The 104462-nt window shown below is 54.8% G+C and overlaps 3 protein-coding genes across 3 annotated transcripts; 1 reads left to right on the forward strand and 2 right to left on the reverse strand.

Moving 5' to 3' along the window:
• Positions 1-439: 439 nt before the first annotated feature.
• H1-8 (H1.8 linker histone) lies at positions 440-27791 on the forward strand (the record flags this gene model as incomplete). Its single annotated transcript, XM_082663542.1, has 5 exons — positions 440-524; positions 23809-24068; positions 25761-26121; positions 27152-27216; positions 27540-27791. The coding sequence occupies 5 exons, from the start codon at positions 440-442 to the stop codon at positions 27789-27791; spliced, it is 1023 nt and encodes a 340-aa protein (XP_082519668.1).
• Positions 8239-8397, reverse strand: LOC309827937 (small ribosomal subunit protein eS27-like; the record flags this gene model as incomplete). The annotated part of the gene is made up of 1 exon (XM_082662878.1): positions 8239-8397. The coding sequence occupies one exon, from the start codon at positions 8395-8397 to the stop codon at positions 8239-8241; it is 159 nt and encodes a 52-aa protein (XP_082519004.1).
• Positions 27792-31443: 3652 nt separating the features above from the next.
• Positions 31444-82810, reverse strand: PLXND1 (plexin D1; the record flags this gene model as incomplete). The annotated part of the gene is made up of 36 exons (XM_082662879.1): positions 31444-32567; positions 32822-32896; positions 33041-33181; positions 34264-34411; positions 35508-35671; positions 36206-36310; positions 36543-36577; positions 37266-37329; positions 37412-37515; positions 37941-38097; positions 38242-38388; positions 39050-39248; positions 39655-39785; positions 40325-40429; positions 41324-41436; positions 41516-41623; positions 46361-46475; positions 47340-47489; positions 47575-47838; positions 48013-48103; positions 48184-48351; positions 49114-49253; positions 49344-49443; positions 50302-50453; positions 51249-51403; positions 52349-52442; positions 52655-52744; positions 55065-55169; positions 59725-59827; positions 60268-60376; positions 60534-60711; positions 62020-62149; positions 62238-62338; positions 62630-62761; positions 65679-65855; positions 81491-82810. 36 exons carry the CDS (start codon positions 82808-82810, stop codon positions 32451-32453), a joined length of 5787 nt encoding a protein of 1928 aa, XP_082519005.1. The 3' UTR covers positions 31444-32450.
• Between the last annotated feature and the right edge of the window lie 21652 nt (positions 82811-104462).

Here is a 104462-nt window from a genome sequence, read left to right on the forward strand (position 1 = left end):
TTCCTGAGGGACCAAGGCCAGCAGTGGCCTGGGAACAGGAGTGGACACTGGGGCAGTGGGATTGGAGGGCCTCAGCAGCTACCTCCACAGCCCAGGTGTGCCCAGTTCCCCATCAGCATTCCAGGTTCTGCTGAGCAGAGGGCGCAGGAGGGATCAGGTATCTCAGCCCCCATCATTTTGCCATGGGGGCTGAGACCCAGAGAAGTCAAGCGATACACCCAAGTTCACATAGGAGCAGGTGGCCCGGCTGAGGCATCAGCACGCAAGGCAGGGCTGCAGTGCCCCCTCTCAGCTTTCCTGCCCAATCAGCGGCTCGGAGACTCCAGCCCAATCAGGGGCTAATTGGAGTGGTGGGGCCGGGCCTGCTGGTATGTAAGGCGAGCAGGCAGGTCTGGGGGCCTCACGCCTGGGTAGGGGGCCATCTGCATCTGCCTGTGAAATGGCTCCTGGGAGCCTCGCCTCCAGTGACACCTCCTCAACCTCCACACTGGGGTCGTCCAGGTCATCTGGGTCTGAAAAGCCAGGTAAGCAAAGGGAGCGGCTCCTTCCTCATCCGCGCGAGCCCGTTCCCTGGGTGTCCTGAACCCTTCTTCCCCGACCCTGCTCCTCCTTCTCTCTGTCTGGTCCCTGAACCCACCCCAGGGGCAGAAGAGCTGATGTCAGTGGTAGCGGGGGCCAGGGAAGAGAGCAGAGGGGGGGCCTCCCCAGCTGGAGCCCATTTGCTGTGGGCGAGGGCTGGCAGCCCAGCTGCAGCTGCAGGGCAGCTAGTTGAAGGGGCCGGAGCAATAACGAAGCAAGCGTTCGACGCTTGACTGGGCTTTGGATTTAGGGCTGCGTCCCAATTTTCAATCAACAAACAACGCCTCAAGGATTCTCTGGATATGGGGTCCACTGAGGCAAAGAGACCCATTTCATTCCTTCCAGGTGCTCCCAGTCTGGTAGGCGAGCTTGCCTCATTATAGATGCCATTTGATAATGTGGCGTGTGCTTTAGTGGTGGGGACCCAGAGGGCTGTAGGAGCCCAGAGGAGTCGCCTAACCCCCTCTGGGAGGTCAAGGAAGGCTTCCTAGAGGAGGTGACTCTGAAGGAGGGATAAGCCTCACCCAGGGGAAGGAGGGCTGAGGCAGGGGAAGTGTTCTGAGTACTTGCAAAGACTCCTCTGGAGGAAGTGAGGGGTCCCATCTGCCTGGGAAGCACAGGGAGAGTTGCTCAGTTTGGCTGGGGTCCAAATCTCGGTGATGTTTAGGCCTTGAAGGATGAATGAAAGCTGCTTGGGTGGCCACGGCCGCCCAGGCCTAGGGAACAGCATGGCACAGGCTGTGGCCTGGAGGGGAGAGTGCTGGTGGAGTGCTTGGGAGCTGCGCCGTCTTCCTGCTGGCTGGAGCAGAGTTGGGGGAGACGCGGTGATGGGGGCAGGGGCTGATCAGACTGGGCCTCCAAGGCCAGGTCAGGTGTGTTGGCCCTTGTACTGAAGGTAATGGAGGAGAGGGTCGGAAAGGGGGAGGAGACTGTGCCCTGGGGATGGAGGCAGAGAAGCCTATGGGGAGCAGGAGGGGTTCCAGGATATTCCCCGGGCGCTTGTTTGGGTGTCTGGGTAGGTATGGGGGTGGGCACATTTGTGGGAGAGAGAAGATGGGGGACAGGTTTTCGGGGACCTGTGAGCTCTGTTCTGGACATCCTGGTATACAGCAGGCATCGAATAACTGGAATGAGAAGCTGAACACAGTTGGAGGGTGGGGGTGGGGGGGAGGAAGGAGAGTTGGGGGTGGCTCCCTGGGACAGGGCATGGTTTGGGGGAGACAGGGCAAGGATTAGAGCTGTCACCCCAGGCTATGCCCCTCCAGAAACCCTCGAACACTGCAGCTGGGAGGGCTCAGACTGCCTTAGGGCCCCTCCCCACCGTGGGAGATGGGGGATGGGGAGAGTGAGACTCTCCTGAGGTCCCGGCTGACCTCAGGTTCTACCAATTAGCAAAACGAATATTCTCAGACACTGGGCTCCTCCTGGCCAGGAAACAAAAGAGGTTGAATTTGATGAAGTCTCTTTACAAGTTTTGCTGAGATCTAGAGTTTTGGGATGGTGGTTTTTTTCTACTTTAAAATGCGGTTTTAAAAAAAAATATGTTTTAGCCATGTGATTCCTTTTTTGAGTCTTCAGTTTTTGCAGATTGGTCAGAAATCAACATTTCTAATCACCATGTTTAAATCAGGTTTCATATTTAAACCACTTTTATGTGCTTTATGGTGACTGACAACTGTCTCTCTCCTCACCCCTGGATCCTACTCTCTTTTGCAACTTAAAAGAAAAAAACCAGCTTATTGAGATCCTCAAAAATTCACGTAGCATACAATCCACCCGTTTAAAGTGTACAATGGCTTTTAGCACATTCACAGTTGTGTACCCATCTCCACAGTCAATTTTAGAATATTTTCATCCCTTCTAAATGAAAACCTGTACCCATTAGCTGTCAACTCCCCATCCCTGCCCACCTCCCAGCCCCTGGCAACCACTAATCTACCTTCTGGCTCTGATTTGCCCATTCTGGACATTTCATATAAACTAACTCATACAATATATGACTTTTTGTGACTGGCTGCTTTCACTCTGCATAATGTTTTCAAGGAAGTACTTCATTCCTCCTGTTGCCTGGATGACATTGCATTTTATGGCTATACCACGGTTTGTTTATGCATTCATTAGTTTATGGACTTTTGGGTTGTTTCTACTTTTTGGCTGTTACAAATAATGCTGCTATGAACATTTGTGTACACGTTTAGGTGTGGACCTGTATTTTCTTTTCTCTTGAGTATATACCTAGGAGTGAAATTCTTTTGTTACTTTTTATGATGAAAACTTTCAAGCGGACAGAAAAGTAGACTGAATGGTACAGTGACTCCCAGCTTCCCCACCCACACATATGTTACCAACCAGCTGTTCTTGGCCTCCTTAATCAATAGAAATTGATCAGAGGCCAGATAAGAAATTCAGGCAAGGCTTTACTGGGGCCCCTGCTGCAGCAGCAGGGATTGAGAACAAGTAACAGTTTCCCTTGCTAGCTTGCTCACTCAGGTGGGAGGCAAACTTTTTCCTTCTATGGGGTGAGAGTAGGAGTGTGTCCAGGGATCAGGCCAGAGGGGTGGCCTAGGAGGCTTGCCCACCTCTGTGGTGGTGTTGTGTGCAGGGGGCGTGCCCAGTACCCTGCTTTGGCTCCTGGCTCTTCAGAAGAAAAAGTTGGGCACCTTGGTCTTTTTGTATCTTGTTGTCTATAATTTGCCCCAACTGGGCATGCATGCAGTTATTTTTAGTCCCTTATAGTTTCTTTTTTTTTTTAACATCTTTATTGGAGTATAATTGCTTTACAACGGTGTGTTAGTTTCTGCTTTATAACAAAGTGAATCAGTTATACACATGCATAAGTCCCTTAGAGTTTCTTTGTATGTCATTGATCGAGGAGACATTTGTCCAGGGGCAAGCACTGCAGCAAAGTGTCCCAGGTCCCAGCCTGTCTCATTCCCCCCTGAGGGATTCTACACCCCTTATTCTTAAAGGGTAAGGGGCCAAAGGTCTCTCCTTTTGAAACTTCCTGCTAGACGGGGGCCGCAGACCCTAGCCTACCCTAGTGGTGTAGAAGTCCCTCACTGACTATTCCAAGGACCTGTATGGACGTGGGCCACTCTTCCCTGGAATGGGTTGAATTCCTTGAGACATCATGAGTCTTTACTTGAAACTGTTGGAGGCTGGAAGACACAAACTTAACCAGAAGGTTAAACAAACAAGGGCCCTAAAGGAGAAGAACAACAATAGCCATTAAAGGGCCTAGAAAGGGAAGGCACCAAGTTAACTTTGGGAGGGCTTCCTTAACTGTTGACCAGACAGCGGAGGCGATGTCGCCCCTGCCAAAATTGTGAAGCTGCTCTGCCTGGGCATATATTTCCTTAATATTAAATTCTACCTGTCCTGTTGCATTGGTCCAGGTGCAGCAGGTTGTATTAATTATCGCACAAACTCTACTTCGTTCTGCCAGAAGGTAATCAAGAGCTAGACGATTGTCAAGAACTACATTAGCCAAAGAAACAAGAGATCTTCAGTCCCGTTAAGGCTTGTCTTGTCTGTTCCATCATATAACCAAGCTGTCTAGTGAGATTTCTCAGTGTTGTTTCATGATAGGTAAAGCCTCCCCACGGAGCTGCCAGCCCAATGGCCAGCCCTGCCCCTGTTAAGATCACTTCTAGTGCTCTCTGGGTTCGCTGATGAGCTGGAGTGGTCCTGTTACCAATAAAACCCCCTCTTATCCCTATAGTCCCTAGAATGCACTCTCCTATGAAGTGAACATTATCAATGCATTTATATGCTATAGCTTGGTTGGAAAAGGACAGGGGCCTGGCCATAATTCCATAACATCTGATGGTTTGTGTGTCCGCAGAGGAAAAACAAACACTTCTGGGGTGCAGAACTGAATATCTGTCTCACGGTTGTTAAGAGAGGACAGTCCTTGAAGGACATAACTCTTGTTAGTACTTAAAAAATTAGGGGATAGGGCTTCCCTGGTGGCGCAGTGGTTAAGAATCTGCCTGCCAGCGCAGGGGACACGGGTTTGAGCCCTGGTCCTGGAGGATCCCACGTGCCACAGAGCAACTAAGCCTGTGCCAAAACTATGGAGCCCGTAAGCCACAACTACTGAGCCCACATGCTGCTACTGAAGCCCGTGCGCCTAGAGCCCGTGCTCCGCAACAAGAGAAGCCACTGCAATGAGAAGCCCACGCACCACAACGAAGAGTAGCCCCTGCTCGCTGCAACCAGAGAAAGCCTGCGTGCAGCAACGAGGACTCAATGCAGCCAAAAATAAATAAATAAATTAATTTAAAAAAAATTAGCAGACAGCAGACGCTTATGTTGATAATTCAGCACCTAAAGCTCTACAACATTTTTAACAAGATGCTCGTGTATGCTCCTGCTGAGCACAATAGCAAGAATGGAAAATTGGAGTCCAGTCTACCACATCATTTTACTCATCTGTTGATGGTGCCTGTCTTTGAATAGGTATCTCACATTTTCCACTGGCTCACAGGTGTATTGTTCTGTGGGAACCTGCCGGGTTTCTGGAGGTAAAAGCTTCAGTCTGGACAAATGTACCCAACTAGATATCCCTTGCAGTTTGACAGCAGTAGGGGTGGTTAAAATTACTTTATAGGGGCTCTTCCATTTTAGCAATCGTTGGTCTTTGGGGGACCCCTCTTTCCAGTTCTAAGAAGAACCTGGTCCCCGGGGTTTATTTGTGAAGGCCCTGCTCCTTCCTCTGTAGTGTTAGTGGGGGCTGGCAGTGCCTTGTGGGCACAGTCCTGGATTGCCTCCTGAACTTGTCCTAGATTAATAATATATCTCAGGGCCTGGTTCACTTCCTCATCCAGTAGAATGTCAGTAGTAAGAAAAGGCCTCCCATAGGTCATTTCAGATGGGCTAAGCCTCAGACCACTCCTGGGGCTACACGGACCCTGAGGGGTACAGTAGGAAGCGAGTTGGTCCAGGGTACATGAGTCTCTTGGCAGAGTTTTGCTAAGGTTTTCTTCAAAGGATGGTTCATTTTCTCTACCTTCCCTGAAGACTAGGGGTGCCAAGAGGTGTGTAGTTTGTAGTCTATCCCTAGGGCCATTGTGAGCCCCTGTGTGATTCTGGCTATAAAACAGGGCCTGTTATCACTGGGGAGGGACTTTGGAAGTCCAAACCGAGGAACTGCTTCTTTTAAAAGGGACCTACAGGCTTCCATAGCCTTTTCAGATTGGATGGGGAAGGCTTCAGCCCATCCTGTGAAAGTATTGACAAACACCATAAGATATTTATATCCTGACCGTGGGGGCATTTGGGTGAAACCTAACTGTCAGTCTTCCCCCTGATATGTCCCTCGGCATTGAATTGGCCTGAGTAATGAAGAGGGGATTGGATGGGCCTGTGGGTTATTATGGGCACATAAATCACAGGCAAGTGTTGCTTGTTTTACTGTTCTTTTAAGCCCCTTCCCTGAAAAAGCCTTTTGCATCAAGTCCCGCAGTGATCCCTCCCATAGTGGGTGGCACCGTGTAAGCTCTTAGTGAGTTTCCATTTTTGGGCCTCAGGAATTAGAACCGTATCCTCCTTTCTCTACCGGCCTGTGCTTCTCTTCTCATAGCCCCGTTTCTCAGCATTTTCCTGTTCCTGTGGGGAATACTGGAGAAGGCTAGGGAGTTCAGGGGGGCCAATCACTGGGGCCATAATTTGCTCAGGCTCTTGCAATTGAGCTGCCTGTTTTGCAGTTTGATCATCTTTGCTGTTCTTTTGACTCACAAGGGATCCATCCCTCTGATGGCCCCTGCAGCTGATTACTGTTACCTGGGTCAGGAGCTGCACTGCTTCTAAAAGAGCCAGAATCAAATCTTTATATTTTATGGGGGAATTTGTAGCGATTAACGTTGCTCTTTCCAAATGGCAGCGTGAGCATGTAGCACGTGGAACCCATATTTACAGTCAGTAAAAATATTTAATTTCTTATCCGTCCCTAATTGCAAAGCTCTCATTAATGCAATTAGTTCAGCTTTCTGGGCTGATGTCTGTGGGGGGCAGGGCCTTGGCTTCAATTCCGTTCATCTAGACTAACTGGCATACCCTGCCTTTTGGGTTCCCATTTCTATAAAACTGCTCCTATCAGTAAACTGTTTGACCTCAGGGCTGTCAAGGGGCTCATCTAGATGAGACCTGCTGGAGCAAGTTTGTTCTATGGTCTCTTTACGCTGATGCACTAAGTCTCCACTCTAGACAGCTGGAAGCAGAGTCGCCGGGTTCAGGGTTTGGCACACCTTTAAGATAATGCCGGGGGCGTCCAATAGGAGGGCCTGATAACTTGTTAACCTTCCTCCAGTCAACCAATGATGTCCTTTGACTTGCAGCACAAATTGTACCTGATGAGGGGTTGACACGCCTAAGTGTTGTCCCAGGGTGGGCTTGGAAGCTCATTTACCAACAGGGATGTGGCCACTACTGCCTGCCGGCAGCTTGACCATCCCAGGGCCACTGAGTCCAACTGTGTTGAGAAGTAAGCCACTGGTCCCTGATCCGGTCCCAGCTTTTGGGTCAGGACTCGTGGTGCTATCCCTGACCTCTCACGAACGTGTAGGGTAAGGGGCTTGTGCGAATTTGGAAGCCCCAGCACTGGTGCTCTACTCACCGCAGTCTTCAGAGTCTCAAAGGCCTGCTGGTGGTCCTTATTCCGTTGAAGGGGTTCCCTTTCTTCTCCCTTTAGACCCTCACATAGGGGTTTTGCTATAAGGCTATAATTTGGAATCCAGATACGACAGAACCTAGCCATCCTGAGAAAGCCTCAGAGTTGCCTTTTTATGGTTGGAGATAGTAATGCATTAACTGCTGTTTTTCAATCTATGGCAAGGGCTGGTGCCCCTGGGGTCAAACCCAGTCCTAAATATTGAAACTGTTGCTGGTTGAAGATACTTTATATCGGTTGAAGATACTTTATATCCCCTTCTTGCCAGAAAATTTAGGACCGTAACAGTATTTTTATCTGAATCTTATTTGGTCTCACTACTTATCAAGAAATCATCAACATATTGTAGCAGAGTTCCCTTCTCAAGGCTCAATTCCCTGGGTTCCCTTGCTAACGTGTTTCCAGAAAGATGGGGGCTGTCCTGAAAACCCTGCGGAAGTACTGTCCGGGTGTATTGGGTAGCCTCCAGGTGTCAGGGTCCCTCCATTCAAAGGCATAAAGGTATGGAGAGTCTGGATTTAGGGGAATACAGAAAAATACATCAGTGAGGTCCAAAACAGAGCAATACTGCGTGCCCCCTGGCACTTGGGTGCGGTGGGTGTATAGCTTTGACACCAGTGGGTGAATAGGGATGACGGCCTCATTCACTGCTCATAAGCCTTGCACAAACCAGTACTCCCTGTTAGGCTTCTGAACGGGGAGGATTGGGGTATTGCAAGGGGGCTGGCAGGGCCTAATGAGTTTGTGTTTTAGGAATTTGATGAGCAGTGGTTGGATTCCTCTCAGGGCTTCAGGCTTTAAAGGATATTGTGCATTTTTTTTCCCCCATAATCAAAACTCGATTGAAAAACTGACAGCCAGATAGAAGAATGCTGTTGTATACCTTACAGAATTAAACATAATTACATTATCTTGGTAGATTAACTGGAATTGCTGAACTGATAAGGCTTTCTGCGATAGAACACAAATTCAGGAAGTTGTGTGGAACATTAGTGTTGCTTTCTTCTAAACAAACACCCTTCTGTGGATCTGGCCTTTCCTCCTGTTGGCCGGCGCAACACTGTTGAACAACCTACGTAAAGCACCACTGTCTGAGCACAGCTGAAAACCGTGGTAATCTTGTAGCAACCTGGACATTTTACATCCATAAAATAAGAATTTGTGCTTTGAACCAGCCGTTTCTTTTTTTTTTAATTAATTAATTTTATTTATTTACTTTTGGCTGTGTTGGGTCTTCATTGCTGCGCGTGGGCTTTCTCTAGCTGCAGCGAGCAGGGGCTACTCTTCGTTGTGGTATGTGGGCTTCTCATTTCTCATGGCAGTGGCGTCTCTTGTTGCGGAGCACGGGCTCTAGGCGTGCGGGTTTCAGTAGTTGTGGCTCGCAGGCTCTAGAACTCAGGCTCAGCAGCTGTGGCACGTGGGCTCAGTAGTTGTGGCACACGGGCTCTAAAGCACAGGCTCAGCAGTTGTGGTGCACAGGCTTAGTTGCTCCGCGTCATGTGGGATCTTCCCGGACCAGGGCTGAAACATGTGTCGCCTGCATTAGCAGGCAGAGTCTTAACCACTGCGCCACCAGGGAAGCCCCGAGCCATTTCTTTTTATGTTTTTTCTTTTCCTTTCCAAGGAAGGATCTTGGAATCGCTAGCCAAAGGCATGTTGATCCTTTCAGAAGCGCAGCCCATGCAGATCTCTAAGGCAACACCCCTAGCGAGCAGCACAAGACCAGGCACGTGGCATCTAAAGGATATTGTCTTTTCCAGGGGTATTTTTCCCCAGGCCTTAACCATATTTTTATTGGGGGAACAAGTTTTGCCCTTCCTGGCACCGAGGTATCTCAAACTGCAGGATCTACCGGTTCTCTAATTTCCTGGGGGATGTCTTGGGGAACATTTTGATGACCAGCAGGTGGGCCATCTGGGGCTACAAATAGATGCATTCTCTGTTTGAATTCTTTACCTCCTTGGATTCCCCTGTCCTAAGAATATACTAGCTCTTAATTTATTTAGCAAATTTCTTCTGAGGAGGGGGACAGGGCATTCTGGCATATACAGAAAGGAGTGAGTAATAATAATGGACCCAATTCCACAGGCAAGGGGAGACCTAAATTGCCTTACCTTTGGCTGCCCATCGACTCCCGTCACAGTACAATCACGGTTGGAGAGAGGGCCAGCTGGCCAAATCGGAACAGAACAGGAGCCTCCAGTGTCTGCAAGAAAGTCAGTTCTCCTACCTGCCACATCAGGGGTGACCTAAGGCTCCCCTGGAGTGATGAGGATGGATCGAGTGGGATCTGGAGCCGGGCAGGCAGGCGCTCCGGCCCCCTCAGTCGGTGTGCAGGAATCTCTTATCCGAGAGATTTGCAAGGAACTGGGGCGGGGCAGGGTTGCCCCTAGGGCATCCCACAGGAGGGCCCTCAGGACATTCCCCCTTCCGGTGCCCCCTTCCAACAAAAGGCACACTGGTTCTGGCCTAGGCAGCTTCTTGGCGGTCTGTCCAGCCTTCTCGGCCCTCCAGGATCCCCTCGAGGTGGTGGATGGATCAGAGCAGCCAAAAGTTGCATTTTCTTTATTAGCCTCTTATTCTTATTGGTCTCCTCCGTTAAGTCTTGTTTGTTACAGACCTTGAAGGCATCCTCTACCAAGATTGACAACGGGGTTTGGGGCCTGGCCTCAAGCTTTTGTAATTTTCTCCTGCTATCAGGAGTAGCGATAAAATGCATGGCCAACAGTGTCCTCCCTTCTGTGGACTCAGAGTCTGTACTGGTGTCCTTCATGAATGCCTCTGTTGCCCGGCTCGGGAAGACTGCCAGATTTTCGTCTTTTTCCTGTGTAACCTCTCAGACCTTATCATAATTTAAAGGTTTCACCATATACCCTTTCCTTCCTTCTGATAGACAAGTAATATAATGTCTCATCCTAGCTTGGCCTGCACAATCTCCACAGTCCCAGTGGGGGTCATGTTCTAGGATTGCATCCCCACCCACCTGATAAATTTGGTGGTGTGGATTGGTGGCCACCAGGCCATCTGCGTGTCCCCTGGCCTTTCTCAGTATGCGCTCCTTTTAATCCAGGGTGCGACAGTGGGCCAGAATAACCATGATGTCCTGCCAGGTGAGAGAGAATGTCAACCCCAGCCTGATAAATTCGTCCCTAAACTTGTCAGAGTTCTCTGAGAACCTGCCAAACCTCTCCTTACAGATTCACAATGGAAAAGGCCACAGGGGTCAGAACCTGAGGGCCTAGAGGTGGGAGTATTCCCACAGGGGATTTTTGGACATAGAATAAAGTGAGAGTAGTTACTCCTTAAGCTAAGGTGAAAAAAAGATTTCAAAAGTAAATACAGGAATTCACACGATCTTTTATCACAAGCAGCATTCCAGGACAATTTTGTTCTCCTAGAGAGAGAAACCAAATCCAGTCTTGCATCAGCCTCCTCTTAATAAAATCCATTTTCCTAATTAAATTTGACCCAACCTTAGAAAGTCCTGACCACATACAAAATTCTTTTTCCAATGATCCTTTTCTGCAAACCTTCTGCAACTTTGTGTAGCCATATCATCCTGTCCCTTATTCTTTCCATTCAGAAATAACCAGCCCTAGCACAAAAATCACTTTTTCCTTTTAATAAAATATATTTCTGTTCCTCATATCTTTTTTTTTAATTAATTTATTTTTTGGCTGCGTTAGGTATTCGTTGCTGCACATTGGCTTTCTCTAGTTGCGGCGAGCGGGGGCTACTCTTCATTGCAGTGCATGAGCTTCTAATTGCAGTGGCTTCTTTTGTTGCGGAGCACGGGCTCTAGGCACGCAGGCTTCAGTAGTTGTGGCATGCGGGCTCAGTAGTTGTGGCTCGTGGGCTCTAGAGTGCAGCCTCAATAGTTACGGCGCACGGGCTTAGTTGTTCCGCGGCATGTGGGATCTTCCCGGACCAGGGCTTGAACCCGTGTCCCCTGCATTGGCAGGCGGATTCTTTTTTTTTTTTTTTTTTTTTAAGTCTGGCAAGGATTTATTAGGAAGCTTATTAGTCACAGTGAATAAAAATCCATGAACAGAAGAACTGAGATCTCCAAATTGGCAACTGGGCTTACAACACTAGTTAGAAGCTAATAAATATTAAGGATGTCCCAAGAGGAATCTTATCTAAGTCCCAATCTTACCCTGACTACCCCAACAAACACAGAAACGATGCCCATGCTCTCCTCAGACTGCTTACCTGGTTAGCAGGAAAAAAGAACTTCTTCTCAAGCTATTACGCATTATCAGGAGACTCTTGCTCTTCTAACTATAACCATGGGACACTAGCGCACGACAGACAACTCCAAGCTGGGCAGCTTGACAAGAATGGTGACAGGTGACAGGGAGAAGGAGCACGCAGGGACAAGGACTTCTAGCTCGACACCCTCCTGGTGGTTAACACGTGGCAGGCGGATTCTTAACCACTGTGCCACCAAGGAAGCCACCCTCATACCTTCTTTTCTGAAAACACACATCCTACTTTCCTTAAGCAACCATGAACTGTCTTTTACATTAGCATTCCTTGATTGGAATATCTCATAACATCTAGAAACATGTATCTTCCCAAAACACAATTTCTTTCCTTAATGTGGTGCAAGACATGTGTCTAATAAACCCAAACATCTTTAGTTTCCCTCTCACAAGAAGACAAAAGTAGGTAAATACAGACCTGTTTAGCCATTGATGTTCCAGTATTTCATCTCATTTGAAATGGCCTGGATACTCGATGGACTCCTATCATTTGCCTTAATTTAGTTTTAAGTTACCAAAATTTGGAGGGACTATTGTAGATGGAAGTTTCCAAAACATAATTATTCCCATAGAGTTTATCAAAAAGTTTATCATAGTTAAATTTACTTAAAGGTTTAATCACATCAGGTCATTCTCCTTGATGACAGATTTTAAAACAGGAACAATATGTACTTACTGACTTTCAGTAACCCTAGGTACAAATGAAATATTATAATTAATGTTGATGACTCTAAAGACAGGTCTGTATCAATTAAACTGACAAGCTTAAGTTAGACAAGTTAATTTCTACAGAATCAGAGATCTCATAGTTTTCCCTCTTGAAATTAAAAAGGCCTCTTTTTTTCCCTCAGACTAGGGGACTACAGATGGATCAGGTAATTCTTGGAGCTCAGGCCGAATAGTTACATTGCAAAGGCAAAGGAGAGAAATGCAAGCCCCTCTCTTTTTTTTTTTTTTTTTGTTGTTGTTCTTTAAAATCCCACCAAGTAACCCACGACTGGAGTTTCAGGCGATGTGGCTGTGTGTGTTTGTACTTCAAGGCTTAAATGCTCCACTGTGCTTTGGCAGAGACTTGCAAGAGCAGTTGGACAGACAAGACTACATAATACAAAGACACCAGTGACAAAAACTTAAACACACAAACAAGAAATCTTTAGGATTAAGGGTATGAGAGTGCAGGGCTGGGAACCGAGGGACAGGTGAAGGGAAGAGGGAAAGAAAAGACTGAAAGAGAGAGATTGCCCTTTCAACCCGCCCCCTGTGGGTATCTATTCAGACACCAACCTGCGTGCTTCCAGAAAGAGCCAGTGAAGGAGGGAAGACCCTATCCACTGCCTGTTGCGGTGATCAAGCCTGGAAATCAGCCAGTTGTACATCATCTGTGGGAGTCTAACCCACGCATACACCAGTATATAGAAAACTGCCGCTTTAGCCCATTCCCAGTGGGACTTCTCCTTTTCCTTTTTTTAAACTTTTAATTTTCTGTTGGAGTATTGTTGATTAACAACATTGTGATAGTTTCAGGTGTACAGCAAGGTGATTCAGTTATACATATACATGTATCTATTCTTTTTCAAATTCTTTCCCCATTTAGGTTATCTTATAATATTGAGCAGAGTTCCCTGTGCTATACAGTAGATACTTGTTGGTTATCCATTTTAAATACAACAGTGTATACATGTCAGTCTGAAAATCCCTAACTATCCCTTCCCCCAACCCTTCCCCCCTGGTAACCATAAATTCATTCTCTAAGTTTGTGAGTCTGTTTCTGTTTTGTAAATAAGCTTGTTTGTATCATTTCTTTTTAAATTTATTTCTTTAATTATTCATTTTTTTTCTGTGTTGAATCATCCTTGCCATGCACAGGCTTTCTCTAGTTGTGACGAGCGGGGCCACTCTTCACTGCGGCGCGTGGGCCCCTCACTGCGGGTGACTTCTGTTGCGGAGCACGGGCTCCAGATGTGCGGGCTTCAGTAATTGTGGCGCCGGGGCCTAGTTGCTATGCGGTATGCAAGATCCTCCCGGACCAGGGCTCGAACCCGTGTCCCCTGCATTGGCAGGTGGATTCCTAACCACTGCGCCACCAGGGAAGTCCAGTATCATTTCTTTTTAGATTCCGCATATAAGCGATATCATGCAATATTTCTCTTTCTCTGTCTGACTTACTTCACTCAGTATGACCATCTCTAGGTCCATCCATGTTGCTGCAAATGTCATTATTTCATTCTTTTTTTATGGCTGAGTAGTATTCCATTGTACACATGTACCACGTCGTCTTTATCCACTCCTCTGTTGATAGACATTTAGGTTGCTTTCATGTCTTGGCTATCGTAGACAGTGCTGCAATGAACACTGGGGTGCAGGTATGCTTTCAGACCATGTTCTTCTCTGGATATATGCCCAGGAGTGGGATTGCAGGATCATATGGTAGCTCTCTTTTTAATTTTTTAAGGAACCTCCATACTGTTCTCCATAGTGGCTGTACCAATTTACATTCCCACAAAAAGTATAGGAGGGTTCCCTTCTCTCCACACACTCTCCAGCATTTATTGTCTAAGGGGACTTCTCTGGGCGGCAGGAAAATAAAGGTGAGAATATTGGGATGATCGGACTTCCAGCCACATGTTCAGGTTTGAACCTCTATCATTCTCATAAATCTCCTGTCAGGAGAGCCTGCTGGACCAGGATCTGCACTGTGTGAGGCGAGCCTCTCCCACCTCTGCTTGTCACCTGTCGAGGTGAGCTGTCGCCGGCCAGAGCGAGCAGGTCTCACAAGCTGAGAGGAGTGATGCTGTAGCTGCCCGATGTCCACTCTCTTGGAAAGACAGGACAGAAGTAGGAGAGGACAGAGAGAGAAGCAGAGAGATTTCAGGAGAGGAAAAGGGACAAAGGGAAAGCGGGGAGGGAAAAAGGACAAAGGGGAAGGGGAAAGAGTTGCCTGAATGAGGGTACTGAGGCCCCCAGGGGCCAGGAAGGCAGACTTACCAAATGAGGTGACCCTGAAACACGAGGTTCAGAAGCCCATTTATCACCCATGGGGAAGCTGTGTTCAGTGGTCCGGAGGTGCATAGATGCTCTTCTGGGAAGCAAACAATTGTCCCTTTGAGGTGTCACCACAAAGTATGTTACTGAACAGGGTTCTTGGCCTCCTTATCAACAGAAATTGATCAGTGACCAGATAAGAAATTCAGGCAAAGGGACTTGCCTCGTGGGGCAGTGGTTGAGAATCCGCCTGCCAACGCAGGGGACACGGGTTCAAGCTCTGGTCCGGGAAGATCCCACATGCCGCAGAGCAACTAAGCCCGGGTGCCACAACTACTGAGCCTGTGCTCTAGAGCCCACGAGCCACAACTACTGAGCCCATGTGCCACAACTCCTGAGGCTCGCGTGCTTAGAGCCCGTGCTCTGCAACAAGAGAAGCCACTGCAGTGGGAAGCCCACGCACCGCAATGAAGAGTAGCCCCCGCCCGCTGCAACTAGAGAGAGCCCGCGCGCAGCAACGAAGACCCAAGGCAGCCAAAAACAAACAAACAAAAAAAATTCAGGCAAGGCTTTATTGGGACCCCTGCTGCAGCAGCAGGGGAGCGAAAACAAGTAACAGTTTCCCTTGCTCACTTGCTGAGGGAGGGGTGCAAACTGCTTCCGCATATGGGGTGGGGGGGAAGGGTGTGTCCAGGGGTCGGGCCACAGGGGGCGCTTAGGTGGTCTGCCCACCCCTTAGGTGGTGTGTGCAGGGGGCATGCGCAGTACCCTGCTTTTGCTCCCAGCTCTTCAGAAGTAGCAGTTGGGTTTTTGGTTTTTCTGATTCTTGTTGTCCATAATTTGCCCCACTGGGCATGCATGCAGTTATTTTTAGTCCCTTATAGTTTCTCTGTATGTAGATGTTTGAGGAGATGTCTGTCCAGGTGCAAGCACTGCAGCAGACGGTCCCAGGTCCCAGCCTGTCTCAGAGCTGTCACGCCAGGCCAGGCCCCTCCAGAAACCCTCTGACACTGCAGTTGGGAGGGCTCAGAGCTCCTTAGGGCCCCCTCCCCACCACGGGAGATGGGGAAGTTTTTATTTGCAAGAGGAGAGTGAGACTCCAGAGGTCCTGACTGATCTCAGACTCTACTGATTAGCAGGCTCTGGCCCCAAAATGAATATTCTCAGACACTGGGCTCTTCCTGGCCAGGAGGCAATAGAGGTTGAATTTGATTAAGCCTCTTTACAATTTTTGCTGAGATCTAGAGTTTTCAGGTGGGTTTTTTCCCACTTTATTTTATTTTTTTAATTTTTATTGGAGTATAGTTGATTTACAATTTTGTGTTGGTTTCAGGTGTACAGTATACATATATCCACGCTTTTTTAGATTCTTTTCCCATATAGGTCATTACAGAGTATTGAGTAGAGTTCCCTGTGCTATACAGTATGTCCTTAGTAGTTACCTGTTTTATATATAGTAGTGTGTAAATGTCAATCCCAATCTCCCAATTTATCCCTCCTCCCTTTCCCCCCAGTAACTGTAAGTTTGTTTTCTACATCTGTGACTCTATTTCTGTTTTGTAAATAAGTTCATTTGTACCTTGTTTTTTTCAGCTTCCACATATGAGTGATATCATACAATATGTGTCTTTCTCTGTGTGACTGACTTCACTTAGTATGATCATCTCTAGGTCCATCGGTGTTGCTACAAATAACATTATTTCGGTTTTTTCATGGCTGAGTAATATTCCATTGTATATATTGTATATATGTACCACATCTTCTTTATTTATCCATCTTTCCATGGACATGTTGATTGCTTCCGTGTTTTGGCTATTGTAAATAGTGATGCAATGCACCTTGGGGTGCATGTATCTTTTTGAATAATGGTTTTCTCTGGATATATGCCTGGGAGTGGAATTGCTGGATGATATGGTAGTTCTATGTTTTTGTTTTTGTTTTTTTTTGCGGTATGTGGGCCTCTCACTGTTGCGGCCTCTCCCGTTGCGGAGCACAGGCTCCGGATGCGCAGGCTCAGCGACCATGGCTCACGGGCCCAGCCGCTCTGCGTCATGTGGGACCTTCCCGGACCAGGGCACAAACCCGCATCCCCTGCATCGGCAGGCGGACTCTCAACCACTGCGCCACCAGGGAAGCCCTATGTTTAGTTTTATAAGGAATCTCCATACTGTTCTCCACAGTGGCTGTACCAATTTACATTCCCACCCACACTGTAGGAGAGTTCCCTTTTCTCCATACCCTCTCCATCATTTATTGTTTGTAGACTTTTTGATGATGGCCATTCTGACTGGTATGAGGTGAAACCTCATTGTAGTTTTGATATGCGTTTCTCTAATAATTAGTGATGTTGAGCATCTTTTCATGTGCTTTTTGGCCATCTGTATTTCTTTTGAGAAATGTCTAGTTAGATCTTCTGCCTATTTTTTGATTGGATTACGTTGTTTGTTTGTTTTTTTGATATTGAACTGCATGAGCTGTTCATATGTTTTGGAGATTAATCCCTTGTCAGTCACTTCATTTGCAAATATTTTCTCCCATTTCATGGGTTGTCCTTTTGTTTATTTTTTCTGTGCAAAAGTTTTAAGTTTAATTGGGTCTCATTTTAAAAAAATTTGTATTGGAGTATAGTTGATTTACAGTGTTGTTAGTTTCAGGTGTACAGCAAAGTGAATCAGTTATACATATACATATATCCACTCCTTTTTTTTTTTTAAAGATTCTTTTCCTATATATGCCATTACAGATTGTTGAGTAGAGTTCCCTGTGCTATACAGCAGGTTCTTATAAGTTATTTATTTTATATATAGTAGTGTGTATATGTCAATCCCAACCTCCCAATTTATCCCTCCCCCCACTTATCCCCTGGTAACCATAAATTTGTTTTCTTTTTTAAAATCATTTACTTATTTATTTATTCTTGACTGTGTTGGGTCTTCGTTGCTGCGTGCGGGCTTTATTTAGTTGCGGCGAGCAGGGGTACTCTTTGTTGTAGTGCGTGGGCTTCTTATTGTGGTGGCATCTCTTGTTGCAGAGCATAGGCTCTAGGTGTGCAGGCTTCAGCAGTTGTGGCATGCGGGCTTCAGTAGTTGTGGCTTGTGGGCTCTAGAATGCAGGCTCTGTAGCTGTGGCACACAGCCTCAGTTGCTCTGCAGCATATGGGATATTCCTAGAACAGGGCTCAAAACCTTGTCCTTTGCATTGGCAGGCAGATTCTTAACCACTGCACCACCAGGGAAGCCCTTAAATTTGTTTTCTTTATCTGTGACCCTTCTGTTTTGTAAACAAGTTGATTTGTACCCTTTTTTTAGAGTCCACATATAAGTGATATCATATGATATTTGTCTTTCTCTGACTTACTTCACTCAGTATGAAAACCTCTAGATCTATCCATGTTGCTGCAAATGGCATTATTGTGTTCTTTGTTATGGCTGAGTAATATTCCATTGTATATATGTAGCACATCTTTTTTTTTTTTTTTTTTTTGGCTGCAGCACGCAGGATCTTAGTTCCCCGACCAGGGATCGAACCTGTGCCCCCTACATTGGGAGCACAGAGTCTTAACCACTGGACTGCCAGGGAAGTCCCCACATCTTCTTTTTCCAATCCTCTGTTGATGGACATTTAGGTTGCTTCCATGTCCTCACTATTGTAAATAGTGCTGCAATGAAACTGCTTTGATTACTGTAGCTTTCTAATATAGTCTGAAGTCAGGGAGCCAGATTCCTGCAGCTCTGTTTTCTTTCTCAAGATTGCTTTGGCTATTTGGGGTCTTTTGTGTTTCCATACAAATTGTAAAATTTTTGGTTCTAATTCTGTGAAAAATGCCATTGGTAATTTGGTAGGGATTGCATTGAATCTGTAGATTGCTTTGGGTAATATAGTCATTTTCACAATGTTGATTCTTCCAATCTAAGAACATCTGTTTGTGTCATCTTTGATTTCTTTCTTTTCTGAGTACAGGTCTTTTGCCTCCTTAGGTAAGTTTATTCCTAGGTATTTTATTCTTTTTGTTGCAATGGTAAATGGAATTGTTTCCTTAATTTCTCTTTCTAATCTTTCATTGTTAGTGTATAGGAATGCAAGAGATTTCTGTGCATTAATTTCATATCCTGCAACTTTACCAAATTCATTGATGAGCTCTAGTAGTTTTCTGGTGGCATCTTTAAGATTCTCTATAGTATCATGTCATCTGCAAACAGTGACAGCTTTACTTCTTCTTTTCCAATTTGGATTCCTTTTATTTCTTTTTCTTCTCTGATTACTGTAGCTAGGACTTCCAAAATTATGTTGAATAATAGTCGTCAGGGTGGACTTCCTTGTCTTGTTCCTGATCTTAGAGGAAATGCTTTCATTTTTTCACCATTGAGATGTTTCCTGTGGGTTTGTCATATATGGCCTTTATTATGTTGAGGTAGGTTCCCTCTGTGCCCACTTTCTGAAGAGTTTTTATCATAAATGGGTGTTGAATTTTGTCAGAAGCTTTTCCTGCATCTACTGAGATGATCATATGGTTTTTATTCTTCAGTCTGTTGATGTGGTATATCATAGTGGTTGATTTGCAGATATAGAAGAATCCTTGCATCCCTGGGATAAATCCCACTTGATCATGCTGTATGATCCTTTTAACATGTTGGATTTGGTTTGTAGTATTTTGTTGAGGATTTTTGCATCAAGGTTCATCAGTGATATTGGCCTATAATTTTCTTTTTTTGTGGTATCTTTGTCTGGTTTTGGTATCAGGCTGATGGTGGCCTTGTAGAATGGGAGTGTTCCTTCTTCTGCAATTTTTTTTGGAAGAGTGAGAAGGATGGGTGTTAGCTCTTCTCTAAATGTTTGATAGAATGTGCCTGTGAAGCCATCTGGTCCTGGACTTTTGTTTGTTGGAAGTTTTTAAATCACAGTTTCAATTTCAGTACTCATGATTGGTCTGTTCATATTTTCTATCTCTTCCTGGTTCAGTCTTGGAAGGTTGTACCTTTCTAAGAATTTGTCCATTTCTTCCAGGTTGTCCATTTATTGGTGTATAGTTGCTTGTAGTAGTCTCCTTTTTCATTTCTAATCTTATTGAAAGGGGAAGCCTGTCCCTTTTTTCTCTGATGAGTCTAGTAAAGGTTTACCAGTTTCGTTTATCTTTTTAAAGAACCAGGTTTTAGTTTCATTGATCGTTTCTATTGTTATCTTCATCTCTGTTTCATTTATTTCTGCTCTGATCTTTGATTTCTTTCCTTCTCCTAACTTTGGGTTTTGTTTGTTCTTCTTTCTCTAGTTGCTTTAGGTGTAAGATTAGGTTGTTTATTTGAGATGTTTCTTGTTTCCTGAGGTAAGATTGTATTGCTATAAACTTCCCTCTTAGAACTGCTTTTGCTACATTCCATAGGTTTTGGATTGTTGTGTTTTTATTTTCATTTGTCTCTCTTAATTTCCTCTTTGATTTCTTCAGTGATCCATTGGTTGTTTAGTAACATATTGTTTAGCCTCCACGAGTTTGTGTTTTTTACAGTTTTTTTTCCTGTATTTTTTATTTCTAATCTCATAACGTTGTGGTCAGAAAAGATGCTTGATATTTCAATTTTCTTAAATTTACTGAGGCTGGCTTTGTGGCCCAGCATGTGGTCAGTCCTGGAGAATGTTCCATGTGCACCTGAGAAGAATGTGTATTCTGCTCCTTTTGGATGGAATGTTCTATAAATATCAATTAAGTCCATCTGGTGTAAAGTGTCATTTAAGGCCTGTGTTTCCTTATTGATTTTCTGTCTGGATGATCTGTCCATTGGTGTCAGTGGGGGGTTAAAGTCCCCCACTTTTATTGTGTTACTGTCAATTTCTCCCTTTATGGCTGTTAGTATTTGCTTTATATATTGAGGTGCTTGTACGTTGGGTGCATACATATTTATAATTTTTATATCTTGGGTTGATCCCTTGATCATTGTGTAGTGTCCTTCCTTGTCTCTTGTAACAGTCTTTATTTTAAAGTTGATTTTGTCTGATATGAGTATTGCTACTCCAGCTTTCTTTGTTTTCCATTTGCATGGAATATCTTTTTCCATCCCCTCACTTTCAGTCTGTATGTGTCCCTAGGTCTGAAGTGGGTCTCTTGTAGACAGCATATAGATGGGTCTTTTTTTGTATCCGTTCAGCCAGTCTATGTCTTTTGGTTGGAGCATTTAATCCATTTACATTTAAGGTAGTTATCAATACATGTGTTCCTATTTCCATTTTCTTAATTGTTTTGGATTTGTTTTTGTTGCTCTTCTTTCTTCCCTTCTTTTGTTCTCTTCTCTTGTGGTTTGATGACTATCTTTAGTGTTGTGTTTGGGTTGCTTTTTCTTTTTTGTGTGTGTATCTATTGTAGTTTTTTGGTTTGTAGTTCCCACGTGGCTTTGATATAGCAGTCTGTATATGTACAAGGTTGTTTTATTTTTTCACTTTAAAATGTGGTTTTTTAAAAAATATATTTTTTATGGGCTTCCCTGGTGGCACAGTCGTTGAGAGTCCACCTGCCGATGCAGGGGACACGAGTTTGTGCTCCAGTCCGGGAAGATCCCACATGCCACCGAGTGGCTAGGCCCGTGAGCCATGGCAGCTGAGCCTACGTGTCTGGAGCCTGTGCTCCGCAACGGGAGAGGCCACAACAGTGAGAGGCCCGTGTACCTCAAAAACAAAAAATATATATATATATATTTTAGCCACTTGATTCCTTTTTTGTCTTTAGTTTTTGCAAATTGGTTGGAAATCAACATTTCTAATCACAATGTTTAAATCAGGTTTCATAATTAAACCACTTTTATGTGATTTACGGTGACTGACAACTTCTCACACTGTCTCCCTCCTCACCCTTGGGTCCTACTCTCCTTTGCAACTTTTTTAAAATAACAGCTTATCGGGCTTCCCTGGTGGCGCAGTGGTTGAGAGTCTGCCTGCAGATGCAGGGGACACAGGTTCGTGCCCCGGTCTGGGAAGATTCCACATGCCGCGGAGCGGCTAGGCCCGTGAGCCATGGCCGCTGAGCTTGCGCGTCTGGAGCCTGTGCTCCGCAACGGGAGAGGTCAGAACAGTGAGAGGCCCGCGTACTGAGGAAAAAAAAACAACAGCTTATCGAGATATCTCAACAATTCACATACCATACAATTCACCCATTTAAAGTGTACAATGGCTTTTAGTATATTCACAGTTGTGTACCCATCTTCACAGTCAATTTTAGAATATTTCCATCCTCTCTAAAGAAAACCTGTACCCATTAGCTGTCACTCCCCATCCCTGCCCACCTCCCAGCCCCTGGCAACCACTAATCTACCTTCTGGCTCTGATTTGCCCATTCTGGACATTTCATATAAACTAACTCATACAATATATGACTTTTTGTGACTGGCTGCTTTCACTCTGCATAATGTTTTCAAGGAAGTACTTCATTCCTCCTGTTGCCTGGATGACATTGTATTTTACGTCTATAACACGTTTTATTTATCCATTCACTAGTTTATGGACTTTGGGGTTGTTTCTGCTTTTGGGCTATTATAAATAATGCTGCTATGAACATCTGTGTACACATTTTTGTGTGGATGTATATTTGCTTTTCTCTTGGGCATAGGAGTGAAATTCTTTTGTTACTTTTTATGATGAAAACTCTTTTTTTAAAATAAATTGATTTATTTATATTTTATTTTTGGCTGTGTTGGGTCTTCATTGCTGCGCACGGGTTTTCTCTAGTTGTGGTGCGCGGGGGCTACTCTTTGTTGTGGTGCATGGGCTTTTCATTGCAGTGGCTTCTCTTGTTGTGGAACGTGGGCTCTAGGTGTGTGGGCTTCAGTAGTTGTGGCATGCAGGCTCAGTAGTTGTGGCTCACAGGCTCTAGAGCACAGGCTCAGTAGTTGTGGCGCATGGGTTTGGTTGTTCTGCGGCATGTGGGATCTTCCCGGACCAGGGATCGAACACGTGTCCCCTGCATTGGCAGGTGGATTCTCAACAACTGTGCCACCAGGGAAGTCCCATGATGAAAACTTTTTTTTTGTGGTACGCGGGTCTCTCACTGTTGTGGCCTCTCCCGTTGCGGAGCATAGGCTCCGGAGGCGCAGGCTCAGCGGTCGTGGCTCACGGGCCCAGCCGCTCCGCAGCATGTGGGATCTTCCCGGACTGGGGCACGAACCCGTGTTCCCTGCATTGGCAGGCGGACTCTCAACCACTGCGCCACCAGGGAAGCCCCGATGAAAACTTTTAAATGGACACAAAATTAGACTGAATGATACAGTGACCTGCGCCCCTACCCCAGGCAGCCATCACCCGACTTCAACAGCTAACAGCCTGTAGGTACCCTTGTTTCACCTACTGTCTTATTTCGAAGTAAATGCTAGACTTATCATTTCATCTGTAAACAGTTCTGTATTTATCTTTTATTTATTTATTTATTTGGCTGCACGTGGTCTTAGTTGTGGCAGGCAGGCTCCTTTGTTGCAGCCCACCAGCTCCTTAGTTGCAGCACATGGGCTCCTTAGTTGTGGCATGCAAACTCTTAGTTGTGGCATGTATATGGAATCTAGTTTCCTGACCAAGGATCGAACCCAGGCCTCCTATGCTGGGAGCACGGAGTCTTACCCACTGTGCCACCGAGGAAGTCCCAGTTCGGTATTTATCTTTAAAAGATAAGAACCTCTTAAAATAATTGCAATACCATCAGCACACTGGAAACAGTATCATCCTGAATATCATGAAATATTCCAGTGTTCACATTTGTCTAGTTGCCTTTTTTTTTTTTCCAGTTGGATTGTCCAAATCCTATTCTGAGTCTGAGCAAGGCCCCCATGTTGCATTTGGTTAAAGGGGTTCTTAGGATCTTTCCTCTCTGGGGCCCTTCCCACATTGTCTTTTCCTCCTTGCTTGTTTGTGGGAGAAACCGGGCCGTGTGTTCTGGAGCGTTCCTCACAGTCTGGGTTTTACTGATTTCATGCCCGTGGCCCTTGCATTTCCTGTAAACTGGTAGTTAGAGCTAGACAACTGACCTGGTGTAGGTTTGTTTGTTAAAGAACGCTTTAATGCTTTTATTGAGCCTTCGTGGAGGGCTGCTGCGTGCCCAGCCCCACGGCGGGCACCGGGAGACCCCGGGTGGCCAAGCAGTGCCCCCACGTCTGCTCCCAGGCCAGGGGGCAGTGGCCCTGACCTGGGGTGGGGGTGAGGGGTGTGTACTTGATCCCCCGGCCGCTTGCTCACACACAGTGGGGCCTGGCCAGCGCCTAGTGGGTGTTTCACTAGGCATGTTTGTCCTCAGCGGGGTCTGAAGGAGGTCTGGGCCCCGGGTGATGTCCTGCTGTCTGTCCGTAGGCCTGATCCGGAGCGGCGTCCGAGCGCCCCGCCGCCACCCTCCGGTGCTGCGCATGGTGCTGGAGGCGCTGCAGGCGGGGGAGCAGCGCCGGGGTACCTCGGTGGCGGCCATCAAGGTTTACATCCTGCAGAAGTACCCGACAGTGAACGTCCTCCGGTTCAAGTACCTGCTGAAGCAGGCCTTGGCCACGGGCATGCACCGCGGCCTCCTTGTCAGGCCCGTCAACTCCAAGGCCCGGGGAGCCACTGGCAGCTTCAAAGTCAGGCACTGGGAATGGGGTGGGGGGTGGCGAGAGGCCCCAGGGTGCAGGTGGACTTGCCCGAGGGCTTGAACCCCAATTCCAGCTCTTTCTTCCCAGCCTCTGGGTGCTGGTTCCCTGCCCTGTTCCCTCTCTCCTTCTTTCTCTTCTCGTTCTTCCTCTGTCTTTGCCGAGACCCCCCGTCTCCCCGGGAAAGCTGAGCACCCACACGGCCCCAGTCACCCTGCTGCTTCCGCCTCCATCCCTGTCGGGTGTGTTGAGTGACCAGAGACCGTCTCAGCTGTTCCACTTCTGGGTCCTTGGCGCCCGTGACCCCTTCCTGGAATTCCTTACCACGGGCGGCACAGACCCAACCTTGGCCTCTACGGGGTTACAGAAATGGGGTTTGTTCCCCGTGCTGTCTGGCTCCAGACCCATGGTCTCCAGACCAGGGCTGACACCTCCCTGAGCCCCTACATCCTCCTCTTTCAAAGGGGAGGGTCACCCAGAGCTAAGGGCAAATTTGGCCACAGAATTAAGCCCCAGCATCATGACTGCCAGCTGCCACCAGGGAAATCTCAGCGACACAGACATGGGGTCTGTCTTGTCACTGCTGTGCCCCAGCAAGTAGCAGTTCCTCTGACAGGCTCCATGGAACACGGTGGAACATTCTCAACCTCCACGTTCCAATCCCTGTGGGAATAGGGTGGCTGAGCACAGGGGATCCCCCCTCCTGGAACTCTGGGTGTGTGGGTCAGAGATTGGACACCAGCCATGGCAAGGCCAGGGGCACAGGGTGGGGTGAAGGGAAGCAAGAGAGGGCACTGGGAGTGCGTGTGACTGGGAGACGGTCAGGAAAGTGGGCCAACGAGCTGGGAGGCAGGGAAGGGGGTCTTGGGTACCACGGAGTCAGGAATGTGTGTGTGCAGAGAGTGGGAGTTGATTCTGGTCTTGGTGGGTAACGGGGAGCCGTGAGGGTCCAGGGATGCTGGGAGCAGCGTCATCAGCTGGGCTCTAGAGGGGCAGGGACCACCTGTTTGCCGGGGACGCTTGCATCCTCCTGCCACTTGTACCCTCCCTGTTGGCCCCATTGTAAAGATGAGGAGACCGAGGCCAGAGGGGGAGGAGAAGACTTGGGCGAGTCGCCCTTGGGCTGGGGTTGAGGCCCCAGGAAGCCACGAACTCTCAGCCGTCTGACTTCCATGTCCGTGTCCAACTACACAGAAGCGAAGCGGCAGGGAGACTTGGGGACACAGTGGTGTGAGGCGGGGAGGTGGGGAGTCCGAGCCACAGTCTGTGGATGGTGTTGGGGGGTCAAAGGAGATTATAGGTTAGCATCTCAGAGATACCGTTAGGGCTCAGTGTGCACGATGTGCTCCCAGAAGCCTGGCTCTGAGGCTTCCGGGTGCGGGGGTGGGAGGCGTGTGCCCGCCACCTGTGCAGGGAGGGTAGGAGAAGCTTGGGTGAGTTTTGGAGACTCGGGTTCCTTAGCTCCTAATGGCAGCACCGTTCCTCACAGTGCATGAATGGGTGGAATGCATTACTGGCAGCCGGCATTTAGGAGGTGGTTTTGCGTGCTCTCCGCAAGCCCTTGGCCGCCTTCCTCTCCCCCTCCTTTGGGATGGGGTCTTCTCTGAGCCTCATGTAGGGTATAGGGGCGTAAGACATCCAGAACCTCTGCTCTCAATCCCACCCCGTTCTCTCCTCCTCCAGTTAGTTCCCAAAGACAAAAGGAAAATCCAGCCCAGGAAGACGTCCACCATGACGGCCCCCAGGAGGCCTGGTCAAACTGAGGGAAAGGACTCCAAGAAACCAACTGAGTCAAAGAAGAACCCACCCAACCCAGGCGATGTGAAAAAAGGATCCAGGAAGCCGGGAGAGGGGAGGACAGCTCCCCCCAAACCAGGTGCAGCCAAGAAGGCCCCCAAGAAAGGCCAGCAGACCAAGGACCAAGAGGCAAGACTGGGTGAGGCCAAGAAGTCCTCCCAACAGCCAGACAAGGCCACACAGGCCCCTCCCATTGCCAGTGGGCCCAGCGGGAAGTCAGAGGTCAAAGGTGGAAGGAGCAGCCGAGGTATGGATGTGAATGGGGTGAGAGGAGGGCATGGGAGGGGGTTTCTGGCAGCCACGGGACATGAGCTGGAATGGAGGGGCCAGCTCTGGGAGGAGGGGTTTCTAGCCAGTGTGCCCTGAGCACTTGGCTTGACTCAGAGAGACAGAGAATGCATGGTAGCTGGTGGGGGTGGGTATGGGGGAGAAGAGCGCAGAGAGAGGAGGAGGGGTCATCTCTGAGAAGGATCAGGGGAGGCTTCCTGGAGGAGGTGTCCCAGGCAGAACAGCTTGTGCAGAGGCCTGGAAGCATGAAGAAGGTGGAAGAAGTACAAATAGTTGTGTCTGTGTGCACTGGGGGAGGGGGAGGGGAGGTTGTGAAGGGCAGCAGGAGGCTGGACTTTATCTGGAGGACGATGAGGAGCCACAGAAAGACTCTGAACAGGGGAGAGCTAGGGCCCAAGGTGTTCTTAAAAATGTATCCTGGGGCTTCCCTGGTGGCGCAGTGGTTGAGAGTCCGCCTGCCGATGCAGGGGACACGGGTTCGTGCCCCGGTCCGGGAAGATCCCACATGCCGCAGAGCGGCTGGGCCCGTGAGCCATGGCCGCTGAGCCTGCGCGTCCGGAGCCTGTGCTCCGCAACAGGAGAGGCCACAGCAGTGAGAGGCCCACGTATTGCAAAAAGAAAATAATAATAAAAGAAAAATGTATCCTGGCTGCCATGTGGAAGATGGGTTAAAGGCTAGAGGCAGATACACCTGTCGTGGGCATTTGGTGTGGGCAGGCGTGGAGCTGTGAACGGAGTGAGGGGTGGTCATCCACTGTCCAGTTAATCCTCCAACTGTCCGTGGGAGAGAGGCTGCTACCTTCAGTTGGCAGACTAGGGCACCCAGACTCAGAGAGGCTAAACTACTTGCTCCAGGTCACACAGCCTGCAAGTGTCAGAGTGAGGACTGGGCCCTGGGCAGGACGAGGGCTGTGGGACCCCTGAACCTTCCTGCCCAGCAGCAGCTCCTCCTGAAAGGGGTGTTTCTCACATGCCATCCCCTCTTCCAGCAGATACCAAGGCCCACAGGAAAACAAAGCCTGGGAGTCAGAGTTCCAAACCCACGGTCACCAAGGTAGGTGCCTGGGTGACTTCCTGCTCCGGGTCTCCAGCGACCAGAGCTTGGGCATCCCCACCCGGCCCCAGAGGGGTCAGCCGAGGAAGGGGGCAACTTATTTTCCTACAAAGTACAGAGCACTTTCCTCCCCTCCCCGGCCCTTCAGCGCCGTGAGGATCACCATCCCCATTTTATAGATAAGAGGCTGAGACTTAGAGAGGTGAGGTCACTTGTCGAAAGTGACCCAGCGCTGGGATTTCACCCCTAAGTTCGTGGGCTCTGAGCTGTGCACCCAGCCCTGCCCAGCTCTGTCCCCTTGCTCCTGGTTTGCTTTCTTATAGGGCGAGGATGCTGCTGCTTCCCCAGCCAAAAAGAAGATGGGCAGCAAGGTCCCTAAAAAGGCTGCTGCGCAGGGGGCCGGGGAGGGGCCTAAAGCCAAGGCCCCTGTTCCTCCCAAGGGCAGTGGGTCCAAGATGGAGCCTGTACCACTGGCCAGGAAGGCAGAGGCCCCTAAAGGCCCGAGAAAGCCTGGCATTCCCACCAAGTCCTCTGCGTCCAAAGCGGCCAGTAAGAAGGCAGAAGCCGAGAACTAGAGGCGGGGTGGAGACAGACTGAGATTCTACTTTTTTATTCCCCTAAAAACTATCACTCTATTTCACTGTAACCTATTTATCAATAAAGACTTTTCCCCCCACAAATTGGTGTGGAAGGAGGCTGAGGTCTAAGGATTTGGCCATCCAGGGCTAGGACCCAGATAGAAGCTTCTGCCCTGGGGAGATGCAGACCGCTGCAGGGATCCAAAGTCACCTAGGCACCCGTGGAGGCACTGGAAAGGTGTTTAATGCAGCCTGAGATCTGGGACTGCTTCCTGGAGGGGGCAGCTTTTGGTTTTAAAGGATGAGTAGGAATTGCCAGATAGATGAGGGGAAGGGCCTTGCAGGCAGAGGGCCCAGAATGTGGGGTGGAGCTGGGAGGATGGGGATTTGTGGTTTTGAGAGGAGAACAGGTGGGGGAGGGGTGGCATGAGCCCCGGGCCATGGAGATGGGGCAGGAAGGTGTGGAAGGGTGGACTAAGGAGGGCAGACATCGTCTTGGGGGCAGTGGGGAGCCAGGGTGGGTTATAGGCAGGGAAGAGGCTGACGTGGTGTGTGTTGAGAAGGATCCCTGTGGCTGCGGAGAGGAGGGGTTAGAGGAGCTGAGAGGAGGTGTGGACTGTTCGACTAGTCACTGAGTAGGACTGTGGGCCCCTCGGGAATCCTCAGAAGGAAGAGAAAGCGCAAAGGCTGTGGGGTGGGAATGCTCTTGACAGGCATGTGTGGCTAAAGCCCAGATGGAGACAGAGGTGAGGTCTGGGGTGTTTTAAAAACGTATGTGACACTGTTCCCATGGAGAGCTGGAGTCTGTGCCCCTGCCCCTTGAACCTGGGCTTGTTGATTGCTTGACCAATAGACTACAGTGGAATTCACGTTAGGACAGTTGCTGGGCTCAGGCCTTAAGAGACTGGCAGCTTCTACTTCCTGTGTGGGGGTTGTTTCTTGTTGTTTTTTCGCTTTTTAATAGTTGCTCTTAGAACTCAGCCACCATGCTGTGTGGAAACCCAAACAGCCGGTGGAGAAGAATTGAGGCACCCCAGTTGTCAGCCCCAGCTGGGCTCCCTGACCAGCCAGCACCAATTTGCCAGCCATGGGAGTGCACCATCTTGGAAATGGATCGCCTATCCCAGTTGAGTGGCCCCCCTGACACCACGTAGAACAGGGACGGGCCTTCCCTGCCGAGCCCTGCCCCAGGCAGACACATAAGCACCACAAATGTATTGGGGTGGTTTGTTACGCAGCAGTAGATACCATAACAAGGGCTGCAGGGTAGACTAGGGCAAGATCCTGAAGGGCCTTGTAAGCCAGGGTAGGAATTTTGGGTTTTGTTTAATTGTGATGAACAGCCATTAGAGGCCAGTGAGCAGCGGAGTGCCTGCAGGGGGGACACGGGAAGCAGCAGGGGGCTAAGGAGGCGACCCCTGCAATGGTCCAGCTGAGGGGTGGGCCGCCATGGAGGGAGGGGTTAGAAGTAGTGGATTCTGGGTAGAGGTTTAAGCAGGGTGGATGGGATATGCTGAGGGAGTGGATGTAGAAAGGGGTCCACAGTTTGGGGTCCACACAAGTGCTTGTGTGGCGATCACCTCCTGGGGCGAGAACAGCTCGTTCAGGGGGCTGCCAAGAGGTGGTCCAGATGAGGGGTGACTGCTGAGCCAGGGAGTGCGCAGAGACGGAAGGGGTGGATTTGAAGGGAGTCAGAGGTAAGCTGGATGGCACTTGGGAAGGGGAAGATGGGACACAAAGGGAAACTGAGGCAGCCCAGCATGGAGCATCAGACTGTCCCCTTTCTGCCGCTGCTCCCTCAGCCCTGCTCTCGCGTCCCCGAATCCCACATGAGGCTTTGTCTCACTGCCGATGGCTTCCTGGCTTCCCTGGGGCATCTGTAACGTGGCTGCCAGCAGAGCCCCGAGGGGCACAGTGAGCAGACGGTAGTGAGCTGGGTTGGCGCTTCCCCCTTAGGGGTTCTGGTTGGGGGAGGCACCCTGGGCAGCTTCTGGGGGGGGCGGTTGGGCATCACCGGGCATCCCACCCCCACGAGCTGGCAGCAAGCCAGTAGCCCTGACCTGGCAGAGGCCGGACAGCACCCAGCACCCAGCACCCACGAGACTTGGGAGGGCCTCCTCCCCTGCTTGAGGACAGACATTACGCCAAAGTTTCCACCTCCTGTGACCCTCAGACGGAGCTAAGGGACACCTGTAGCTGCAAGGCAAGTCTTCAGGGCCCCAGACAAGGACTGGGGGTGGTTCACAGTGGTTGGCCACCTTCTGTGCCGAGAAATGACCCTAGAAACTAGAGATGTCCTCCCTGTGCAAATGCGTTTTTAAGCTTCAAGAAGGAATTGCATGTTAATCAGGCATTAAAACAGGCCGTGGAATAGTTAATGGCATAGGAAGATGTTGCATGGGGGACGAGGCAGCTGCGAAATGGTGAGTACATCCTGATCTCGATTATCACTCCTCAGCCTCCGACCCAGGCAGGCACACGATTTGGAGTTTGGAATGGCATGCTCTCAGATTTTAACCATGGGTGGGTTAGGGTAGCTTTTATTTTCTTCAGGCTTTTCGTACTTCCTGACAGTTCTGCAGAAAACATGTATTCATTCTAGCATCACACCCCCCCAAAAAATTCTTATCAAATTGTGTAAATAACTTAGACTAGAAAGTCTGCTGCTTAATAAAAAGGCATTAGTGATCAGAATAGAGAATTTGAAAAGATAAAGAATCTCCGCCCAGAAGGCACTACAGGAAGAGGCTATTTTTAAAGCTAAAAATTGTTTACTTTTCTCATTTTTCTGTTCTCAATTCTAGAACTGGTATTTTTGGGATTTTGTTTAAATTGTACGAATTTTTCTGTCCTGGCTCTTACTCCTGATTGATTAATGGGTGTGTGTGGGGGGGGATTATTTTTCCTTCATAAAAAGAAAAAACTAACTTAAGCCGCTTCTGATTTGGAGGTGGTCCTTTAGTGACCTTTCCTGGGGGTCAGTGAACCTCAGCCCCAGCTCAGGCCTAGAGCCAGCTGGGTGGGCTGGGGGTCTCTGTGGTATTTGCTGATCCCAAGTCATGTGCTGAGGTAAGAAATAGTGCAGGGTTATACCAGCCTGGGAGAAACTGTCTCTGTTTCCTCATCTGAATAATGGAGTTAATGGTATATATTTATGACAAATTCAGGGCGAGTGTGTAAACGGCAGTTCTCTTTCCAGGGTGGTCACCTTGGAGCTCCCCACATGCTTTGGGGGCCGCTGTGGGAACTCCAGCCTGGAGGAAGCATGGAACAGAGGAATGAGGGGCCCACGCAAGCTGGTTTTGGCTTCCCTGTGCCGTGACATGGGAAATTCCTCGACTGTGCTGAGAGTCAGTTTCTACATCTGTAAAATGGGGATGATATTCTGTTCCTCACGGCTTATTACATAGGTAAGTAGGTTAGGAGCAGGGCCTACCCAGGGGTAGATGGCACACAGCAGCTGTGACATATTCCTGGCGGTCAGTGGATGCCCGCGTTTCCCCACTGAACCTTCTTGGAAGCGGAGTTGGTATCTGCCCACCCCTCACGAGGGGAGCCGGGCAGGGTCCTAAGCCAGGCCCCCCTCCCTCCTTTCTGCTACAAGTACAGCCATCTCAGGATAAAGGCTGGAGCCCACGGCAGGTTTTCCCATCAGGCTTTTATTATAAAGAAGGTTCCAGAGCATCCCAGCCTCCCCCTCCAGCCCAGCCCCAAGGTCTGCGACCTGTCCCAGCACTGGCTGGGTCAGCCCCAGCCAGCCGCTTCTGGCAGAACAGAAAGGACGGTGTTCTCAGGGCGCGGGGGGTCTCTGCCAGGTCTGCCTGTCCCCTGGAACAGTCATTTCCAGTGTTGCGCTGGGAGCCCCTCGGGACCCCTCCCCGGGTCCTCTGCACTAGTGGCAGCTATTCACAGTTGGCGCGCGATAAGTTTTTTAATATATAAAAGCTTTTTTTAAAAAAAACAACAACAAAAAGTGGTGCTCTCTTTAGAAACACTTCCAGCAAGATCAAGTAGCCCAGCTACAGCCTCGGTGCAACTCAGCCCCCTCCCCTCCCTCGAGACCAGGATCGCCCAGCACCTGTCCCCTCGGCCCCTGCCCGCCCGGCTCCCAGGGCAGCACAGAGCCTCCCGCGGGCGGTGGTGCTGCCCACTCAGCCAGCGGCCGCTCAAGAACAGAAACCTGACACTGCTGGACGGTGTGTGGCCAGGGTCCTCTGCAGGTGAGTAGAGAAGGGGACGACATTTTGGTGGTTGAAGAAGTGGAAACCAGCTGAGGGCTGGTTCAAGGGGCCTCCCCTCCACCGGGTAGGATGAGGTAGTGTTTCCGGCTGCGACCTCAGGGCCGGGTGGCCTGTTCGCCCATCGGTGGGTTCGTTAGCACTGGGCCGTGCAGGGTAGAGCAAGTGGGGTGCCGTCCAGGCTGTGCTGGGTGGACGGTGGGAGCCTTACCGGGGAACGGCTGCAGCATTTGAGCCCCCAGCCCAGAGCCGGGTCTGGGGGCAGGTGGGAGGGGATGGTGCCCAAGGGGCCAGGGCTGGGGGCTCCGCTGGCTGGCTCAGAGAGGCCCCTCGTGCTGCGTCGTTTCCCAGCCGGAGTCCGAGGCACTGGGGACAAAGCGAACTCGAGGGAGGGCGCCCGTCCTGCCATCCCCCAGGCTCAGGCCTCGCTGTAGCACTCGTAGATGTTGTCCTCCATCAGGGCCACCACCTGCTCAAACTTGTGCTGCAGCTGCGTCCTCCGGGCTGTGGGGTTTGCCTCCAGGGCGCTCATGATCTGAGGGGGAAGCGGAGGGAGCTGGGCCAAAGCCCGGGCCCAGGACCCCCGGGTCCCACTGCACATCCTGGGGGAGAACACACCGCCTGGATTTCCACTGCTGGTGGCCACCCCAAAGCAGAAACGTCCTGGGGATATGAATGCCTGAGAGGGACCCTCACCCTGGGTTTGTTTCCCTGAGCAGGTGGCAGTGAGCAGGGCTGACATGGGGGCATCGTAGCTCCGAGGGGGGCCTCGCGCTGGGGGCTACTCACCTGTGGGCGATACCTCTTGGCGTATTTATAAATCTCTGCCATGGCCACGTTGGTGTTGAACTCATTCTGGTATTTCTGTGAGGAAAGACAAGGCGGAAGTCGGAGAGAGGTTGACTCCATGGTCAAAACCAGGCCCAGCCCAGCCCAGCCAAGACTCGCTGCTTAAACACAGCTCCTCGCTGACGGTCAAGTCCCGCCCGGCAAGGTCCTGCGGCGCACCCGTGACTCCTCCGCCAGGTGCGCGTTCATTTCCTGCTCGCTGAGCGGAGTCATGTCATGGATCTGTTTGTAGTAGCGCTGCACGATTTTCCGGTACTCGGGAATCTCCTTGGCGTAGAGGAGCTTGTTGGTTGGTGAGTCCTGGGCAGAGAGGAGTGAGGGATTCAGACACAGACTCGTTTTCTCCTGGATGAGCCCTCGTCTCTCCTGCCACACAAACGAGCCCATCACTGAACGTCCCCGCCCTGCGGGCTTTGGACCAGGGACCCCCACCCCTCTCCTCTCCGCCCTTATACTTGGAACCCCTGCCCTATTTTCTACGGAAGTGTCAGGGTGATGACCTCAAGGGGGGACCGACTTCTGGGGGGAAAGTGCATGGGCTTGTGCCAGCTCTCTGACACGCAGGCTGTTTTGTTTGTATCCTTGCTTAGGGATATGGGTCTTGGTGGCTAAGATTTCTGGAAGCCTGACTGCTGTCTCAGTGGAATATTTCCTACCACATGTTTCCTACGCCTGAAAGCAAAACGTGCCAAGTATGTTCCCAGTTCTCTGTCATGGGCGTCCTGCTTTCCGAGATAGTGTGTGAGAGGTGACGGCATTTTCTGCCTCTCGTGGCCTCTCTCTGAAAGTCATGGGCTAAACACAGGGCCGGGCACCGGCCCTCCTGCAGGGGCAGGTCTAACTCTACCATTTCATTAACGCTCACAGCCTCCCTGCCCGGCCCAGGCCCTTCCCTCGGCCTGGAATGCCGCTCTCTCTCCTCCGGGCCTGCTAAAGCCAGCTGGGTCCTCTCCCTGCAGACAGATGCCTCAGGGGTCTCCCTCCTGCATGTATTCAAAGGTCTTGGTCACTTGTGCCCCCCTCTGCCCACCCCTTCACTCAGTGCCCACTGGATGGCTCTTGACCATCAGGGCTGCCGTCCGGAGCCCACGGGTCTCCGATGGTGTGCCAGACCACACAGGCTTTCCACGTTCACTCTGGCTTCTCCCGGCCTGGCTCCACGGCCTCAGCGTTGGGAACTGGTGCGGGGCACACCTGAGGCAGCTGCAGCCAGTCTGCAGCCACGTAGTTTGACTGTGGGTGGCGGTTTCTGGGAGTCCCCCCCGCCGCTTCTCATGACCGCGTTCATTCCCACGTCCCCCAGATCTGAGCTCTTTTGTTTCCCCTCCCAGGAAGATCTCCGTCCCCATCAGCACCAGATGGCCTGCCCAGGAGCAGCTGACCTTGCCCAGCTGCAGGTCCGAGATGGAACAGGCGTCGATGAAGGCCTGTGCGATGACTGAGAGGCAGGCATCGATGTGGTCCGTCTTCTCGATGTCAAAGACAAACTGTGGGTTTTTTAGGATGTTCACCCAGAACCGGAGAGGAAGGCTGTGGGACAGAGAGTGACAGGGGCAGCGGCGTGAGCCCCCCCCGGGGGTGGGCAGCAGAGGCAGTGGTTGCCGAGGGGGCTTGGGACAGGCTGGCTTTGCCCCTCGAGGCCAGCGGAGACTAGTCACAGGACGGAACCTCTGGAAACCTCGGTTTGCTCCCCCACAAATGCGGCTGATGGCCATCCCCGGCCGGCTGGGGCAGCAGAGGGGCTGGGAGCCGGGTTTCCTGTGTGGAGAGGGCCACAGGCTGCGGCAGGAGCTGCAAGGCCTGACTTCACCCTTGCTGCCCGCCCCACCCCTGCAAAGTCGCCCGCTCTCACGCAGCAGCCTGGAGCCAGCGAGACAGTCCTGGTTCCCATTAGAACCCCCGCCCTGCCCCCGCCTCGCAGCCCATGGCTCCTCCTCCAGCCCCTGCATGGCTGCGGGAAGTCCATCATTAACTGGGTCACCAGGCAAACTGAGGGAGGGAAGAGGCCTGGATCCTTAGCCTCAGGGGGCCAGAGGGTTGGTAACACCCTCCTCCCCAGTGACTGGGCAGCCTGGGACATACAGACCCCCCCGACCCCACCCCAACCAGAGCTCTGAGCAGCCCCTGCAGCTACACAGAAACTTCTAGGTCTGCGGCATGTTTTTCTGAGCGTTAGGCTAAGGTTTTCAACAACTTCTTGTTGGGGTTTGTGACCATGAAAAGGTAAACCGTGCCTCAAAGGAGGGATGTGATCGGGGGCAGGAACATCTCCACGAGCCTCAGTGTGCTCATCTGTAAAACGGAGCTGACGGTGCCCACCGCAGAGGGGTGGAGGAGAGTGATGGTAAGGGCAAAACTTAGACAATGCTCACTTTTAGTTAATTCTTAAAATTAAAGTGGGTTACTTTTACTGCCCTGGTTTTATAGCTAGGAGAAACTAAAGCACAGAGAGGTTAAGTCACTTACCCAAGGTCACACAGCTTGGAATGGCACAAGGGATTGAACCCAGGCCGGTGGGCTGAGAGACCAGGCTCTGAACCCCCGCACCACTGCTGCCCCCAATGATAGAGTGAATCACACAGCCCTCCCCCCCTGGCCTCCCACCCACACCACACTGGCCCACCACCTGTTGGTCTTCCAGATGTGTAGGGTGTCAGGGTCTGAGATCCCCCTCTTCTCTGCTTGCTCTTCCAGGAAGTCAAAGAAGTACTTGACAGCCAGTGGGGGCTTGTCTTCACGGATACTCAGAATGGCCTTGAACAGGTCATCCAGAAACTTCTGCAGCGTGCCCTGCATGGAAGGAGGTGGCCGTCGTCAGCCCAGGACCACACAGAGGGGGGTAAGCAGGCACCTCTGGCAGTTCAGGGGAGCCCGTGGTGCTGGGACTGAGCAGTGCTGGGTGAATGGGGAAGCTACGTGGCATCAGGCTGGTCATCTAACCTCTCTGGGCCTCGGTCTTCCTGTCTGTGAAACGGGTTAGTGCAACCTACCCCACAAGGGTGTTGGAAGGACTGAGACATAGAGCAGGGAATTGCTGGGCTGGAGTGTGAGCTCCCAGGCGCCCACTCTGCTGCCCCAGCAGTGTGGCCTTGGGGGCATCACTGGGCCTCTGCTGCCCTCCATGTCACACGGGCTGATAGAGAAGTTGTCATCGGGCACCCTTCATGCTGGGAGCAAACCCCTCCTCAGCTGGGACCCAAAGCCCTCAGCCTCTCGCCCCAGAGCCTGGCTGGCCCCACAGGGGAAGCACTGTCCCCCTCACTCCAAGTGTGTGCTCACAGCTGACCCACTGGAGTGAGGACACAGAGATGAGGGTGGGCCCACCTTGGTGGACAGCAGGCGGGTCAGGTAGATCTCTGGTAGCACCTTCTTGCGGTGGCTCTGCCGGTGGGACTTCTTGGGCTCTGCCAGCTCATCCGTGGGCAGCACCTGGGAGGCCAGGGCAGTGGTCAGTGCTGGCGCCAGGCACCATCCCCGGCCGCCCGTGGGCACTGGGCTCTCTTTGTGGTGCACGCGAGCTACCCTGGGTCCCGTTCCCGCTCCCCACTCCAGCCTTTCCCAGGGCCTGCAAGCACTGCCCCCAGAGGCCCAGGGTGGCAGGAAGCCAAGCCGACACCCAGTGAAGGGGGGGCACGCCCAGGGCCGGAGGCAGGGCACTCACCAAATGGAAATACTTCTCTGTGTCCAAGTCTTTCACTGCGAGAGGGAAAACACACACAATAAACGAGAGAGGAGTGGGGAGAGAGAGAAACAGAAATGGAGACCAAAAGATGGAGAAAGAAACTGAGCTCCATGGACAGAGCGAAACGGACATGTGGAGAGAACAAGGCACAGAGAGAGAAATGCAAAGTAAGAGAGCTGAGAGCGAGATCCAGAGACACACGCAGAGAATGAGGTAGAGAGAGAAAGACAGAGGCGTTGACAGATGGAAACATCCACCAGGTGACGGCAGCAGCAGGGAGATGGTCACGGCCCCTCGAGTAGGGCAGGGCGGCGGCCCTCACCCCCCAGCCCAGACCTCACTGGGAGAGACCCGAGAGCCTGCTCCTTGCCTCAGGAGGGAACCCCAAGACCCAGAGGAGCCTAGGACCCCAGGCCTGGGGCATCTGAAGGTATGAATGGGATGTTTGAGGCGGGGACACAGGCCAAAGCCCACATGGCCTCTTGGAATCACATCCCACCCTCCTGGGGCCTCTCTCTGCTGCCTGCAGGAATCCAGCGCTGAGAGGCCTGGCCACAGGCCCTGCCAAGCAGCCCTGCGGCAGGGGGGCCCGGCCCCGCCCCCAGCAGGGAGCCTCAGCCCGGCCCAGCCCCGTCCCTCCAAGCCTCAGCTTCCCCACTGGGGCCGCTCAGAAGGGGCCCTCCCCACGTCCACCAGCACTACCTCGGCCCAGGGTGTTGTCCTTCTTGTCTGTGAGGCTCATGGCCAGGGAGGCACCTTCAGGGATCTGAGGGGGAGAGAGGCCGAGGTCAGAGGTCGGAGGTCAGGGAGGTTGGGAGTGGTGGGAGGTGGGTGGAGCCGGGGCCCACCTTGTAGTGGGCCAGCGTGTTGAGCTTCTTGCGGCCGTCCTCGACCACCGAGGTGTCGTCCAGGTCCCGCAGGATGTAGCTCTGCGTGCTCGAGGCGAACCACTCTGCGGGCAGGGGGAAGGGCATCAGGGCTGGGAGCAGGGGCCACGGGGAGGCAGGCTCCCAGCGGGCCACACGGGGAGAGAACCGGGGGCACCCACACCTGTCTCTGAGCCTCTACTCGTCCATCTGGGAGACGGGGAGGGGAGAGGGTGCCGGGCGCAGAGCAGGAGCTCTGGAAAGGCCTCATCCTCGGGGCTATCACTGGGACCTCAGAGCTGCTGGGGCAGCAGCCTGCATCGGCCTCCCACCGCAGGCCCTGTCTCCCCTCCCCGCCCCACACAGAGCTCCCGGCAGCTGATCTGTCTGCACGTCCCCAGAGCCACAGCTAGCGCACATCTAATGAGCGGCGGGAGTGTGTGCGCCCAAGGCAGGAGCCTGCGCTGCTGAAGCAGCCCCACGCCTGCCGCCCCTGCCCTACCCTGCCCACCTAGGTCGACGTCCTCGGCACGCGGCCACTGGGAGTAGGGCACGTTCTTGCAGAAGGCTTCCAGGATCTTCTCCTTCACCTGCGTCAGCGTGTCTGTGTCCATGGCCCGCACGCTCAGCGAGTCCATACCGCAGCCCTGGAAGGACACGTTCAGATTCTGCAGGAGAGAGGGGGAGGGTCAGCGGGCGACCACCGGGCCCTGGAGGGGAGACAGCCTGTGGGGAGTGGGGGGGGCGGGCAGCAGTGGAGCCGGGACTCTCCGGGGGTGCGGGACCCCTCCCTGCCCGCCCGCCCGGCTCACCCGGGGCTTGGCCTCGATGTTCTCCCGCAGCAGCCACTCCTCGTTGAGCGTGTAGCGGGCCTTGCCTGTGATGGCGTCGATGGAGCCCTTGTTGATCTGCTGCTTGATGGCGCACAGGAGCAGGAAGAACGGCTCCCCCACCGTCTCCTGCGGAAGGTGCGCGCCTGTCAGAGGCTGAGGCCAGACTGCCTGGCCCAGCCCCTGGCCTCCAGCCCACACTCCAGAGTCCGGCCCCAACCTGGAATGCCTTCGCTACCCGCTTCTGCCAATACCTCCGTGGCTGCCTGCTCATACCCTCCTTTTGATCCTGGTGCCACTGCCTCCCATCCCCCACCCAGAGGTGTCTCTGTGGACTCCAAGCTCGAACATCGCCTAACGTGGGTGGCCACATTCATTTCATCCTGCCAGCAACCCTTCCAGGTATGGGGTGTCATTCTCATTGCTGAGACGCCAAGACTCAGAAAGGGCAAGCAACCTGCTCAGGGTCACCCAGCAGGGAAGTGGCAGAGCTGGACTCAAAGGCACATCAGGGGGCATATGAGGACTGAGAAAACAATCTTCTGAAACAATGCCACTGACAGAGCCTCTGTTCCGTCCTGGGCTGGCTCTGAGCCCTTGCAGGAAGTCAGGCCTTCTCTGAGCCTCAGTTTCCCCATCTGTATAATGGATCCTATGGGGCTGTCCCTGTGCCCTCTGAGCCCCCCATTCCACATCTGCACAAAGAACATGATAATCCCTTCCGCAGAGTTGGCATGAGAATAAAATGAAATCAGGTCCAGGCGGCGGCACAGCTGCCCAGCACCCTCACCCTCAGGCAGCTGTACATGCAGATGGACATCCAGTTGGTGAGCATCTTCTCGACCACGGACTCCGTGCGCCTCAGCATGAGCTTGGGGTTCTTGGCGGCCGAGGCGTCGATGAGGTCCACCAGCAGCTCCTTCATGATGCCCGTATAGTACTCGAGCTTGCCGTGGAGCGCAATGGTCATCAGGGAGGCCAGGCTGCACCTGTGGGTGGGCATGGGCTGGGGGCGTCAGCACCACCCGCACCGCAAGGCCCTGGGCTCCGAGGACCACGCAGTGGGGGTTCTGCTGCTACCTTGTCGCTGGAATGGACGGGTGAGTGTGACTAAAATCTCGCTGGAGAAAGGGCTACCTTCCCTACCATGCACAGCAACCGCCATGCCCACGAGCCCTGTCCTGGCAAGCAGACCAGGAAGGGGAAGAATGGGGAGGGGGTCTCAGGACCTCCAACGCCCCAGCACCCAGGGTCTGACGCTGGGGAGATGCCAGCTGCCCCAAGGACATGGTGATTTGGAAACTGGCCCAGCCTTGGATCCAGCCAGGCAGACCCAGGACCGGCTGGGTGGCCTCCAGCAGGCCCCTGCCCTCCCCCAGAGCCTCGCAGCCTGACCTGTCCCGCACCGCGAAGTCCTTCTGTTGCTCCAGTGCGTGGACGAAGACGATGAGGAAGTGCTTGTTGTTGAGCAGCGAGGAGAACAGGCTGATGCCCTCTTCCATGTTGGGCCGGCAGCTCTCGGGGATCTGCAGAAGCATTCAGTGAGGGGGTGTCCACAGAGGTCCAGTGTCTCTGCCTGGCCTAGGAGTCAGCACTTAGGATGCCCTGAATGGCTCCTCAAGTGCTTCCTGGGAGGGGGAGCTCATTACCTTTAGTGGTAGACGCCTCCTACCTCCCTGTGAATGGGAACAGTGGCTCAGTTGAATTGAAAAGTGAAGCTCAGGCAAGGGTGCCTGAAGGCAACCCAGTATCCCTGTGTGAGGTGGGGGGGGGACCCTCTCACCTTCCATTCTCTAAGCAGCAGGGGGAGTGGGATGTCCAGGGGGACCCAATCCTCTCCCATCTCTACCTGGCCTGGGGGTCAGCACGTAGAACACCCTGAATAGCCCCTTGAATACCTCCTGTGATGGAGGGCTCACTACCATACAATGGCAGGTTCCTCCCAACTTCCCATGATTAGGATCAATGGGTCAGATGAGCTGGAAAGTGGGGCCCAGAGAGAGATGGGGTTGCCCTGAGGCAGCCCAATGTGTGTGTGTGTGTGTACGGGTGGAGGGCTACTCACCTTCCACTCTCCCAGCAGTGGGTGGGTCTCCTGCACCAGGGAGCTGCCCGGGGAATTGAGGGTCTGGGAGGGCAGGACGTAACGCTCTTCATAGAGGGAGGAGCACTGTGGAGGCAGACCCCCAGCCCTTCAGCAGGGCCGCAGACCCCCAGCATCTCGGCAGGGCTGCACCCTCCCCTGACGCATGCAGGGGCCACTCGACAAATGCCAAAGCCCACTTTACAAAGGAAGAAGAGGCAGTGGGCCACACCCAGGTGCCACAGGACTCCAGAGGAGAGGGGAGGGGAGTCCTCGGGGGCTTCCTGAAGGAAAAGGAGCAGAAGCAGCATGAGCCCAGGTGTGGCAAAGCTCGAGTGCACGAGGCTGAAGGGGAAGCCACAGCAGCTCCGTGCAGAATGAGGGAAACTGAGGCAGAAATGCCTGCAGGGACCACAATATGGGCTCTCTGTGGCTGCTGCATGGAGAACAGTGTGGACAGGGCCAGCGGAGGTTGCTGGCCACTGGCATAAACACTCCTGACAGGCCAGGGGAGGTGGGGACAAGGCAGCGGCCCCTGGAGCAGCACAAGGAGGCATGGAAGGGATGGGACAGAGTCCAGTGGACAGAAGGAGGAGATGTGGAGACCCAGAGAAGCCTCCCTGGGAAGGGGCTCAGAAAGGAGAGGGGCTGGCAGTGATCTGGTGCCTCTACTCACCCCCTGAGAGGGGAGGCATGCCCAGCACCCCCACGAGAAAAGTGGGCCTGGCCGCCAGCTTCTGTATGGACAATTAAAACATCAGTGGGCAGAGAAGGCAAGTGGGGGAAACTGGGCCCTCTCCCTCGGCAGGCCAGGGCAGGGGCCCAGGCTGCCACAGGCAGGCGTGCAGGTTTCGTACTGCTCAAGGGGCCCAGGCTGCACTTGTCAAGTTCTCCCATCAGCACAGAAGTGCCCTCTAGGTTCTCAGGGCCCAGGGAGGGGTCGAGGAGCTCCTGAAGTAGCCGGCAGGGGCCCGAACTGACCTTAGGGAAGAAGGTGCGGGTCACAAAGTGCTTGTACTCCAGGAAGGGGATGCCCTGGCTGCGGTTCAGCTCCTTGGTGAGATCCGTCATGTCCGTCTGCAGCTCAGCAAAGCCTGGTAAACAGGCAGTGGCTGTGAGTGGATCAGATGGTGAAGCCGAGGCCCAAGGTCCCGCATGGTCGCCACCCGCTACCTTTACGGATTTCCTCTCGGATCTGGGATTCCATCTCCTCCATCTGCAGCAGTGTCTTCTGCCAGTAGCGCTCAGCGCGGCGGCTCTTGGTGCAGAAGACAAACAGGGCTGTGGGCAGCAGAGAGGCGGGTCAGGCCAATGAAAGCCCTTCGGAGAGCATTTGTCGGTACCTGCCCTGTGCAGGGCCTGGGCCTGAAGGGAGAGGTCCTGCCTGCACCCCTCAGCTCCAGCTCCTTGGGGTAGGCGCCTCAGCTCATGGTCCTCTCCTCCCCAGTGGGTTGAAAACTACAGGGCCAAGGGCTTGGGAAACGGCCAGGAAGATAAGGCTCCATGTCCCATTCTTATAATAAGAAATGTGTGTTTGTTTAAAATAGTGATAAACACCTACCCTTCTGAAACTATTCCAAAAAGCTGCAGAGGAAAGAACACTCTCAAACTCATTCTATGAGGCCACCATCACCCTGATAACAAAACCAGACAAAGATACTACAAAAAAAGAAAAATACAGGCCAGTATCACTGATGAACATAGACGCAAAAATCCTCAACAAAATACTACAAACCGAATCCAACAACACATTAAAAGGATCATACACCATGCTCAAGTGGGATTTATCCCAATGATGCAAGGATTTTTCAATATCTGCAAAAAAAATCAGTGTGATACACCATATTAACAAATGGAGAAATAAAAACCATATGATCATCTCAATAGACGCAGAAAAAGCTTCTGACAAAATTCAACACCCATTTATGATAAAAACTCTCCAGAAAGTGGGCACAGAGGGAACCCACCTCAACATAATAAAGGCCATATATGACAAACCCACAGCAAACATCATTCTCAATGGTGAAAAACTGAAAGCATTTCCTCTAAGATCAGAAACAAGACGAGGATGTCCACTCTCGCCACTACTATTCAACATAGTTTTGGAAGTCCTAGCTGCAGCAATCAGAGAAGAAAGGGAAATAAAACGAATCCAAATTGGAAAAGAAGTAGTAAAACTGTCACTGTTTGCAAAGGGCATGATACTATACATAGAAAATCCTAAAGATACTGCCAGAAAACTACTAGAGCTAATCAATGAATTTGGTAAAGTAGCAGGATACAAAATTAATACGCAGATCTCTTGCATTCCTATAGAATAACAATGAAAGATCCGAAAGAGAAATCAAGGAAACAAGCCCACTCACCACTGCATAGAAAAGAATAAAATACCTAGGAATAAACCTACCTAAGGAGGCGAAAGACCTATACCCTGAAACCTATCAGACGCTGATAAAGGAAATTGAAGATAACACAAACAGATGGAAAATATACCATGTTCTGGGACTGGAAGAATCAATATTGTGAAAATAACTATACTACCCAAGGCAATCTACAGATTCAATGCAATCCCTATTAAATTACTGATGGCATTTTTCACAGAACTAGAACAAAAAATTTTATGATTTGTATGGAAACACAAAAGACACCTGAATAGCCAAAACAATCCTGAGAAACAAAGATGGAGCTGGAGGAATCAGGCTCCCTGACTTCAGACTATACTACAAAGCTACAGTAATCAAAACAGTATGGTACTGGCACAAAAACAGAAATACAGATAAATGGAACCGGATAAAAAGCCCAGAGATAAACCCACGCACCTATGATCAATCTATGACAAAGGACGCAAGACTATACAGTGGAGAAAAGACGGTCTCTTCAATAAGTGGTACTGGAAAAACTGGAGAACTATATGTAAAAGAAAAACTAGAACATTCTGTAACACCATACACAAAAATAAACTCAAAATGGATTACAGATCTAATGTTAGGCTGGAAACTATAAAACTCTTAAAGGAAAACATAGGCAGAACACTCTGACATAAATCACAGCATTATCTTTTGTGATCCACCTCCTAGAGTAATGAAAATAAAAACAAACGGGACCTAATTAAACTTAAAAGCTTTTGCACAGCAAAAACAAAAACCCAAAAGACCGTAAACAAAACAGAAACACAACCCACAGAATGGGAGAAAATATTTGCAAATGAAGTGATCGACAAGGGATTAATCTATAAAATATACAAACAGCTCATGTAGCTCAATATCAAAAAACAAACAACCCAATCAAAAAATGGGTGGAAAATCTAAACAGACATTTCTTTAGGGAAGATAAACACATGGCCAAAAGCACATGAAAAGATGCTCAACACTGCTAATTATTAGATAAGTGCAAATCAGAACTACAATGAGGTATCACCTCACACTGATCAGAATGGCCATCATCAAAAAGTCTACAAACAATAAATGCTGGAGAGGGTGTGGAGAAAAGGGAACCCTCTTGCACTGTTGGTGGGAATGTAAATTGATACAGCCACTAAGGAGAACAGTACGGAAGTTCCTTAAAAAACTAAAAACAGAATTACCATATAACCCATCAATCCCACTCCCAGGCATATATCCAGAGAAAACCATGATTCAAAAAGATACATGCACCCCAATGTTCATTGCAGCATTATTTACAATAGCCAAGACATGGGAGCAACCAAAATGTCCATCAACAGAGGAATGGATAAAGAAAATGTGGTACATATATGCCATGGAATATTACTCAGCCATAAAAAATAATGAAATAATGCCACCTGCAACAACATGGATGGACCTAGAGATGATCATACTAAGTGAAGGACATCAGACAGAGAAAGATAAATATCACGATATCACTTATATGTGGAATCTAAAAAAAAATGATACAAATGAACTTATTTACAAAACAAACAGACTCACAGGCTTTGAAAACAAACTTACAGTTACCAAAGGGGGAAGGTGGGAGGAGGGATAAATTAGGAGTTTGGGATTAACATACACACACGACTATATAAAACAGATAACCAACAAGGACCTATTGTATAGCACACAGTACTGCACTCAACACTCTAATAACCTAGATGGGGAAAGAATCTGAAAAAGAATGGATATATGTTTATGTATAACTAAATCACTTTGCTGTACACTGGAAACTAACACAACAATGTAAATCAACTATAATATAAAATAAAAATTAATTTTAAAAAATTACTGGAGTGAAAAAAAATAAAATAGTGGTAAACAGTGGATTTCTCTAGATGAGAGAATTATGGGTGATTTCTGTTCTTCTTCTGCTATTTAGCATTTTCAGTTCTTTCTACAACGACGAGGTATTACTTGTGAATTAAGAAACTTTTAAAAGATTACAAAGCAGTATTATATTATAACCCCTTTCTGGGATGTAACACATCTCTATATATCTCATATAACGAGATGCATAAAATATACATGGGACTTCCCTGGTGGCGCGGTGCTTAAGAATCCACCTACCAATGCAGGTGACACGGGTTCGTGCTCTGGTCGGGAAAGATCCCACATGCCGCGGAGCTACTAAGCCCGTGCGCCATAACTACTGAGCCTGAGCTCTAGAGCCCACAAGCCACAACTACTGACCCTGCATGCCACAACTACTGAAGCCTGCGTGCCTAGAGCCCGTGCTCCGAAACAAGAGAAGCCACCGCAATGAGAAGCCCGTGCACCGCAACGAAGAGTAGGCCCCACTCACCGCAACTAGAGAAAGCCCGTGCGCAGCAGCGAAGACCCAACGCAGCCAAAAAATATGTATAATATTTTTATATATTATATATTCTATCCCAGTTTTCCCTAAATTTTCTACATTGAATATATTACTTTTTTAAAAACAGTTTTATTGAGATATAATGCACATGCCATATAGTCTATCCATGTAAAGCATACAATTGAATGGCTTTTAGTATATTCACAGGGTTGTGTAACCATCACCACTATCTAATTTTAGCACACTTTCCCTGCCCCTTGAAGACCCATAACCACAAGTAGTCAGTCCCCATCCACTCTCCCCCTGCCCCTGGCAACCACTAATTTGCTTTCTGTCTTTATCGATTTGCCTATTCTGGACATTTCATATAAACGGAACCAAACTATGTGATCTTTTATGTCTGGCATCTTTCACTTATCATGACATCTTCAAGGGGCATCCATGCTGTACCATGTGTCAGAACTTCTAAAAAATTACAAAGCAGTACTTATAACGCCTTTCTGAGATATAATATATCTATATATATATATATCATACAATGAGATGTATCAAATATATATATTCCTTTATGGCTTAATACTATCCCATGGTATGGATAAACCATACTTGCTTTATCCATTCATCAGCTGATGGACATCTGGGCTGTTGCCACTTTTGGTGATGAATAATGCTGCTATGAACATTCATGCACAGGTGCTTGTGTGGACATATGTTTTCATTTCTCTCGGGCAGATACACAGGACGGGGACTGCTGGGTCACACGGTAACTTTATTTAACACGTCGAGGAACTGCCAGAGAGTTTGCCATGGCAATGGCACCATTTAAATTCCCACCAGCAGTGTATGAGGGCTTCAATTTCCATGCTACATTGAATACATTACTTTCATAACCATTATTTTAATAGTGGTATAGCCTACCTAAGAGGAAGGTTAATCTTCCTGAACAGCCCTCTTATAAGTACCTTCAGCAGGCCCTACTGACTGGAGAACAGGATCCGAATCCCTCTGCATGGCACTCAGGGCCCATCGCCTGGGCCCAGCATACTTCTCAACAGCTATTGTCCTCCACCCTTTGTGCTGTGGCCGGGGCACACTCCTCACCACCCTCTGAGCGCCTCACCCATTCCTACCTTCACGCCTTTGTTCAGTCTGCCCCGGCCCACTATGCCTTCTCTCCTACCCACTTGTCTTCAGAGGGGCTGAGGCAAAGTGGGGTAGGTCTGCCCCCCAAAACGACACGAGGGTGGGGCTCCTTACCAACTACGGAGAGCAGCAGCAGGACACTACAGATGACGATGGACACGATGATGGCGGTCTCACTGCCCCCCAGCTGCAGTGTGGCGATGGTCTGGTTGAAGTTCCCTACCTGGATCTGCACAGAGGTGGTGGGAGGGGATTGTATCTTCCCTGGACTTACGCCCTGGCTCTTCTCCTTGCTAGCTGTGCGTTCTTGAGCAAGGCACCTAACCTCTCTGAGCCTCAGATGCCACAACTATAAGACAGAGAGAGCCCCACCCATCTCCTGGGGATGCTATGAGGGCTAAATGAGATGATGCTTGTCAAGCCCTTAGTCCCGAGCCTGGCACAGAAGGGAGACTCAATAAATACAGGCAACTGTGATTATTATTACAGCCTGGGAGGAGCAGCAGAAGAGCCAGTGGCCGGGTAGTTCATAGAGCCTGGCCATGTCCTGAAGTATCTGTGGGGCTGCCCAACGACCAGGGGAGCAGGTGAGTTCTTAGGACTCAAAGGGCAGAACTGGGACTGGGGTACAGGTGAAAGGGAGCTTTTGCAGTCGGAGCCATCCTGGGTGGCATGTGCCACCCGGGAGGGAGTGAGCACCCCATCTCAGGAGGCATGCAAGCAGGTACAGTGCAGAAGAGATCCCACGTTCTAGGCCCTCTCTCCACTCCTGCTTCCCTCCCTCCATGACTCGGCATGGCAACTGGCGGCCCAGACTCTGGGTAGAGCAACAAGTGGAACGGGGACAACTCGTCATGGCCTCTGAGAGCCAGCTGGGGCCGATCACCGACCCTGAACAGATCACTAAGTTTCTGGGTCTCAGTTTCCTCATCCGCCAAGTGGGGAGGTAAAGCTCCTCTTTGCCATGGTTGTCTAAGCTTCTGAGCACGACAACGCTCAGCTGAGACGTGCCGGACAGGGGGCAGATGCTCGGGCACTTGGGACAAGACTGGGGGCCAAGCCCACCTCTGTCTCTAGTGCCCCGTCCACTCACTGTGATGGGCAGCTGCCCCTTGGCTGTGCCCAGGGACTCGTTGACCGAGCAGTGGATGACTCTCTCGGAGACGATCTGGATGTCACAGGCCACCTGGCCAATCTTGACCCGGTACTCGTGGCTCTCGAGGCCCAGGCCGTCCTGCTCCTTCTGCGGGAGCAGAAGGGCTGCTCGTAAGGCCTGTGGCTAAGCCCGGCCTGCTCACGCCCCCCACCTGGCACCCACTGGCACTCACGTGGATGACCAGGGTGAGGGGCTCCCCGGGGTGGTGCTTGATCCACTTCTCCCTCTTCGCCGTGGAGAACTGTGGGTCAGGGAGGTAGTCCAGGCGGAACCTGCTGCCCCGCTGGGCCTCCTCGGGGTCCAGGAGCTCCTCGTCCACGGCTGCCTCATCTGTGTAGGCCCGGCCGTTGAGGAAGAAGTCCACAGGGGCTGACGCGTTGCTCAGGGCCCCGGGCGATGGGCAGGTGATGAGGGTGGAGTTAAGAACCTTGCAGAGCTGGTTTTGAGGGGGGCCGGGGCCAAGGTGGGGGATGGGAGGGATAATCAGATGTGGGAAAAGAGGGGGAGAGAGGCAAAGAGACAGGAGAGGCAGAGATGAGGAGATGTGGTGGAGGGACGCCTGGTCAGCCGGGGCCACAACCAGCCCTGCCCGCCGGGGCCCCGCCCTCACCGTGGGCTCCCGGCCGATGTGGTGCACGGCCATGGACACCTTCTGCACCATGTGGAAACGCTCGCCGGCCACCGTGATGGTCCTGCCGCCACTGTGGGGGGACAGCAAGCCCCGTGAGCCCAGGTGCAGCCCCAGGGAGTGCCTTGGCCTGGGGTCACGTCCTGGTCTCACCTGACGTGGCTGCGGCGGGGACTGATGGCCGTGATGACCGGGTTCTGCTTGTACCAGAAGGTGAGGTTGCCGCGCACGCAGCCCCGGTGCTCGAAGCGCACGCACACGGGCACGGGGGCTGGCAGGGCGCCCCCAGGCACCGTGCAGGTGATGCTGGTGTCTGTGCGCCTGCGGAGGACGCGGGCCTCTTCAGCAGGAACCCGCCTCCGTCACTCCCCAGCGACCAACACCCCGTCACCTGGGGCACGTGGCCTGGGGTCCAGGCCTGCTCACCTGGCCCCCACCTCATACAGAAATCTTGTTTCCACATTCCCACTGCCGCACCTTTGCCTGCGCTGTCTGCCCCACCTTGGATGCCCTGCCTTCTCTTCTCTGACCTGCCCCATCCCACCTCCTCCAAGAAGCTTCCCAGAAACCCTCCCCTGGCTCTCGCCCCGGTGAGGGCCCTGCGCCCACAGCCCTGAGAGCTCTGACTTCTCCCAATCCTGACCCTCCTGGATGTTCCTAGCTCCTGTGAGAGTGTCTGCTGTACCCTGAGGGCTGAGACTTTTGGGCTCATCTTGGTACCCACAGCAATGCCTATCAATGGCACCTGGTACACATTAAGTGCATAATAAAGACAAGTATTTCACCAAGAGCTTCTGGACCACAACCCTGCCACTAGCCACACCCCTGGGCCAGCGGCAGCTCTCAGAGTGTGTACAATCATCACCATTTTCACTGCAGGTTAAGGTCACTTATGAAGTACCTACTGTATGCTGGGCACAGCACTTCCCACAAGTCACTGGTACTGTTCTTACCGGCTGAGAAAATTGAGGCTCAGAAAGAGGAAGGGGCTTGGCCAAGGGGACACAGCCAGTGAAGTCCCTGGTGATGGCTGGTGCGAGGACATTACCCCCAGCCCCCCAGCCCCCCGGCCTACGGGCTTACACCAGCTCCATGCAGGGCTCCGTGTCATTCACCAGGACCTGGAGCTCGGAGCCCACATGGAGGTCGCTGCCGTGGATGGTGATCCTGGTGCCCCCTGCCTTGGGGCCCACGGCAGGCTCCAGGGAGTGAACCAGGGGCAGCTGTGGGGAGGAAGGCAGGCGGTCAGGCCTCAGGCCAGCCCGGGGCGAGCCTGGCAGGGTGGGCAGGGGATAGGCTGCAGCCTCCCTTACCACGTAGGAGAAGCGCTCCCGTGACCTGCCCTCCTTGGAGGCGTTCACCGTCACCACGTCTGAGAACGCCCCCGGGGCTGGCCCCGTGGCACACACGATCCTGGGGAAGGCAACTCTGGTCAAGGAGCAGCCAGCGGATCCTGGGGGCCCAGGCAGGTGCCATCTGGTTTCTCCCTCAAGCAATGGCCCCTGCTCCACCCCCAGGGTGTGTGAGCGCCCCATCCTTGCACTCAGCCACCCACCCTCCCACTCACACCTGGCGCTGTTATTTGGCCAGGACACCCAATGGCATTACCCATGTCAAGATACTGAGACAATTCCCCATCCGCTGGAAAACAGCCACTGAGTCCCCCAGGAGTCACCCTGGTGCCAAGCTCTTCCCCGGGACCACCCCCGACCTGAGTTTACGACAGTTCTGCAGCTATAAGACGAGGGGATTGGATAAGATGGTCTTTGGGGATATTTGAAAGTTCTCCAACCATGAGAACATTTGCTGGGCTGGTAGACTGATGGCCTTATCTGCAAGCATGACTTACAGCCTTCGGAAAGGAAACCCAGCTCATTCCCTGCCCTCCGGGCCAGGCTCCACCGCTGCAGGCCCAGACCTCTGCGCCACCAGTGGCTCCCACATTTTCCTAACAGCAATGTTTTTCATCGGAGCAAGGCTTCCGTGGAGGTAGGGCTGGTCTAGGGGAACACGGGAGGGCTTCCCAGGGGAGCAGGCGCCTGAGTGGTGTCGCCAGCAGGAAAGGGCAGGACGCACGGTGGAAATGGCCGGGAGACCCAGGCGTGAGTGACTTCTGGGGAGCAGAAGGGTGCCAAGGAGAGTGGGATGGCGGAGGGGGGAGGGGGGAGAAGAAAAGGGAGATGGGAGGGCAGAGATGCAGTTGGCACTTCCGGGGCGCGGGTGGGGCCTGCAGGTCACTCAGAATGGCCCAAGGGACTGCCCTCTACTCACTCCTCTGACACCGTGTATCTGCCGGCCAGCGGCTCACAGGCCACGCTGCCAATCCACACTCCACGGACCACGTCGCTGAGCCGCCGGCCCAGGTTCCTGCCGCGGATGGTCAGCAGGGTCCCGCCATCCAAGGGGCCACTCAGGGGCTCAATCTGCCAGGTGACCGGAGAAAGGGGTGAATGGGGTTCAGAGGCTGGGATGGCGGCAGGCTCCCGGGGAGGCAGGGCCAGGCAGACCCATCACTCAGGGGAGGCTCTGAGAGCGCTGGCACTGCCAGCCACTTGGCAGGTCACTGGGGCTGCCCGTTGTGATACTGAGCCCGCTTGGGTCTGGGGACACCAGTGCATAGGGACAGAGTCACTGCTATTTGAGGGGTGTCTCCTGGGGACACCGAGGTCCACTCCCAGTGGCCATGTCTGACCACATGACCCTACATCCCAACCAGAGCTGACTGGGCCTGGAATGGGCACCTGACCCAGGGTAAGCTAAACCGACTCCTTCCCGGAGATTTTTTTCTTAATTAAAACTGAGGCTTCGGAGTTACTGGCAGCCCCCATTTTCACCTTATCAGCAAGGTTTCCCTGACCTCGCTATAAACTTTAGAGACCATCAGCCCCAGCAGACTCCCAATGCCCCCGCCCTGCCCTGCCGTAGCACTTACCACCTTCTCTATGTAAATTATTTCCTTTCTTATTGCTGTCCCCTAACCCCAACTAAAACATTAGCTCTGAGAAGGCAGGTACTCGTTTCCCTGCTGTGTCTCTAGCACCGGGCAGGGCCTGGCACCCAGCAGGTGCTCAGCGGGTAATACAGTGCGCAAGGGCCTGGGTGTGTGCAAGCACGTGTGCTGCGGGTCCCTGAGCCCACGTGGGGCGCTGTACGTGTGCACATTCAGGCATGTGGGTGCAACGGGCTTCCGAGGGGGGAGGTGGGGGCGGGGTGCTTACCGCTCGGATCTCGGGGGCGGGACAGGTGTCAGGCAGGGGCTGCAGGGTCCCCCGCAGGCGGCAGCCGTCACTCCACACACACAGGTGGCCCAGGTCCTCCCGGCCCAGGCACTGGGAACAGTCAGGGCTGCCCATGGCGCAGTTATAGACCTCCACTGCGGGAGACACGGAGGCAGCACAGGTCAGCAGGGTCCTGGTTCTTAGGATCAGGACCCCATGAAATTCTTAGTCTTCTCCAAACCCCCCGGGGGCTGTGCTAAGCACAGTGCAGCCACAGCCCCATTAACACTCATCCTCACTGTGAATCTATCCAGTGGGAGCTGTTTATTAGCTCCATTTGACAGGTAAGAGATGAGGCTCAGAGAGGTAGAGTGACTTGCCCAAGGTCACACAGCCTGTGAGTAGCAGAGCTGGATTCATACCCAGGCCCGAGTGGGTCTCCTGAGCCCCCACGGAGCTCCAGGATGCTAAGGAACCACTGAGCAATGCGGGTTCTGTGAGCCTCAGACCAGACCCTCAGACTGGCACAAGGAGGAGTGCAGGGCCAGTTCTCCAGGGCCTCAGGATGTGCAGGCTGGTTCTGGGGCTTCTGTCTGGGACCTTCATAGTATGGATGTGGGGGGTGCCCATGTCCACCGAGATGTCTGAGACTCCCCATGAACAGACAGGCACTTAGAGAGTTGATTCAGTTCATATAATAAGAGCAAGGACACCAACCACCCTATGGGGGCACAGAGTATGTCCCAGACACCCTTGCAAGGCTTTGTGTGCACCATCTCAGCAAATCCTCACCACACCCTCTGTGAAAGGGCCTCTGCCCTTGCTTCATATGAGGACAAAGAGGCTCAGAAAGGGAAAGGTAAGGAAGTACCTGGGGCTGCACAGCCACTGGCCTGGAGATGCCCCGAGGGTGTGGTGCCTGCCCAGAGGAGCTGCTCCATAATCAAGTGCTGAGTAACTGACCAGGCACAGAAAAGCAGGGCTGGGATCTGAGGCAGCGTGTGGGTTAGGGAACACCGGAGCGGGAATGAGTCCCCCAAGGCTGCGTCCCACCCACCGCTCGAGGCCGAGTCCCCTGAGGCCGTGTAAGGCGCTCCCACCTGTCATGTGGTCAGGGCTGTCCAGGAATCGGGCAGGCCGCCCCTTTAGTTGGAGGCTGAGTGGAAACACCTGGCTCTTCTGGGTTGTGTGCAGCTGCAGAAAGACAGGAAAAACCATGAGCCGTGTGAGTGGTGTCTGGGTCTTTGTTGGGGGAGGGGTGTCAGGGAGACAGATGAGGGCAGGGCTACTGGGGGCAGGGGGTCCAAAAAGAGGAGGTAGAAAGGAAGGAGTGTAGGATCTGGACTTGCGCAGGCCTCCCCTTCCCCTCTGCCCCCGCCCCCCGCCATTAAAGCTACACCACTCACCACCACTTGGTTGCAGCGTACAGCTGATTCATTCACCCACACAGCCTCAAAGATCTCTTCTCGACCAAAGCTACATTCAAGCGCTGCACCCTGTGGGAGAGGGGGGTTGCGGAGACTCAGGTCAGCACCCACTGCCCTGTACCTCCATCAGGACATCTGACACTGCTGTCCTGAAGAGTGGGCGTGGTCCTACTATCAGGCCTTTGCCTGGGCTGCACTTCCTCCAGGATGTCCTTCCAGGCCTCCATGTCCAATGTTTGATGGAGGCAGGGGGTACATAAACACCTGGAACCTTGGCCTTGTGCTCTCTCCATGCCACTAAAAGTCTCACCAACATCTCCCAATGGCCTAAACCCGGGGCCTTTCACTCCGTGGGTAAAGCCCTGACTCTTCAGCATGACCGACATACAAGGTTCATCCCAGTGAGACTCCACCTGTCCTTTAATGTCAACACCTCCCCCCCCCCGCCTCTGCCCCACAAGGCCTGGGACCAGCCACAGGACGCATGTCGACAGAGCACACAGGCTGTCCTGCCCTCAGCCTTTGCCCAAGCCCATTCTTCCACCCAGCAAAACTCAACACAACCTTCAAAATGCAGCTCAAATGTCCCATGTTCCAAAGCCTTCCCAGACTCCCCCCTCAAATCACAGGGGCACCCCTCACTTGATCATCCATCCATTCAGCAATGAACACTTGGGTGTGCGCCAGGGGCTCCATTAAGCTCCTAAAGCCTGTCCCCGACCCTGTAGGCCAAGCACCACCCTTATCCCCTGTGCAGGCTGTCTACACCTGTCCCCCCACCCATTGGGGAGGGTTGAGGCTGGGTTTCAGCCCCCCTGGCACCTCCAAGGGCAGCAGATGGCAGCTGAAATAGCTCAGCTTCTACCTTACACAGGCCCCCCCAGGTTCGAATCCCACCTCTGCTACCTCCTAGATGTGTGACCCTGTGCAAGTGGCTCCTCCTCTCTGGGTCTCGGGTTTCTAAACTCTGCAACAGAAAGAGGCTGCTCTACTCTGCAGGATTCTAGGAAAACTGGAGATCATGTTATCTTTAGTGGGTTGCACACTGTGGGTGCCTAATATATGCTGGCGGTTATCAGTATGCAAGAGGTGCTCAATAAGTGCTTGCTGAAAGACTAAACAGGGCCAATTCCCCAATCCCGTCTTGCCCTCAGCCCAGCACAGGCCTCCGGGAGCAGCATCAGTAAATATTTGCTGAATGAACAAATCTGGGTTTTGAGTGTGTCAGGCCAGCCGCGTGGCAGGACTTCCTGTTTATGTCCCTGTCGCTGGCAGATGTGACACCCTGAGGAGATAGCAGGTCGGCAACTCCCCTGCCCTGTCCCCTCCCCGCTTCATTCTGAAACTAACACAGGAAAGTGGCTGTTGACAGGGCTGAGAGCTCACGTGTCCCTGCCACGCTGAGCTGGGAGGTGGGTCTGTCGTCCGAGTCCCTGGGCTCAGGGCCGCAGGGGAGCGGCACAGCCCTCCACATGGGTCCAGGCCCCTTGCTGCCCCTGGAGGCTCTTCCCAACCATTGCAGGGAAGAGCTTGAGGGCCCAGGGCAGGGCCGCCCTGCCCCTCACGGAGCTGCAGCCCCTGCCACGAGGCTGCCTGACGCATCCCAGATGCCTGGCGTGTGGCCCCCACGTGTGACAGGCATCACGGGCCTCGGCTCCCCCATAGAAGCGACAGATGGCAAGTCCGCAGAAGCTGGGGAGGGGGTGGCTGGCATGCTTCCAGGACTCATCAACACTTCCCACCCAGGACGCTCCTCCAGGAGGGACCCAGAAAGGGGCTGTGTCCCTTCCCCCAGCCCAGATGGGCAGGAGGAGGGGAAGACTGGCTGTAGGGAAGAGCACTGAACAAGGAGTCCAGGGCTGGCATGCAAGTGCAGCCCTACGTTGTGTGACCTGGAGGCACCTGCATCCCCTTCCTAGGCCTCATTTTCCCCACCTGGACAATGGGGAGTCGGGCGGCAAAGGGGTTCTCTGGCCATTCTCCAGGGAAGACATGTCAGCCACGAACTGGGGAGGTGTCCAGGGTCACAACTCAGCCTGGGGTCTAGGGCAGGGCGGGGACGGTATGGACAGCGTCACCCATGGGCTGCGGCACTGGGCGGGCACTGGGCCTGGATCAGGGGAGCTTTAGAGGGTAGAAGGGTCTGGGGGTCATGGCCAGGCTTTCCTGCGGGCACTGGGGGCGTCCTGCTGTCCCCGTGGCCTGGCCCTCCCCGCCCACTTTCCTGTTTCCCCAGCTCCGTGCAACCAGAGCGGGGCTTTCTCAAACATAGCCTGGAAACTCAGAGGAAGGAAACCAAAGCATGGGTGGTGGGCCCAGAGCAGAGTCCCCCCACCGGGGACGGCACTCTCCCAGCCCTCCGCCCCACCCCCACCCAGCCTTCACTTACCTGGAAGAAGGCGGCGTTGGCCAGATGCACCGGGATGCTCTGGGAGCTGCCCGTGGGCATGGGAGCCAGGGCTGAGGGCAGGATCTGCGGGCAGTCCTGAGGGCTCTGCAGTCAAAACCCAAGGAGGTGGGGCTGGCAATGGGGCATTTCGGAAAAGACGGGGTTCACGGCCACCCCAGCCAACCTGCGCAGCCCCGTCTCCCCGGGGAGACACCAGGCAGCCTGGGGAAGTGAGGAAACACTACTAACAAAACGTAGCAGCCGCACGCACCGAGGGCCGCGTGCCCACTGCCTCCCACATACCATCTCACTTGACCCTCACGGCAAGGCCTACGAGCAGGAGAAGGCATTGGCCCCATTTCGCCGACGAGGAAACTGAGGCACAGAGAGATGCAGTACCCTGCCCAGTGGAACTGGGTCCCCATGGCCGCTCCACCGCGTGCCTCTCAGAGGAAACCTCCCCGTCTCTGGGCCTCACCTTTCCCAGCTGTAAAATGAGGGGCTCTACCACTTTCTGAGACTCCACCTAGCTCTGGAGTTCTGGTTTCCAGATTAACTCATGATAAATGATTCAGAAAAGAGAAAGCCCAGACTTCTGAACAGCCCACGGGAAACAGGCTGTGAGCGCCCTGGTGCCGCCAGGCTCCAGACCCTTCCCCATTGCCCGGGCGAGTCAGGCCTCTGGGTGGAGGTGCCAGCGCCCGGCAAGTCCTGCGGAGGGCCTGGACATCCGCATTCCGCGGAGCCACGGAGGTGACTTCATAAAAGGAAGGAAGTTAGGGAGGGGGGAGGGAGGTATGAACCTGAGGTTCAGAGAGGAGGGGCGCTACCTGAGGGCAGAGGGCAGAGTTGCTCTTTGAATTCCCATCTGTCTGACTCTCGGGCCAGAGACTGAGTCCTGAAACTGAGGGCCAGGGATCAGGGGTCTTTACTCCTTATTGTTAATTAGACAGGGAGCTCCTTCAGGGGACCCTCAGGGGCCCAGCATAAAAACCAGAGCTCGAGGGATGCCAATGCCGTATTTACTATCATTGACCGTGGTCATAGTGACAGAAGTAGCGGCCAGCTGACACAGCCCTCCCTGTGCACCGGGATACTTCTGAGCACTTTGCACAGTATTAATTCAACAAATCCTTCTCCCAACAGCCCTACGAGGTAGGTACCACCATTACACCCATTTTACAGACTAGGATATTGAGGCACAGAAAAACCAAGTGGTCTGCCCAAGCACAGCGGGCTCTAGTTGTCCAGGATGGTTGCTGACCTCCAGGCCAGAAACCTCGCCCAGGCCAGTGAGTTTCCCTGGGAGCCGACCACAGGGGCCTTGGCCAAAGAGGCAACATGGCTGGGCCCAGGTGGGGCCTCAGCGGACCACACGGTGGGGCTGGGAGGTAGCAGCTGGTGTCCACTCGCTGTGTGACCCACAAGTCTGTCCCTCTCTGAGCTGCTGTCCTGTGCCATCCATGTGTAACCCCCCCGGAGTTTCCGGGAATGGAAGCCACATGTTTCTAATCGGGTCTCACAGCCGCTGCCAGCCTGCTTCACAGCTGGCTGGGGGCCCTGCAGCTCTGTCCTCCCAGCTGCACCCCACCTGAGGGTAGGTGGCCAACAGCGGGGGCTGGAGGGGTGAGGGCTGGGGAAGGGGGAGCTTCCGCAAGAGGAAGTGACATGGGATCATCCCTGAGGGCCCCTACCCCCCTTGACCCTTATGAGCCACGGCCACCTGGATGCTTGTACCCATTGTACAGAGCGGGAGCAAGGCTGAGTGCGGGCGCATCTTTGCCCTCTTTCAGCACCTCCCCCAGGGTTGGCTAATCCTCCTTGGGGACAGCTGGTACATCTGCTGCCAGCCTCCAGCCCCCGACCATGGCCTCCAAGTCTGCCTTGGCCATAGGGGAATCTCCCCAACCCCCAGGCCTGTGGTTCGGGAGGGCTGACCCTACTCCCTAGCCCCAGGGATGGGCGGGTACCCAGGCCCGTCCTGGACTCAGCAATTGGTATGGGGAGTGAACGTGACCCAGTTCCCCTGGAACTTCCGCAGAATCAATGAGAAACTCTCCTGGGGCTGCTGGGGGATCAGAAGCCTGCCCGGGGCTGCTGAGGCCATCTTGCTGCCAAGAGGGGAGGGCCTGCCTCAGAGTGGAGGCCACTCAGAGGGGTGGGGAGGCCCTGCTGACAGTGTTGGAGCCCCCGGACCCAGCTGTGCCTAAAGGGGACGCCGCCCCTCGGACTCTGTACTCACACAAGCCACACGATTCTGTTGGGGCTGACGCCAGTTTGAGCTAGGGCTTCCCTGCTCGCAAAGGACTGGGGCCTCCTGGTCCCACCCCAAGCAGAGTCGTCAATGCCTCTGAAAGATGCTAAGCAGCTTCTCCCCTTTGCCAGAGTGTAGCTGCAGGCTCAGGAAACCATGGCCGACTGACCGAACGAACTCTGCGCAGAGCCAAGAAGGCGGGAGACCAGGAGTTGGGGGAACAGATGCCAGGGCGGCAATGCCAGGAGCTGCAGAAAGCCCAAATGTGAGCCCAGTGTGTGCCAGTTCACAGGGGGCCTCACCTGTCTCCACACTGGAGTCCACAGACTCCCCCAAGGTCTTTCTAACGTTCAAGAGTTGAGAGCTCGGGTCCCAATCCAGCGGAGCACTGGGTGGCCCTGGGACCCTGAACCCACCTGACCTGTTCCTTCCCTGCCCTTCTGCACCGCTCCCAGCCCCTGTAAACTTCCCCCACATTCCCACCAAACTACCCTCTCCACCGGCTCCTAACCACCTTCATGGACGCGTCTACCCAGGCTCCCCACCAAGAGACCCTGCCCTTCCATCTGCCCAAACCCTCCTTGCTTCTAAGGCCAAAAGTCACACCGCCTTGGGGTGGCCACGCCCTCCCTGGACAACTGAAAGTGGAGGATGCAGCCCCTTCCTTATTCTCCCCCCCTCTGCGGAAAAGCTGGAGCCCTCCTCCTGGCATCCTGCACTCCCCGGTTTCCTTCCTCTGGGGCCCACGAGGGAACAGGAAGTGAGAGAAGACTCAGCCCCTAGCACCTGCCTTCCCAGAGACACCTCTCTGGCTTGGCCCAAGCCCTACCGCCTGCTCCCAGCTCCTGAGGGGTCCAGGGGGATATGCAGACCCCGCTGCCTGCCGCCCAATCAGAGGCATGGCGCCTCCACGGCTAACTGGCACTTAACTAAACGCCAAATTAAGCATCGGTTCAGAAGCTCCTGCAGGCCCAGCGTGGGAGCTGCCTCTTTTCCCACTGGATTGCCATAATCCTCTAAGACAGGCCCTCTCTGCACCCCCCTCAACCCTGACCTGCAGAGCCGCAGACCTGGGAGAGAGTGGTTCACGGGGGCACTGCCACAGATACACCTCCAGGCTGGTGAGCGCCTATGCATCTGTTAGGACCCGGCAGAAGGTTCCCCTCCCAGAGAAGTCCTCCCTGTCCCACCCAGCAGAGTGGCCACCTACTGTGTGTCAAGTATGAAGTTGGTACCTTACAGACAGGTGTAATTCCAGATGCCCGCCCCAGCTTTTGAAATAGGCTCCATTTTACAGATGGGGAAATAGGCACAGAGAGGTCTGGCAGCTTGCCTGGGATCACACAGCTACAACTCACACCTTAGGCTCTGGGTTCACAACGGGGAGGGCAGAACCGTGTCTAACCTGGTGCTTTCCCAGTGCCTAGGACACACCCAGGCATACAACAGGTGCTCAATAAATGAAGAGTGTTGAGGCTGAGTCCTCCTCGCCCCAGTATCCTAGGGCAGAGCACAGGAGGCAGGCTGCCGGCATGAATGCTTCACAATGACATTCATCAAGTCCCTACTGTATACACAGGCCAGGGCTGGGGCCGGAAGGAGATGTTGGCCCCAAACGAGGGCAGGAGTCCTGGCTGGCCTAGACTGGAGTCCCAGCACCCACTGCAGAGGCTCGGAGCCTCCCCTGGGATTTCGCCACACAGCCTCTACCGGGCCTCTCTCCCAGCACTGGAAACCCCACTTTACTGCATCACTGCTTTGAGTTAAGCATTGCTGCTGCGGTACACCTCCTCCTCAAAGCAGTTCTGACGCTCAGGCAGGAGGGGCTGAGACCACAGGATTCCAGGCTCGGGCCATGAAGTCCCTCCTCAGCATTACTCGTTGGCACCTGCCATGGGCAGACAAGGCTTTGGGGATTCCTGACGAGGTTCCCTGAGCCCAGAGCCAAGAGGCTGGGGCTTCAGTTGCTCTGGGGACTGGTACTCTCTAGGGTTGCTGGAAATGTTGAAGGTAAAATTGAAAAGTAGCACAAAGTGCAGAAGGGGGCCTCCTCCTACAGCTGGAGGCGTAAACTGGCTCGGGCTTTCCTGGGGGTCAGCTGAGCTAAAAGTGAAAAACACGGCCAGGCTTTCACCCCAAAATGCCACTTTGAACAACTGGTCTCCAGGGAATAATCAAGGCCGTGCACAGCGCCCTGGACGTATCAGAATGCAAAAAAGAAACAGGAAGGATCAGCATGTCCAGCAAGAGGGGGTTGGTTAAATGCACTGTGATGTGATGAGCCCGGCACAGCTGTTAAATCTGGAGCGAAGGAAGAAAATTTAACGATACGGAAATGTTCTCAACATACTAAATGGGAAAAAACGGACCACTGGAGGCAGAGGGCACGCCTTGGGCCTGGCTTACCGTGGGATTCGGTGAGGCCTCACACCGAGACTGGTTGGAAACACAGGAGTGCTGCTGGGCGCACCAGAAACAGGGCCACTGTGCCGACAGGCAGCTGGTGCAGCTGGAAGACAAGGGGGGCCCTCAGCTACCCGGCTCCCAGCCCCGGTGCTCAGGAACCGGGACCCAGGGATGCAGATCCCAGCACAGGGGAAGGTCTTTCTCAACATCAGAGCTGCCGAGAGGGGCTGGGCACTCTGTTAGGTAGTGAGCTTCCTGCTGCAAGAGGTATGCAAGGAGGAAATAGGTAAGCAGGGCCTTTATGACACTAAGTTAAGTGTAATCATAGCACTTCTCTCGGCCTCTACCAGCCTGGGTGCTCACAGACGCCAGGCACTGTGCCATCTTTGCCGGGCAAAGATGCCAGTTTGTTGCACAAACATGCCGGCGAGTGAACAACCAAGAGTCCTGTCTGCCTCTGGGACACCATCATGTCTCTTCCCCGGGCTTCCCCAGGAGCAGAACCTCCTCCCGCCACCTGGAAGCAGGCCCCGCGCCACTCACGCTGTGTGGGGATACACCTGCCCAACACGGCTGCAGTCGTAGATGGTGAAACTGGCCCTGACGATGTTCTGCCCGTTGACCCTCACCGCCATCTCGACGGTTACGTGGTCTGGAACAGAGCAGGGGATCCAGGGAGAGAAGAACAATGGAGCTGGGGGTCTCCACCGACATCAGAGGCTGTGATATCAGGACCCCCATGCCTGAGATTCCACCACCTGAGAGCCCCCATCTGGCTGTCCCCACAGCCCAGGCAGTGAAGTGCTTACCTTGGTTGGGTGGGAAGGGCGGGAACCGGTTCCTCGGCAGGAGGTTGCAGTAGGCGATCTGGTGGCCAAAGGCAGGGCCCGGAACCCGAGCCACAGTGTGGATGTCGTTTCCATAGTCACAGGCCATCTCCATGCCGCTGAGGCTGGGCAGGCTCCCTGAGATCTGCAGGATCATACCCTGGAGGCCAGGGCCCTTAGCTGGGGGTGTGGGGAACGGGGTGGGGTGGGGGTGGAGGAAGGCCACTCCCCGCACCGCCCCACCCCCGCCCTGTAACCCCAGGAGAAGAGGTGGTGGGTGGTCAGGACTCCACGCCAGAGGGCTGCAGCCTACATGGGCCTCAGTTTCCCTGTTTGCAAAATGAAACTGACCATCTTACAGTAGCCAGAGGCGCTGCATGATGTGGCCCCCGTGACCTCAGATGCCATCCTCTGACACCCTCTCAAATCATGAGTCTTGGTCCCACCTCAGGGCCTTTGCACTGGCGGTTCCCTCTGCCCAGACACTCACCCTGCCTTCCTACCTCTGCTCAGATGTCGCCTTTGCAGTGAGTCCCCCACCTCGACCTGGTCTAAAATGTCAACACTGCCCCGCAACCTACTCGCTCTGCACCCGGTTCTCTGCTCTGCTTTCTTTTTCTCTGTAGTACTTATCACCATCTTGGCATTTTATCTTGCTTCGTCTCTCTCCCGGATGAGCATGTCAACCCCTCAAGGACCAGGCGTTTGTCTATCTTATTCACCGCTGTCTCCCCAAGTCTAGGCCTGTGCGTGGCACAGAGCCAGTTTGCTTGAACAGATGATGTGTGTGCAGGACTGTGACATGTAATGATGGGGAGGAGGGCGCCCAGGAGCCCCAGGGCCTGTCTGGGCCATCAGAGCCATCATCTCCCCCAGGTGACAGAGGAAGATGCCAGCCTCAGAGAAGTCACTGAGGGCAGGGCTGGGTGGGACCCAAGCCTGTCTGTCCCTCAGCCCCTGCCAGGGCCTGGAACACCCCTGCCCAGAGGCTGCCTGCTACAGGTAAGCAGGAGGCTGCGGCAGCTCTAGGCCCTCCTGGACACAGGTGAGGGGGTAGCGACTTGCCCCCATGCTGCAGATTCATGTTTCCCAGCTCGAGAAACAGCAGTCTGGCACTTGGTGGCCAGGATGTGAGATGGGGGGTGCTGGCTCTCCTCCCATCTTCTAATTTGCCCCCCCTCTTCTGTGACTCTGGAGCCCACCCACTTGAATTCAAATCCCAGCTTTGCCACTCCCTCGCTGTATGACCTTGAACAAGTCACTTCACTGCTCTGGCCTCAGTTTCCTCGCCTGTAAAATGGGGATGTTAAGACCATCCGGTCGTTATCGTTCTCGTCATCTGCCTCCAGGTCCCTGGGATGCTATGCGCAGGAGTCTCCACCTCTCAGGGTTTGGGTGCCAGGTGAAGGGCTGTTCTCCACCCGTACTTCTGAGCCCGGAGCTGGGTCCTGGCTCCCCAGAGACTCACCGGGTACTCTTGGTGCACATCGATCTCGGCCGGCAGGACGGTCATGGCGGGACAGCGGCCGGGGCCCTCGCTGGCACTGGTCCAGAAACGCGGCTGGCTGGAGTTGGCGCAGTCCTGCTGCAGGGTGCACCTGGGGTGGCACGGCGCAGGTCAGGACGCAGGGGGGCTCCCCCGCCCCGACGGCCTCCCTGGCCCAGCCCCTGTCCCAGGGGTCTCACCGCGTCTCCAGGGCACACCAGCCGCAGTAGGCGTCGGCTGCACCCACGCAGTCCCCGCAGGTGGTGTGCACAGCACACGCAGCGACTTTCACCCTGGCCATCTAGAGGCAGAGGCAGGGGCCCAGATCAGAGGGGCTGCCGGCCCCTCCCAGGGGAGTCAGCACGGCGAGGGCTGTGAGAAGCTGGGGAAACTGAGGCTCGATGCTATAATGGGGGACACACAGGGAACACGGCTGCCCTGCAGAGGTGATGCCTGCTGGGAGGTGAGGACGAGCAGGCCGGGGGTAAGGGAGAAGGCGCCCCCAGCAGCAGCAGCAGCACGCGCACAGGCAAGGCAAGCAAGAGAGCTCGGCTCGTCCTGGGACCTCGTCAGACCGAGGCTTGGGCCTTACCTGGTGCGACGTCATCAGATAGAGGTAGCCGGGGTCTGCGGGGTCAAACTGCATGACGTGGTGCACAGGCTCCCCGTAGGCCACCGTCACCACCTTCCTGCTCACCACCTGCATGCTCTCGTTCAGGTTGATCTGGGGTGGGGGGGGAGCCGTCAGGGCACGGTGAGCCACGAAGGTGCCTGGCAGGGGGAGGCCGAATGCGGGGGACCTGCCCTGGGGGTAGGGGCTGACCCGGGCTGGGAGTCTCCACCTCTGCCCCTCTCTCGGGCCCTTCCAGGACTGGCAGAGGGTCACTCTACGCTTTTGCCTCTGCTGTGCCCCCACCAGGGCCTCCCTCGCTGCCCTTCATGGGCACATCCAACCCTGTGAATAGCTTCGGGCTTCACAGTTTACAAAACATTCTCTGGGAGGCTGTTGGGCATCATGCCAAGGAGCTGGGACTTGGGTTTGAATCCTGGCCTTGACATTTACAAGCTGCACAAAGTACAAGTTGTCCAAGTCACTTCCACTCTCTGAGCTAATGGGGCTGATGACGATACCTGCCCCGCGTGCCCACGAAGTGTGCTAAAGAAGATGCGGCGGAAGCGCTGCCAGGGCCAAGCCCGGGAGAAGCTGCAGAGCCACCCGTCTCACCCCTCCCCTCTCACGCCCATCTCACAGATGAGGAAACTGAGGCCTAGAGAAGCCAAGGGACTTGGCAAGAGTCCTAAAATGAAGATGCCTCAGGGTCGTGATGCAAGCCTAGGCCTGTCTGACCCCAGAGTCCAAGGCTGGGGCTGGGGTGTGGGGTCCAATGTCCGGGCAGGAGAAGGACCAGGACTAGCTGGGGCCTGGAAGCTTCTCTGGCTGAGGGCCCGTCTGCATGTCCCCTAGAGGACTGACAGTGCCGATCAGAGACCCATCAAACTGCTCTCTTCCGGCTGGTCTCACAATCTCAACGTGCTGCCCTGTCAGGGTCCTGCCAAGCCCTGAGCTGGGGTCAGGGGTCTAGATGCCTCCCTGGGGCCTCCTACCACCCAGCCCTCCTCGGTGGGCTCCCAAACCTTTAGTGGCTCCTCCTGCGTGTGGCATCAACTTGCTCTGGCATTCAAGGCCCTGACGATCCATCTCAGCTTACTCCACCAGCCTCATCTCCACCCACTAAACCCGACTCAACATCCCAGCCTCTGAGCCTTTTCCCATGCTGTGCTCCCTTTCTGGAACACTTCCCTCTCCCCCTTGGACCAAGATTTGTCCTCCCAAGGTCTCCAACAAAAAGGAGGGCTTCGCAGATGCCCTCCACACACCCAGTTGGAATTACTCTCTCCCCAGGTTCCCACAGGCTGTCCCCGCCCTTGTGACATCCCTCGTCCCAAGGGGCCTCTTGGCAGAGCCTGTCCCGGGCAGCTTGGCCCCATTCCCACCCCCAGGCATCCAGCAGACATGTTTCCACTCCTTCAACAGTCTACTGATGGGACTTCCCTGGTGGCGCAGTGGTTAAGAATCCGCCTGCCAACACAGGGGACACGGGCTTCAGCCCTGGTCCGGGAAGATCCCACGTGCCGCGGAGCAACTAAGCCCGTGCGCCACAACTACTGAGCCTGCGCTCTAGAGTCCATGCTCTGCAACGGGAGAAGCCACCGCTATGAGAAGCCCGCACACTGCAACGAAGAGTAGCCCCCGCTCGCCACAACTAGAGAAAGCCCGCGCACAGCAATGAAGACCCAACGCAGCCAAAAAAAAACCCCAAAAATAAAACACAGTCTATTGAGCACCTAGTGTGCTCTGGGGCCTGGGCTGGGTGCTTATGATCTAAGCCCCAAGCTGGGCAAGTGGGCGGGAGATGACCCAGCACAGCGCAGCGTGGAGGGTGAAGAGGTCCAGGTTGAGGGGTGGGGTGGCTCTGTGCTGACTGGACCTGAATTCAACCAAGGCTCTCGCTGTGTGACTTTGGGGCAGTCGTTTCCCCTCTCAGAGCCTCAGTGTCCTCATCTGTGAAATGGGGATCATGGCTCTGCCTCCCTTGAAGGGATGTGAGAATTAATCAAGATGATGCCCGTGACACGCCTGTCGAGGCTGGGTAGACAGTGGTGCCTAATAACTGCAGCTTCGTGGGTGGGGGAGACTCCTGGACAGATGGGGAAATTGAGGCTGAGTGAGAAGTAACCACCCCAGGTCACACAGCTGGGAGGGGAGGAGCGAGGATCCCCATCTGAGTACCTGACGCCAAAACACAAGCCCCACTGTCTGCGGACCCTCAACGGAAGCTCTGAAGGTTGAGGAGGACCCCTGCCCCCTCCCTGCTCCCACACCTGGCATCTCCCCCAGAGGGCCAGGCGGGCTGGGACTCTGACCCCCACTGCTCAACCCCAGCCTGGGGCGTCTGCCCAGGGAACTGAGGGAATTGGATTATCGGATCTGAATCAATTAGGCCAGGGCCTGGTGCCGGCTGGAGGCATGCCATGTGGCTGTCGTTCTGACCAGCAGGGTGTGGTAGGTGCCTGGGGGGCAGGTTCACGCCCTCACCTGGAGGCCGCTAAGTGGGGAAACTCTCACCCCTTCCCAGCTCCAGGCAACTCAGGGCCGGGCATCATTACCTCCAGAAACCAGTCACTTTGGTTTCGGGCTGGGGCATCTGCAGAGGGCGGCCAACAGAGTGGAGGAGGAAACGGGAGGAAGAGTCCCCACTTGCCAGGCTGTGGCCTCCCCCTGCCCCTTGAAAGTCCTACAACAGTCTCAAGAGGCCAGAAGTGCAGCCCTTAACAGATGGGGAAACTGAAGCCAGGAGAGAGAAAGTTCACTGCCCAAGGTCAAACAGCCTGCAAGCGGCAGAGCCCAGAGACCTGAACTCAGATCCACCTGGTTTCAAAACCCCAGTCCTGGAGCCCTGAGAGAAGTGCCCCCTCTCAGCCCTGGTTCCCTCCTCTGCAGGACGGGTACTTACTGCTGTGAGTAAGAGTGGAAAACGCAGACGTGGAAGACGCCGCCTTATAACCCGTGGGCCCCTCCCCCCAACCCCTGCCCCCTCCCCCCCCCCCGGCTACCCCCCCAGCCCCAGCCCTAGCCCTACCTTCAGCAGCCGGCCACTGACTGTGCCCAGGAAGACCACCGTGTAGTTGCCCACGCTGGCCACGGCCACGGAGGAGAGGCCCTGGGCTCGGAACACGGGCGAGGCCTTCAGGGGCTGCAGGATGGATAGGGGGTGCTGCAGGTGGGCGGCCCCGCAGTCCAGCTGTTCCGGCTGCAGCTGGAAGAGAGACACATATCAGACCTCGGCTCCGGAACCTTCTCCGGCTCCCTGCCCACACAGCCGGCTGTGGTCTCCGGCCTCAGCATCAGTGCTTTCAAAGTCCTGCTCCTGTTCTGTATGCCCAGCGCTGGGCTCAGGCCCCAACATAAGCAGGACCCCGTCTCTGGGCCCAAGTTGACCTCTGCCCTCGGCTTCAGTCACGGAGCTGCCCCAAGGAGATGGGTACGTTCCGGGTGTGCAGGAGCTGGACAGGAGGAGTCATGTGAGGAAGGCAAGAAGGCCCAGGGAGGCCAGCCTCTGCCCCAACTTACCTGCTGACACCCAAGAGGTGTCCCTCCTGTCCCGGCGAGGTCTCCACAGCAATCATGGGGTCTCCTCCCCCCAGGCCCCTGCTCTGACCCCAGCAAGCCCCTCCCAAATTCCCAGCAGCTCGCCAGACCCAGGTTGAAGGCTCCCCAAATTGAGGTCCCTCTCTCCTTTCCCAACACACGTCCCTTCATCTGCCCACATTGCAGATGGGCAAACCGAGGCCAGGTGTGTCCAAATGCACAATCCTGCCATCCACATCAGCTGCACCTCACAGGAGTGGGAAAACCGCGCTGGCATGCCCAGCCCCCGCCATTCCCAGGACTTGCGCCCACCTTTTCCACCTTTCTCTGAGTTTTGTTGGTTCTTTCAAAGGTTTCTCCTGCAGTCTCCACAGAAGTACAACACAGGCCTCTAGAAAGGCCTTTCAGAAGACAACTGTGCAAACCCACAAGGATGCAGACACAAGGGTGTTTTAGAAGAGTGGGGGGTGGGGGCCACCACCTCAGTGTCCACGAGGATTGAGCACGTCATCCAGGAGAGCCACCCCAGCCCTGGGAGACACCACAAATCTGCACCGATTATGAAGAAAGATGTCTGGCTGAGAAAAGTCTCAGGATGTCGTGGGGCCTTTTTGGTAAAACTGGCACATAAACATTAAAGTAACAGTCACGACAGCAAACAATACAGGCCACGTTTACTGGGAACTGACCCTGTACCGGGCCTGTGCGTCAACTCCCTGAATCCTGGCAGCCCTCTGAGGTCCCATGTCACAGACAGGGAAACTGAGGCTCAGAGGGGATGTGGCCTGCTCCAGGTCACCAGCTGCAATATCACGCCACCAGGACTGAAGCGGCCAGCAGAACTGGCTTTAGGGCATGGCTTTAGAGAGAGGTTTTTTTCCCCTTATCTGTGCTTTTTGCAAGCCAAAGCCGCTGATGATGTGCCCACATGGGTTTTGTACAAAATCTCAACTAGTTTACAAAAGCAAACCATAAATACCAGGTCCTTCATTCTTGGGAAAATAAACAGAGCTGAGCCCTGAGCCCAGCGATGGGGTGGGGATGGGGACTGCCCTGGGCCACAACTCATGACCCGGTGGCCTTCCACAGGATGGCCAGGAGCGACCTGAGCAAGTCACTTCACTCCTCTGAGCCTCAGTTTACTCAACTATAAAATGGGTGCATCTCCAGCACCTCCCTCATAGGCACTGGGATAAGACAGTTCATCGTAAAGCGCTGGCCCGGAGCGTGGCTCACAGTAAATGCTCCCGAAGTGTCAACTGATACTATCGCTGTTTCAGATACGACAGTCACTGAAATTATTATTATAAAGTGGAATTTGGGGGCAAATCATGCCTACCTCAAAAACTTTCTAAGCTGGACCACCTGGGACCACCTTAAGGCAGCCATCCTCTCACCGAGGAGGCTCTTCCAGGCCCCTCTTCTCTGGGCCAACTCTTGCCCTCAACGTTTCCCCGAACACAGCTGCCAAGTGAGCACTTTAAAGGTACAAAGGTCTCCTCTTCTTGAAACCCTCAGATGGTTTACACGATACTGAGAATAAACCTTGGATCCTAAACCCTCCCTTCAGGCCCCTGGGATCTTCTGGGCCCAGCCCATCCCATCCTTGCCCTCACTCCTCCACTCCAGCCACACCGGCCTCATTTCTGTCCCTCAAACAGTCCAAGCTGGGTCCTGCCACAGGGCCTTTGCCTGTGCCGGTCCCTCTGGCTGGAATGCCACTGCCCAGACTGTCTTATCACTGGCTCTTCATCTTTCAGCTTCAGACTACCCTGCCTGACCCATCCTCTGTGTTCATCTCTGCGCCCAAGTTGGGGGCCGGCCCTGGAAGGAGGCTGCTGGCCCATCTCCTCAGCGGCCTCTCCTAGCCGTGGTCCCACCCCCCCGCAATCCTGCGGCTGCAGGGAAGAGATGAGGCGGCTCTACCAGCGAGCAGGCAGGAGAGCGGGCACGTGGGCCCAAGACCTGTCATGAGGATGCTTTTCCCAGGGGTTGTCTAACTCTTCTTCACTGAAATCTGTGGATTACTTGTGTCATTTAGTAATACGTTGTTCTAAAATTAAAATAGCAAACCCTTGCCCAGGGGACAGGCGCTTCCTCCCTGAGCTGTGGGAGGGGTGGGAAGGCAGGAAGGGGACACCTGGAGGGCCTGGGTGACAACTTTGGGATTTTCTGCACTGGGCCCTGCGATGGGGGGTCCCCAGCCAGCCAGAATGGGGGGTCCTGGGAACAGCCGGACCAGGCGCCCAGATCAGGGTGATCTGTGGGCCGGGGGTGCAGAGAGGATGAGGTGGGAATGGCTGGGAATCTAGCTCTCGCCTGCCCGCCCTGACGCTCACAGCCATTAATTCTGCACTGGAGGAATTCTCTAAAAAGCCTTTCCTCTGACTTTTTTTTTCTTATTCTAAAAATAAAATTTTAAAAAAATTTTAAAGGAGAAGTAACCCGTTGGCTGCTCTGCGTGATCTGTGCTCTGAGGGGGAAGCTGGCTCCCCAGCCGCCAGGGGAAATCACAAGGCTACAACTGACTCGAAAACAGAAGCCAGACACACGTCCATTGGGCAGGCGGGAAAGGCCTCTGCTGTTGGGGGATGTGGCCCGGGAAAGGGGGAAAGTGGGCTCGGGGGAACTGGCGGGCCGTCCCGGGTGTGCCCTCAGCCGAACCCGGTCTCCAGGGGCAGTCAGCTCCAAGGCCCAAAATACTGCTTGCCCTGACTGTGTGAAACGGCCTGAAATCCCTCCATCAGCACCAGCCCGCCTTCCAGTCTCACTTGGTGTTGGTCTTTCAAAACACAAATTCCTCTGAGAGAAGGGGGAGGGCTGGACTCTCACAGTGGCCTCCTCCAACCCAGAAGGGCCACCTTCCCAAGCGCAAGACTAGAGAGCCCCTCCTTGGCTTTTGGCCGTCCTCAGGGTCAAGCCTGACATTCAAGGCCTCTGTGATCTGGCTCCTGCCGGCTGCTCAGGACTGGAGTCTCACTTCTCTCTCTGCCCCGCCCTCAGCTCCGACCACATCAGTCTCTGCAGTTTCTCAAATGCGGCCACACTTTCCTCCTGGGGCGCCTGAACCTTCATGATGTTGTTCCCTCAGTAGCCAACGCCCTTCTCATACCTCTGAGCCCTCTATTTCCCCTCCTCTTGACCCACACTGTTCCCTTTGCCAGGCGTGCCCAGGTGGCAAGTTTTCAGCCAGGTTTCAAGATGCAATTCCAAAAACACCTCTCCAGCCCTCTGTGACAGCACTGTGCTGGTCACCACCTTCATTTCTCATGGTAGCGTATGCACGAGCTTCTCCAGGGTGGAGACTGTGCTCTGGGGTGAGTGTTTACTAAAGAAAGGAAACTAATTTTGACTAAAGTGTGAATGACTGTATTCAGCTTCTTCTTTTCCAAGCAGAAATAATGAGAGGGACTTCCCTGGTGGTGCAGTGATCAAGAATCCACCTGCCAATGCAGGGGACACAGGTTTGAGCCCTGGTCCAGGAAGATCCCACATGCCGTGGAGCAACTAAGCCCGTGCACCACAACTACTGACCCCGCATGCCACAACTACTGAAGCCCACGCGCCTACAGCCCATGCTCCGCTGCGAGAAGCCACCACAATGAGAAGCCCGAGCACCACAATGAAGAGCGGCCCCCACTGGCCGCAGCTAGAGAAAGCCCATGCGCAGCAATGAAGACCCAATGCAGCCAAAACTAACTAAATAAATAAATTTATATATATAAAAAACAAGAAACAATGAGAGCAACACTGCACTGCCATGCTGGACACTGGAGAACGGAAGGAAAAGTATGGGTCAATTGTATGTCACTGTGTGTGTGACCACACAGGGGAGCCAGGTGTTCAGTGCCAGGTGGCACCTGGCTGCTACTTTTGGTTCCTCTAAGAACCTCAGTTGATCCTTCTCTGAAATGGGATGAGCCACGGGCGGCTGCTGGTCTCAGCTCTTTTCTAAGAGCAGGACACCTCCTCCTTCTCCGCTGGCTGCCTCCGGGGGCCAAAGCTCAGCGCTGCCCACTCTCCCACTAGAACTCTGACATACTGATTTCACTATCAACTGTAATTGTGTTGACTTTCTCCCCCCCGGGAAGCCAGTTGGAGCAAGAGCTTCCAGAGCCTGGCTTCTCAGCCTCCCGCCTCCTGCCTGCAGACCCCACCAAACCTCAGCCCCACTGCAGGCGGCACTCCGAGGAGGATGAGGCGTCAGTGGCAGCCAACAAGACCCGCGGTTCCGTCCCAGGTGTAGACTACACCGGCTGTCGGGGTTTCGTGCTTGGGAAGTGAGGGCACTTTCCTGCCTCAAGTTTTTGGTTGTTACCGAACCCCGATCCCGGGAAAGTGAGCTTTCACTGCTGAGGAGCTGAAAGCACAGCAATCACCTTGGGGTATTAAGCAGCAGACTGCAGGGCGGCTGCCGCTCACCACACGGGGCTGGGGGCTGCACTGAGCCCCCTCCCACTCACCCTTCCGCAGCAGCCAAAAAGAGCTTTTACAACCGCAAAGCACTAAATGTGACGTGGGATCCTGGAAAAGGAAAAGGACATTCGTGGAGGAAACTCTGGAGTTTAGTTGAGAGTAAAATACTAATGTTGGTTTCTTAGTTTTGACAAATACATGTCGCATCTGTCATAACATGTGATCTTAGCAGTGGGGAAAACTGAGGGAAGGGTATGCGGGAACTACCTGTACTATCTTTGTAACTTTCTTGTAAATCTAAAGTTATTCCAAACTAAAAAGTTGTTTTTTTCAAAAAAAGAGGGCTTCCCTGGTGGCGCAGTGGTTGGGAGTCCGCCTGCTGATGCAGGGGACATGGGTTCGTGCCCCGGTCCGGGAAGATCCCACATGCCGCGGAGCAGCTGGGCCCGTAGGACATGGCCGCTGAGCCTGCGCGTCCAGAGCCTGTGCTCCTCAATGGGAGAGGCCACAACAGTGAGAGGCCCGCGTACCGCAAAAAAAAAAAAAAAAAAAAAGCAAAGTGGCTTGTGTCCCTCCCACAGCTCAACAGCCTTCCATAGATCCCCAGTGCGCTCAGCATAAACCCAAAATTTGCTCCTGGGCCCTCAAGGCCCTGCTCGACCTGGCATGCCCCTCTGTGGCTTCCCCCAACCCCTGTCCTGGCCAGGTCCTTCTCCCTCAGCGTGGACAGCAGAGGAGGGGCCAGGACTGGAGAACGGGGAGCCAGCAGGGCAGTAATGGGGGTCTGACAGGCACAGCATCAAAAGCCAGGCCTAGAAACAGGGCACTAAACTCTGCTTCCTGCAGAGCCTGGGTGAGTAAGCCCTCCCCCAACCTTCTCCCGAAGCTCTGAGGTTAAAGGGGGAAGTGTTCTCCAGGTCTCCAAGGGCACAGGTCAGGCCCAGACTTGAAACCACACCTGCGACTCCCAAACCCAAACTCCACCCAACCACTTCAGCCTGTGTGGGCTCTCGAAACACAACGGCTACTGGGCTACGGCTCCAATGAGCTGACCTCTCCACTGAGGGTAAACCAAGGCATGAAAAGAGCCCTGGGCCTACCGCATGCCGGTCCTGGGAGGGGGCAGGACAGACTCGGCTCTGGGGGGCCTCTGCAATGGCCCTCACACCAAGGAGGAAGCTGCCTGTTGCCAAGAAAGGAAATACCAGCACCTCCCAGTTGGTGATCAAGGTGCTCACTTCCTGAAGGGGTGGAGGTGGGGGGCAGTGGGGGAGAGAATGGCCAGCCAGGCCAGAGAACAAGTCAGCAGGCCTGGCTCTGAGTGGGAGGGGAAAAGCAGTGCTTTGGAGAAACTGAGGCACAGAGAGGGGCAGAGGCTTCCTCAGGACACACAGCGCAGTAATTCTCTTCCTGGCCCCAGGCTGCCTGAATCAGGCAGGAAAAACCAACAAGTGGCAATGGGCAGAACAGCTTGCGTGCACCCTTCCACAGCTTCAGAAGGGCCTGCCTTGGCTTCCCTGGCCCACTCTCTGGAGGACGTGGATCGCCCAGCCCAAGCACTGAGGTCATCCGGGCCAGCTGGGCACCACCTGGAAGGGCCGTGTGGACCAGCCAGCCAGGCCGCCCTGAGCACGATGTGTCCACCCACCCACAACTGGCACTCCCGACCCTGCCGCCAAACAGAACACAGCCTGGAGGGACAGCCCCAGGCTGAGGTCACAGGCCGGGCTACACTGAAGACCTGCTGTGTGCAGGCATGGAGCACACACTCTTGTTGGGTTCCCATTTAACAGACAGAGAAACCAAGGCTCCTGATGTGCCAAGTCTCAGAGCTCTTAACTCACTGTGGGCTGCCCCATCCTCACTGAGCCTCAGTATTCTCACCTATAAAATGGGGGCAATAACTGCGCCCACTACAGAGGCTCAGCTCACAGCAGCCCTCAATACTGAGCACCACAGGTGCTCAATACACATTCCCAATTATCTCTGCAGGCCACTGGGCAGAGAGTCGGGGACTCCCCAGGACAGGAGGGCCCCTGGGACCAGCCGCTCCACCACTCCCCGAACGCAAGCATCTGAGGCTGGATGAGCACCGCTGCCTTCACCCGGGCTGGGGTGGCTCTGATCGGGGCCTGCCTGGGAACCGCTGCCGCAGCCGCTGACTCAAGCAGCCATTGTTTTGTTAGCTGGACACGGCCCCCCAGACACTCAGCTCCCTCTTCTCGAAGCTGTTTCTCATTCTGGCCCAGCCTGGCCCCGTTTCCAGCCCTCCCCCCGGGTCCCAGGGGAGCACAGTGTGGGATGGGCAGCCAGGACTCTTCCCTGGCTGGGGCGGCGCGGGTAGGGGGGTCATCCCCTCCCGCCAGCTCCAGCGGGGGAGGGGCGGCGGGCAGAACGCGGCAGCTCCGGCCCCTCCTCACCCTGGAAGAGTTTCGGTCCCAGCTTCTTCCCCTGAAGGGACGCAGGCCGGGAGAAGCTGAGAGTGCAGCTGGCTCTCCTGGGGACACAAGGCCTTCCTCCTCTTGGGGCTGAGGGGCCCTGGATACTGAATCCACACCCTCCTCCCGATCCCCTGGGGGTGCTGGCCTCAGTCCCAGAGTCATCAGACAACGGCTTCTGACCGCAGCCGAGGGGCTCCCAGCAAACATCTCTGGGCCGGGTCCCATGTGCTGGAGACATGGAGGTGACATGGGGCCCTCTCTCTAGCTGTCAATGTCCCGGTTCAGAGACCATTCCCACGTGGGGAAGGGACAGCTTTATAATAGTAACAACACAGTGGAATCAGTAACACAAAAATAATAAGCAGCAATGGTTTACTTTGTGCAGAGACCTCTGCCTGTATAACCTCACTGAACCCTCGCCAGATGCTCATTAGTTGCTGCTACTTTATGGCAAAGGAAACTAAGCCACAGAGAGGTAAAGTGACTTGCCCAGGGTCACACAGCCAGAATAGGCAGAGGTGAGCCTCAAACCTAGGCCGGCTGTGGCTCCAGTACCCTTGTCCTAACCCACAGTCTCTCTGCCCCCTGCTCTGTCGGGTGCAGCCAACAGCTGCTGGGAGTTTGGCCACGTGGAGCTGGAAAGGCCCTGGGTTGCAAGCTGGGGATACTGGGGCCCATCAAGGAGCTAGCCACTTCCAGAGGGTTCAATCACCTCCAACACAGACGGTGGACGAGCTCTGAGAGGGGGAGGGGGGGCGGAGGTGACCGCCGATCGCTGTTTAGCTCCTTTCCTGGGCCTGGCCTCCACTTCAAGCCCTCTGCCCACGGCCCCCCCCATTATTTACTGATCAGAGCAGAAAGCGCTCCGTGATTAACGCCCCACTGGGGCCTCGCTGGGCCTCGTAATGGAGCTGTGAGCTTCCTCCCTCCTCCAGCGCGTGATTTATCGTGTTTCAGGGTAAAGGATGGTGGACTGGGTGGGGCGAGGCTCACTGGCCCTGCTTATCTCGGTGGCATCGGCATCGAGGATCAGCGGGGCAGTGGGAGAGTGGGCGGTGCAGCGGGGCCCTTCCAGGCAGCCTGCTGGGTTCGGCCCTGGCTCAACACAGGCTTTGGAAAGAAGGAAAACAGGCGAGCTCTGGGGGGAGCCGGGATCCAAATCCACGTGGCTGGCGCCAGGAGACTTTCCGGTCCTGTCCCCACTCGGGGACCAGCTGGTTTCCATGGCAATCCCCACACCGCTGGCAGAGCTGGAGGGCCCCTTGGGAGTCACCTGGTCCAGCCCCAGCGGGGGCTCCAGGAGAGAGCGTCCTGCTCCCGCCAGCACCTGGCAGGACGAATGTGGGCCAGCAGCCACGGGGTCTCCTCTAGAACCAGATCAACTGTGTCTCACTCTTCCCTCAGGCCTTACTGGTTCCCTGCATCCCACAGCACAGTGTCCAAACCCTCGGCCTGCACCCCAAACCTCACATGCTCTCAGCTTCATCTCTGCCTGGTACCCAAACCATGTTCTACCACTTCCCACTGCAGCCCCAGCAGGGGAAGAACATCCCTGGGCCTCAATTTCTTCAACTTTAAAAGGGACCCATTCACTCCATCACTGTGACCTTGAGGGCCTCTTTGGCTCACACCCCTCAGGTCAGCGTTTTCACAGGAACCAGGGAGTAAAGGTGATGAGCGCAGGCTGACAGCAGACACTCTTCCACCTTTTACCCGCCACGTGACCTCAGGCAAGTCACTTATCCTCTGTGGGCCTCTGTTTCCCCTTCCTGTAGACTTAGCATAACACTCACCCCATTCCCTTGCTGGCAGGATTAAAAGATCCGCATTATACATCAAGTGCTTTTGCAAAGTGCCTGAGACAGAGTAAGTTCCCAGGACACAACAATAAAAGTAATAATAATGATACCAATGGGAGCAGTTCTGGTGACCCAGTGAGGGCTTTCTTGCCACCCCAGAGCCCAACTCAGACTGGGAAACTGAGGCCCAGAAAGGGGAAGGGATCCCTCAGGCCCTCATGCTTCTTTTCCATACACAGTGTGTCTGTTCTCCACCCTCCAGCAACCAGAACCCGGAAGCCGGCCTGTTTCCTTAATCTCCATGAAAACCGGCAGCCGTGGCAATCGGCAAATGAGACTCCTGTAGAGGGTGTTTCTGCAGGGGCTGAGCCAACTCACACAGGCCTCCGCTGAGCTCCAGGGATCCCTGTTCTTGTCTCTGCTGAGCGCACTTTACAGATGGGGAAGTGGAGGCCCAGAGAAGGTAAGTGACTTGCTGGAGGCCACAGGGAGGAGGTACAGAGCCAGGATTTGAAGCCAGGGACTTGGTGCCAGGGTCCAGCACTGACCCGTCCACCACTCTGGGCGTGTGTGGGTGTGGCAGGCTTGACTGTGGGCATGGCCAGGGCCGTGACAGATCCTCCACCCTCCTAGCAAACGCTGGACAGTGAGGGGCTGCCCTGGAGGGGAGGCGGCGGCCTGCCCAGCCCCAGTACACAGCACGGTCCAGGGCTGGGGTCAGGGTTGAAAGGGATTTGTCAAGTCATTCAAACGGACCACATCTCTCATTCACGCACCCAAAGGGCCAGGGGGTCACAATCACATTTTCAGAGATGAATGTCACTAAGTGCCTCCTGCCTCCCTGCCTCCCTCAGGAGGCCCCCTCAGCCCCAGCCCCCACTTGTGGCGGGGCCTCTGCAGATACCCTAGCCAGCCTCAGCTGGCTCAGGAACTGAGTCACTGCAGCGGCAGCTCCCGGCTTCCACCCCGGCTTCCATCTGGGGCCTGCTAGGAGGTGCTGCCCCAGAGGGGGTTTTGTACAAAGGGCTCCACCCAAATCTCCATGGGATGGGGGGGTAACTGCAAAACCCCCAGCTGAGAGCCCACAGCTAACACCAGCGGTCACCCACGGCAGACTCCAGAGCCAGACAGCCAGCCTGCAGGTCCCTATGCCACTAGCCAGCTGCGTGGGACCCTGGGCCTCAGTTCCCCCATCTGTAAAACTGGGGATAACAGCACTTCCTGCCTCACGGGGTGGGGGTGGGGTGCTGTGAGAGCAAACACACTGGTGCCTGTGAAGGGCCCCGCGCAGCATCCCTGCTCAGAACTGGGAGGGTGGCCGTGGTCATTTTTCAGCCCCAGAGAGCTGAGAAGGCACCCAGCATCTGCACACCCTCAGGCCTACCAGATGCACAGCGTCTCACCATTAACAGAAGCGGCGCCCGGCGGCTCTCTCCTCTGCCTGTGCCTCCCGCAGCTGAGCTCGGGCTGGGAGGCACCTGACACACCTGTGCCTCACCCCTCTGTCTCGCCCACCCCCGCTCACCTTCAGGGCCTGCTTTGGTCCCATCTCCTCCCTCCTCTAAGCGCTCCCTGCCCCAACAGCTGTTCCACACGCTGAGCACACTTCTCTCAGATGTATTTCTCTTCTCCTGGTACTCATACCTCCACCTGCCATTTCCTGGGCACTTCGTGTGAGATTTCAATTCAGAAGGAGACACTGTCCCATTTTACAGGGAGAAAGCATGAGGCCCAGAGAAGGTAAGTGACTCACCCTGGGTCACACAGCTTACGGGCAGGAGAACAGGACTCACCATCAGCTCTACCCTCACGTACCTGGCAGTTGAGACTGATGACACTCCCAGGTCAGGGAGGTATGTTAACCGTCTCCTGGCCCAAGATGTGTCTGTCTCTCTAGGCTAGAAGGTCATCCCAGCCAACCCTGCCAGAGTCCCCTCTCCTAAGTGCCCCCAAGTGTCTCTTTTACCCTCGGCCAGCAGGGAGCTCACTCCCAGCCCCCAGGCCAACTCCAAATGGAAAGCCCATCTTGGAAGCTTATCTCCCTCCACCTCCACCCAGCATTTCAGCCCCTAAATTGGTTCAGAAAATGCCTTCTTGACGACGGGCACCCACCCACTGCATGCCAGTTTAAAATCGCCTGAGGGTTTTTTTTTCCACCTTTACTATAAAAAGACACCTTGAAAATGCAACATTGACATTTCCCTGTCCGTTTTCTTTTTTCTTTTAAAATACAAATATTATGGCCATTCATAGGCCAAAGGGAAAGATTCAGGGAAGGGAGTTGGACTCAGTCTGCCTTCGCCTTGCTGGGTGGCCCTGTGCCTCAGTTTCCCCACCGAGAGCACAGGCAACTTCCCAACTCACTTTCACCACATACGTGAATTGAGAAAAGGGATCCAAGCTACATGCCAGAGGCTAATTTTCTCACTTTCTCTCTCAGAATAGTCCAAAGGCCCCAAATATGCCCAAAGCAATCAGGGACAAAGTTGGGGCCCAAGGCTGGGAGGACAAGGTTCCCTGCCTCTTCACTGCCTTAAAGGTGGTGAGCAGGCGGCAAAGCCTCCCAGGCGGGGAGAGGGAATGTCCAAGACCACCCCAACCGAGGCTCTGGAGCTTCAGGCCCGAGGGCCCAAGGGCAACAGCGCGAGGCTGGGTATCCAGAGGCCCGGCTGAGCCACCCTACTTGGGGGGCAGACATCCCTGGAGAAAAGATGGAAGGGCAGGGTCCTGTCCCCCGTTGTCCAGCCCCACTGAGACCACCTGGTGCTGGAGCAGTCAGGCCAGACGGGGCTGGGAGGAAGAGGGACTCCAGGCCCCTGGTACTCACCCCCGCCCCCCCACCAAACCCACCGTCTCCCCCAGAGGCACCCCTGTCGCATCCCCGACTTCCATCCCAATGCCGGGCTGGACTGGGCAAATCCCTTCTCCATCCTGTCCGTCCCCACCTCTGGGGCTACATCCAGGCATCTGAATCCGTCCGGAACACCCCCCCGCTTCTTCTCTCTGTGCCCTCAGACCAGGCCTGTCACATCCCCCTAGAACAACACCTGGCCAGCCACCCCTACCTCTGTGCCCAGTGCCCACCACACTGTAGGTGCTCAAGAAATATTTGTAAATGAAGAAGTGAACCACTTGCCTGGAAGATGGCGCCAGCCTCCTTCCTACTCTCCCTGCTTCTCCTCTCTCCTCACCAACCACCTAACGACTTTCTAAACTAGCTCCCTTAAAAACCATCACAGCAACTGCAAACACGTGTGCCGAGCACGCTGCTAACTGCTTCACCTGTAGCATCTCATTTAATCCCCACAGAGGTTCTGCGAGGTTGGTGTTTTTATTATCGTTCCTGCTCTACAGAGGAAGAAACTGACGTGCTCGTTCAGATCAGATGCTCTGGCTAAAACCCTTCATGGTTCCCCATGTCCCCAGGACACAGTCATGCCTATCCGCACCCGCATGGCAGGCCTGCCCGCCTTTCCCAGCCCTGCTCATAATTCCTGTTTCTCCTCCCCAGCCACAATGACCACCTCTCACTGCTCCAGTCCGTCTTGCTGTTTCCTACCTCCAGGCCTCTGACAGGCGAACAGCCTCTGCCTGGACCCCTCCTCTTCTCCCGCCAGCTTGGTGTGACTAACTCCTGCTCACCCACACACCTGCACTTTGACACCACTCTCCCCAGAGGCCTCGATGCCCCTCTCTGGGCTCTGTCTGCCAGGATGGGATCACAGCACCCATCCCTCTGGGCTGGAAGGACCGGCCACATGGTCCACGAGAGCAGACAGTAAGGGAATCACCATAGGTCCCCAGCACACAGCAACACAGTAGGGACTTAGGAAATGTTTACTGAGGCTGCCATTGGGCGCTAGAGGTGGGGTCTTCACTGTTGCAGAACAAGCCAAAATAGGTCACTGGTTGCTGTCCAGGACCAAGCCCAGACCTGTGCTAATAATGTCCCCCCGGGGTAATAATAACAAGAACAGCAGACATCTACTAGGTGCTTGCTACATGCCGGGTACAAAGTGCTTTACGTTAATTAATTCATTTGGTCCTCAGCAATCCTTAGAGATTTACTGTCCCCACTTTACAGATGAGGAAACGGAGGCTCGGAAAGGTTAAGTCACTTGTCAAGGTCACACAGCTGGGAAGTGACAGAGTAGAATTTAACCCCGGGTGCAAGGTCCAAGTTCTTAAGACTGTAACTGGGGAGCTGGCAACAGCCAGGAGCAAGAATAAGCATCACTCTCCCACCCCCGACCTGAGGCTTCAGGCCCAGACCCTGTGGCCTGTGCCCACAGCTGGGCGTGCGGAAGGGGAGAGGGGTGTGGAGGACACAGGGAGAATGGCCAAGGAGGGCCAGGAATCCACCCCACCTTGTGGCGGGGAGAAGGCCCTCGAGCACTCTGCCCCTGGGGCTGTGTCCCTGGAGAGGCCCTGCCCCCGAAGAAAAGGGAAGCCCCAGCTCCCTTCTGCAGTGAGTCACTGCACAAGGCCAGGCTGGGGACGGGACCGTGGGAACGAGGACGGTTCCTGCCAGAGGGGGAGGGGGAGGGGGAGACTGTGGCGGCCTGAGGAATCCCACGGATTGCCTCTCACTGAGGGCCTAGATGGACACACAGGCCTGGAAAGGCTCGAAGAAGGCCCTTCCGACAGGGTCTTCCCTCCGTAGAGCAGCGACTGACTCCCCATTCACCTCCTCAGGCTCTGAGACCCTCGGACACAAAGCTTGTGCCCTCAAACACAGCCCACTGGGGCATGTGGCTCTGGGGAGGGGAAGAGCGCATGTCCCAACTGCAGCGCCGAGTGACCACCCTGACTAAGCTGGCCCCTGCTGGTAGCAGACCGGCTCCCGGGCCAGCCTGCCCTGCTCACCCACCATGACCTTTACTTTTAGGGCAGCCAGCCAGCCGGGTGGTAGGCAGTGTGAGGGCCCAGCTGCAGGAGAAGGAATCTGCGTTTTCTCAAAGCCCCAGTGTTGGGCACACCCACAGGGGAATAATTAATCTCACAGCTTCTTGCCAGGGCCTGAGGATCACAGAGAAGGGATGGGGCAGAGCCACAGGGAGCCTGGCCCCAAGGAGAGCTCCGTAATCACCAGGAGAAGGCTAAGTTCTGCATTTTGAGAAGTTGAGGCTTCCTAAGGGAGTGGCCAAGTCTCCCCTGACTCAGCTCGGGATGGAGAGTGCAGAAAAGGCACAGGGGTCCACCTCCCAGGGCACTCTAAAGAAGTGACCCCTTGCTGATACGCTTCCTTGAGTGGAACCACACACAGATCCCTCCTGCACCCCCGTGTCACGTCCACCCAGGATCAACACACACATCGATCCCCCCCAACCTGGCCCCCTCGCTCCTGCCCTGCCCAGCCCCAGACACCTGGGCCCCATTCCCCCACCCCAGCTGCTGTGGCCCTATACCTGGCCCTCCGCATTCCCTCCAGATCCCCACAGCCCACTCAAGCGCTACATGCAGTCCTGCTCACGTCCCTCCACTCTCCTGGAGCCGGCACCTCCCCACCCCAGTGGCCGGGACTCCTCCAACACACACACTCTGAGTTCCACATCTGTAAGGCGGCAAAGGCTCTGCGGCACTACGAGCACAGATGCTGAGACCGGACAGCCTGGATTCAAATCCTGCCTCTGCTAGTTCTGTGGGACCTTGAGCAAGTTAGTGAATGTCTCTGTGCCTCAGTTTCTTCATCTGTAAAATGGGGACGAGAACAGAGCCTAGCTGAGAGGACTGCTGTTAAAACCTAGAGTTATGCCATGTGATGCGCTTAGTAGGCATTCCACAAGTGTGACTGCCTTCCTCGTAGCCCCCAGGCCTGGTGCATGCTACATGCTCAGTAAATGTGTGTTGGATGAATGAATAAAAAGCTGGCCTCAGGAACACACCCAGTTGCCAACCAGCGGCCTCCCCAGAGTGCCTACTGGTTCCCAAACACCTGTGTCCCCTGCCGCACACATCCCACTGTGCACCCAGGCCTGCTCTGTGGAACCAGTGTGTCCCTGCCACACGCACCGGCCTGCCCGCACGCCTGTGTGACCCAGCTCAGCGACACACAAGTCTGGGGCATACACCTTGCTTCCCCTCACCCCCCATGTGCAGGGCCCTGATGCACGCCTGCGTGCCTCCCTGCACACCTGCCACACTCATGCACACACCTGCCAACTCCCAAAAGCAGCCCTCACGGGCTCATGCAGTCGGCCCAGAACATACCTTTGGTCAGATGCTGCACTCACTTGCTGTGCACACAGCCCACTGCTGCGACCCTCACTTGCACAGCCGGGATGTATATGCACCTTCGTCTCTCTTCAGCGCACACCTGGGTACCCATCCACAACCCGACCGCCCCGCACACCTACATATGTGCACCTGTAGCCCAGCACTCATTTGAGTGCCCAACGCGCACACCTAGGCCATATTCACAGCAGCGCCCCCCACCTCTGCTGACACCTGTATCCTCGCGACTACACCTGGGTCCCCGCAAATGCACCTGTGGCTCAGAGTATACACTTGAGTCTCCATACACGCACATCTAGGTAACGACACACTCACACGTGTGACCCGCTCAGCGCACAACCTGCCCAGTTACCCGCACGCTCTCTCTCCAGCCCCCTGGGCTGGTCCCCAGCGCCCCCGCTGCCTGGGCATACCTGGATGTTGCGTTTGCGCTCGCAGGCCGGCCCGGTGCCCTGCACCACGCTGTCGAGCACGGCCACCACGTCGGGTGCGGGCTCCACGAAGCAGGCAGTGCGCGCGGCGCGGATCGCGGCTTGCACGTCGGCGAAGCGGAAGGCACAGAGCGCGGCCGGAGCCGTGCGGGCCGCCGGGGCCCCCTGCGGCCGCTCGAAGACCGCAAAGAGCAGCTCGCGCGCGGGGAAGACGGATACCAGGCGGCTGTAGAGGTCGCCGCGGCCCGCGCCGCCCGCGCACTGCAAGCCCAGCTGGATGTAGGACTCAGTGAGCTTCTTGGCGTCGCCGCCGGCGCCGCGGGGCAGGCAGATGCGCGCCAGCAGGCTCCGCGCCTGGCTCTCCTTGTCGCCCGCGCGTGCCTCGCTGTTGAGCGCCAGGTACGCATAGGTCTGGGCGCCCGGCTGCGGGTCGGGAGGGTGCAGGAAGGCGCGAACGAAGCCCAGCTTGTGCTGCTCCTTGGCACCCTGCTTGATCTTGAGAATGTTATCGTCGGAGGGGTTGAGGTCGAAGGTGAAGAGCTTGGCCAGGTCGCCGCGCGCATCCAGGGAGCGGATGGCGATCTCGGGCGTGTTCTCGAAGCGGTGGTCCTCCAGGCTGCGGTTGCGTGGGAAGAAGGCGCTGCCGTAGCCCGTGTACGTGGCGCCCACGAGAAGGCGGCTGCCCCCGGTGCCGGCGGCCGGCGGCAGGACCAGTCCCACGGTGGACGCGTTCGGGTGGTTGGCCGCCACGTTCAGCATGCTAGGGAACACCGTGACGGGCTCGGCGGGCGGCGCGGCGGGCGGGAAGTGCACGGCCACCGCCGAGATGTTGCCCCGCCGCCGCAGCTGGCAGAAGCCCTGGTAGATGGAACCGCACACGACCACCAGGCCCTGGCCGGGGTCCAGTTGCAGGATCTTGTTGTAGTTGTCGGTGAGGCGCCGCGGGTGCTCGCAGGAGGCCTGCGGCAGCTGCGGGGCGTGACACAGCGGGCTGTCGGCCACCGGGCCCACGGCCGCCTCGGCCTCCAGGCTCAGGTTAGCGCCCGACAGCTGGTAAAGGCGGTTGACGGCCGCCAGGTACACCGTCCCCGCCGCGCCGTCCAGGGCAAAGTTGTTGGTGGGCGTGGGCGAGGGGAACCGGCGCTGGATCTCCAGGGCGCCTATCCGCGCCGCCCCCAGGAGCAGCAGCAGCAGCAGCAGTGGCGGGCACAGCGGGGCCCAGAATGGCGGGCGCGGCGGCAGGGGGCTGGCCGCGGCGGCCCGGGCGCTATGGGGTGCGCCGCCCGCGCCGCGACGAGCCATCCGGGCGTGCGCGGGCTGCGCGGCACGGCGAGTGCATGGGGCGCGGCGCGGCCGGGAGCCGGGAGCCGGGAGCCCGGAGGCGCAGGAGGCGGGGGGCGGGCCCGGGCCGCGAGGCGCTTCCTGCCCGCGCCAGCCGCCCCCGGCCCCGGCGCCCCGGCCGGGCTCAGCCGCTCCGCTCAACCCAGGGGCGGGGCGGAGGCGGCTCCTCTGCGGACACGCCCTCGCGTCCCGCCCCCCGCCGCGCCCGGCCCGGCCGCGCCCCGCCTCCGGGGCCCCCGCTCGCCCCGGGCCCACCTCCCCACGCGCCCCGGGCCCCCGCCCCCACTGCCCGCCGGCCCCGCCCTCCGGGCGCCGGGCCCTTGCTGAGCTGTTGTTGGGTCTGGCCGCGCCCTCCAGGACCCTCCCGTGCGGCACCCGCGGCCCGCGGCTCCTTTCCTGGAGCTGCCTCCGCCTCCGTCGCTGGTTGCTTTAGTTCCTTCTCCCTCTTGGCCGCTTGGCCTGTCTCTCGAGCTTGTTTTATTTTTTCCTTTTCTGTCTCTCCCTCCTTCTCGGTAAGTGTCTCTCAGTGTCTCCCTGTCTCTGTGTGTCCCGCCCCCCACCCCAACTCCGTGCGTGCTGTCTCTCCTTTTCTCAGTCTGATTCGCTTTCGCTCTGCCGTCTGTTACCCCGCCCCTCCCCTTTCTCCCCTGTATTCTCTCTCCCCCTTCTCTCCTGTGTTCTTGCCTTTGGCTCTCTCTCCCTCTCTCCTGGTTCCCTCCGCGCCCGCCCCCTCGGACCCTCTGTCTCTCTCGATCCCTCTACCCCCTCTCTCCTCCACCTCTGTCCACCTTCCTCTCCCCCTGCCCTCCCTGTCTCTCTCCACCTGACACTCCACTCCCTGTCGCAGGACACTGTCCAGACCTTAGATCCCAAACCATGGACACCCCCAGGGTCAGCTGGGCAGGGGGCACTGCCCCCTCAGATTCCAAGATCCCCAGCCCGGAAAGGGGTCTGACAAGTGGCAGGGACCAGAGATCAAGGGTCAGACATATAAATCAGGGAAAAGTGAAGAGGAGCTTTCAGGTCTGTGCCAAGCCTCGGGGTACCCAGAGCGGAGCCTTGGTCCTGGGGGGTGATGGCCCCAGGAGGCCCACAGTTACCTCCTGTGGAGACCCAGCTGCCCTTCCACCCACTTTATTCGGGACTCTGGAAGGACCTAAAATCCTCCCAGATTTATTGAAGACCAGCCACAGGTGAGCTGGCACTGGGCCTGCTTCTCCTTTCACCTGGGAGGAGAAGGTGGGCCCTGGGGGCCAGGGCAGGCAGTGGTGCTTACAGGGTCACAGAGCTTACGTGAGGGTGCTCAAGCAGGGCTTGCTGCCTATCAGGCACTATGCCAAGCCCTTCATGTGTTTTGACTCACTTCGCCCTCACAGCCACCTTCTGAGGCTGGTACGATTACTGTCCCACCTTACAGATTCATAGCCTGAGGCCCGAGAGGTGAATGGACTGGCCCAAGATGCACAGCTCATAAGAAGGAGAACTACAATGTTTGGAAGCCCCAGTCTGCTGGCTCTGAATCCCACCCCCAACTCTCCCCCAGCCCAGGCCTCTCAGAATGGGGGGCTCCCACATGGTGCCGTGGTCCTGGCTCTGCGGGTGGTGTGGCCTCTCTCACCTGTTCCCGCCTGGTCAGGAAGGAAGAGCAGGGGTTTCTCTGTGCCCCATGGGGGAGGTAGGAAAGGCCAAGCCGACAGCAGTCCCCCATGCCCCCAGCACTGCGCCTTCCTGCCATGTGCTCATCATGCCTACCTTTCTCCACCCCCTCTGTCAGTCTGACCACTGCTCCGACAGCCACGAGTGTTCAACACAGGAAATCAAAGGTTGTTTTCGGGGCCCCATCCCCCACCCCTGGGGCTCAAGGCCACTCAGGGGGCAGCTTGATAGGACCGATGTCCCCACCTCCATCTCAGGGTGGGGAGGACTTATCTTGTGCCACCTGTGGAAGCAACCTGGGAGCCCTGCCGGGGTGCACCTCACCCCACCCGTCCCCGATCATCCCTCTGTCTCCCTCCCCATCTTATCTTTCTCAGCCTTCGCCACCCCCTCTCTGGTTTTGTCTGTCTTCTTGCTCCTCCCCATTTCTCTCTGTCTCTCCCCCCACCCTTCCACTGTCTGTCTCTTTGTGTGTGTATCTCTTTCTCTCTCTGTGTCTCTGCCTCTCTGTCTCCCTCCCTATCTCCCACCCCTAGCTCCCCCTCTCGCCCCTCCTAGCTTCCTTCCTGTCTCTAGGCTCATCTTGCCGCATCCTGCAGCTCCCCCCACTGAACCTTGAGGATAATGCTCTGTGTGGTCGAAACTCAGTCTGGCGCAGAGTGGATGCTTCCGGGCACTTTGGACACAAACTACCTGCCAAGCTGAGTGCTGGGTTTCAGGAGCCGCCTGGAGCTGGGGATATGCAGGGCCAGGTTAGCCGCAGAAGACATAGCCGGGGTCCAAGTGTCTTCACATAAGCTGGAGGTGGAAGTACTGTGTGGCGTAGGGCAAGGCACTTGCCCTCTCTGAGCCTCAGTTTCCTTGTCTGTAAAATGAAGACAATCATAATAGCACACCAGCCCCTGGGAGGTTATATGATGTGAAGAACGGAATGTACCAGAAAGCACAGTGCTGGGCATGTGGCAGGCACTGGACAAATGCCCACTTTTCCCCTTACACTGAGCAATGGCCCATCAGGGCCTCATGGTAGCTAGCAGAGCCACTGTCTACCAAGAGCAAACTACTGCACCCAGCACTGCCCTGAACAATCTGATGCCATCCTCACAGCCAGCTGAAAAGGCAGGGGTCATCGAACCTATTTCACAGATGGAGAAACTGAGAGCTATTAGCAAGGGGAGGATTTGAACCCAGATCTGTCTCCAAATCCTGTGCTTTCTCCCCTCTGCCCATTAGTTGGGAGCTCCCTCAGGCCAGGATGGATCATGGTGGCAGCCACCCTATACCCCCGGTTGGGCAGAGAGGTGCTGATAACTTGGGCTGAGTGAATGATGGAAGGATCGAATGAATGAAAGAACCCACATCTCCCCTGGCCTTGCTAAGAGGTGGTGCGGTATCCTCCCAGAAGGGATTTTAGAGCGAACCACGGGGATATGGATGGTACCCAGGACGGCAGGTTAGGTAGCACCCAGCATCAACTCAATTTGAATTAACTAAACCAGATTTGTCAACCCTGGAGTGACTGCCGGCTTTTACACTGTGATTCAGGCCCTTTTCAGTTTTTGTTCAAGACTTCTGATTATATCAAGGAGAAGGACTCCGTTTGGGGCTAATGTGTCTTTAATGCCTCTAACATTTGTCGTTGTCCATTTTTAATAGAGAGACGGTCTCAAGCTCAGCATTCTAGAATTTACTTATAGCTCCTTGTTTTCTTTATAATATTTGCAGTTATTTTCTGGTTTTGGCAAGTGATACTACAGGCTTTCCAAGTATAATAATGATGTAAAGCTTGCTTGATAAATGCATTTATCAAAGTTTTTATTTTATTTTATTTATTTTTGGTTGTGTTGGGCCTTCGTTGCTGCATGCGGGCTTTCTCTAGTTGCGGCGAGCAGGGGCTACTCTTCGTTGTGGTGTGCAGGCTTCTCATTGCAGTGGCTTCTCTCGTTGCGGAGCACGGGCTCTAGGCGTGCAGGCTTAAGTAGTTGTGGCACGCGGGCTCAGTAGTTGTGGCTCAAGGGCTCTAGAGCACAGACTTAGTTGTGGCGCACGGGCTTAGTTGCTCTACGGCATGTGGGATCTTCCCGGACCAGGGATCGAACCTGTGTCCCCTGCATTGGCAGGCGGATTCTTAACCACTGCGCCACCAGCGAAGTCCCTATCGAAGTATTTAAAATGTGAGTTAACTTAAAGACAAATATGGTCATAACCCTGGTGGTACAAAATGCCTAAAATTTGGGAAACATTGATCTAATCCGGTGCCTTTGTAGATGAGGACATGGCGGCCCAGACGGTGCAGGTCTTTGCCTGGACACCCAGGGGTAGGTGGCCAGGCTGGCCCAGAGAAGGAGGGCCTGGGCCTTTCACCGCTGCCTGGGCAGGGGCTTCCCCATCCTGCCCCGTCCATCCTCGGCTCTCTGGCTGCCCAGGGCAGAGCGTGAGGAGGAGGAGGAAATGTTTTCCTTCTTCAATTGGAAAAAATAACAGTGGGGCCAGGGCTGCACAGGGAGGAGGGGGTCCTTGCCCTCCTGTCCCTCAGGCCTGGCCTCAGTGAATGCTGCCCCTGCAGGAAGTGCTCCTGACATGCGCACTGCTCTAAGCACTGCCTTGGTGACAGGAACAGAGGCCTCTGGGACGGCTCAGCAACCCCAGCGTGGGCCCCGACGGTGCCAGGAGCTACCCCTGCAGTTCCTTGGGAGCTTTGCCCATCTCATTCCCCCTGGGAACAAGCTTGAGAGGTGGGTTTTATCAGCCCCTTTTTATAGATGGGGACACTGAGGGTCAGGGAGGTGACACCACTTGCCCACAGCTGCACAGCTCACCGGCCTCCGAACTCTGCCCTGGGCCACTGTGTCCCTCTCTACCTCTTGCCTTGGAGTTGAGAGACCTGAGCTCCAGGCGCAGCTCTGCCCCAACCACCTGGGTGAGCTTGGAGGCACCAGCTCCCTTTAAGCCTCTGTTTCCTTACCTGGAAAAGGGGAGTAAAATCCACCCCACAAGGCTGCTGTGAGGATGGAAAAACACACACGTGTCAAAGGCCTGGCACGTCAGGAAGTATGGCGTCCACTGACTTTCCAGCTCTTTATCACAGGGGTCCTCTCCCCAGGGTCCTAAAATTGGTCATCTGTACCCCACTCAGGAGAGCCCCCAGACCCAAATAATTACGTCATCCTCATAGCGGCTGCCCCTGAGACGCCTCATTGGTGCCAGTGACATTAAGGGCTCGGATACAAAAAATTGCCTTAATTAACCCTCCACCAGGTCTCCCTCCCCTCTTCTCACAAACATGGACACCAGACTCAGAGAGGCCTAGAGGCCTGCCTGAGGTCACACAGCAAATAGGTGGCCCGAAGTGACCCCAGCCCCATCTCTAGACAAACTTGCCCCTCCACACTGGGTCTCCTGTCATTGCCACCATGTCCTACAGGAGTGGCCCAAGAGGGGCCGGGTGACCCTCGACTGGCAGCACTGACAGGGGACACAGGACCCATCACACTCGTGTCTCAATTACAGACCACTGGTGCTGCTGGCGTGGTTCTGCTGGTGTTTCCCCACTGCAGACTCTGTGGAAGACCACGGGGGTTACCCCGCTTCCGAGTTCTGGAGTATTGCCTCCCCTGCCCCACTGGATACCCCTGGGTGGCAGGGTGGGGAGGGGGGGTGGCCTTCTAGGTTTGGTATCAGGGCTCGGGAGGGGTGCCCACCCTTGCCTGTGACGAGCTGAGCCCCTGCTCGTTTCTGTCTTTGTCTCCCCGAGGGGCTGAAGGAAATGGTTCTCATTCCTGTGTGTGACAGACGCCCTCTCCCGACTCTGGGCACATCCTTGCCCTCTGTGGTGGGGACGCAGCAGGCCGGGGTGGGGACCCAGAGCCCCCGTGCACCCATCCCGGGCGCCTGGCCTGCCGAGCCCCCGCGTGGCCCCTTTGTGCTCTGTAAGTCGGATAATGGGCGGCATTCTCAGACGTCCAGTCATGGGTCTGGGCCCGTGAAAGGACCCCGGCAGCTCCACACTGAGGCCTCTGTCCAGCAGCGGGGGTGGGGGAGGGGGCAGGGCCGCCCCCGGGGGACCCCACCCGCATTCCCAGGCTGCTGCCATCTCCAGGGGACAGCTGCCCCGGGGCAGGCTGGGCGGCAGGGGCAGGTGATTCCTGAGCGGAAGGTAGGGACTCCATGAGTGGAGCCACAGGGAAGCAGGGGAGGCCCAGAGCAGAAGAGGACAGGGAGTCACGGGGGCTGAGCACCTACTGTGTGCTAGACATTTCTCAGCCAATCCTTGCAAAAGCCGTCAAACGTCCATGCTGGTGATCCCATTTGATGGATGAGTAAACTCAGGCTCAGAGAGGCAAAGCAGTGGTCCTGGATTTGAACCCAGGTCTGTCTAACCTTGCTCATTCCAGCGGATACTGAGTGAGCACCTACTGTATACCCTGGGACACAGCAGCGATGATGCCCTGAGGATACACAGAGGAGCATTCCAGCAACAAGGCCCATGGGAGCAAGCAAGGCAGGCTTCCCAGGGGAAGGGGCACCTGAGCCCAGTTTAAGGAGCCCTCACAGGATTACTGAGTATCCAACATAAACTTCATCTTTCACACTGCAGGGACTGTGAGGTCCATTTACAGAGGAGGAGACTGAGGCTCAGAAAAGGGAAATGACTCGCTCGGGGCCACCCAGCTGCTCAAGGTGGAGCAGGAATTCTTAGGTCTGGCTGTTCCCTCTTCTCCAGGAGTAGGGTCCAGTCAAGGCTATGGAATTGTCATCCTGTGGTCCTGAGACCTGGGTTCAGATCCCAGCCCTCTGCTTCCCATCTGCATGACCCAGGGTGAGTCCCTTCACCTCTCTGGGTCTCAGTTTCCGCACCTGTGAAATGGGTCTCAGAGTTCTTATCCCTCCAGGCTGTGGGGATCAAATGAAATAATCCCTAGAGAGTGTGGAGCCTCCAGCCATCCGGCCCGTGGTAAATAATCAATGACGTTTATGATTAAAGTCATTGATGGGGAGGAGACGCTGCTGCTCCCGCCACCCTTCCAGCTCTGGCTTCTGGAAAGTTCTGCCCCTGCCCTGCCCTAGCTGGACAGAGCTCAGAGCTGCCTTGGGTGTCACGTGCCCACAGAGGCAGCTCTTCTCCCTGTCCCTTCCTCTTCCCCCTGCCGCCAGAGCCTCACCTCAGAGGCTTTTGTCCTCTCCAGACTACACTCTCCTCTGCACCCAGGGCTGCTAGAGGATTTCCTCCTGAAACTCCAAGACTTTTATTATCAACCTTCAATAGCCTGATCTCTGTTTTGTAGAGTTCAGCCTGGCCTTGAGTAGTCTAGTCTCTGACCTTGAGTGGTCCAGCCTCTGGCCTTTGGTGGTCTAGCCCTTAACCTTGGGCAGGCCAGCCTGTGAGTATTACTCAGCCTGGCCAAAGTCCCCTCTGTTGAGGAACTTGGAGCTGGTTCTTCAGGGACTTTTGGATGACGCCATCCCTCATCTTATTCAAGAGCGGCCCCCACTAACCACAGCCGGGAGTCTCAGGATGAGCCACCATCTTTTGCCTGTGTTTCCCCACACACCTCCCCCAGCCCAGGTCAGAATCTGAGTCCCAAAAGCCTTGCAGTCCTCAGGGTCCTGGGGTGCATATTAAGTTTCACCATGACCCTGAACTTCCCTCCCTGCCCTGTCACCCTGGCTAAGTCCCAGGGTGTCTCCAAGACTCGGCTCTGGCCTCTCTTCTTCCAGGCAGCCTTCCCAGATCCCCCAGGCTGGATTAGTCCTCCTACTCTGGGCTCCCATGGCCCCCCTATGCTGCCGCCATCAGAGCACCCACACCAGGTGACAATGTGTCTGTTGCTCTGGCTCCCCCACCAGGGGGCATCTCAGGAGCTGGATCTTGTTGGGGGCATACGTGTGTCCCCTGCATGACTAGGCAGGAGGTTAGACTCAAAGCAGGCTCACAAGGGTGAATGAATGAATGAATGGGGGAGGAGATGAACAACTGTTCTCTCATCACTTTCTTGGCTGGTACCCACTCCATACAGCTCCAGGGCCCTCCTTCCCCCCGGGATCCTGCTCATGTCCCCCCCCCTGCTCTCACCCACCTGCCAGGGAAGGTCGACACCTCCTGGCCAGGCCTGGCCTGGGGAGGGTTTGCGAGTCTAAAAATACAGGTTTTCCTATGAGGACATGACTGGGCTGGGTTGAAATTTATTGGGCAATTGCACCAGCTTCACCTCCATTCCCCCAGCTTAGGGCCACAGGCAGGGGAGGCGCACTTTGGGATCCCCGTGGGAGGCCATGGGGCCAGAGTGACCAGGTTTACATCCTGCCTCACCACTTCCCAGTGGGACCTGGGACAGAGGCCTTCTCTCTCCCAGCCTCTGTTTCCCCTTCTGCAACATGGGGGTGAGGCTGCGCCTCTCTACCTCAGAGGAGCCTCATCACCCCTTTCACAGCCCCTGGCACATGGCAGAAGACCAGGCCTAAGGCAGAAAATAAAAGCAGCTAAAGTTTATGGAGGCTGCCCACGAGGTTCACGTGGATCATGCTTATTCCTCACGACAACCACCCGGGAGGGAGGCCCTGTCATTACACCCACTTTGCAGATGGGAAGTAAGGCACAGTGGAGTTAAGTGACTTGCCTACAGTCACGGACTGATGCGTCGCACCACCTGGACCCAGCCCAGGTCTCCACCGCATTGCCCTCAAGGCAAAACCCAGGAGGCACCCGGACACCCCGTCCCTTCCTCCCACCTGTCCAGACGTTACCCCCTAATCACCTCCCTTCAGTCTGAGACTACTTCATTGCTCTGAAACCCCCCCCCCTTCCTGGACGCCTCCTCCTGCCTCTCCTGGAAACACTTCTCCGTGAAGCAGCCTGAGGGAGATTTTCAAATTGCAAATCTGTAGAATCTGTTTTTCTACAACTTGAAACCCTTCGAAAAGGCGTAAAGCCCCACCCCTTTTTCCTCATCCATAACCTCTGTGGACTCCACGGCCGGTCAGAGGCCTCCACACCCTCCCTGTAGAGGGCTCAAGGCACCTAGTTGCAGAGTTATTTGGTTAATGTCTGCAGACACCCGAGGGCAGGTCCTCATCTGTTTGTTCACTGCTGCTGCCCCATGGCCAGGCCCCCAGGGGTGCTCCTACATTCCTAAGCAAGCAATGAATGGGTCCTTGGGCTGCTTTGGCGTCCAATAGAACACAGACTTAGTGGTGGGTGCATAGGCCTGGGTAGGGGCGCGCTGTGGACACTCTGAGCAGCTGCCCGGGGAGGGAGCCCCCCAGCGCTGGCCTAGCATCCACGGGAAGCTATTTTTAGCCCCGGGAAACAGGAAGTGAGTCAGGGCCCGAGAAGGCCAGCCGGACGCTCGGCACCTCGGGTGCGATTGATGAGCGCCTGGACGGAAGGGCCGGCTGCACCTAGGGAAGCAGGAAGGAGGCCTGGAGGAAGAGGATAGGAGGGGAGACCCTCTCCCCAGCAAAACAGGCGGCCCTGTGGGGCCCCAGCGGAAGCCGGTGAGCTCAGCACAGATGGCCACCAGCCCATTGTCCCGCCACACCTGGGGTTGGTTGGTGGGGCAGCAGCAGCCCCATGCCCAAACCCCCAATCCAACTGACATCCATCCGGGGCCCACGCAGGGCGGGCCTCTACTTGTCTCATCTACTCCCCACGTGAGCACAAGGTCTCTCTGGTACCATTCTACCGAAGGCCAAAGAGAGGCAGGGGCTTGCCAAGGCCACATCAGCAGCGAGGACAGCACGGGACTTGAACTCAGCTCTGTGTTACCATGGAGATCTCTCAGAGGGTACAGCAGACTCAGGGGACACCAGCACTGACCCGGAGGCCGCCACCAAGAATGTCTGGGGCAGGCGTCTGAGGCCCTGGCTGGACTCTAGTCCCGGTTCAGTCTCTACTTGAAAAGAGGGCCAATCAAATGCCCCCTCCCTGGCCCCAATTTCCCCGTCCTCACTCAAGAGGCCTGGCTGGCCAGACCAAAGTCAGGGGTCTGAGGCTGGGACGGTCCCCCTGAGCTGAGGCTCCTTGGGCAAGGGACCAGGGGACCCGCTCCCTCCCTGCGTCACAGCCCGCGGCCCCAGGATGGTTTCGGCTGGGTTTGGGGGTGGCACCACCCTGGAAACCTCCATCCGAGACAAGCAGCGGTGATGGCCAGCTGCAGTCAGCCCTGTCGGAGGTCAGGGGACGCAGGAGAACTTTCACTTCCTCAACTGGACCCATGTCACCCCATCCCTGCCCCTCCATTCTCATTTCCCCCTCCGTGCCATGGGCAGAGTTGGGCAACCCCTGCCCCTTCTGAACCAAGGGCTTCTACAGTCAGAGCTCTAACGCCAGGACATGGGCTTGGACGAGTCATGCAGCTACCAATGGGCGCCCTGAGACCCCGCCACCGAGGGTGTGCACCCCGGGTTACAGGGTCGGGGAGGGGCAGAATCAGGCAGGATGAACCCTGATGCCTTGCTCGGTGGGAGCAGGGAATTCGAAGTTTTTCTTTCAAGTCTGAATGTTCTAAGTTTCATCAGAGAATGTATATTATTTGTGGTAAAGGCAACACAGGACAAGAGCCATGGGTTGGGGGATGTGGGTTCTGGTGGATTTTTGCTAGGAATCAGAGGCCAAAAGCACAGCTGCACCTACAAAGGGAAGGCGGATGCGGCGGGGAGCCTGTGGGTGGGGGGCACTCACACTGCTTCAGCCCAGCCCAGGCCCTGTCGCTGCCCCACAGCCCAGAGAGAGACTCAGCTCCACCGCAGTTGGCCACCTGTTTGGGGTGACCCACCCAATAAGGGCTAACAGGGTTGCCCACCCCAAACCCTCCCCTCAGACACAACTTCTAGGGCTGGACTCACCTGGGTGGCCCGCAGGCCCCCTCTGAAAGGCGGCATTGGTGGAACCCCAGCTCTGCAGCTCCCCGGCAAGTCAACGCCCTGCTCTGTGCCTCAGTTTCTTGGGCTGCCCTGGAGCATTAACTCTGAGTGGAACCAGGCAAACGCTGGGCGTGCACGCGTGCGTCTCCTATTTGACGGACAGACGGAGGCGGGGGCGGCCTCAGTGCCACGAGCATGCGTAAGGGTGGGCGGGACCTACCATCCTGCGTGGGTGCCCATTACCTGCGAGTTACAGGCCAGCCCCGCCTCCTTTTATCATCCAGCCCAAAGCTGCAGGTGTTTTTCCCGGTGCCTCTCTCTTTAGCCAACCTCAAGGCCTCCGGACCTCAAGGCCTCCGGACCTCAAGGCCTCCGGACCTCAAGGCCTCCGGACCTCAAGGCATGGGCATTGGTAGCAGGAGCCCTGACCCTCTGGACGCCCTCGTGCCCATCCAGCGCTGTCCCCGAGTGAAAGAGGAGGCGCCGAGAGTTTAAGTGAGGAGCCTCAGAAAAGGCTCTTAAATGCTAGTCACAGCGTGATTTACTTTTGAGTCCCCACCTGACCGTAATTCACTTCCATTTGCAGGACCCGTGGCCCCCTCGCGGAGGATGCCGGGAGAAAGCAGGAGGGGGCGGGGGTCGCACTATTTTTAGCCCCAGTAGCTGAATGGGCCGCAGTGAGTTACGGGTCAGGGGCTCTGCTTTTGCCTCCATGCCCTGGACCCTCCCACACAGAGTTCCCACTGCCTCGGCACCAACCCCAGCTCCCACCCTTGCTAAGCTGGTTAAAGCACCTGCAGGGCGCCTCCTGGGGCTTGTGCTGGGGCAGTTCAAGTTAATTTCGCCAGGTGGTGCTGTTATCCCTTTTACAGAGAGGGAAACTGAGGCGCAGAGAGAACTCACTGCCCAAAGTGGCACAGCGAGGGTCGTCGGAGTCCAGTCCTTGTGCACTGTCCCATCCATACCCCCTCTATGCCTGTACCCCCTACACAGACCCCCCTGGCTTCGCATCTGAGTCTGACTCTCCCTCTGCTTTTTCCCCGGTTGCCTTCTCCTTCCCAGATCAAGACCCCTGAGCAGACAGTGAGGACCACGGTGCAGGGGGGACTGGGTCCCCCTTTCTGTGCTCTACTCAGCTGGTGTCCCCTGAGGGCCGTCTTTAGGCCCTGTGCTGAGCTGAGTCTCATGCAGAGGAGAGGGCTGTAAATCAATAGGACCAGCCCACAGTGGAAGCTGGAGTGTAATGAGAGCAGGAAGGTGCTGACACCGGTTTAGCCCTGGTGGGGGAGGTCAGGGAGGGCTTCCTGGAGGAGATGATGCCTGATCTCAAGGAGGCACAGGGCTACCCACAGGGGCAGGGGCTGAGAGCGGACAGCCCGTGCAAAGTCCCAGAGGCAAGAAGGAACACATCACTCCTTTCCCTACTGCTGGCCCTGCCTGGACCTTCCTTCCCTTTCACCTCCCCACCCAGATCCCCCCTTCCTGACTCCCCCGCCCACGCCCATCCTCTCCTGGTGGCTCCTCCAAAGACCGGAAGATTAGGTGGGAATCCAACCCCACAGCTCTCAGATGAGGAGAAACTTCTCCAAAGGAAAAAAAAAAAAAAAAACCACCCTCACACACGTTAATTCCATTGTTTCCGCTCCCAGATCCTGCCTGAAAAACAAAAATAAAATCAAAATTAGACCCCAGCTGGGAGGCTTTCTCTGGCAAAGTGTTCACCTAGGGGGTTGAGTGGTGAACCAGCCCAGATCCCCCTGTGAAGTGGAGACAGGAGACCCCAGTGCCCCTTGGTGGGGGCACTGGGGCCTCCACCAGTCCCTCAGGGGGTGAGCGCTGTGGATGCCAATGCTCTTCCCTAACCAGTTCACTTAGTCCCCAAGCAGCCTCCCCTTCACACCCATAAAACTGAGGGGCTGGTTGGTCACACAGCAGAGCTGGGATTTGAATCTGGGTATCTCTGACCCCAGAACCCACTAGCTTGCCCACAGTTCACAGGGTGCTAGGAGCAGTTAAAGAAGAGGAAGTGTTGGCAAGTCGCCTCCTGCACATCCAGCTGCCTGTGCTCATACGTCCAGGGATGGGGAGCTCACTCCTCACAATTAACCATTTTCACATATTTGCATTGTCAAGAATGTCTGTCCACTCCTGCCCCACCCCTGGCCTGGTTCCTAATCTCTGACAGTGACACTGGGAGGCTCTGCAGTGACAGGAACTAGACTGGAGGTGTAACCCTGTGGGACACTTTTCAGAAAATGGGAACAAGGGGCTTCCCTGGAGGCGCAGTGTTTAGAAATCTGCCTGCCAGTGCAAGGGACACAGGTTCGAGTCCTGGTCCAGGAAGATCCCACATGTTGTGGAGCAACTAAGCACGTGTGCCACAACTACTGAGCCTGCACTCTAGAGCCTGCAAGCCACAACTACTGCAGCCCGCTGGCCTAGAGCCCAAGTTCCGCAACAAGAGAAGCCACTGCAGTGAGAAGCCCGCGCACCGCAACAAAGAGCAGCCCCTGCTCGACGCAGCTAGAGAAAGCCCGCGCACAGCAATGAAGACCCAACGCAGCCAAAAATAAATAAATTAATTTAAAAAAAAAAAGGGGAACAAGAATGGGGAGGCCACAGGAGGGAGGTTCTTCTAGCACTGTGGTCCCTTGGGGGAGTCCCTTGGAGCACCCTCCCCAGGCCTCTCACAGCCCTGTGGGCAGTGTTCCCTTCTTGGTGCCAGGCCCAGAGGGTGCTTCTTGCCTCCCTAGGGTCCTCTGAGATGGGTGTGATTAGGCCCCTGGTGCCTCCTTCCCACTTCCCTCCAGGGTTGACCTCAATGGCCCCTCGCTGGGCTTTTCCCAGAGCTGAGGCCGGAAGCACAGGTCCCGAGTGTTTGTTCAGGCCAGGCTGGGGCTCCGGGCAGGCGAGGCGGAAATGGCCGCAAGATGTTTGTCCAAGTGGGGGTCAGGCTTCGCAGCCAGGAGTTGGGAGGAAGGGCCGGAGGAGGAGAAGTCCCGAGTCAGCACGCCCAGGGCCTGGGCTCTGCCTCTAGGCCTCGGCTGCCTCTCCCGTGGGCGCAGCGCTGCACACAGTAGGCACCTGGTGGATAAGGAATCAGGGGGCAAGGAAGGGGAAGCTGGCACCTCCCTCAGCCAGGGCCCAGGGCGCCATCCCCCTCCCGGCCTCCCCCCTCCCAAATCCATCCTTTGGGAAACCTACAGGCCCCACTTCCCAAAGATAACAAGAGTCTGACCCCTGCTCCCCACCCACCCTACCACCCATGTCCAGCCACCGGCTTCTAGCCTGGACTGTGGCAGTAGCTTCCTCACTGGTTTCCTCCCCAGCAGTCTATCCTTCTCTTGGCCGTGGCGCCAGAGGGATCCTATTAACAGGCAAATCAGATCTTGTCTATTCCTGCTCAACCCCTACCCAGGCCCCCACTTCCCTGAGAGCAAAAGCCAACTGTTATGGGCTGAATCGTGTCCCCCCCAAATTCATATATTGAAGTCCCAACCCCCAGTATCTCGGAATGTGACTGTATTTGGAGACAGGGCCTTTCAAGGGGTGATTAAGTTAAAATGAGGTCCTATGGGTGGGCCCCAGGCCAACAGGACTAGTGTCCTTTTAAGAAGAGATTAGGACACAGACAAGTACACACACAGAGGAAAGACCATGTGAGGACACAGCGAGAAGGGGGCCATCTGTAGGCCAAGGAGAGAGACCTCAGGAGAAACCAAACCTGCCGACACCTTGATCTTGGACTTCTGGCCTCCAGAACTGTAAGAAAAGAAATTTCTGTTGTTGAGATGTGGGACTTTGTTACAGCAGCCAAAGCCGACCAAGACACCATCTGACCCGGTGCCCTCACCACCCTCGGCTCTTTCCATTGTCCCCTTTGCTCTCTGTTGCTTCAGTCCACCTAGCATGTTCCCACCTCCTGGCCTTGGCCTTTGCTGTTCCTGCTGCCTGTTATGCCCCTTCCCCAGGGCTGCTGCCTTCTTATCACTCAAGTCCCTGCTCAAATGTCCCCCCTTCAAAGAGGCCCTCCCAGACCGATGTGCTCATTGGGGGCTGTCAGCCATCTCTCCTGCCAGACTGGGACCTTCACCAGGGGCTGGTGCTCTGTGCCAGACAGTGCCCAGCACACAGCTGATGTGCAATAAAGATGTGTTGAAGGCAGGGAGGCAGGCCCCTCCTAGCACCACCTCCCTATCTTCCAAAACTCAGATCACAAGGGGCTTCAGAGGCAGAGCCAGGCCTCTAGGTGCCCTGTGTGTTCAGGTGGTGGCCCCCAGAGGTCCAGCCATGAGAACTACTTGCCTGCCAGGTGCATGGGCTGCTGCCTTCCCTCTACATCCTCGGTTTCCAAACATTGCACCTGTGTTCACTCCCCTTTCCTCATTTGTCTTTCAGTGATTCTTCCGGAGGCTCTGCTATAGACTGAGTGCATCCCCCTCAAATTCCTCTGTTAAATCCTAACCCACAATGTGACTGTATCAGGAGGTGTGATTTTTTGGGGGTGAGTAGGTCATGAAGGTGGAGCCCTCATGAATAGGATTCGTGCCCTTTATAAAAGAGATGACAGAGAACTCTCTTGTCCCTCCTGCCATGTGAAGGCACATGGAGAATGCAGCCATGTATTGAACTAGGAAGTCGGCTCTCACCAGGCACCAAATCTGCTGTTACCTTGATCTTTGACTTCCCAGCCTCCAGAACTGTGAGAAATAAATATCCGTTGTTTGTAAACCACTCATTCTAGGAATCCTGTTATAGCAGCCCAAGCAGACTAAGACAGGCTCTTTGTTTGGGATGGCTGAGCAGGTAGGACCCAAGTTGAAACCCAGTCCCATCCCTTTTGACCTGTGGACTCAGTGCCAGCTCCTTCCCCAGGGGGCTGGGCATCTGGGAAGGACCTAAGCATAAAAAGCTTCCTGCCAGCTCAGTCCTAGGGACCGATGCGGACAGGCATCTGTCCACCCAGAGTGTGTACATGGGCTGACTCTGGCCCCTCCCTGCGCCTAAATACTGCCTGGAAGTAGGGTGAGGAAAGGTTGGGAAACTGCTGGGACTTTCTGAAGGCTGGTGTGCTCTGGGTGTTTGTTCATTTGTTGAGTCAATAATCACTCTCTTGAGACATCTCCATACCCACTCAAATGGCTGAAATTTAAGACTGACAATAGCAAGTGTTGGCAAGGATGCGGAGCGACAGGAACTTGTACACACTTCTGGGGCATGTGTATGTGTGTGAAATGGTGCAGACATTGCAAAACAACATAGTAGTTTCTTACAAAGTCAAGCGTAGACTTAGGCAAAACTTCAATCCGACTCCTAGGTATTGACATGAAATGAGAACACACTTGCACCCAGAAACCTGTACGCAAATGTGTATAGCAGCTCTATAACTGCCCTAAGCCAGAAACAACAGTAAATTCCCACAACCGATCAACAGATTAACAAATATGATGCGGCCCTACAGTGGAATCAAAAGGAATGAGCTATGGACACACAACACAGCTTAATCTCAAAGCCAGATTCAAAAGTCTCCATACTGCAGGATTCCAGTTATGGGACATTCTGGAGAAGGCCAAGCTGTACCGACAAAGGAGGGATCAGTGGTTGCCAAAGGCTGGGATTGCGGGCAGGGACTGACTGGGGAGGAGCACCAGGGAATTATCTGGGGAGCTGGAATGTTCCGTCTTGTTCCGAGAGTTAGTTACAGGGTATAAACATGTAAAAATTCATTAAACTTCACATATTTGAGATCTGTCCATTTCCCTCGATGTAAATTATACCTCAATAGAAAACTAAAAACAAAAAAGTTTTTTAACCACCACTCCCTTTGCCGGCCGCCTGCGGGGCTGGGTGGGCGCTGGCCCCTAGGGCGCCGCAGTCGGGGGCCCGCGGGCTGCGGGGGGGCGGGCGCGGCGCCCCGGCTCCGGCTCCGCACGGGGGCGCTGCCTAGTCCCGCCCGTGCCGGGACGTGCGGCACCCAAAGCAGCGCGGGCCTCCGCGGTCCTGCGTCCCGCCAACCCAGGCTGGGAAAGGCCGGAAGCGGAGCGCAGGGTGAGCGGGTCCCATTGTCCGCTTGTCCGCTCCGGCCCCGCCCGGTATTGTCCCGGGGGTGGGACCCTCCCCGGGCCTGGGCGGGGCTGGGGTCCCTGGGTCGCGGGGCGGAGCCTCCCACGGCCCACACCGCCCCTCCTCGTTTGCAAGGGGGAGGCCAGGGCTGGGGACTGAGCCCAGCGTCCCCCGCCGTGCCCCTTGCTCCGCACTGTGTCGAGCGACTGCGCTCCTGGTTCCGGCCAGCACGCTGTCCCCAGTGGCCAGGGTCACTTGAGCCATCACGCCTCATTTCCCCCTTGGGGCTTTGAGCCCCCTCAGAAACCACAGACGCCACTGGGTGGGGGTGGGGGACATTTCCTTGCCGATGGTCACGTGGGCACAATACTGGGGAATTGAGGAGGGGGAGAACATTCCTGCCCTTGCCAGAGCCCCCGCTTTGTACCAGGCGCTGGGGACACACCGGGAAACCAGACAGGGTCCCGTCCGCAGGGGCCCCCCATTCCAGTGGGGGCAGAGAGGCAGAGAGCAACAAGTAGACAACAAATAAGTGACTGCACAGTTGCACAAACGGGGAGACCAGTGAAGGAGGGCTCAGGTAGTTGGGTGGTCGCCGAAGGCTCTTGGGCAGGTGATATGCTGGCAGAAAGCACGGGAGGAAAAGGCAGCCCCGGGGGATGTCGGGCTAGAGGGACCGCGTGGACAGAGGCCCGGGGACGAGAATGTGCTGCGTGGGTGCGAGGCCGGGGGCGGGGGGGGGGGGGAGGCGCGTGGCGGGCGTGAGTGAAGTCATAGAGCGGCCTCGTGGGAGCCCAGACTTGAGGCGAGAGGCCGCATCTGAGTCAAATCCAGGGAGAAGACGGTGGGGTTCGGGCCAGCAGCTTGCAGAGAACAAAGAAGTCAGGAAAACTTCGGTTCTAGCCATGATCGGCGACTTGCCCTCTCCGGGCCTCAGTTTCCCTAGTCGTAGAAAGCATCCGGGTTGGAAGTTCTGAGATTCCTACTCTCAATCCAAGATTAACGCGACCTCACCTTGGTTGCACAAGAAATGCGCCTGCAGAGGTTCACAGACGCGGACAGACCTACGAAAGGAAAATCAAACCGGCACAACCAGAGACGCGGTGGGCGGGAGGGGCTGATCTGCGGGGTGGCTGGGCAGAGGGACGTCGGGAGCCGCTGCCCGAGGCGGGTAGTTTAAAGGTTTCCGACACGGAGGGTGCACTCACCGAAGAAGCCACCAGGCGACGCCAGAGACCGGGTTTGCGGCGCCAGAGTTTGTTTTCAAATCGTTTCAAAGTTACAGAAAAATTGTGAGAATAATACAGAGAACTCTTGGACCCCTTTCTTAACTCAGATTCAAGTTTTAGCATTCTGACCCCCTCTTTGCATATTCAAGTCCCCCTCCAAGCATCGGGAGAGTAAATTGCAGACGTGATGCCCCTTGAACCCTAAATCCTTCAGTGTGTATTTCCTAAGAACAAGGATATCCTATTACACAACCACAGCAGAGTTTTCAAGATCAGGCGATTTAATCATGATTCAATACTGTTATTTACACTACAAAATATTATTCAAATATTGCCGGTTGTCCCAACGAGGTCTTTTATATCATTCACCCACCCCCAGCCTCCATTCCAAATCTAGGATCCACTCCAGGATCACATTTAGTTGTTCATTTTTATTTTAAATGCAATTTATTCACTAGGCTTTCCCGGGCTGAAGTAATTGGAAAAGATGGATGTAAAGAGTTCCAGCTTCACCCTTCTAAACCGCATGAACCTGGGTAGGTCACACTCAGGTCTTCTCCACTGAAAGGTACCAGGTTCTGAGCAAGGGGTGTGGGAGAGGCTGGAAGAGGCAAAGAATGCACTTACATTCTGAGATGGAATCTTTCTTTCATTCTTCCTGGTCTGACCCACTTCCCCAGGTCCTTGGCCAAGGGGTCCATTACAGTCATCCACCACAGTCTTCAAATGGGGCACTGACTCCCTGAGAAAGCAGCTTCTTGCTTTGGGAAAGAAAGACAAATGCTCCCAACTGGCAAGGCCAGTTGGAAGTCCTGCTCTGGGACTGGAGAGGAAAAAGAGCTTAGAGTACTGGGAGACAAATCCTTTGGCCAGTGGAGTAGTTTCTATTTTTTGCTTGCAACAAAATTGCAGGAGGGCCCAATCCTTTTGTCAGCCAATAGAGAGTAAACATAGCGTCTTTAACTTATATTATGATAAATGGAAACATACACAAATAGTATAAGGAACTCTCATTTACCTATCACCAAGTTGCAACAAAAAATAATTCTTGATGATGGATTACTATTGATTTTGAGCATAAAACTCAAAGGGAGTTAAAATAATTGAGTAACATTGCTCCAATACTCCTTCCTTTCGTTTCTGTTCCTTATTTATGGGACAAGATTTCTGAGTGCTTATACCTGTAAAAATGAGAATGAGGAAGAAATGAAGCTGTAGAAATAAGCTGCATATTTATCCATGGGTACACACATGGGGGAAATCCAATCAACTCATAAAAAAATGAAATATATAGTAACATTTTGCTTAATCAGTATCTATCAATATTTGTAATATTTATAGTTTTGATCAATCACATACTAATATTTGTAATCATACCTTTCCAGAATAACATTTTAAAAACACTTAGTGACTTATGATCACAGAAAATTTTAAAATTTTAAAGCCAGTTTACATCCATAGTTTTTGGTACAGAGAAGATGGTGTGATCAATATGAGATTTTCAGGCATAAGAATATAGTACATTAGGCTAAAACTTTGTGGGGAGAGGAACTGAATACAATTTTCAGAGATAAAAAAGTGAGGTGAAACCTCATTAATAAAGAAGAGCTTGTTTGCGTGCTGTTTACATGGGTGATGATGGGGACGCAATCACTATGCTCTTTAGCTTCACTGGATGCATCACAGTGTGACGAAACAGTTCAACCTTACAGTGTCAATATTTAAAATATCCTGGAAAGTACATCCTTTGCACCCATTTAAGCTTTTTTTAAAATTTCAATAAATTTATTTATTTATTTTTGGGTGTGTTGGGTCTTCATTGTTGTAAGCGGGCTTTCTCTAGTTGCAGCGAGCACGGGCTACTCTTCGTTGTGGTGCACGGGCTTCTCATTGCGGTGGCTTCTCTTGTTGAGGAGCATGGGCTCTAGGCGCGTGGGCTTCAGTAGTTGCAGCGCGTGGGCTCCGTAATTGTGGCACAGGGGCTTAGTTGCTCCGCAGCATGTGACATATTCCCGGACCAGGGCTCGAACCCGTGTCCCCTGCATTGGCAGGTGGATTCTTAACCACTGCGCTACTAGGGAAGTCCTCCCCATTTAAGCCTTAATATTGTAGATGTCAACTGTAGAATGTGTGAGAGGGCACAGTGTTTCCAAATTCTTTCGGGGGGGCCACTAGCTAAACAGTTTGCAGTTCTCCAATGGGTGGATCCAGGGAGCTGGGTCTGAAGTGTGAGAACCCACCACACGCCGGCCTCCCTCCAGACTCAAGTTCCTCTGTGTACTTGTCCTGTAGCTGGGAGATTTCTATCTCAATCACTGATTGTTTCACACTTGAAACCACTGAGAGTCTGAGGTCCCCCAGGACAGAAACTGGCCCCTCCCCTGCTCCCCTCACAGTCCAGCGGGGCTGACAGTCATGTAAACGCTCAACCACCACTCACTGTGTAGCTGTCATAGAGCCCAACTCAGCTGGCACTGGACTAGAGACACAGAGAAGGAAGCGAATGTTTGGGGGATGTGGGGAGAAGGGCTGGTCAAGGAAGACTTCTGAGAAGGGGGGCTTTTTGAAGGAAGAAGAGAAATTCCCTAAGCAGACAGAGGGAGGGCAGGGCAGTGAGAACAGCACGTGTGAAGGTATGGCAGTGACTGTAAGCATGGTAACGACAGCATTTTGTCAGGTGTGGCGAAGGGTGTACAAGGGAGCCTGGCTTCTGATAACAGCAAGGCTGGTTGACTTTCACTGAGCATTTACTGCCTGTCAGGTGCTGTTCTGGGTACCTGACAACAGTTAACTCACGACACCCTCCTAACAACCTCCTGAGACTGGTGCCCTTGTTACCTCTATTCCTCAGTGGAGTTAAGGAGGCGGGGACAGCTGGAAGGATTTGCCTGAGGTCACAGGCGGCTGACTTGGGCAGAGACCTTCCCCAGAGGCGTGCTGCCCTTCCTGCCTGACCAGAGAGCCTTTGCAGGACGAACCGGGCCCTGAGTGAGCCCTGCCGTTCTGTCCATGGGCTGGGTTCCCAGGAGCCGCGGGGCGGGCCTGCAGCACCTGTGGGCCCTCAGCCTCCTCTCTCACTGCCCAGGGTGCCGAGGGCAGACGGGCAGGGCGGAGGCTCTGTTACGAGACCTCCGCTCGCTGTCTCCCCTCTCTCACCCACCCACGTCACTGAAAGTCAAGGCATCCCCTTGCTGTCAGCTCCACCATTTTCTACCCGGCTTCCCTCGGGCAAGACACCAACCTCGCTGGCCTCATCAGCAAAATACCATTCGTATGACACTGGGCCATATGAAATGGCTGTTTTTATAGCTCAAAATATAGTTGACTATTGGAAATTTCACACAGTTCCACCTACTAGCATCCAGTAGGATCAAACAAGACACCCATACAACAACTAAGCATGGCTCCTGGGATGCACAAGCACTTGACATAAAGTCAGAGGTGTGTCCACGCAGGCAGGAGCCCTGGCAGAGCTCCTCACAGGTATGAATGATGCAGAAGTGAATAAGAAGTGGTTTGTGGCTTACGAAGCTTGTGGGAGACATGAGACTAGGCATATTACAGAATATGGCCTGAATTAGATTGGGCCCCCAAAGCGTGACTAGTTAGAGGCACACGGGCATGTCTTACACGACCGAACCATGGCGAGGTCTGTAGGGCCAGCGTTGGCAGCTGGGCCAGGGCCCGGGGCGCTGGGGTGTGCCCTACCTCACCTCTCTTTGCCTGCCTGGGGTCTCTCCCTGCCAACAGCTCTCACGAACATCACACTTACCTGCTCCTATGACCCAAGAACTAGGACTAAC

Source organism: Grampus griseus, assembly GCF_964374135.1.
Source record: "Grampus griseus genome assembly, chromosome: 10".
Lineage (NCBI taxonomy): Eukaryota > Metazoa > Chordata > Mammalia > Artiodactyla > Delphinidae > Grampus > Grampus griseus.